The sequence below is a fragment of the Leucoraja erinacea genome, chromosome 1 (assembly GCF_028641065.1).
Source record: "Leucoraja erinacea ecotype New England chromosome 1, Leri_hhj_1, whole genome shotgun sequence".
In the NCBI taxonomy this organism is placed as follows: Eukaryota; Metazoa; Chordata; class Chondrichthyes; order Rajiformes; family Rajidae; genus Leucoraja; species Leucoraja erinaceus.
This window is the reverse complement of record NC_073377.1, coordinates 130215130-130359308: the sequence shown is the minus strand read 5'-3', so window position 1 is coordinate 130359308 and position 144179 is coordinate 130215130.

Sequence of the window (144179 nt, the reverse complement as noted above, 5' to 3'; positions counted from 1 at the left end):
ATGCCAGAGAGTAATGGTGGATGGCTGTTTGTCAGGTTGGAGGCCAGTGACTAGTGGGGTGCCACAGGGATCTGTGTTGGGTCCACTGTTGTTTGTCATGTACATCAATGATCTGGATGATGGTGTGGTAAATTGGATTAGTTAGTATGCAGATGACACTAAGATAGGTGGTGTTGTGGATAATGAAGTAGATTTCCAAAGTCTACAGAGAGATTTAGGCCATTTGGAAGAATGGGCTGAAAGATGGCAGATGGTGTTTAATGCTGATGAGTGTGAGGTGCTACATCTTGGCAGGACAAATCAAAATATGACGTACATGGTAAATAGTAGCGAATTAAGGAATGCAGTTGAACAGAGGGATCTAGGAATAACTGTGAATAGTTCCCTGAAGGTGGAATCTCATGTAGATAGGGTGGTAAAGAAAGCTTTTGGTATGCTAGCCTTTATAAATCAGAGCATTGCGTATAGAAGTTGGGATGTAATGTTAAAATTGTACAAAGCATTGGTGAGACCAATTCTGGAGTATGGTGTACAATTTTGGTCGCCCAATTATAGGAAGGATGTCAACAAAATAGAGAGTGTACAAAGGAGATTTACTAGAATGTTGCCTGGGTTTCAGCAACTAAGTTACAGAGAAAGGTTGAATAAGTTAGGTCTTTATTCTCTGGAGTGCAGAAGGTTAAGGGGGGACTTGATAGATGTCTTTAAAATGATGAGAGGGATAGACAGAGTTGATGTGGACATTGAGAGTAGGGAAGATTCAAACAAGAGGACATGACTTCAGAATTAAGGGACAGAGGTTTAGGGGTAACATGAGGGGGAACTTCTTTACTCAGAGAGTGGTAGCTGTGTGGAATGAGCTTCCAGTGGAAGTGATGGAGGCAGGTTCGATTTTATCATTTAAAAATAAATTGGATAGGTATATGGATGGGAAAGGAACGGAGGGTTTTGGTCTGAGTGCAGGCAGATGGGACTAGGTGCAAATAATTGTTCGGCACGGACTTGTAGGGCCGAGATGGCCTGTTTCCGTTCTGAAATTGTTATATGGTTATATGGTTATATATCACAGCTCTTTTATCAGCAGATTATTCAATCCAAACCAAACATTATGTTTGGAGCACCATCAACACAGAAGTTCAAGAATGAATCCCAGCAGAGCTATTTCCAAGCGACTAAGGACGAGCAACTAATGCAGGTTTGCCAAGCCAAATGCAAGGGTGGAGAACAGAATAAATCAAATGCATTATCTCAAAAACCTACTGATTTGATACAGTAAGGAAATTTGTATATTTCCTTTGCACTGTAAGATACAATTGGCTAATGCATCTATGTTCTATTCCCATTTTACTCCAATGCACAATAAAACCATTCATCTCTGGAAGCACTTACTAGCCCATGTAGAAAAGAGGTAAAAGTGTTTCCTCAAATGGAAACCCTGTAAAATAAATATTTAAACAGCAAAGTTCACAGAAAAGACAGAGTGTAAAAAAGTCTTAATTCAAAAAGAAATTACAATCTAATTAGATAAATAGTTCCAAATGCTTAATACTTCCATGGTCTATGGGGAAATGAAGTGTTCCAGAGATTGCACCATTACCCACATAGTCTACTTTGCACAAACACAGGGTTGCCAACATTGGGCGAGAGTTGGGATTGAGAAATTGCGAGAGACCAAGCCAGAGGGAGCATAGCGACCTTGGGGGGGAGGGTTTACCCTCTCCCATTGGTATGGAACATTTGCATTTTTCAGCTTGAAATTGTGCAATATGGTGCATACTGTAGCGAGTCTTTTAACACACTTGAATGCAATATATATGCTTTAAATTGGATTGGAGCATTTTTGAAAGGGGGGAGGCTGTGCGATCATTGATCACTGGCCTTGGGGGTACCCGGTGAGGGAGTGGAGCAACCGAGTGGGGAGAGGGTGTGGAAGAAGGGTGTCCCCCCTCCCAGGGTAGGAACTTCTTGAAATTTGATGTATTAAAATCATGTTTTAGTGCACTGTATAAGTATGATTTCAATGTTTTTTTGTATGAAGTATTTTTAAGAGGTAACTTTTTAAGGGGTAACTTTATCCACACAAAGAGTGATGGGTGTATGGAACAAGCTGCCAGAGGAGGTAGTTGAGGCAGGGACCATCCCAACATTTAAGAAAAAGTTAGACTGATACATGGATAGGACAGGTTTGGAGGTATGGACCAAAAGCAGATAGCGAAGCTGGGACATGTTGGCGGGTGTGGGCAAGTTGCACCGAAGGGCCTGTTTTCGCACTGTATCACTTTATGACTACATTATACCTCCACCATGCATGAATGCTTCAAAATCAAGTGATCAAGTTTTATTGCCATATACTCAAGCATAGAAACATAGAAAATAGGTGCAGGAATAGGCCATCGGCCCTTAGAGCCAGCACTGCCATTCAATATGATCATGGCTATTCATCTAAAATCAGTACCGCTTTCCTGTTTTTTCCCCATATCCCTTGATGTCGTTAGCCCCAAGAACTAAATGGAACTCTCTCTTGAAAACATCCAGTGAATTGGCCTGCACTGTCTTCTGTGGCAGAGAATTCCACAGATTCACAACTCTTTGCGTGAAGAAAGTTTGTTCTCATCTCATTCCTAACTGGCCCCCTTTTATTCTTAAACTGTGACCCATGGTTCTGAACGCCCCCAACATCGGGAACATTTTTCCTGCAGTTACAGCAAGTGAAAATCTAGCAGGCAAGCAGGATGCTTTCACCAACCACCCCCATTTGAAGTCCACTTTCTTCCACCATATCTACCCAGTGCTTGGTACTTACTTCCAGCTGCCACTGGTTGTCCTCCAGGATGCACCGAGCCGCAGCCTTATCCATGCCGGTCACCTGGACGAATTCAGCACAGAGACTCTCACGGCAGTGGTGCAACGCTTCGACGCCTCCGACGGCCCGGGACTCTTGCACTGAGGCTGCTCCATGGCCAGAGCTGCAGTGAGCGACTCGTCTGCCCGGCAAACACTCGCCAGCTCCGCTCCCCGTCCACATCTGTCCCCGCCGCTGCTTCTGCTTCCAACAGCCGCGGCCCATGCAGTTGATATGAGTTTTTAAATTCTCGTTGATCACAGAATTTCTCACAACAGAGCGAGAGAAATTTGTGATCAGCGTGAGAATTTGGTAAAATGCGTGATTCTCACGCTCAATGCATGGGAGTTGGCAGCCCTGCCTCTCTATCCCCCTCCCTCTCCCCCTCCCTCTCTCTCTCTCTCTCCTCTCCTCTCTCCACCTGTCTCTCTCTCTCACCTCCTCTCTCTCCCTCTCCCCTCACTCCCCTCTCACTCTCACCCTCCTCTCTCCAAACTCTCTTTGCAGAAAATAACCGTCCCTCATCTCTCTCCTCCTCCTCTCTCTTCCCCCCCTCTCTCTCCCCTCTCTCCTCTCCCCTCTCTCATCTCCCCTCCCCTCTCTCCTTCCCTCTCCCTCTCCCCTCCACCCTCCTCTCTCTCCCTTTCTCTCTCTCTCCTCCCTTCTCACTCTTCTCTCTCTTTCGTCCTTTTTCTCTCTCTCTTTCTCCCCCTTTCCATTCTCCCCCTTTCTCCCTCCCCCTCTCTCCTCATTAACCTCTATTCCCCTCTTCCTCTCCCATCTCCCCTTATACTTTTCCTCCCCTCTCTTCCCATCCTACTCTCTCTCTCCTCGGAGATCCTCACTGTTTATCTAATTTTCCTCTCTCCCTCCCTCTCTCTCACTCTCAGTCCCTCCCCCCTCTCTTTCCGAGAGAACGGCGCCACTCACGGCCGTGATTTTTTGCCCGCCCCTTCTCTCCTCTGGGAAAAAATCGGAGAGTTATTAATGTTTTTTTTAAATGTCGCAGCTGTACAGTGTAACACACATTAATTAATCTACTCCTCCTCCTCTCTCTCCCTCTCCCCTCTCTCTCCCCCCCTCTCTCTCTCTCTCTCTCTCTCTCTCTCTCTCTCTCTCTCTCTCTCTCTCTCTCTCTCTCTCTCCTCTATCTTTCCATCTCCCTCTCGCTCCTCTCCCTCTCTCTCTCTGCCCTCTCACCTCCCTCCATCCCCTCTCTCTCCCCCTCTCCTCTCCTCTCTCCTCCCGCTCCCCCTTCTCCTCTCCTCCCTTTCCTCCCCTCTCCTCTCCACCTCCTCTCCTCCCCTCTCTCTCCCTCCCCTCCCTCCCTCTCTCCTCTCCCTCTCTCTCTCTCTCTCTCACTCCCTCCCTCTCTCCTCTCCCTCTCCCCCCCTCCCCCTCTCCCCCCCCCCCCCTCCCCCTCCTCTCCTCCCCCCTCCCACTCTCTCCCTCTCTCTCCCTCCCCTCTCTTCTTCCCTCTCTCTCCCATCCCTCTCCTCCCTCTCCTCCTCTCTCCCCCCCTCTCCTCCTTTCTCCTCCTCTCTCTCCCCCCTCTCTCTCCCCTCTCTCTCTCCCTCCTCTTCTCTCTTCCTTCCCTCTCCTCTCCACTCCTCTCCGCTCCTTCTCCCCTCTCCCCCTCCTCTCTCTCCCCCCCTCCCCCTCTCTCCCTCTCTCTCTCCCCCCCTCCCCCTCCCTTCTCCTCCTCCCTCTCCCTCTTCTCTCTCTCCCCCTCCTTCCCCCCTCCCTCCCCCTCTCTCCCCCTCTCTCTCTCTCTCCCCCCTCTCTCTTTCTCTCTCTCTCTCTCTCTCTCTCCCCTCTCCTCTCTCACCTCTCTCTCTTCCCCCTCTCCGTATCTCTCTCCCCTCCTCTCTCCCCCCTCTTTCTCTTTCCCCCTCACTCTCTTACCACTCCTCCTCCTCTCTCTCCTTCCTCTCCCTCTCTCTCCTCCCCTCCCTCCTCTCCCCCTCTCTCTCTCCCCCTCTCTCTCTCATTCTCTCCCTCCCCCTCTCTCCCTCTCCCCCCCCTCTCTCCTCCCCCCCCTCTCTCTCCTCTCCCCCCTCTCCTCTCTTCCCTCTCTCTTCCCCCTTCTCTCCCCTACCTCTCCCTCTCTTCTCTCTCTCCATTCACTCTCCCTCTGTCTCTCCACCTCTCACACCCCTCTCTCTCCCCCCCACTGTCTCCCTGTCTCCTTCCCCTCTCTCTCTCGCCACCTCACTTTGAGAGTCTGTCCCTTCGACACAGAGACTCTCGCGGCAGCGGTACAATGCTTCCAACGGCTCCGCGGGCCGGGACTCTTGCACTGTCCGGAGTGCTCCATGGCCGGAGCTGCAGCGTCAGCCCCACAAACACTCGACAGCGCCGCAAACACTCACTAGTCCCGGCTCCCCGCATCTGTTCCCGCCGCTAATTCTGCTCTCATCCCTCCCGCAGCCCCAACTCTCCAACATGCAGTTTATCCGAGATTTGAAATTTTCGTTGATCACTAGATTTCTCACCACTGAGCGTGATAAATTTCTGATCATCATGAGGGCATGAGAGTTTGCTTGAGGGCGCAAGTCTCACGCTCAAAGCGTGAGAGTTGGCAGCCCTGCAAACGCATCTTCAGTGTTAGTTTCAAACAGAGGCTTATGAGTGGATGTGTTGCCCTGAAATATATACAAAAAATAGCTATATGCAACATTATTAACAATGAATAAACAGCAACAGGAGTACTGATCATGAGCTTTTCACTTTGAAACTATCCCATGATGGAAGGCAACAAAAATCAGCTTACGTTTGCAGAGATCATTTAATAACACTGTAAATAGCTTGTTCTAAGCTTCCCCCCCAGTTTAGTTTCAGTCATGAAAATACTGAGTCAAGCACTTGCACAACTAAACTTTATTTTGGATAAATACAATAACAGTTCCCCTCTACTATACCTAACCACTGCGGGTTCGATCCAAATATCTGCTTGGCCAAGCCCTTCTGGCCTTGTGCAAGCAGAGACACTACAAAAGGGCACGTGGTCCCAAGCGTTCTTCCAGAAGATCGACACAGGACCTCGTGGGAGCTACCTTTTATAGGTCCCCAAACCTTGAGGGGCCGAACCACATGGGGGTGGTCTCTATACAGTCCAAAAACAAATATCGATTAATACAGTACATGATAAACATTACCCTAACCCAATAATACAGTGACTAATACAATGTATCTGACGGTTTCTAGATGCAAGTTAACAGAGATGAATTATGCAACATGTGCCTGGATATTCAAGAAACCCAGACAAGGCTCAACACTTAACCTGATCAACATCTGGCAAAGTAAAGCTTTGCAACATTATTTACAATGTGTATGTCTGGTTTGCATTCACCCAATCTGTTTCATGCAATTTACACCCAATTGTAAGAACCTGCAGATGTCCCATTTTTTCCCTGCAAGTCTTATCTGGGCCACAGACAAACTGGCACCAGTTAACAGCTTGTCCTATTTCTGCAGAAAGCACATTTAAATTGACCAAATGACCTAGCAGCACAGAAGCCTTTACTCAATATTAGTGTCCTGGCATCTTCAATTTGGCCAGAATTAACAACACCGCCTATTCCCAAAACCCAATTTGACTCTTAAAATAGAGTGTCAAGAGCTTTAATTTCCTGGACCTATACATCTCTGAAGACTTTCCATCTTCTGAGATGCATAGGCGAGATGAATTGGGTTTATTAATTTCAAAGGATAGCTGGGAGGAAAGCCTTCTATGCATACACTACTGCTCCCTCAATGTTAGGCACTTCCTAATTTAAAATACAGCATAGACTCTAGTATTCAAAGACCAAATTGAACAAGATCTTACCAAATGTCTCAGGTTCAGATTCAGATTAGATTCAGATTCAGCTTTACTTGTCATTGTCAGTGTACAGTACAGAGCCAACGAAATGCAGTTAGCATCTCCCTGGAAGAGCGACATAGAATATGATTTCAATAAATACATTTATTTACATGCATACAGTCATAATGTTTTTCCTGTGGGAACTGCTGGTCCGGCAACAGGGAGACCTGTAGCGCCTCCCGGATGGTAGGAGGGTAAACAGTTCATGGTTGGGGTGAGAGCAGTCCTTGGCGATGCTGAGCACCCTTCGCAGACAACACTTGCTTTGGACAGACTCAATGGAGGGGAACGAGGAACCGGTGATGCGTTGGGCAATTTTCACCACCCTCTGCAGTGCTTTCCGGTCGGAGACAGAGCAGTTGCCATACCATACTGTGATACAGTTGGTAAGGATTCTCTTGATGGTGCAATGGTAGAAGTTCACCAGGATCTGAGGAGACAGATGGACCTTCTTCAGCCTCCTCAGGAAGAAGAGACGCTGGAGAATCTTCTTGACCAGAGTTGAGGTATTGTGGCTCCAAGAGAGGTCATCGGAGATGTTGACCCGCAGGAACCTGAAGCTGGAAACACATTTCACCTCCGTCCCGTTGATGTGGATGGGGGTGTGTGTGCTGCCCCTAGACTTCCTGAGGTCTACAATGAGCTCCTTGGTCTTCTTGGAGTTAAGGGCCAGGTTGTAGTCAGCACACCATGCTGCTAGGAGCTGGACCTCCTCCCTATAGGCCAACTCATCGTTGTTGCTGATGAGGCCAATCACCGTTGTATCATCTGCATACTTGATGATGGTGTTAGTACCATGTACAGTGTGCAGTCGTAGGTGAAGAGGGAGTAGAGGAGGGGGCTCAGCACACAGCCCTGTGTAACCCTTCAGGGTGAGGGTTGAAGAGGTGTGCTTGTCTAATCTAACAGACTGGGGTCTGTTGGTTAGAAAGTCCAGTGTCCAGTTGCAGAAGGAGGGGTCGATGCCCAGGTCACCAAGTCTGGTGATTAGTTTAGAGGGTATAATGGTGTTGAATGCTGAGCTGTAATCGATGAACAGCATTCTTACGTAAGTGTCTCTGTTGTCGAGGTGGGAGAGGGCGGAGTGAAGTGCCGTTGAGATGGCATCCTCCATACTCCTGTTCTTGCATTAGGCAAACCGATAGGGATCCAATGTGGGGGGTAGGCAGCTTTTGAGGTGTGCCAGGACCAGCCTCTCGAAGCAGTTGGTGATGATGGGAGTAAGTGCAACTGGGCGGAAGTCGTTGAGGCTTGCTGCAATGGAGTGTTTTGGCACCGGCACGGTGGAGGTGGTTTTAAGGCACATGGAGACAACTGCTTGGGCAAGTGACTGGTTGAAGATGTCAGTCCAGACATTTGTGAGCTGCAAAGCACAGGCCCTGAGCACGCGCCCGAGGGTGCGGTCAGGGCCAGGAGCCTTACGTGCATTAGTCCTACTCAGTGCCACGTACACGTCGTAGGGGGTGAGTGTGCGGGGTTGGTGATCTGCAGGGAGCACAGCCTTGATGGCTGTCTCTAGATTGTCCCTGTCGAAGCGGCCATAGAAGTGGTTAAGCTCCTCAAGGAAGGAGGCGTCGCTGGATGTGGGGGTGGTGTTGGAGGGTCTATAGTCCGTGATGGCCTGGATGCCTTGCCACATGCGTCGTGGGTCGGAGTTGTTGTTGAAATTCTCCTCAATCCTGAGATGGCAGTGCTTGGCCTTCTTGATGCCCCTCTTCAGGTTAGCCCTGGATGAACTATAGGCTCGAACTTCGCCAGTCCTGAAAGTGGTGTCCCGTGCTTTCAGCAGTAGCCTGACCTCGCTGTTCATCCATGGCTTCTGATTCGGGAATATGGTCACCCGTTTGAGGGAGGTGACACTATTGATGGTGGAGTTTATAAAGTCCAGAACAGAGGATGTATAGGAATCAATCTCCGTGTGGGAGTCAAGGGTGGCCTGGGCTGCAAACGCCTTCCAGTCAGTGTCTCTCCTATCATCATATCATATCATATCATATATCATATCATATCATATATCATATCATCATATCTATCTATCTATCTATTAATATATAAAACTCAAATCAGTCCGCCTGCCTGCAGTACGGATCCCTTCCTGCCTTTCGATTCGTTCCCGCCGTGCGATGACACAATGCCCGATGCTCGCGGACGTCCAATCGGAATGGATCCATTTGCATGTACGGTTTTCCGGCCGCGTTTCTTCCTTTGATTCTCCGCAACTCCGAAACCAGACACAGAATCGCCGACGTCTTTTCCATTTCGGTAGAGATTTCGCTTTTCTTTCTAAGTATCCGCTCCTCATTACATTTTGTCGTGTTTAGGTACACTGCCTTTTGATTCGTTCCCGTCGTGTGATGTCACAATGCCCAATGCTCGCAGATGTCCAATCGGGATGGATCCATTTACATATGTCTTTGCACCAGCCCCAGCCCCTGGTGACCGTGCCATCGTGTGATGTCACAATGCCCAAAGACATTATTGCCATAGAGGGAGTACAGAGACGGTTCACCAGACTGACTCCTGGGATGGCAGGACTTTCATATGAAGAAAGACTGGATAAACTCGGCTTGTACTCGCTAGAATTTAGAAGATTGAGGGGTGATCTTATAGAATCTTATGTTTCTATGTTTCCCTCTCCTCACCCCTCTCCCTCTCCCACCCATCCCTCTCTCCCCCCACCCCTTCACTCTCTACCCCACCCCCCTTCCCTCTCCCCCGCCCCCTTCCCCTATCCCTCTGTCCCTCTTCCATCACTCCCGCTACCCCTCTCCACCTCCCTCCCCACTCTTCCACTTCTCTCCCCCTTCCCCTCCACTCTCCCTCCCGACTCTTTCCCCTCTTTCTAATCTGAATGGAGCTGTGTATTGCATGCTCATCAATTGAAATTATCAACAATAGGATTTAAAGTTTTGGAGTTATGCTGCAAGCAAACAGGGGTCCGTCCGACGTCCGTCCGCCTGCAGTACGGATCTCTTCCTGCCTTTTGATTCGTTGACGGCTGCTCCTTCCTATCAGTTTCCAACACACTTCGAAACAAAGTTGCAAGACAGGAACACTGAACCTTTCACTGCTGCAGCAGGCAGGGGAGGTGCAATTGAGGGAGTCAGGGGAGTGCTGGAAACTTACATTTGGCAACGGCTTCAATTCCATTGGAGGAGACGGGTGCATGGTGGAATATTGGGTTGGGGGAATCACACCATTGGGGGAGCAGACCCAACGGGTCTGCACTTGGTCTAGTCTGTGTTAATTGTCTCCTCCAAGAAGCGACTATAACCCATTCCTTCGCTTCCTGTATAAAGCTACAACACTTCTGGAGGGGAATATTTGATATCTTCTCCAAAATACATAAAATTAAATTGAAACCAGATATAAAACTGAGCACATTAGGTATGTCAGAGTCCTGCTTTAAGCTAACGATATTTCAAAGACGATTCCTCAATTATGGCATAATAACAGTGAAGAAATTAATACTCAAATTTTGGAAATGGACAACAGTCTCTACAGTGAAAATGTGGATTACGGATTTGTCCAAGACACTACGTTTGGAAAACATTAGGCTTGTCTTGGTGGAAAAAGCAGATCAATTTCTTAAGACATGGTTGCCTTTTACTGAATTTCTGCAACTACAGAATGGTTAAACACAAATTTATACCCAATGCCAGGGATGGGGGGGGGGCCTTGATGGGGGGGAAGTATATCTCCCTTCTCTTTTCTTATTTTTTTTTTTCTTTTCTCTTGCACTTCTTTGGTAGCTTAGGAATCTTTTTCTTGCTCTCTCTTCATTCTCTTCTTTTTTCCTCTCTTTTTTTCCCTTTTTCCCCTTTTCTTTTGATTAGTTTACAATATTAAAAATGAAGCTGTACAATGATTGTATAATTGTTATGTCGATTGTCTTATCACTGTACAGTTGCTTCTAATAAAATAAAATAAAAAAATAAATAAAAATAAAACTTCTGTGGGTGTATGATGAAGGACATACTGACTGGTTGCATCGTGGGTTGGTTCAGTAATTCAAATGCTCAAGAATGAAGGAGGCTGCAGAAAATGGTGGACAATGCCTGGTCTATCACGGGTACCAAAAAGGGTAGCTAATTTCATGAACCCACATCATCATGCCGCTACTCTCTTCCCGATGCTACCATTGCACAATTGGTACAGAAGCATGAGAACTGTTACTTCCATTGTCAAGAACAGCTTCTTCCATTAACCATAACATTCTTGAACAAACCTGCACAACCCTAGCCACAACCCTATCAAGCTAATATGGGCTTTTTCACAATATGGTTGCTCCACGTACTTTGGTTTTTGCATTATCAAAGTTTGGTTTACACAAAATAATTGATAATTCACATGTTGTTTTTGTCTCAAATGAGCCTGTAAAACTGCAGCAAACAAGACTTTCATTGATCGGATTTATATCCAGTGCAAATGCCAAAAGCCAAACTCTTCAACACTTGACAGGAATATGTTAGAGAAAGTTTAAGGAAAATGGCTAAGAAAATGCCAGGGCACCAGAAAGATAGACAAGTTGTGACTTAAAATGTTCACCATAACCAGCTATGTGGTTAGGTATTAGAGCAGATGGACATCAACAAATAAAAGTTTGAGTGAACTCAACCAGATTATACTCTGGTGGTGAAAGTGAGAATCGTCTCTTCACGGTGCAAAAAAAAATGTATGACATAAGGTTGGAGAAAAAAAGTAAAAGACAAATATTGAGAGGGGCCTTGGTAGAAATACTGAGAGAGGGTCGTAAATGTGAAAAAATAAGAGAAGCATACTTATTTTAACTTGGAAATTAAATATTTCAATTAAAATATAGACAATTGTGAAAGTCAACATTTCCTTCTTAGATTGCCAGTATATATGCTTCCACATTAATGCACAGTTTATTATTTATATGGTATCTCAAAATTGCACATTATTTATTGAAATGAAATTGAACATAAGTTTCTATAATTAAGACTTTGTGCATATGAACATGTGCATTACCAATTAAAAATTAAACCATAGTTTGCTGAACAACTCTGTGAATTCACCCAGGGAGTAGCTGAGACAATGGACATGTCAGATTTAATCTTCAGTCTCAGCTGAGTGAAAGCACTATTTCATCTGAACCTTTTCTGGGACCATTTTTCAGCAAAGGGACCTTTCCACATACACTCCCACACTTTTAGGCAGAGTCATGTCTTGGCACCTACAATGCTGCTGGTCTCCATTGAGTTATTGTGAAAGTTCAAACTTAGCTTTGCACCACAGAAAATAGTCCCATAAATTTGCTGTGCACCAACAATTCCTTCAGCTCCCAGAAGCATTAGCCCTTTTTACTATAAAATTCAAATGACAACATGAGACCCTGACTTTCTGCCTCCAGCAGTATTGTTAAAGTTTATAAGTGCCTTCAGGTTAGCTCAGTGTCTGAAATACTGGACCATCAATTTTACATTCACAGATCAACAGGTGAATGCATAAGCATTTCATTATCCAAGAACACTGCTTGAGAACAGCTTTAGAAATGTCGACAAGAATCCAGGCAAATATTCAGGAGTGGCCAAAGATCGCAGATTATATTAGGAGCGTCAATATTGGAAAATACATGAGAGGAAACATCATGACAATGTCGGCGGTTTCAATTAGCTGAATTAACTGCTAAATGTAACATAACTGACATTTTAATTTAATTAACAAGAGTGACAGAGAAAAACAACATAATGTGCACGACCTACCCTGATTATCCTCATTAAAGTCTGTGACAGCTAATATTACTGGGACTGTTCTGAAATTTACTCTGCAGGCATTATTTCAGTTTTACAGAAGCCATGGCATTTAATGTAAATATTATTTTAACTCCAATAGTCCAAGCAAATCTCTTACAAGTACGATTCGGAGCACCTGACGACACACACCCACTGGTGGTTGAGTGGGCGGCGCAACTCATGTCGCAGCGGCCTCTGCAATCCATCTGTCTTTTATTAATTTTTGTCTCGTTTGAATGTAGTTATTATTATTTTTTTGTGTATGTGTGTGGGTATGTGTGTGGGGGGGCGAGGGGTGGTGGATGGGGTGGGGAAACTTTTAAAATCTATCCCCTGCACTGAGAACCCGACCTTTTCTCTGTCGGGTCTCCGTTGTCGTTGGGGCCGAGCACTGTGGAGCGGCCTCCAGCAGGAACGACCTGGTGCAGCAGTCGCGGAGCCTGTGGAACTACTCACCAACATGGAGCTGGCCGAGTTCGGAGCCAGTGGAGCGGTGGTGGCGCGCTGCTGCGACCCGACCCTGGGGATTCGGAGGCTTACCGCAGGTCTGGTGGACTGTAATACCGGGAGCCCGCGGGTCTCTGCTGGGAGACCGCTTTTCGGGGCTTCCGCAATAGAGACTTCCCCCGCCCGAGTTGCGGGGTTGAAGAGTACCTGGAGCGGGGCCTTACATTATCGCCCGACGCGGCTTGGAATGGCCGCGGGACTTTGCTAGCGCCCGCCGGGGGCTCCAACAACAAGACCCGGAGTGTGGCCTTGCATCACCCGGCATGGCGTTAATGGCCGTGGGACAATTACCATCGCCCACCGGGGGCTTTGACTTTGACTCTGACATCGGGAGGGGAATGGGAAGTGCAGGGGGGAGATACGTCTTTGCCTTCCATCACAGCGAGGAGGAGATGCGCTGTGATGGATGTTTGTGTAAATTGTTTTGTGTCTTGGTTCTTTCTTGTGTGTATGACTGCAGAAACAACATTTCATTTAAACCTCAATGAGGTTCAAATGACAAATAAATTGTATTGTATTGTATTGTATTTTTAAAATAATTAGAAAATTCATCTTCAAGATGCTGCTTTACCTTCCAATATTCAAGGTTTTCTTTTTTGTGAGTACTTCTAGATATCAAGAAATGTTTCTTGATTGAGAGACTTGGCCAGCTCCCAGACTTGGTATCAAGTCATAACGTGATGAAGCCCAAAGTTCCGTTAGATTTCCAATTCCCTTTGTAATGAAGCATTTCATCCCATTTTGCTGACCTCCCAAAGGGACCATCCACAATTGGGGACTAACCAGTGTGGATTTATTCTCTGTTATCTGAGCATTAAACTGGAACAATGGATAATTTTTCCATTACAGAATCAGCTCAATTTTCATTTTGTTGCGAACCACTGAATGAAAGAAAGATGGACTGTTCTAACAATGAGGGAACCATCCATTTTTTTTACCATATTCCCAGCCAAAAGCATCAATAAAGTCCTTTACAACACAATGTGAAAATTTAGTATGATCTATTATTACATTTTGTACTCAATAAGCCACTGACTAAAGGTTATGAAAACTAAACGGCAGGTGAGAGAAATCTGAAATAAAAACAGAAATTGTATGAAACTCAATAGGTCAAGTAACATCTGGAGGAAGAAAAACACAAATCATTTATCGTCAAAGATCCTTTATTAGAGCAGCCAAATGACGCAAAGCTGTTACTGAATAATAACATTGGCAATAGCATCAGGAGTTACTCGAGTATAAAGTACTTGGACCTCCCTTGTTAAATGCAGAATACGCAAAGATCTTACTTCATTTTCCAGATGCTGCCTGAGGATTTCCATCATCTTCTGTTTTAGAAAACAAAGGTCACTTGCACCTCTCACAACCTCATCCATTGCATTTGGTGTTCCGGATGTGGCCTCCTCTACATTGTCGAGACCAAGCACGGACCAGCAACTATTTTGCAGAACACCTGCATTCTGTCCCCTAACGCCTGCTGGATCTCTCAGTTGCTAACCATTTTAACTCTCCCTCCCATTCCCATACTCGCCTTTGTATCCTTGGTCTGCTCCATTGTAAGATTGTGACCACATGGAAACAGGAAGAACAGTAACTCATGTTCTGTTTGGGAAGCCTACAACCTAATAATATGAACATTGAATTGTCCAATTTCAAGTAATATGCCCCAAATGTTATTTTCTTTTCCCATGCTCCCTCCTGCACTCATTTCTTATATCATCTGCCACCAACCCAGTCATCTTGTTCCTTTCCTCGCTTTCATACACTCATCTCCCACCCCTGTCATATCCGCTATTTCCATTTCACCTCCAGCCTTTTTCTCATCGCTATTCCCTTCCACCTGTACCCTGTCTTTTCAGCTTTAAAATTTCAATCCGCCTTTCTTTCTCTGACAAATGTTTTGTTTCCTTTTCACCTCTGGGTTTCGTCATTATCTCCATCCATCTACCGTTCACCCATCCCTACTTCTCTTTTCCTGTTGTCTCATCCCTACTACATCAGGCTGTAGGATCCCAACCCCAAAAGTTGTCTCTCACAGATGCTGCCAGACCCTCTAGCACTTTCTTTTTGTTCTAGATTCCAGTATCTGCAGCTTTATGAGGTCCACATTTTTTTCTGCTTCTTGGTTGTCTGATGTTGAGTTTGCACTTCACCACATTTAAGTTGTACTTTGTTTATCCTCTGTGGTGAGTTACACTTACTTTTTGATGTTTGAATGTCCAAGCTATTACCTCCCCTGCAAGTTTTTTGTGTTCGTGTTTTTAAAGAGTTTTAGAGATAAAGCATGGAAATGTGTCATTTGGCCCATTGAGTTGATCAATCACCCATCCACAGTTGTTCTATGTAATCCCGCTTTCTCATCTAGTCCTTATTCATTAGGGTGTTTTCTATTTTACAGAGGTCAATTAACCTACAAACTTGCATGTCTTTGGGATGTGGGAGGAAACAAGTGTGCCCGGGTGGTCACAGGAAGAATGCGCAAACTCCACATAGACAATCCCCGACGTCAAGATCTAACCCGGGTCTCCGGAGCTGAAAGGTAACAGCTCTACCAGCCACTGCCAGCTCCACATCACTGTGCTGCTACATCCAGACAATTCCTCCATGTAAATTTCAATAAAACACTTCACTGGAACATTGTAGGTAAATAAGATTGACATTTTTGATTTCTGGTATTCTTTTGGGCCAACAGAAGTAGCTCCTCAGAAACATGTGCAGAACTTTGGCAACAATAATGGCCCAAATCGTGCTGGCTGATTGCTGGCTCAATGACTGTCTATAGTTCTACATTTTACTATTCTAGTAAAGTCTATTTTTTATCTATGCTTGCTCTATGTACTTTAGATTTGGCATTATCATGGCCTAGCTTACTGAGAATAACTGATAGTTGTGTATTTATTGTTGTTGCATCTAATGTGCCTGCAAAGATGCAGCAAGCAATAATTTCCATGTTCCTGTTCAAATCCACTGCATATCACAAATAAACATTCTCGACTTTTAATTATTAGCTGCACACTGCTCAACTCAAATTGAATTTCAATATGTCTGTGATGGAAAGCCCAAGAGTTTACATGTTGGCTCCACAGCTGGTTTCACCATTTAATCCAGCAGTGAATACTTACTTATATGCTGACGGGAGGGTCTAAATGCACAGCACATCCAGTCCTCAGCCATTTGACAGCGTATGGTGGTGACCGTATATTAATGCAAATGAGGTCCTGACACTGAGATTGAAGGTCAGTGAAGAAAATTGCTTGAAATTATTTTAATTTGATTTAATAATTTGATTATAAAATTAAAAATATATTATTTGTTAGGATTTAATGTTTTATTTATAATATTTTGATTATTATTTTAAAATATTGTTATGTTTTAAAAATTGATTTACCTACTTTGATTTGAATAATTTTTGAATACCTGTGGAAGTCATTTTGTCAAGGAATTCCAAGCTCGAGACCGACAGAGTGGAGACATGAAGCCCACCTGTGTTTGCCTTATGGAATCCTCTTGAGTGTGGAGGGTGAGCTTGCTTGCCCCTCTGCATCCACAATTGGTTTGTGTACGTAAGTAGGGACTACACTCAGTGACCTGGCAAACTCAGTGATCAGTTGTCCTGTTATCAGGCAACTGAAGCATCCTATCAATAACTAGAGAGTGGTCCTAAGCTACCATCTACCTCATTGGTGATCTCCAGACTATCCTTAATTTAATTTAACTGGACTTTATTTTGTGCAACACATTATTCCCTTTATCATGTATGTCTTGATTGTATCCATGTGTGAACTTTCTACTGACTGGTTAGCACACAACAATAGCTTTTCACTCCACCTCTGTACACATGACAATAAACAAACAGTGCCCAGAATCTGGATGGTTAGTTTTGTTACATCTCTTCATTACTTTTCAGAAACATTAACAACTAAGTTTAAAAATGGTTGAGATTGCTGCCACTTGTTAAATTAAGAGATGATGTGGTTCTTTCTATTCAGGAAAAATATGAAATCAATTATTTTCTTTTATTTTTGCTTTGTTTTGGCTTCAGCAAATTGCTGGGGATGCAGCTGATTTGGATCCTGTGATATGTTTGCACAGAGACTTTCCACGGCACCGCAGTGCAGTAGTCAAAGGGTTCCGACATAAATGATCAAACTGACAGCTTATCATTGCAAGGGAGGGTTCCATGTTGACAGGAAGACTGATTTGATCTCAAACAGTAGAAGAGTATATGCCACCTAACTTGATAGTAAATAGATTGGCACTGGTTGTTTCATTGCTCGTCCATTAATTAAAGTTGTTCTTCGGTAAACAACGCCTGTTCACAAAATGATGTTGACCAAAGTAATGGTAATTTTCCATTAAAAAAAATACATGTCAATGGGTCTGAACAGAACTGTCAAAGAAATGTTCAAAACCATTACAATCTTTTTGGAAAGGTTCCCCCGCTTTTAAAGAGGCTCCATTAAAATTACAGATACAGTATCACGTCAGTACCAATTAACACAGGCTGATCATCATTTCTGCCTATGCCAGATAATATGAATTTATAGATCATTTCCTTTTAAAAAAGATAATGATGATAAAATTATAGTTTAAAAAAAAGATGAACAGATGCTGACACAATACTGCCTTTTAGCATTCCAGAATTTATGAATGGCATTCCAACCGTTTTTTTCCCCAGCCTGCTGGAGTGAAATGAGATTGGTAAAACAAACAGATCTTGACAAGAAGAGATTTTGGATTTGAGGGTGTCACTGAAGGAATGAATATCATAAGGTTCTCCTGTCACAATAGTTAAATGTAGGCTGACATCCCCTACTACATTCTGCACTAAACAGGCTTACTGTAGCTCTGTGAAATCTGGGCTTTCATCCATTCATTAGCTCCTTACCTGATGATCATGGAGCTTCCTTCCTCCTGAATTATGTTTCTGGCTGCAGGGCCACCAGCAGGCGATCCATCACAACCGTCGCCTCATCACCCTAAGGTACACAAAATAACGCATTCAGCAATTACCTGTGATTATTAAAATACAATAATCCTGTAGTGCCCAATAGCTAAATACATGCAGAGGCGTCCATCTTTCTCATTCAATAACTAACGTTTTACACCTCGGGAACAAGTACGGTATATTAATTTACAAAAATGTTCCAGTACTGAAGGATTTATTTTCTGCAAATATCTCTTCCAATTATAAGTTGGGAAGTTGGATTAATTGCTATGTATTTTGCAGCTCATTTTACAATGTTGGATAACCTTACATTTCTTTCAGCTAAATTCAAATTAGTATCAATTTAATTCACATAATTCAACTTTTTAATTATGGCGAATATATCATATGATACTAAATTATTCTAGAAATGAATTATATTATCCCAATATAAACAACGAAGATTTAAATTTTAATACTCAACATTAACCAGTTTATCTTCAAAAAATAGTTTTCATTTCACGAATGTGAACTGAATATCAATAATTTGATGGACACAATACACTGGAGTAACTCAGCTGGTCAGGGAGCATCTCTGGAGAAAATGGATAGTTTACGTTTCGGGTTGGGATACTTCTTCAAACATTTTGTCTCTATCTTTGGTATAAACCAGTATCTGTAGTTGTTTTTTATTATCAATAATTTGATACAAATTAATCCATGCAAACCAAGATGCCCTATCTAAGCTAGTCTCATGTGTCTGCATTTAGCCCATAAACCTTTAAACCTTTCATATCCATTTACCCATCCAAATATATTTGAAATGTTGCTATTATACCCGTCTCATCTACTTTCTCTAGCAGATCATTTTATATACCCACTGTGTGTAAATGTTCCCTGTCGAGTTCCTATTAAATCTTTCCACTCTCACCTTAAAATTATGCCTGATATTTTAGTGTTATCGGCAAACTTACTATTCATACCTTGTACATCAATGACAAACAGCAATGGTCCCAGAACCAATCTCTGAGCACACCACTGATCACAGGACTCCAGACTCCTACCATGGAACCAATAAGAATATGATATTCATCACATTATGCTGTATTTTTCAGTAAATCTCATGCCATTTTAGCTTGTCAGGTTGCTTGAAATCTTGGACACTCCATTTTGAAAACTGTTTTCTTTATTGTACACATTCCTAACCCTGAAGATCTATTGCCCATGAGGAAAAACAAGGGACAGGAAGCCCCTAGAATTATATTCTAAAACAGAATTGCTGCCCTTTGTACACCCGCACACCTGCCCCTTTAAGATTTTGTCAGCCTTAAATCCTGCATTCGCAGCAGATCATTTCCCACGTCAATGGTTATGTTTTGCAAGCACAGCTGTTTCCAATTCCAGAGCTACCAATGATTATGCAAATAATGTTAATTGCAAAAAAAAAGTGCATGGGATCTGTGCTCTTTGGGTCAATGAGGCACTAAAATGACTCTCTTTGGCTTAGTTCACAAACCAATCCATTTGGAATGATATAAAAAAAAATTGCCAAATAAATGGAAATTATAAAGTTTTCACTTTAACAGCTGCACAGTGCATCCTTGAATAGGGCATGTGTGAAATAACAATCAATGGATTGGACACCTAGATTCATTAAGGCAAACTGTTTAAACCACTGATATTAAAATATAAACTAGTCTATAATATAAATTAATGCTGAACAAAGGAACAGGATTAATTTATTCAATCACATTTACACAATGCTATTCTGCATCAGAACTCCATTTACCCACATATATAAAATTATCCAGACATTTTAAAATACTGCAATATCCTTCATTTTGTACCAAATGTATAGTAAATAGACAACATATCTTAATTTGTTCATTAGTTAGTTGCTTGTGGTCTCAAACAACCAAATTAAAAATCAACATACCTGACGTGGTAATACAGTGGTGCAGCTCGTTATGCTGTTCTTGCACAGCTCCAATGATCTAAGTTCAATCCTGACCTCCAGTGCTACCTTTGTGGAGTTTGCATGCTCTCCCTGTGACTGCTTGGAGTTTCGTCCATGTGTTCTGGTTTCCCCCCACATCCCAAAGACATGCAGGTTGGTTGGTTAAATCCAAATTCTGAGATGAATCTGCAAAAACTGAACTAGAAGTATGTTAAGGAATAGAGGGAGATGGTAAAGTAATGGAATGAATCATCTATCTCTCCAAACAATATCCTGATGCTGGCAATGTTTTAAAGAATGAACAGAACCTATGACCTATTCAGAATATAAATAGCTTGAAATGAAATTGTTGCAAAGATGAAAACTCTGAAAAGGCTTGCAATAAAACTGTTCTGCTTCATCAGCATACAACACATGGTTATTTATGAAACTAATCTCCGTTAGTAAGAACATTCAATCACACCCTAATAGGCTATTTCTGATATTTAGACCCTAATTTTAATTTTAAGTTCTCTGACTAAACAGAAACGAGTTGTGGGTGGGACAGTTAAGATGAGGGCAGCAACTTGTGTCTGGTGATGTTGCTGTGCTAAGCAGTGTTTGATATTAATGTGTTTTTGTTTTCCGCAGGCAAGCGAAGCATCCATGGAGAGACAGAGAGATCCTTCTATCATGAATGTGTGGGAACCTGGAAATTACAATGGAAATTGATCTATTGATTTAGTTTAAGAAGGAACTGCAGATGCTGGAAAAATCGAAAGTAGACAAAAAATGCTGGAGAAACTCAGCGGATGAGGCAGCATCTATGGTGAAAAAGAGTAGGCGGCGTTTCGGTTCTCGACCTGAAACGTCGCCTACTCCTTTTCTCCATTGATGCTGCCTCACCCGCCGAGTTTCTCAAGCATTTTTTGTCTACTATTGGTTTAGTTCAGTTTAATTTTAGTTTAGTTTAGTTTAGTTTAGTTAAATTTATTTTAGTTTAGCATAGATTAGTTTATTGTCACGTACCAAGGTACAGTGAAAAGCTTTTTAGGTGAGCTAATCGGTCAGCGGAAAGACAATACATGATTACAATTGAGCCATCTGCAGGGCACAGATACATGTACCACAACTCGAGATCAGCCTGAACTACTATCCACCTCATTTGGAGACCCTCGGATGATCTGTGATCAGATTTTACTGGTTTTATCTTGCACTAAATGTTATTCCCTTATCATAAATCTGCACACAGTGAAGAAGCAGGGTCTCGGCCCGAAACATCACCCATTCCTTCTCCAGAGACGCTGGCTGTGCTGCTGAGTTTATCCAGCTTTTGTATCTAGAAAGTCTGATGAAAGTTCCAGTTTTAGAAGGAAAGTGAGATATGAAAGAAATACGATCATCAATACTAGTCGAGGTCTTATGGAACAGAAGTCAGGAGAGACTGAATAATGAAGTTGGCATTTATTTCAGATTTTCTAGTGATACAAGGCGTATCTAGATATCTCTATATCTCGTCTCATCACTTCCTAACAACTGGGCACACATTCAATCCTTCCACACCTAAAGCCTATTATCCGTGAATGCCTGCTCCCATCTGCCTGTCTGGTGATGAATCTGTCTTCGAAACATAGAAACATAGAAAATAGCAGGAGTAGGCCATTCAGCCCTTCGAGCCTGTACCGCCATTCAATATGATCATGGATGATCGATCATCCACTCAGTGTCCTGTACCTGCTTTCTCTCCATACCCCGATCCCTGCAGCCACAAGGGCCACATCTAACTCACTCTTAAATATAAACAATGAACTGGCCTCAACTACATTCTGTGGCAGAGAATTCCAGAGATTCACCACTCTCTGTTTAAAAAATGTTTTTCTCATCTCAGTCCGAAAAGATTTCCCCTTTATCCTTAAACGGTGACCCCTTGTTCTGGACTTCCCCAACATCGGGAACAATCTTCCTGCATCTAGCCTGTCCAACCCCTTAAGAATTTTGTAAGTTTCTATAAGGTCCCCCCTCAATCTTCTAAATTCTAGCGAGTACAAGCCATGTCTATCCAGTCTTTCTTCATATGAAATTCCAGACATCCCAGGAATCTGTCTGGTGAACCTTCTCTGTACTCCCTCTAAGGCAAGAATGTCCTTCCTCAGATTAGGAGACCAAAACTGTACGCAATACTCCAGGTGTGGTCTCACCAAGACCCTGTACAAATGCAGTAGAACCCCCTTGCTGCTATACTCAAATCCTGTTGCTATGAATGCTAACATACCATTCGCTTTCTTCACTGCCTGCTGCACCATCATGCCTACTTTCAATGACTGGTGTACCATGACACCCAGGTCTCGTTGCATCTCCCCTTTTCCTAATCGGCTACCATTCAGGTGATAGTCTACTTTCTTGTTTTTGCCACCAAAGTGGATAACCTCACATTCATCCACATTATACTGCATCTGCTATGCATTTGCCCACTCACTCAGCCTTTCCAAGTCATCTTGCAGCCTCCTAGCATCCTCCTCACAGCTAACACTGCCCCCCAGCTTTGTGTCATCCGCAAACTTGGTGATGTTGCATTCAATTCCCTCATCCAAATCATTAATATATATTGTAAATAGCTGGGGTCCCAGCACTGAGCCTTGCGGTACCCCACTAGTCACTGCCTGCCATTCTGAAAAGGACCCATTAACTCCTACTCTTTGCTTCCTGTCTGCCAGCCAGTTCTCTATCCACATCAATACTGAACCCCCAATACCGTGTGCTTTAAGTTTGTATACTAATCTCTTATGCGGGACCTTGTCGAAAGCCTTCTGAAAGTCCAGATATAACACATCCACTGGTTCTCCCTTATCCACTGTACTAGTTACATCCTCGAAAAATTCTATAAGATTCATCAGACATGATTTACCTTTCATAAATCCATGCTGACTTTGTCCAATGATTTCACCACTTTCCAAATGTGCTGCTATTCCATCTTTAATCATTGACTCCAGCAGATTCCCCACTACCAATGTTAGACTAACTGGTCTGTAAGTCCCCATTTTCGCTCTCCCTCCCTTTTTAAAAAGTGGTGTTACATTAGCTACCCTCCAATCCTCAGGAGCTACTCTTGAATCTAAAGAGTTTTGAAAAATTGTCACTAATGCATCCACTATTTCTGGGGCTACTTCCTTAAGTAGGCTGGGTAGAAGAATGAGAAAATCCTTTGGAGTAATATTAGGATCAAATTTATATCCCTGGACATTCTGGCATTGTGGCCTGTTTGTAACTTAACGGTATTCTCTTTTAAAATCTGGCTACAATTGGTCTTTTATACAATCAGCCCAAGGAATACATCCTGTAAACTAGGAGATTTAATACGATTAGTCTACTTTTAATTATCAAGTGCTTATGGCAACAAGTGTCCACATTAATTATTCTAATATTATATTCCCGCATATAATATCTCACTGATTCTGCACAGCCGTTGGCATTTTCTCTGCGCAGAACTAGATTGCTATATACATGTTGTGGAGAATGGCTTTGCCGGTCGTGAATAGCTTTACCTGCCCCTTTCTAAAAATCATGCTCGGAGAGCATGGAGGAAATGGCTATGTGAAACTAGAGGTACACAACAGTGATGTTTAGTCACTATACCACTAGGGGCGCTTTTTAAATTATTTTTTTAAATTATTTTATTATTATTTTTATTATTTTTAGTTAGTCTAAAGTCTTGTGTTGGGGGAAACTTTTACTTTTCTATGTGGGGGAGGGGGGCAGGTTAAGGGGGAAACCGTTTCCCGGTCTCTTCCTGGTGGGGACCTGACTATTTCTCTGAGTCGCGTCATCGCCCCCCACCTCGCGGCCTACCAGTTGGATCAGAGAGTCCTTTCCTGCCGGGAACCGGACCAGGGCTGCTACAGCGGCGGCGCAGCGCTGGAGTCACCGCGGAGCGGGCGATGCCTACCTGGGTCACCGTTTGGAGCTCCGGAGCATTGGGCCGCTGCTCCAACATCGTGGAGCTCTGGTGCGGAGAGCTTCCGATGCGGCGGCGCTGAACGGCATCGTGGAGACTTGGGGCGCCTTGCAGAGGGTCTACAGCAGCAGTCTCCACCCGGTGTGGCCTGCGGACTTTGGAAGCCGGTAGGAGGGGGCCGACTCTGGTGTCCACGCTGCTGTGGACGTCCCGCAGCCCTGACGTCGGACTTACAACACTGCGGCGAGCGGTCCTGAACATCGGGCCGCCCGTTGCTGTAATTGCGGAGGGCACGGGGAGGCCCTGACCACGGGGAACAATGGAGGAAGAGACTGACTTTGGTGCCTTCCCACACAGTGGGAAACTTTGATTCTGCTGTTTGGGGATGTTTTATGTCAGACCCTATAGTGTGTTGTGTGCCTTTTTTTTTGTATGGCTGTATGGGAATTTAATTTCACTGTGCCATCTGACACATGTGATGAATAAATCTATCTTGTATCTTGTAGTCATAATTATAAGGTAACACAGTGGCGCAGTGGTAAAGGGTATGCCATCCTGTATAGGTATGGCTGCCCAGCCTGCAGCTGTCCGTTTTTTCACCTCTTTTTTTTATTTTTAGTTAGTTAAAGTGTTTTGTTTCTGGAGCTCTAGTCTTTTTTATGTTGGGGGGGGGGGGGGGACTGGGGGGCTTTCTAGGGTACCTACCTGGTCGTAGAGGTGGCTTTTCTCTGGTCAGCATCTTCGACCCATCCTCGCGGCCTACCAGCGGGCCTAGAGCGGCATTTCCTGAGTGGACCGGCCAGAACCTCGGCTTTGAGGGCGGCACAGTGCTGGAGCACTATCGCGGAGCGGGCAATGCCTTGCCCGGGTCGCCGCGCTGGAACTCCGGTGAGCTGAGACCGCCTGTAAAATACATCGCGGAGATGCGGGTCTGTGGAGCCGCTGCGGGCGACGGCGCTGAACTTTACAATCAAGCCTGGGATCTCTCGCAGAGATCGCCAGTGATGGAGCTCCATCCAGCATGGCCTGTCGGCTTCAGAAGCCGCGGTCTCCGGTAAGGAAGCGGCCGTTCCAGGTTTCCCATGCTGCTGCGAGGATTCTCCCGACGCCGGAGTACCATCATCCGGCGAGAAGGGCCTGGAACTTTGGGCCTCCGCAAAGGCGACTGTGGAGGCCAAAATAGGCCCGACTGTGGGTGGACATGGGGATGGGGACTGGACATTGTGCCTTCCCTCATAATGGGAACCATTGTGGGGGGATGTTTTTATGTTTAAATTTCTTTATTATTGTTATGTCCGTATTCTTTTTTAATGTGCTGTATTGGCGATAAGCATTTCACTACACCAATTGGTGTATGTGACTAATAAAGAACCTTTGAACCTTTGAACCTTTGAACCTTTGAGCTGCAGCCTCACAAAGACAGAGACCTGGGTTCAATCCTGATTACTGGTGCTGTCTGTATGGAGCTTGTACGTTCTCCCTGTGATTGTGTGGGTTTTCTCCAGGTGCTCCAGATTCCTTCCACGTTTCAAAGATGTGCAGATTATTGTAGGCTTCTGTAAATTGCCCCTCATATGTAGGACATATAACTAGTGTATGGTCAATCAATGATCAGCATGGACTCACTGGGATGAAGGGCCCGTTTCTTTTGCTGTATCTCTGAACTACACTGAATAAAAATATCTGTGGAGTAACTGTTCCACAGATTCACAATCACCTTCCTAGATTATTTCTGAGGCTGTGATATATTTTTATCACCCAAATAAGCAGATTTGGACCTGGTCAATACTTGGACAGACCCATCGCTAGTCGGTGCTATTGGTATAGTAGGACCAGATCAAAGTGATCCACCTAGAAGACAAGATTCAAAAGAGGTATCGGTCACATTGCTCTGCATATGGTGAACACACTTAAGAGTGGAAGAACGGAATGCAGATACACAGAATGCCAGAAACAAACCACCACGCCTCAGTGCCATGATTAACCAATACTGCCTTTGCTAAGTACCGGAGCAACAATAAAAAGATCAAGGTCTTTCATGCAAGATTTAACAAGGGAGCTCTTAACGGAGGAAATGGGTGAATGGGAGCTGGAGGGGTTTCAGAAAAAAAGTTCCACATTGCTGTGTCTAAATGCCTGAGTGGCCATCTGCTGAAGGACGATAAAAGTTTGATCAAAGCAAAGAATGAATGAATGATTATTGTTCAGGTGGATATTACACAGGAATTTATAGAAATATTCAGTGTTGAGTCAACGGGAAGAATAAACATAGAGATGACATTAGATTTCAGCCACTGAAGATCATGGCCCCTTATAGGTCACTGAAGGGTCAGGGTATGAGCAGATCCTGGTGCAGGATAGGACAGGGAAAGGGATCAGATCCTGGTGCAGGATAGGACAGGGAAAGGGATCTTGATGGAACTGAATTCTACAGGTGATGGTGGAGGAGCCAACTTTTAAACCATTGGGGAATTGTGTTTGGAGATGACTGATTGAGAAAAGGATCTCAGCACAGGCATGCTGAGGTAAATGCGAATGGGTTAATGTTACGGAAATTGAAGTAGACCACAATTTTCATTGTTTCTTATACTGACACAGAAGAAGGCCATTTAGCTAATTGGATTCATGCTGGCTTTCAATAGAACAAGCTCATCAATCCCATTCCCCTTCTACTTCACCTGTGGCCCTGTAATTATTTTCTCTTACATGCCCATCAACTCCTTTTTGATTCTCTTGTCACTTGCCTATACAAGGTGCAATCTACAGTGGCCAATTAACCTTCCAGCATGTTTTTGCATGTCGAAGAAAACCAGAGTGCCTGGGAGAAACCTCATGTAATCACAGGGAGAATGTGCTAACTTCAAACAGACAGCACTTAAATTCAGGATCAGACCCAGGTCCCTGGAGCTGTTAGGCCACAACATCAACAGCTGCAGCATGTTGCAGACTAGAATTAGTACAATTTCCCTATGACCACTTAGGTTTCTCTCAAGTATTCTGGTTTCCAAGACATCCTCAGATATACTTAAGAAAGAACTGCAGATGCTGCAAAAATCGAAGGTAGACAAAAATGCTGGAGAAACTCAGTGGTTGAGGCAGCATCTATGGAGCGAAGGCATAGGCATTTTGGGTTGAGACCCTTCTTCAGACTGATGTAGGGGTAGGGGAGTGTTGGGAAGAAGAAAGGAAGAGGTGGGAGAGCTGGGAAAGGGAAGGGAAGGAGGGAGAAAGCAAGGACTATCTGAAATTGGAGAAGTCAATATTCATACCGCTGGGGTGCAAACTGCCCAAGCGAAATATGAGGTGCTGCTCCTCCAATTTGTGGTGGGACTCACTCTGGCCATGGAGGAGGCCCAGGACAGAAAGGTCGGATTCGGAATGAGGGAGAGTTGATGTGCTGAACCACCAGGAGATCAGGTTGGCTAATACAAACTGAGCAGAGGTGTTTGGCGAAGCGGTCACCAAGCCTGCACTTGGTCTAACCGATGTAGAGCAGTTGAAATCTAGAACAGCGGATGCAACAGATGAGGTTGGAGGAGGTGCAGGTGAACCTCTGCCTCACCTGGAAAGACTGCTTGGGTCCTTGGATGGTCGAGGGGGGAGGTAAAGCAACAAGTGTAGCATTTCCTGTGGTTGCAAGGGAAAGTACCAGGGGAGGGGGTGGTTTGGATGGGAAGGGCTGAATTGACCAGGGAGTTACGGGTATGCTGATGGGTTATTTAGCCACTGCAGTTGATTGAAATGCCCTGCGAGCCAACGTAGACTTGATGGGCCATATGGCCTATTTCCTTGTCAGAAAATACGAGAAATTTGTAAAATAGTGAGAATGCATCCTGAGAACTTCAGCTTGAGGTCAAAGAGGACATTGAGGCGGTGAAAAAGAGGCCATTCAAAGAGCTGCCAGGAAAGGCTAGATGTCCCCATTGCTTGAGGCTTAGTGTTTGAACTGAAATCAATAGCTCTGTTTTTCCGAATGAAGTGAAAATAGAGAGGAAAAAAATGCAGATACTGGAAATCTAAAATAAGAACAAAAAATGCTGGAAATACTTAGCAGGTCAGGCGGTATCTACAGGAAGAAAAGCAAAGCAAATGTTTCGGTTCAAAGACAGTGGTTTCCAAATTGGCTAGCTGAAGTAATTTCTGACACAACCTAAGCTAGATGTTTGGCCTCCTGAGGACGGTGAAGGAACTGAGTGAAATACTAGAGGTGAAAAGATACATGCCATTAATGCACATATATAAATCAACCTCAAGCCTGTGGGTAATGGGGGCCAGAATAGGCAGGGGATGTTGACAGATGGATAATAAGCAGAATAGAAACATAGAAACATAGAAACATAGGTGCAGGAGTAGGACATTCGGCCCTTCGAGCCTGCACCGCCATTCAATATGATCATGGCCGATCATCCAACTCAGTATCCTGTACCTGCCTTCTCTCCATACCCCCTGATCCCTTTAGCCACAAGGGCCACATCGAACTCCCTCTTAAATATAGCCAATGAACTGGCCTCAACTACCCTCTGTGGCAACGAATTCTAGAGATTCACCACTCTCTGTGTGAAAAATGTTTTTCTCATCTCGGTCCTAAAAGACTTCCCCCTTATCCTTAAACTGTGACCCCTTGTTCGGACTTCCCCAACATCTGGAATAATCTTCCTGCATCTAGCCTGTCCAACCCCTTAAGAATATTGTAAGTTTCTATAAGACCCCCCCTCAATCTTCTAAATTCTAGCGAGTACAAGCCATGTCTATCCAGTCTTTCTTCATATGAAAGTCCTGACATCCCAGGAATCAGTCTGGTTAACCTTCTCTGTACTCCCTCTATGACAAGAATGTCTTTCCTCGGATTAGGAGACCAAAACTGTATGCAATACTCCAGGTGTGGTCTGACCAAGACCCTGTACAACTGCAGTAGAACCTCCCTGCTACTATACTCAAATCCTTTTTCTATGAATGCTAACATACCATTCGCTTTCTTCACTGCCTGCTGCACCTGCATGCCTACTTTCGATAACTGGTGTACCATGACACCCAGGTCTCGTTGCATCTCCCCTTTTCCTAATTGGCCACCATTCAGATAATAGTCTACTTTCCTGTTTTTGCCACCAAAGTGGATAACCTCACATTTATCCACAATATACTGCATCTTCCATGCATTTGCCCACTCACCCAGCTTATCCAAGTCACCTTGCAGCCTCCCAGCATCCTCCTCACAGCTAACACTGCCCCCCAGCTTCGTGTCATCCTCAAACTTGGAGATGTTGCATTCAATTCCCTCGTCCAAATTATTAATATATATTGTAAATAGCTGGGGTCCCAGCACTGAGCCTTGCGGTTCCGCACTAGTCACTGCCTGCCATTGTGAAAAGGACTTGTTTACTCCTACTCTTTGCTTCCTGTCTGCCAACCAGTTCTTTATTCACATCAATACTGAACCCCCAATACCGTGTGCCTTAAATTTGTATACTAATCTCTTATGTGAGACCTTGTCGAAAGCCTTCTGAAAGTCCAGATATAACACATCCACTGGTTCTCCCTTATCCACTGTACTAGTTACATCCTCGAAAAATTCTATCAGATTCATCAGACATGATTTACCTTTCATAAATCCATGCTGACTTTGTCCAATGATTTCACCACTTTCCAAATGTGCTGCTATCCCATCTTTAATAACTAACTCTAGCAGTTTCCCCACTACTGATGTTAGACTAACTGGTGTGTAATTCCCCTTTCTCTCTCTCCCTCCCTTTTTAAAAAGTGGAGTTACATTAGCTACCCTCCAATCCTCAGGAACTACTCCAGAATCTAAAGAGTTTTGAAAAATTATCACTAATGCATCCACTATTTCTGGGGCTACTTCCTTACGTACTCTGAGATGCAGCCTATCTGGCCCTGGGGGTTTATCGGCCTTTAATCCATTCAATTTACCTAACACCACTTCCTGGCTAACCTGGATTTCACTCAATTCCTCCTTCTCATTTGACCCCCGGTCCCCTGTTATTTCCGGCAGATTATTTAGTGAAGAATACTCTGTACTGAAAGGAATGAGGATCATTGTGATGGTTCCTAATTTTGTTTTGCAGGTGCCAGTCTCTGTCACATCTGCAGAGATCGATTGACTGTCTGCTGAAGGATCAGCAGCAGGAAGAGATGTTAGGTAATCCATTTGCAGAAAGATAGCACAGTTGGTATGCTTTATAACTTACTAAGTGAGAAATGAAAGCATGGGAAAGTATGTGAGAGAAACCAAAGAGAATGGTATAGGGTCATGAACTGGAGCAAATTTATCCTTTTATTGCAAGAGAAAGAAAGAGCTTCCAGAAAACATGAACTTCTCACTCTTGCGGTCAGAGTAAGGATGAAGGGAGCCAGTGAGAGGGATTATATTTAGTGGCTGGTTGGTGAGTAAAGGGCCTGTCCCACTTACGTGTCCTTGGCACGCAAATTACGCTATCTCGTGGTCGCATTGTGCAGCGATAGTTCCGCGAAGGTGGGGCGCGATTACATGCGTACGCACAGCCGTCTGGAGCGCGTAACCTCATTTGAAAATGGACACAAAGCTGGAGTACCTCAGCGGGACGGGCAGCATCTCTGGAGAGAAGGAATGGGTGACGTTTGGTGTCAAGACTCTTCTTCAGTCTGAAAAGAAGGGTCTTGACCCGAAACGTCACCCATTGCTTCTCTCCAGAGATGCTGCTGGTCTCGCTGAGTTACTCCTGCATTTTCTGTCTATCTTCAATTTTCTTGGCCCCGCTCTGGGAGTAGAAGTGCGGGCGGATCCGGACTGCAATGGCCGTGAGTCCCAGGCCAAGTTCTGCAATCGTTTGCCTGCTTCTGCTGCTGTTGAAGGTGAGACGTTGCGTCGTGCCAGGGTCTTGGGCCTGTCCCACTTTGGCCGTCAGTTCCGCGACAGGCCGTTGGCGCGCAAAGATTTTGTTCACTACAAAAAATTCGGAGCCCCGCGCGATGTCTTGCACAACTACATACCCATCCATGCTTCTAAGTGGGACCGGCCCCGCGCGGCCTATACGATGCCCGTGCGCCTCAATGCGACCACACGGTCACGTAATTTGCGTGCCAAGGACACGTAAGTGGGACAGGCCCTTATCAGAATGCGATTCATCTTTGCTTCCTTGGTTGTTTCTATTCATCATTAACCTGCTTACCGGATGGAGCAAGCAGCAACAGTGATTGAGACGTGCAGGCACATATTTTTAAGACCTGCAAATTTCTGAATCGTACCTCATGTCACAAGAGAAAACGCACAGTGTAACATTTCTCTTCACTGTGTGAAGGAGCTTCCTGTGGGGAAAGCACAGCCTGCAAAGTTTATGTCCTTTGTGTGCTTGATATACAAATGATGGGAGCCTGCAGGACACAATGTAACATCAAACTGTGAGCGGCATATGTTTAGATTTCACTCGGATAAGATTTGCTTGTATTTCTGTGGCCCATGACCATTGCAGGCCACTCACACAGAGTGATGTCCAGAAAAAACTGTCAAGAGCTGTGTAGAAGAATGAGGGATCAACATTTGAATATGTGAGATCCTGAGAGGGCTTGACAGGGTAGATGGTTGGGATGTTTTCATCAGTGGGGCACAAATAATCAAAGGACATAGCTGCAAAATAAAGTGCCAGCATTCAAGACTGAGAACATTTAATCTCTCAAAGGGTATTGAATCTCTGGAATTTTCACTCTCTGAGAATGTTCGTATCTAGATCATGAGTTTAGTTTAATTTAGTTTAGTCTATTGTTGTCACGTGTACCAAGTTAATGTGAAAAGCTTTTGTTTGTGTACTCTTCAGTCAAAGAAAAGACTATACATAATTACAATCAAGCCGTCTACAGTACACATATAAAAGAATAGAAGGATGCAACATTAAATGCAAGATAAAGTCTGATAAAGTCCAATTAAAGACAGTTCAAAGACAGAACGCCTAACCAAATGTATCCTAACCAAAGTCCTATAGATAGACACATAATGCTGGAGCAACTCACCAGGTCAGGCAGCATCTCTGAAGAAAAGAATTAGATTATGTATCGGGTGGGGAAACCTTCTTGAGACAGTCTGATGAAGGGTCCCTACCTGAAACATCACCTGTTCCTTTTCTCCAGAGATGCTGCCTGACCTGCTGAGTTACTTCAGCATTTTGTGTCTATCTTCTGTATAAACCAGCATCCGCAGTTCCCTCCTACACACAAAGTCATAGAGCTGCATTATGACTTCCTGACTCTAATATTCAATGCCCCTAGCAATGATAACGAGCAGGCCATATTCCTTCTTTACCACCCCATCTCTTGTGTTGTCACCTTTAAGGGCCTGTCCCACTTAGGCGATTTTTTAGGCGACTACATGGTCGCCGGGTTGTCGCCTGTATGGTCGTGAGTAGTCTCCTCAGTCGCCCAAAGAATCGTAGCGATTTTGTGGTCGCCGCTGGATTTTGAAATGTTCAAAACTTTTCGGCAACAGTCGGCGACACTTGGCTTGATGCCAATGAGCGTAGCTTGACTTCTCCTGACATAGGTGCAGCCTTGGTTATCGCCAGGATGACGTTGGTTGTCGCCTGGATGACGTAGGTTGTCGCCTACTGATGTAGGTTGTCGCCGGTGCTGACTTCGTTGAATTCCATTGGTGACTACCTACGTCAACCTACGTCAACCGGCGACAGATATCGGCGACTGAATTGTCTTACGTTGTCTTCACTTGTCGCTGACAGGGTCATACCTTGTCATAGCTTGTCGCAGGCGGACGTAGTTGTCGTAGGTGTGGTAGTAAGCGGACGCCCTAATCGGTCACCGGTTGTCGGTAGCTTGCCGTACCTTGACGTTGACTAGGTGGTAGGTTGTTGTAGCCATTGTCGTAGACATTGTCGAGAGGGGGTCCAGTCACTGTTTTTTTGGTGACCTGCTATGACTGTGACAGTCGCCGAAAAAATCGCCTAAGTGGGACAGGCCTATTAGTGAGCTATGAAATTGAGAATGCCCCATAAGAATTTCTAGACAACTGAGATGTGCATCTGACAATGAACAGTTACATGCCATGTGGACATAAAGCAACAGTGTTTCTGAAACACAGGACAATGTTCAAGCACCATTTACTTACATAGACGTTCATTTAACCATCTGCCACAAATTTAACAGATGATCACAGAAACCGAGAAGAAATGACAGATATGGTAGTTTCCTCTTTTCTCTGGGGGTTTCATGAACTATCTACCAAAGGTTTGCGAACATTTCCTGTTGATCCACCAGCTTCCCAACAGCTAATTTTTTGAGAAGGTTAGAGAAGGTGCTGGTATATCTATATTTTTGACTGGTACCTTCAAAATAAATTGAGATGCAATAGCCAACATGGTACAGGTACCTTTAGCTATCATTCAAATACATATGCTCAGTTTTATTATATTCACCAGAACTAATTATTTAGTCAGGATGTATAGGAAGGAAGTGCAGATGCTGGTTTAAACCAAAGATAGACATAAAAGCTGGAGTAACGCAGCGGGTCAGTCTGAAGAAGGGTCTTGATCCAAAACGTCACCTATTCCTTTTCCCCAGAGATGCTGTCTGACCTGCTGAGTTACTCCAACCTTTTGTGTCTATCTTCAAATTATTTGGTCATCAGCTTACTGCAATTGGTGGGATCTTACGCAGTAAATTGGCTGCCTTGATTTTTTACAACCAAGGACTAAAACGTTGAAGGAATTTGCTCATTGTAAGGTGTGTAATGGGATAATCTGCAACTGTGAACAATGTTCCAGACGATTGTTTCGATCTTTAAAACATATGTTCTCAGATAATTTTGGGTACATCAACCAAAATTCTAGTCTGTCGCTGTAATCCATTTCTATGGTTGTAGACTAACCATTCAATTTTATTAACGCCCCTTTATTAAATTGCAGCATTGTATCTCACTGCTAGTTACTTTTATCTCTTATTTAAAAGGTGGAAAAGGTCAATTTATATGCAGGTCAAATTGGTTCAATGAACTATGACAGTTAGGCCCAGAAACATTATTTTACCTCAAAATTAACAAATCCTGATTTGACTATCACTGTCATTTGAAATAAAAGTAGCTATTAAATGTCTATGATTAACTAATTAGCAAATGCAAGTAAAATGATGTGTGTAGAAGGTCGCATTACACATGCACATTTTACTGTAGCTGGGTACATGTGACAATAAAGTATAATTGAATCATTTAATTGAATTTTTCACACGGATTTAGTTGTTTATGTATAAACAGGCATATATTTATTTTATAGTACAAATAATGGCATTAGAGACATGATAAGGATTCAGCAGATGAAGCCATCACCTCTCTGAAAACTAGAAAAATGAAGCAACCAGATTGCAAAAGAAATAATACATAAGAGATCAGTAGAAAGGAACTGCTGGTTTATACTGAAGATAGACACAAAGTTCTGGAGTAACTCAGCGGGTCAGGCAGCATATCTGGAGAAAAAGGATAGGTGACATTTCGGGTCAGAACCGTTCTTCACAGAATGAGTCCGAAGAAGTGTTCCGACCCAAAACGTCACCCATCCTTTTTCTCCTTAAATAAAATAGCTTAGAGATACAGCATGGAAACAGGGCCATTGGCCCTTGAGTCCACATCAACCATAGATCACCCATTCGGACTAGTTCAATGTTTCCCACTTTCTCATCCACTCCTTACACATCTGGGGCAATTTACAGGGAAAAATTAGCCTACAAACCCGCGTGTCTTTGGGCTATGGGAAGAAACCGGAGCACCCGGAGGAAACCTACACAGTCACAGGGAGAATGTGCAAATTCCACCCAGACAGCAGCTGAGGTCAGGATCGAACCCAGGTCTCTGGTGTTGTGAGGCAGCAGGTCTATCAGCTGTGCCACTGTACTGCCCTTAAAGTATTGAAAAATCTTTATTTTCTGAAAAAACAAAATAAAACTAAATAATAAAAATTCACTTAAAATGCACAGGTATTATCAATTGGAAAAAGCAGATAACATTTCCTGGAGCTGTGGGTCTGGGGGAATGGTGAAAACATGACAAGGGTAGTGGTTGAGGTCAGAGGGGGGCAGGAGAGTGGACGGAGGTTGAGGCAAGGTTCTGCGGGAGATGGTGGGGGAAAACCTCCTGGAGCCTAGCTTCTGAATGAAATTTGGGGAAATAATTTTAATAAGGGGGGAAATGCTCGGATTCACAAAAAGCTGAAGGTTTAGTTTAGTTAATTTTATTTTAAAGATACAGCATGGTAACAAGCCCCTCGGCCCACCGAGTCTGTGCCGACCAGCGATCCCCACACACATACACTATCCTACAAACACTAGGGACAGTTTACACTTATACCATGCCAATTAACCTACAAAACTGGATGTCTTTGGAGTGTGGGAGGAAACCGAAGATCTTGAAGAAAACCCACACAGATCACGGGGAGAACATACAAACTCCGTACAGACAAGCACCTGTAGTCAGGATCGTACCCAGGTGTCTGGCAAGTTTTGACTTGGCTCCCAGCAGACTGACTCAAGTTTTGCAGCGCCATTCATTCTACCACTGTGCCACTGTGCCACCTGGAGGGGCCAGATACATTGCCTCAATAATTTGCAGAACCACCAACACTAATTGGTGTTTTAGGGCATCCTGCTGAGAGCAATGCAAATGTTGAGTCCGTCCCAGAGAACAAATTGAGTGTATATAGCACCACAACATTGAGGATGTTGGTCAGTTAAGATGCACGTGTATCCAACCTCATGTTCTGGACTTGAACATGTAGTTGGTGAGTAAGGGAGTGGCTTTTTGCTTTGTTCACTGGTAAGAGTTTTAGAACATGATAATACTTGGTTAGGGCATCACCCTCTAAAACACTCTGGAAATAGTTAACTTTCAACCTTGTGATATAAGAAAACAGTAAAAATAAGCGTAGACACCTTTCTCTTTCTCTTTTCCCTGTTGTTCTTCCCACTGTAATTCCAATCTCAAAATATTCCACATGCCTGAGAGTACCAGTAAATGTTGTCGCAAGCAATCTCCAATGTATAAAAATTTCTTCCCTGTAACAGTCCCTCGTTATTGAGGATCATCTTCTCCAATTCAATATGGTTGCAAGATAGCTGATGAGGTGAGGAGTCTGTTAATTTTGACTTGGCCCCTAGCACACTGACTCAAGTTTATCAGTGCCATCCAGAGTAGAGAACATCCTTGAATCCTTGAATCCTTTACTTGTAATCTCTTGACAAAAGAAAGCTTGGAATCAAGCATCTGTTTCAGTATTTAAGAAGGAACTGCAGATGCTGGAAAATTGAAGGTACATAAAAAAGCTGGAGAAACTCAGCGGGTGCAGCAGCATCTATGGAGCGAAGGAAATAGGCAACGTTTCGGGCCGAAACCCTTCTTCAGACTGATTGGGGGCGGGGGGGCGGGGACAAGAAAGGAAAAAGCTGTTTCAGTATCCTGGTGTGAACAATGCAAATGTTGAGCCTGCCCCAGAGAACTAATTGAGCACTTCAACATTGAGGATGTTGGTTTGGGAGCAGATTCTGATGTGGATTTACTTATTTTGCCAGTGGATGTGGAGCATATTACAGAACCAGAATCACAGTCACATCTTCTACCAATACATATACATGCTCTGATCTTGTGCTCTTCCAGTTTGCACGGTTTTTCTATTTGTGCAAAAACAGCATGCGATAGTGCTACGATTTTTCGCCAGCTCACTTACCGTTCTCTTGTGCTGCGAGTGCACCAAGTTTTGTTCTGATCGGTAGTATAATGTAAAAGTTAGCGAGGTTTAAAAACTGTAAAAAACTCGCGTGCGCAGATCGTTCATCTCTCCTGCCAGTCAGCGCCGCGTGGATTAGTCTCTTCTCCTGTCACTCCGCAGGATGGTCCACTGCTTCCTGCACCATCGCGTCTTTACTGGAGCTGAGAGAGGCTGGTGGAGGTCTCCAACTAGACACAATTTTCGGAGGGATCAGAAACGGCCCGGCGCGGGAGATGTCGCCAAACGGAAAGAGGTGAATCTGATCCCGGAGGAGGAGAGCATCCAGTGCCCACTGTAAGTCCCAAACGCACCACCACGCAATGCCGCACAATTCCAGCCCCTTCCCATTTGGTCCCCTTTGCTGGCTCCTGCCCCAGGTGAGGAGTGGGGAATAGAGAAATAGGAGGGGTTAGGGAAGGGAGAGTTATGGAGCGAGTGAGTGACTGAGGGTAGAGGAAAGGAGAGGGAGAGAGTGGTGATGGAGAGATTGGGGATGGCAGGAGGAGAGGCGAAAGAAGAGGGAGGGTGAAGAGGAGAGGGAGAGAGTACTAGGGATGAGGAGAAATGAGGTGCGTCTGTGCAGATGGGGGCTATGGGTGAGTGGTGGAATGTTGTGTTGGGGGACAAAGCCTCCTATGTGACAGGGACCCAACAGGTCCCACTCAGTCTAGTTCTCCTTAAAGATGGTCATGATTAAGTTAGGCCATGTGAATTTAAGAACATTTTTCACATGCATAAAACAAATTATTTTCTGAATTTGAAAATTGATTTGATGTATGCTGTCATACCAACTCACAATATTAGTTTTGTTTTCTCACCCCTCCTCCACCCCACTTTTAACCCTTGCTTCTATGGTTGTGCATCTCAAGCTTTTATGTTCAATGATCAACATTAAAGTATAGACCCTCAGGGCTTAACTTGTAAATCAATCCAACATTGACCAGTTGTCCAATGGGAATCTGTGTGTTAACTTGATCAGTCTTGGATTGGCAAAATATTCCATGTAAAGCTTTCAATTTAGTCCGCAATATCTATCTATCTATCTATCTATCTATCTATCTATCTATCTATCTATCTATCTATCTATCTATCTATCTATCTATCTATCTATCTATCTATCTATCTATCTATCTGTCTGATCTTGACCGCTTTTGGCTCGCTGTGCTGTGATTTCTGAGAGAAAGCCACCACATACGGCTGTCATTTATGGTCACCTATCCGCCTTCCAGTACCAGTGGAGTTTTCACATCGATGAAAAATCAGAGATATATTAATGTTTTTTTAAAAATTGCCATTCTCTCTGCTGCCCCTGCAGGTGGGAGGGGAAGGGACTATAAAACTCAGAGGTGGTGTGCCTCACAGTCTCTGCAAGATGGAGGAAGCCAGAGGGTCACGTCTCTCTGAGCTCTGAATAACACTGAACACATGTCTACTCAACTGTGAGTCCCCTTAATGTGGTTTGAAAATGAAAATATGGTTGGTTTGAAATAAAAAGGCACTGCCTGCAAATGGTTGTTTGAGTGCTTTGGGTTGAAGTGAAAAGGCACTACCGCAAATGGTTGTTTGGGTGCTTTGACGAAGTTAAAAGGCATTACTGCAAATGGTAGTTTGGGTGCTTTGGCTTGAAGTTCAAAGGCACTACTGCAAACGGTGGTGTGCGTGCTTTGGCTTGAAGTTAAAAGGCACTACTGCAAATGGTGGTTTGGGTGCTTTGGAAGGTGGTTTAGGTGCTTTGGCTTGAAGTTAAAAGGCACTACTGCAAATGGTGGTTTGGGTGCTTTGGCTTGAAGTTAAAAGGCACTACTGCGAATGGTGGTGTGCGTGCTTTGGCTTGAAGTTAAAAGGCACTTCTGCAAATGGTGGATTGGATGCTTTGGGTTGAAGTTTAAAGGCACTACTGCAAATGTAGGTTTGGGTGCTTTGGGTTGAAGTTAAAAGGCACTACTGCAAATGGTGGTTTGGGTGCTTTGGGTTGAAGTTAAAAGGCACTACTGCAAATGTTGGTTTGGTTGCTTTGGGTTGAAGTTAAAAGGCACTGCTGCAAATGGTGGTTTGGGTGCTTTGGGTTGAAGTTAAAAGGCACTACTGCAAATGGTAGTGTGGGTGCTTTGGCTTGAAGTTAAAAGGCACTACTGCAAATGGTGGTTTGGATGCATTGGCTTGAAGTTAAAAGGCACTACTGCAAATGGTGGTTTGGGTGCTTTGGGTTGAAGTTAAAAGGCTCTACTGCAAATGGTGGCTTGGGTGCTTTGGGTAACTTCCACTTACGGCTGTGATTTTTGGCCATCTTACTCAGTCCCCCTCCACTCAGCAGGTGCAGAAGCTTCTTCCCATCAATGAAAAATAAAAGTGTTATTAGTGTTTAAAAATTGTTGAAAATCTCTCTCCTGTCAATCACGCCAGGAAGGCCACACCTTTTCCGGTGGGAGGGGAGAGGTTATAAAACCCGGAAGTGTGGGTGTGGCTCAGTCTCTGCATGATGGGAGAGGGAGAGGTCACGACTCTGTCTGAGCTGTGAATCAACTGAACACACTGAATGTTTACTGAACTGTGAGTTTGGTGTTTTGTGTGGTTTCATGGTGGTTTTATGGTGGTTTCACCCTGCTTGAAATGGTATGAAACTGCATTTGAATGTGGTGGCCTTGCACCCTGCATGAAATGGTATGAAGTTGCATTTGAATTTGGTGGCCTTGCACCCTGCTTGGAATGGTATGAAACTGCACTTAAATTTGGTGACCTTGCACCCTGCTTGAAGTGGAATGAAACTGTATTTGAATTTGGCACCCTGCTTGAAGTGGTATGAAACTGCACTGAATTTGGTGGCCTAGCGCCCTGCTGAAAGTGGTATGAAACTGCACTTGAATTTGGTGGCCTTGGATCCAGCTTGGTATGAAACTGCACTTGAATTTGGTGGCCTTGCACCCTGCTTGAAGTGGAATGAAACTGCACTTGAATTTTGCGGCCTTGCACCCTGCTTGAAGTGGTTGGAAACTGCACTTGAATTCGGTGGCCTTGCACCCTGCTTGAAGTAGTAGGAAACTGCACTTGAATTTGGTGGCCTTGCACTCTGCTCGAAGTGGTAAGAAACTGCACTTGAATTTGGTGGCCTTGCATCCTGCTTGAAATGGTAGGAAAATGGATTTGAATTTGGTGGCCTGCCACCGTGCCTGAAATGGAATTTCAAAGAATAGCCCATGAGTCAAATGCCGGCCCACCAGCCGTGAGTGAGCTGCCAGCACATCAGGCTTGAGGGACTGAGCTGCCACCCCAATAACCCATACCAGTGCTCCAGAAAGCACCCCCCCCCCATTGGCCACCAATACTGGAATTGGTGGAGAGGTGGAATATTGTGTCGGGGGACCAGCTCTCCCGTGTGAACATGGGACCAACGGGTCCCACTTAGTCTAATATATAGATATAGATATAGATATAGATATAGATATAGATATACCTATCTATATCTATATATATATCTATCTATATCTATCTATATATATATATATCTATATATATATATCTATATATACAGGTGCACAACCTTTTATCCGGAGTTCCGGAAACCGGAAAACTCCGAAAACCAGCCATTTTTTCCAGATGTCGACTGCACACCAAAGCTCGCGTTTGGTGCCAAACTTGACCCAAAACGACCCACGGTCAACGCAGGTCTGTACTACTGTAGAGGCTGCCTCCTCCCCGGAGACCAGGAGATGCTTAAACATCTGTAAATCATTGCTTAAATGTTAGTCAGTTAGTTTGGAGGGCTTTTATGTGAAGGGGGGTGGGGGAAGGGGTAAACTTTAATTCTTAGTCCCCTACCTGGTCGGAGAGGCGGGGAGCGGTCAATGCCTTACCGGGTCGCCGTGCAGTAAGCTCCGCAGCGCTGTGGCTGGTGAGGCTGCGGGCGGCACCGGTTGTAGCTCCGACCCCGGCAACTCTACCCCTGGCTGTGAGGTGCTCCAAATCCAGCGCGGCCCGCGGCCGGACGCCCCAGCTCCGCGAATGTTGGGAGTCGGCGGCGTCGCAGCGCTGGGATACCAGCGGGGAGCGGGCAATGCCTTCCTGGGTCGCCGTGCGGCAAGCTCCGGAGCGCTGTGGCCGCCGACTCCCAACATTCGCGGAGCGTCACTGGATTTGGAGCCGCGCAGCCAGGGGTAGAGTTGCCGGGGTCGGAGCTCCAACCGGCGCCGCCCGCGTCCGGACGGAGCCCCCAGCTCCGCGATGTTGGGAGTCGCCGACCAGGTAGGGGACTAAGAATTAAAGTTTCCCCCTTCACCCCTACTCCACCACCACCACATAAAATCCCTCCAAACTAACTGACTAACATTTATGCAATGATTCTCCCGGTCTCCGGGGAGGAGGCAGCTGCTCCAGACTTTTCAAGCCGCCCGCGCTACCTACCTAATCTACGCTAAAAATCTTCCATTCGGAAATCCGAAAATGTCCGAAATCCGACAAGTGTCTGGTCCCAAGGCTTTCGGATAAAAGGTTGTGCACCTGTATATCTATATATATATATATCTATATATATCTATATATATATATATATATATATATATATATATATATATATATATCTCTAAGAACTGAGTCTATTACGCAGTCTAAGTTTTGACACATTAGTGTATCAACAACAATAATTGGTTGAATGTTGACTACGTTCATGAAAAATAATTTTATGTTGGTAGCTCTATTTACCTTAATGAACATCATATTAGTATAGCATGTTGCTGGGTAAAAGAGTAACAGGCTGTAATTTAATGTAAAGAATAATAATTGCAGGGAGTATGAATAAATATGTGAAGATGTTTCTATTAGTGAATGATTTCAGCGAGGCCCAGGGGGAAAAAAAAACAGAGAGACACAGTCACATTCAAAACGAGGAGGTCGATATATTTGATGGTAGCTAGTTGTGAGGCATTTGAGATGTTAGTGTATTTTCTTCCATTGCAAGCTATGTGTACGTTCTTTTGAAAAAAAATGCTGTAAGGCCTGAAGTAATATTTTAAGCTAACATCTTGAAAACAAATTGAGAGTTCAGTTTGATGCATGCATAGAGAAGCAGAGAAAGCAGAAGGCAAATATAATACTTGGACTAAGACATTTTTCAGCCCATTTTTTGTTGGGGTTTCTCTAATATGCAGGGTTGAAAATAAAACAGTTCAAATAAGTTTATTTGACACCCTGGACCTAACAATTAAGGAAAAATCTGGAATAGCCACTAGTAAGGAAAACATTGAAAAATGTTTTTACAAAACTATCTGTACGAGTCAATGTATGGGAAACAGATAAAATGTCTGCTCGCCAAATGCAACAAGACTATGTAACTAATGGTTGTCTTCAGAAAGGGAAAGTCAGGAAACCATACACCTATTTTCATTGGGTCAGCAGTGGAGGTTTAGCAGTTGGCAGTGGAGAGATTCAACAGCTTTAAATTCCTGAGCATTAACATCTCGAATAACCTCCATGGATTACCATGGAATTGATTTTTTTTCTTTAATTGTGTTTTGCAGTGTGATCAGAGTGTATCAAAGAGGATGAAAACAGTTTTGACCAGAGTGAAAGTATTATAAATAATCCAGTGAAGAAAATTGGTTAGGAAGATTTAAATTGAGGTCGTGGAGTGGGCGTAAGGCCAGAATGGGGATCAATCCCATTGGCAAAAACAACCTGAAAGGTGGACTCACCAACAGAAACAAGATGAGGACAGGCCCCATGTGTATGTATTTATAAATACATAAATACTTATACATGGACTTGTTTCCTTTTCTAGTTATGTTTGTGCACTAATGTCTTGTTTTCTTTCACAATCTTCTTTCATTTACACTGAAGATAGACACAAAAAGCTGCAGTAACTCAGCAGGACAGGCAGCATCTCTGGAGAGAATTGGTGATGTTTTGGGCCGAGACCCATTTTTTACACACTTCTTTCATTTACAATTGTTATATGTACTTTATGTAATATTAATGTATAGTTTTGTTTTTTGTGTGTTATCTGAGACTATAGGCATGTGATGCTGCTAGAAGCAAAATTTTTCATTGTACCTTACCTTTAAATACACTCTGTGACTTTGAATATTCTCTGTCAATGCACCCACTACCCATTCTCTGATTTTAGAAACATAGAAACATAGAAATTAGGTGCAGGAGTAGGCCATTTGGCCCTTCGAGCCTGCACCGCCATTCAATATGATCATGGCTGATCATCCAGCTCAGAATCCCGTACCTGCCTTCTCTCCATACCCTCTGATCCCCTTAGCCACAAGGGCCACATCTAACTCCCTCTTAAATATAGCCAATGAACTGGCCTCGACTATCCTCTGCGGCAGAGAGTTCCAGAGATTCACCACTCTCTGTGTGAAAAAAGTTCTTCTCATCTCTGTTTTAAAGGATTTCCCCCTTATCCTTAAGCTGTGACCCCTTGTCCTGTACTTCCCCAACATTGGGAACAATCTTCCTGCATCTAGCCTGTCCAACCCCTTAAGAATTTTGTAAGTTTCTATAAGATCCCCACTCAATCTCCTAAATTCTAGAGAGTATAAACCAAGTCCATCCAGTCTTTCTTCATAAGACAGTCCTGACATCTCAGGAATCAGTCTGGTGAACCTTCTCTGCACTCCCTCTATGGCAATAATGTCCTTCCTCAGATTTGGAGACCAAAACTGTACGTAATACTACAGGTGTGGTCTCACCAAGACCCTGTACAACTGCAGTAGAACCTCCCTGCTCCTATACTCAAATCCTTTTGCTATGAAAGCTAACATACCATTCGCTTTCTTCACTGCCTGCTGCACCTGCATGCCTACTTTCAATGACTGGTGTACCATGACACCCAGGTCTCGCTGCATCTCCCCTTTTCCTAATCGGCCACCATTCAGATAATAGTCTGCTTTCCTGTTTTTGCCACCAAAATGGATAAACTCACATTTATCAACATTATACTGCATCTGCCAAACATTTGCCCACTCACCCAGCCTATCCAAGTCACCTTGCCGTCTCCTAGCATCCTCCTCACAGCTAACACTGCCCCCCAGCTTAGTGTCATCCGCAAACTTGGAGATATTGCCTTCAATTCCCTCATCCAGATCATTAATATATATTGTAAATATCTGGGGTCCCAGCACTGAGCCTTGCGGTACCCCACTAGTCACTGCCTGCCATTGTGAAAAGGACCCGTTTACTCCTACTCTTTGCTTTCTGTTTGCCAGGCAGTTCTCTATCCACATCAATACTGAACCCCCCAATGCCGTGTACTTTAAGTTTGTATACTAATATCTTATGTGGGACCTTGTCGAAAGTCTTCTGGAAGTCCAGATACACCACATCTACTGGTTCTCCCCTATCCACACTACTAGTTACATCCTCGAAAAATTCTATAAGATTCGTCAGACATGATTTACCTTTCGTAAATCCATGCTGACTTTGTCCAATGATTTCACCACTTTCCAAATGTGCTGCTATCCCATCTTTAATAACTGACTCTAGCAGTTTCCCCACTACCGATGTTAGACTAACTGGTCTGTATGGTCTGTTCCCCGTTTTCTCTCTCCCTCCCTTCTTAAAAAGTGGGGTTACGTTTGCTACCCGCCAATCCTCAGAAACTACTCCAGAATCTAAAGAGTTTTGAAAGATTATTACTAATGCATCCACTATTTCTGGAGCTACTTCCTTAAGCACTCTGGGTTGCAGCCTATCTGGCCCTGGGGATTTATCGGCCTTTAATGCATTCAATTTACCCAACACCACTTCCCGGCTAACCTGGATTTCACTCAATTCCTCCAACTCCTTTGACCCGCGGTCCCCTGCTATTTCCGGCAAATTATTTATGTCTTCCTTAGTGAAGACGGAATCAAAGCAGTTATTCAATTGGTCCGCCATATCCTTGGTCCCCATGATCAACTCACCTGTTTCTGACTGCAAGGGACCTACATTTGTTTTAACTAATCTCTTTCTTTTCACATATCTATAAAAACTTTTTCATTCTGTTTTTATGTTCCCTGCCAGTTTTCTTTCATAATCTATTTTTCCTTTCCTAATTAAGCCCTTTGTCCTCCTCTGCTTGTCTCTGAATTTCTGGCTAATTTGTACGCATCATCCTTCACTTTGATACTATCCCTGATTTCCCTTGTTATCCACGGATGTACTACCTTCCCTGATTTATTCTTTTGCCAAACTGGGATGAACAATTTTTGTAGTTCATCCATGCAGTCTTTAAATGTCTTCCATTGCATATCCACCGTCAACCCTTGTAGAATTAATTGCCAGTCAATCTTGGCCAATTCACATCTCATACCCTCAAAGTTACCTTTCTTTAAGTTCAGAACCATTAACAATGTCACCCTCCATCCTAATGAAGAACTCAACCATATTATGGTCACTCTTGCCCAAGGGGGCATGTACAACAAGATTGCTAACTAACCCTTCCTCATTACTCAATACCCAGTCTAAAATAGCCTGCTCTCTCATTGGTTCCTCTACATGTTGATTTAGATAACTATCCCGCATACATTCCAAGAAATCCTCTTCCTCAGCACCCCTGCCAATTTGATTCACCCAATCTATATGTAGATTGAAGTCACCCATTATAACTGGGTGATAATTGCCTTTGTCGCACGCATTTCTAATTTCCTGTTTGATACCATCTCCAAATTCACTACTACTGTTAGGTGGCCTGTACACAATACCCACCAGCGTTTTCTGCCCCTTAGTGTTTCGCAGCTCTACCCATAGCGATTCCACATCCTACAAACTAATGTCCTTCCTTTCCATTGCATTAATCTCCTCTCTAATCAGTAACACTACCCCACCTCCTTTTCCTTTCTCTCTATCCCTCCTGAATATTGAGATATTTTCTTCCACTGTGGAACTCAGACCCTGCTCTTTTCCTTCATTTCCATTAGTGAGAATTCCCTGTCACTTCATGAGGAGAAAAATCTGCCCAAAAGTGCAGGGACAATTGATCTGACGATCAAAGGCAATTTGGAGGTTTTCTCCAAATGTTAGCCAGCATAAGACCCTTTTTGGGGGATCAATGGCTATTATTGTATTGGAGTTCATGCAAGGATAATTAATTACATAATATAGAAACAAAGGACTGCAGATGCTGGTTAATACACAGAGGGATACAGTAGAAAGTGCTTGAGTAACTCAGCAGGCCAGACAACGTCTCTGGAGAGCACGGACAGGTGACATTTTAGGATGATACCCTTCTTCAGGCTTGATGGTGTTTTGGCTCAAGACCCTTTTTCAGACATTACATAGCTGTTAGCTCTGCTCCAATGCAAAGTTTGAGACGCACACTATGTGGCAAGTCTATATCCTGACTTTCAGAAAGCAACCATGAATTGCAAAAGAGGCAACTGGCACAAGGTTAATGGTTCTTGATTCCTGGCATGAAATTGGGCAGATAAATATTGTCTCACAAATAAGCCAATAAGCAAATAAGCATCTGAACTAATTTACATTGTGAAAAAGTAATAGGTTGAGCAATGGGGTTGTCTGGCCAGTTAGAAACAAGCTATATTACCTTAAATCTGAAGACGGGTTGGTCCAAAATGTCACCGTATGAGCCCATATAAAAAAGGTCCTGATTCAAACTAGCACCTATCCATTCCCTCCAGAGTTCAGCCTATGCTGCTGTGTTACTCCAGCACTTTGTGTTTTGTTCAAAATTCCAGCATCTGCCATTCTTGTCTCTATGTCACCTTGTTCTATTTGGAAGCCATTAATATTGTTAAAGCTTAGTGTTATCTCACCTGTTATATTCTGCTCGTTGGGAGTCAAATGAGCTGTAGAGGAATTAAATTGCCTTTATGATAGAATGATAAATTGAAAACTCCGATGTACTGTATTATTGACAGACCTATCAAAAGCTTTAAGGACATTGGTGTCAATGAAAATCATAAATTCTTTATTGAATTTATTAGATTTATTTAGGGTTCAATTTAACATTACAACAAAGCGTTTTTAAATGCTTTAATAACAACGTTATGCTGGAAATAAGCAAATGATTAGGCAGCATCTATGGAGAGTGAAACAGAATTAATGTTGCGGGTTGATGACCTATCATGGTCATTACCAATCTGAAGAAGTGTCTCGACCCGAAACGTCACCTATACCTTCTCTCCATAGATTCCGCCTCACCCGCTGAGTTTCTCCAGCATTTTTGTCTACCCAATTTGATATTGCTCGATCAGTTGAGTGTCTCCAGCATTTTTTGTTTTTATTTCAGATTTCCAGCATTTGCAGTTTCTATTTTGCATTTACACACTTCTATTGTACAGCATGATGGCCTACCAAGCATTTGGGCCAACGTGATGGACAGTGCACATTATGAGCATGTCTGAGGAAGGACATTATTGCCATAGAGGGAGTGCAGAGACGGTTCACCAGACTGATTCCTGGGATGTCAGGGCTGTCTTATGCAGAAAGACTGGATAGACTTGGTTTATCCTCTCTAGAGTTTAGGAGATTGAGAGGGGATCTTATAGAAACTTACAAAATTCTTAAGGGGTTGGACAGGCTAGATGCAGGAAGATTGTTCCCGATGTTAGGGAAGTCCAGGACAAGGGGTCACAGCTTAAGGATAAGGGGGAAATCCTTTAAAACTGAGATGAGAAGAACTTTTTTCACTCAGAGAGTGGTGAATCTCTGGAGCTCTCTGCCACAGAGGGTAGTTGAGGCCAGTTCATTGGCTATATTTAAGAGGGAGTTAGATGTGGCCCTTGTGGCTAAGGGGATCAGGGGGTATGGAGAGAAGGCAGGTACGGGACACTGAGTTGGGTGATCAGCCATGATCATATTGAATGGCGGTGCAGGCTCGAAGGACCGAATGGCCTACTCCTGCACCTAATTTCTATGTTTCTATGTGTGTACCAGCTGCTATATTAGTCTGTAAGGTGTGTATTTGGATTCTGTAAAATGGGAACCAAATTTCTGTCCATCCATTCCCTATTTCCATGAAGATAAGTCTGTGCCAGGCAGCATAAAATAATCATAATCAGTCCAATGAAGCAAACGTAGGAATCCTTTGGCATGCTCTAGTAGCAAACATCTTCACTGTAAACAAGGGAAGTCGCAGATGCAAATAAATTATTGTGGCATCTTTATATCTAAAGTTGACAAGTAAACCTGACCTGCTCCTTCTTATTTAATTCATTCAGCGACACAACTGAGGAGTTTCCATCCTGTCATCTTTGCTTGCAGCTTTCATTTGTTTCCTTCTATTTAAATCTGCTCCATACACATCACCTGCAATTAACAAACCTTCAGTACCCTCTCTCAGCTGACATCACAACCACTTGCACTATGCAGTCTGCACTTTATCACAGTTATTCCCTTTGTTCCCTCCACACTTTCTTATATACTTATTTTCCGATTCTTCTGTGTATTGATGAAGTAGCTTAGACCTGAAATGTTAACTGTTCTCTTTCTGCCAATGACTATATGAGCATTCTTTATTCTTATTTCAGATGTCCAACATTTGCACAAAGCCACCCAGATCATTTCTGCATCTGAGAGTTCTACGATCTTTCACCATTTGATAGAGTGATAATGATTAAGTTTTCCTGTTAAATTTCTCCTTCACTGGCATCCATCTGACATTATACTCCATTTGCATGGTCTCTGCTTGTGCACTCACTCTGTCCCCATCCCTTCTGTGACTCTTTTGCAATCTTTACTAATTTATTTCTCATATATCTTTATGCCATTAGATTAGTTACCAACCATATTTTGGTGCCTGTGACCAAGTCAATTATATAACACATTGAAGCATCAGCACTTATCCCTACAGTACAACACTTGTTACACTTTACCAATCAAAGAAACGCTCTGTTTCCTGTTAACCAGACAATCATCTATCATTGCTAATACGTCACTTACCTCATGAGTTTTTATTTTCCTCAACACCCATTAATGCAGCACTTTATCAAATGCCTTCTGGAAATCTAAGTAGCGTAGATACAATGAACCTGGGAGTCACTCGATAGAATAATTTCTTCGACTTTGAATACAGTGAGAAAAAAAGTAACATCTTGGCAAAGGGATGTGGAAACCTTGCCGATTTGCCATGAGTACAGGCAACTGTTGTTTGCATTTAAATGCTAAAAGAAACTTCCACCAAGAATCTGGGCATCTTTATGAATCAAAAAAAAAAGGTTACCACATACAGAAGCCAGTCAACAGCTAATTTAATTAATTGCATAAGATATCAAGAAGTGGTTGAGAGCACTGGATACAAATGAGGGTTTGGCATCAGACAGCATCCTAGCTGCAGTACTGAGGACCTGTGCTCCATAAGTAGCTGAGCTTCAAACCCAGCTGTTCCAATGCAGTTGGAACACTGGCATCCATCTGACAATATGGACGATTGCCAAGGTATGTCCTGTTCACAAAGACAAGGCAAATCCAATCCAGCTAATTAATGTCCAATCAGCCAACCCTCAATCATGAACAAATTAATGGACAACCTTGTCAATAATGCTGTCAAGCAAACTTACTCATCAATAATCTGCCCACAGATGCCCAGTTTGGGTTTCACATGGACCACTCCCATTCAGACTGCATCAGAAGCTTCATCCTGGAGCTGAATTCCAGGCATCAAGGCAATATTTAATTGAATGCATTATCAAGGAGCCGTGGTAAAATGAAGTGAAGTGGCAATATGATCAATATTCCAATGGTTGGAGTCAGATCGCACACAAAGGAAGATGGCTGTGTTTGGATTTGGAAAATCATTCCAGCCCCAGGACCCCATTGCAGATAATCCCCATGTCCTCGGCTCATCCATTTGCAGCCTCTTCTTCAATGGTCTTCCCTCTATCATAAGTTTAAAACGGAGGATGTTCACCGATTATTGTAAACAATTCTACTTGCAACTTCTCAGCGAATGAAGCAGCCCACACTTGCATTCAGTAAGACATACATACATTTCAGGCAATGGATAATAAGTGGCATGTAACATTGATGCCCTGAAAAGGCCAGCTAATGACCATTCCTAACAGGAGAGCGTCTAATAACCTACTCTTTGATGGCATTCTAGGGTTCACCAAAGATAGACACAACAACTGGAGTAACTCAGTGGGACAGGCAGCATCTATGGAGAGAAGGAATAGGTGATGTTTAAGATCGGTCTCGATCCGATTCACCCATTCCTTCTCTCCAGAGACATTGCCTGTCCCGCTGGGTTACTCCAGCATTTTGTGTTTATCTTTGGTTTAAACCAGCATCTGCAGTTTCTTCTAACACATTCTAGGGTTCACCATTGATCTGAAACTCAATTGGACCAGCTACTTAATTACAGTGGATGTAAGAGAAGATTAGAATCTAGGTATCTTGTGCCAAGTGCTTCACTCTAATGACTGTTTTCCATCTATAAATTATCTCAGGAATATTATGGAATTTGCTCCAATGGCCTGAATAAGTGTAGTTCCAACACTTGATACCATCCAGGAGAAAATAATCAGTTTGAGTGAAACCACATTTACCACCCTGAACAATCATCCCCTCATCTCTGTTTAAGAACATCAGTTTAAGAATAAGGGGTAAGCAATTTAGAACGAGACGAGGAAACTCTTTCACACAAAGAGCTGTGAGTCTGTGGAATTCTTTGCCTCAGAGGGCAGTGGAGGCCGGTTCTCTGGATACTTTCAAGAGAGAGCTAGATAGGGCTCTTGAAGATAGCGGATATAGGGGATATGGGAATAAGGCAGAAACAGGGTACTGATTGGGGATGATCAGCCATGATCACTTTGAAAGGCAGTGCTGGCTTGAAGGGCCGAATGGCCTACTCCTGCACCTATTGCCTATTGTCTATTGTCTATCTCTGACACACGGTGACTGCAGTGCATATCATCTCCAAAGTATCTCCAAATTTACTGCAGCCATTCACCCAGTCTACTTCAACAGCACATTCTAAACCCATTCTGCTTATTATCATGGAAGAGCTTAAAGCATATAGAATACCACTTGCAAATACCACTTTATGAACCAATTTGTACTACATCCAGCATTAGAAATATATTGTCGTTATTCATTGTTACTAGATTTATATCTTGAACTCAAATCACAGAAGCTATGTGGAAATACCTTCACTAGAAGGGTTGTAATAGTTTAAAAAGTAGGCTTAATCATGTGCAAAGTGATTGCAAATGGCATCAATATTGGTATACAGTGTCAAGTACTCACCAATAACTGCTACACAAATGCCCAGGAATAAACAATAATGCTGGCCTTGCCAATGGGGTCCAGATTCCTAAAACTGAATATATAAGTAATGAAACTCTATTGCATACATATGGGAAGTGGTAACAGTTGCAAATTGTTCAAATTTGGGGGAAATTGGGGCAACAGTCAATGGAGTTTGCTACTGAATTGTTAATGGAGGTCGGTTTGCGAGATGTTCTGGGGTAGCCCAGACCTAATTTCTCTAGATATGCAAAAAGGATTCAGAAAAATAAATGTGGGGTCTTTGCAAGTTGGCGACAGGAGAAATTACGTTGGGCAATAAGGAAATGCCAGAAAAATATTATCTTGTCTTCACAGAAGAAACCAAAGTATTCCTTGCAGAAATGACAAACATACTGTAACTACCATTGGAGAAATTAATGGGATTGAAGGATGGAATATCTTCAGGGCCTGGTGACCATCACCTTGGGATTTAACTAGTAGTAATGAAGGAGATACTGGATGATGGATATATAAATTCCAGAACAATTCCTATAGAAAGTAACAAATTGAACCACATTATTTAAAAAAGGAGATAGAGAATTAACAGAAACCATTGATCAATTTGTCTGACATCAGTAAAAGGGAAAATGCTGGAATCTATTATTTAGGATGTAGTCACAGAGCACTTAGTGAGTAATAATAGGATGGGACAGTCAACATGGATTCATGGGGAACAACAACAACTATTCGACAATTAAGTTGGTTTTTTTTAGTGGTAACTACTACAGAGATAATGGTTAAACAATTGATTTAGTAGCTGGATATTCAGAAAGTTTCCAATAAGGTGCTGCACAAGAGATTATTAAATACTGCTAGAACACATGATATTGGTGATATTACACTGACATTGATTGAAGATTGGTTAAACAACAAGTAGGAATAAATGGGGCATTTTGTGTTCAGTCTATAATCATAGGGATGCAAAAAAAATTATTTCAGGATCTTGTGTAGGAGGGAACTGCAGATGCTGGTTATATGATGGGGTGGGATCTTGATAGGATAAAAACAAAATGCTGGAGTAACTCAGCGGGTCGGGCAGCATCTCTGGTGAAAATGATAGGTGAAATGAATAGGTGACGTTTCAGGTTGGAACCATTCTTCAGTCTGGCCCGCTGAGTTACTCCATCATTTTGTGTCTATCCTTTCAAGACCCCACCTGTTCACAATTTATATTAATGTTTTGGATTGATGATTGAATATAATATATCTAAAGCTAGGTGGCAGTGTGGGCTGTCAGCGTGATGTAAGAAGGTTTCAGGTGGATATGGAGAGGTTAAGTGAGTAGGCAAGGATTAAGAACCTGGACTATTATGTGGAAAATGTGAAGTCATGCATTTTAATGGATAAAATAGTAGATGGTGGTGCCTTTTTAAGAGGCAAGAATGTTTTATTGTTTACTTGTAACAGTATGGGTGAAAGATGTTGGTGTTTGGAAGGATTTGAGTGTCCTTGATCATAATGTACTGCAAACATGATTGTAGGTCCAATAAAACAATGAGGAAGGCAAATGGTACACTGGCTCTCAATGTCTGAATATGAAATTAGAGATAACCTAATGAATTATCTAAAGCCCAAATGAGTGTGCATAAAGAGTGTTGTGCACATGTCTGATCTCCCTACCAATAAAAGATGTACCTAAATAGATAGCTTATAGAGAAGGTACATCAGATTAATTGTGGGATGCTGTGTTTCTTATCTGAGAAGAGAATTAGCAGAGAAGGCCTGCAATCCTTGAATTTAGAAGAATGATTGATAATTTATTTGAATTAAAAAAATTAAGAGAGACCAACTCAAACTAGGGGCTTGCCAATTTATGGGCTCAGTTGCTGCATTTATTCAAGTTCAAGAGATTTTTGGATAGTAATGGAATCAAGAGATATGCTATTTGTACAGGGAAGTGGAGCTGAGATAGTAGATCAGCCATGATCATATTGTATGCCAAAATAGGCACATTGAACCACATGGCATACTCCTGCTTCTACTTCTTTAGCTCTCAAGAAGAGTTTGAGAAAGGCATTGAGTCACAGGAAGTCATAATCAGTTGAACAGGAAAATGATTGAGCTGTTTTAGAAGGAACTGCAATGCTGGAAAATCGAAGGTACACAAAAATGCTGGAGAAACTCAGCGGGTGCAGCAGCATCTATGGAGCAAAGGAAATACGCAACGTTTCGGGCCGAAACCCTTCTTCAGACTCTTATGTTCTTTTGTTCAGAGCTTATGTTCAGCTTGCGGGGAAAATGGGAACCTCAATTGAGAAATGATGTGGGGGAATCAATTGAGAAACACCTCAAAAGGCAAACTTTGTCTTTCTTAAAGTCCATACAACTGCATCCAGTGCCAGCTCTGAACTCCACAGTCTGGGACCTGCTGCGGCAGTTTGTCCTTTAGCCATGCTATAGCAGGTGTACTTCTGCTTGAGTCGCCAGTACCATCTGTGGGCTAAGCTTGTGCCAATGAATTTTATAAAAGTGCCATTCGTACACGCATGGCATGCCATTAAGCACCAAATGCACAGAGGATCTGTAAAGAAAATCATGGAATGTGCAATGTAAGCATTGCTTCATTCTTTGTGAGTGAGTTTCTGAAGATATACAGTGCTATCACGAGCCACAAACAAACATTTACATATCACAATAAAAATTCTGCATCAAGAATTTGGAGCAGAAAGCAGCATAGCAACTTGCTTTAGCATTTAAGAAGTTATTGAAGGTTTGTATTGCTAGGTCTACATGTCAGTAGCAAGAAGTAGATCCATTTTGGCTCTATATTTTATCAAGTACTATGAAAGCATCTCAAATCCATGGTCTTTCCTGCTGCAACTACAGCAAAAAAACATTACAGGAGAGATGAAGAAAATCTCATAAAATTCTCAAGTCACAGTGCCTTGACTTTTTGCCAAGTGTACCAGAAAGCTTTTTTTTTTGCAAACCATGAGTAAAACTGAATTCTTGCAGGAGAGGATTGGAAAATGCAGAAAACAAAAACTGCCATTTAAAAATGTATTTGTTTTCATGATATGTAAATTAAAAATATGACTGTAATTCCCCGATATCATTTCAGCCACACAGTCACATGCTTGGTTTAATTTAACAGAAATATGGAGTCAACAAACAATGCTGGATTAAATAGACTTTCTAACACACACCCAGCCATAGCGGCTGAATGGCATCAGCAAGGATGAGATCCCTATCGGAGGCCATGTACATTAATTCTGAAGGAACTCAATTCATTTCCTCACAAAATGAAATTAAACTAAGCAGCATTTTGCAAACCATAGGGTTAAGACTGATGTTACTGCAAACAATCAACTGGAAAGTGCTTTCATGTATACAGGCATAGGTGATGTATGAGCAGGCAATGTTTTAATAAGGAAGATTTGCTACCTTAGCTTATCTCTCCATGCTTTTCCATTGCTTTCATTTCCACATATTGTTGAGCAAGGATAAAGGATTGCCACAAGGTGCTTTACTTCATGAACAGCTCTCCAAGCTTTTATTTGTTTTGATCTACTTTTACCCTTAAGACTCAACCACATGCTGATATGGTACCATATAAATAAATATTATCACTGACTGGCTCATTTAAATAATATAACAACAAACTCTTTTAATGGCATTTCTGCTTTTATAATTTGCTAATTTTAATCCATCATGTTATATGAGAAGTGACGACACAGAGTCAAGTCAAAGACATGGAATGGAGAGCTTATCTAAATTCAGATTCAGATTTAATTTTAATTGTCATTGTCAGTGTGCAGTACAGAGACAACAAAATGCATTTAGCATCTCCCTGGAAGAGCGACATAGCAAATGATTTGAATAAATAATAATGTGTCCGGGGGGGGGGTGTGGTGATTGGCAGTCACCGAGGTACGTTGTTGAGTAGAGTGACAGCCGCCGGGAAGAAGCTGTTCCTCGACCTGCTGGTTCGGCAACGGAGAGACCTGTAGCGCCTCCCGGATGGTAGGAGGGTAAACAGTCCATGGTTGGGGTGAGAGCAGTCCCTTGGCGATGCTGAGCGCCCTCCGCAGACAACGCTTGCTTTGGACAAACTCAATGGAGGGGAGCGAGGAACCGGTGATGCGTTGGGCAATTTTCACCACCCTCTGCAATGCCTTCCGGTCGGAGACAGAGCAGTTGCCATACCATAATGTGATGCAGATGGTAAGGATGCTCTCGATGGTGCAGCGGTAGAAGTTCACCAGGATCTGAGGAGACAGATGGACCTTCTTCAGTCTCCTCAGGAAGAAGAGACGCTGGTGAGCCTTCTTGATCAGAGTTGAGGCATTGTGGGTCCAAGAGAGGTCATCGGAGATGTTGACTCCCAGGAACCTGAAGCTAGAAACACGTTCCACCTCCGTCCCGTTAATGTGGATGGGGGTGTGCGTGCCGCCTCTGGACTTCCTGAAGTCTACAATGAGCTCCTTGGTCTTCTTGGAGTTAAGGGCCAGGTTGTTGTCAGCGCACCATGCTGCTAACTGCTGGACCTCCTCCCTGTAGGCCAACTCATCGTTGTTGCTGATGAGGCCAATCAACATTGTATCATCTGCATACTGGATGATGGTGTTAGTACCATGTACAGGTGTGCAGTCATAGGTGAAGAGGGAGTAGAGGAGAGGGCTGGGTGATGTTATACATTTACATTTACATATACATTAGGAATGGGTGATGTTATACATTTGAGAAATGACCCCTTATACAGTCTGCTACCCTACAATGTTCACTCAGATGGCATGACACTGGTAGCCCTGCCAAGTTGCATTGGCACTGCCCCAGACATAAAATGTTCAGTCATGTCCTGCAGCACACTCTCTTAATGTGGCAGCTGTCAAACTGTGCATGTGACAGAAAACACTTCAAACCCCAGATTGTCACATGCATTCTGTAAGCTTCTGAATATCTGGATTACAAGCACCATCAACTAATGCACTAGCCTTGAAAATATTGCAGGATTAAAACAGGATTCCGCCCAAAACTGGACTGAAGAATTGAAGTTTCATATTTCAAGCACAATTGCCATCTTTTTTTAAAAATGGGTTTGTCTGAAACAATGTCTGCAGGATTTTAGAATGCAGGAATGCAAAAACCACTTTTTGACCCGGCCCACAATTTAAAAAATAGACCAATCATAAAATGTGTCTGTTTCCCTTTTTTTAAACTATATTCCATCCAATATTTAAAAATTTGAAATGACCTGTTCTTATCTCAACCATCTTGCTGATCAATGTATTCAGTCCTATTGCTCTGCCTATTTCCCATTCCATTTAAAACTTCCAATCCATTTTCTTAAGATGTACCGGGGTTTCTGCTTATAAAACAGTCTCTAGGAAACTTCTTTATGGTGTAATAACTCCACTGCATCAAGAATAGATTCCTTGTACCTATTTACATTATTAAAACATTTATACATTTAGTCACCTACAGCAGCTCTCCTTAATACTGATAAATGTTCTAATTTCTCAGTCACCCCTCACAGCTAAAGCACTCAGCCATGATATTACCTTAGGAATGTAATGCAGCTCTTCACTGGCAAAGAGAGCACTGAATATCTGATTGAAGCATTTATGAAATACAGATCGAGAAAAGTTTAAAATGTCTCTTGCACCATCGAGGAAGGATCCTGAGGGGAGAAAGTTAATAGCCACTGGCAAAACATTGCCAATTGGCCCATTAGTAAGTGGATGTTCTTGATGGAGAAAGTGACGGACAGTAACAGCAAGCCTGAAGAAAGTAGCTGCCTTCTGCACTATGACTGTTCACTCTGAGCAATTTTCCCCATTCAATTTCTCTTTGAATTATGGTTGAGAGTAGACCTGGCTACATGCTATCATTGTCCTTGGTTTTATTCTTTCTGCAAACAAATTAAGGTCCTAAGAATATTAATTATCATCAGGCTTTTACTCATTGAGAATATTAAAGCCAGAAAAGGAATCTCTAAGACCTAAGGAAATCAAAATTTCCATGGTAAACCATTCTAAGAGCTCACACATGGGTATCATTGTAAACCTTTGTTACAATAGTGCCTTGAATATGGTACCTTCAGTACCTTCAAAACCTTGGAGTACCTTCTCAAGGGCAATACCTTGAGTACCTTCTGTGCTTAGCAGTTAACATCATACTCGGATCCCAATGACATCCATCAGAATCAGAATCAGATTTTATTCGCCAAGTATGTTTTGCAACATACGAGGAATTTTACTGGCCAGGTCAGTCATACAAGTAAAAGCAACAGACCCCAAAACACGTTTTAACATAACCATCCACCACAGTGACTCCTACACATTCCTCACTGTGATGGAAGGCGAAATAAAGTTCAAGTTCTTCCTTTTTGTTCTTCCTCGGTCGGTGGCCTCGAGCCCTTCGTTGATGGGACGGCCTTGATTACCATGACCGGCGGCGTTCGGGCCCTCCACATCGAGGCATTCAGCTCCTGCATCGGGGGGTTGTCAGCTCCCCCACGTCGGGCGATTGAACCTCGGATCCGGGCTGGTCGTACCTTTTGCGGCATTGGAGCTCCCCTCTAGCCTCTCCCTTGATGGTAAGTTTGCAGGCAAGAGATCCGCTCCGATGTTAAGTCCGCGCCATGCGGTGCGGCTCACGACAGTCCGAGGAGGCCTCCAGCTCCAGCGATGGTAGGCCGCTGAGCCCGGAAAATGTGATCCGAAAAATTGATCACATCTCCTGGAAGGTAGGAACTTAAAAAATGGTTTCCCCCGATCCCCTCCTCTCTCCCCCCACATAAAATAAACCAGTGCATTAAAACGAACTTTTAAAAAACGCTAAAAATAACAAAAAAATGAAAAAACGAACACACTGCCGGCAGGGCTGCCATCTCCCTGGCACCCCTGGTGGTCTTTTACAATATCATTCTTCATGTATTCATGAGGTTCTGGCATTCTAATGGGTTACTTAGAAGATAAAAATAACTTTAAATGCCATGTTGTATGGGCCATCTTTTCAACCTAGCAGCAGGTAAATCAGGGACCAAAGCACCAGTTTTTCACCCCAATACTTCAAATCTTATACCAAAGACCATTCTTCTGATTTAAGACTAACCATTTCCTCAATCCTATCCTTTCGACGTGGAGGGCTCAACCTTCGGCTCCGGGAGCCAAGACCGCCCCGATAACGGAAGTTTTGAGTGCCCCGACCGCGGGAGAACAAAGAAGGGAAGAAGATTGAATTTTTTTTGCCTTCCATCACCATGAGGAATGTGGGGGAGTCGCTGTGGTGGATGTTCATGTTAAAAATGTATTTGGGTGTATTGTTGCTCTTTATTGGGATGACTATGGCAAATCAAATTCCTCATATTTTGCAAAACATACTAAGCTAATAAAGTACTATCATGATTATGATCATGATTATGAGTCTTCACTTGCCCAATGTGGCCCCTGCTCTTTAATTTTCTTTGTCCTTTCTGCTACCACAGAGCAAGAAGAAACGTTCATGTAAACATGTCACACCTAGAGATTGTGGGCATTTGAATTTTCCAGGTGTAAATCCTTGAACAAAATGTTTGTTGACCTGATACACCCTGACATTCAGTTTACGGGGAAATATGGTTCATCTTGTAACAGAGGGTGAGATTTAAGCAGCAACCTGGCTTACATATTTGTAGGTTTAACTCTGTTACCATCTAATCCTGCTGACCCAGTGGAAATAAACTCACCAATTTAATCAGTATTCACTACTTGAATAAAGTGATACCTGTCAGTTAGATATCTCCCAGTTGCTAAACACTTTAATTCTCCTTCCCATTCCCACACAGACCTTGCTGTCCTAGGTACACAAAAATGCTGGAGAAACTCAGCAGGTGCAGCAGCATCTATGGGGCGAAGGAAATAGGTAACGTAAGCCTTGCTGTACTAGGTCTCCTCCAATATCAGAGTGAGGCTAAACGCAAATTGGAGGAACAATATTTTGCTTAGGCAGCTTACAGCCCAGTGGTATGAGTATTGATTTCTCTAACTACAGGTAGCCCCTGGCATTCCTTTTCTCTCTATCACTTCCCCACCCAAGTCGCACTAACCTTGATTTCACCTAACAAGCAGCTATCAATGGCCTGTTTCCTTTAACATCTTTTTTGCATATCTTTCATTCATTGTTCTTTATCTCTCTACATCATTGCCTATATCTCTTATTTCCCTTATCCATAACCAGTCCAAAGAAGGGTCTCGACCCGAAACGTCACCCATTCCTTCTCTCCACAGATGCTGCCTGTCTCGCTGAGCTACTCCAGCATTTTGTGTCTATCTTCAGTTTAAACCAGCATCTGCAGTTCCTTCCTACATATGATATCTGTCAAGATTGTGCTTCTATAGCGAGTGTCCCTGTTGAAAGCTTGAAAGGCGGCACAATGGCATAGCTGGTAGGGCTGCTGCCTCACAGAGCTAGAGGCTTGGGTTTGATCCTGATACTGGATGCTGTGTGTGTGGAGTTTGCACTTTCTCCCTGTGAGTTTCCTCCCACACCAATCAAGTGATAGTCAGAAAATCATAGAGCATGTAAACAGACCCTTCGGTGCAGCTTGCCCATTCTGAACAAGATGCCCCATTTACACTAGTTCCACCTACCTGCATTTGGCCCACACCGTCCAAAGCTTTCCTATCCATATACCTGTCCAAATATTTTTAAAATGGTGTTATTGTACCTTCCTGAACTACCCCATCTGGCAGGTCATTCATTATACTCACCATCTTCCATGTGAAAAAAGGTGCCCCTCAGATTCCTGTTAAATATTTCCTCTCTCACCTTAAACCTATGTTCACTGGTTCTTAATTTCTCTCCTCTGGAAAAAAGACTCTGCATATACACTATCTCTTCTCATCATGATCTTATACACCTCTATAAGATCACCCCTCATCCTCCCACACTCCAAGGAATAACGTCCCTGACTGCCAATCTCTCTCTATGGCTCAGGCCCTCAAGTCCTATCAACATCCCTATAAATCTACTCTGCACTCTTTTCAACTTAACAACATCTTTCCTGTAACCAAAACTGAACACAATACTCCAAATGTGGCCTCACAAATATCTCGTACAACCGTAACATAACATCCCAACTTCTATACCCAATACCCTGACTGATGAAGGCAATGTGCGAAACTCTACTTCATCACTCTATCTGCCAGTGATGTTATTTTCAATGGACTGTGTACCTACACTACAAGATCCCTCCCCTCTCTAAGACTCAGTGATCCAAGTGATCAGCCATTCACTGTGAAGGTCCTCCGTGGTTTGAATTCCCAAAATGCAACACCTCATATGCATTAAACTCCATTAACCATTCTTCAGCCCACTTGCCCAACTGATCAAGACCTTGCTGTGCTTGGTGTTGGTTTGCCTATTATTTATTTAAAAAGCTCCCAGGATATAGAGAAAGATGGAATGACATCCAGTTAATGTGAATGGGTGATTATTGGACAGCATGGACTTGGTGGGCAAAATAACCTATTTCCATGTTATATCTCTAAACTAAACTGATTTCCTGTAACGTCTCTCAATTCTTCATTTCGGTTAGGGGGTTTATTTAATTATATGTGAGGGAAATATTTGGGGAGAAATGGGTCAAAAAGCGGACAAATTGGACTAGTTTAGATGGATATCTTGGTTAGCATGAACAAGTTGGGCCAAAGGGCCTGTTTCCATGCTGTATTATTCTGTGACTATAACACTCCCAGAACTAATCCTGCTAAAAAAAAAAAATTTAAATTGGGGGGGGAAATGGGTCAACTTGTTTGGCAACTGTCGACGTCATATCAGTGTCGCCAAAAGATTTTGAACATTTCAAAATCCAGTGGCGACAAAAAAATGTTGCGACACTTGAAAAAACAACGCGCGTCATATGTCCTCACGCCGCGTCACCGCCACATCACGCCACAAAAGTTTTGGTGACCTAATACATCAGTCAATGATGCCGGCAGTCACCGAAAAAATCGCCAAGTGGGACAGGCCCTTTACACTGTTACATTGCAGTGTTATCAAATTCTCTCGGTAACTGAAATTATTCATCACTTCATGCTGAGTTTAATTTAATCAGCAATTTGGCCTCCAACACAATGTTCCAATGGTAATCTTGTTATTTACGTAAACTGTCTCGCCAATGAAGGACTTGAATACTTTGGTGAATCATTCATCATTCTCGTAGCTACATTTATCATTGCTTGGCACTGTATACTTCTGAATAAATTGCAATCATATAGCTTTCCATCAAGTTTTCTGTACTCAACCTCCACTCTCTAGTTCAATCTTTCTTGTCTCTCTCCACATTGCTGTGGTTAATGATTCTCTAAAAAAAAATTAGTCAGGTTTTCTCTGTGCAACAAAAGCAATATTGTGCACCCTGTTACTCTGTCATCACATTTCAGCTGAAACCAACATTTTTCTTCCCAAGACTTCAGATATAGTTACCTCCAGATGTGTCAAGTATTTCCAGCAAATGTATTTGAATTTCGGAATTTACTTTAATTTATGTAGAGCTTGCCTTTGCATGATAGGGTAAGTGTATGATAGCAAATCCATTAGCTTCAATAGAATGATCAAAATACAAATTGATGGCTGGAAGGAGATCATTCAACCTATCATATTCTTACTGGCCAGAAACTCACTAATTTATGCAAGAAAAATACAGAAGTAAATAATAGATAGACACAAAAAACTGGAGTAACTCAGTGGGACAGGCAGTATCTCCAGAGAGAAGGAACGGGTGACGTTTCAGGTTGAGTCTCGATCCAAAATGTCATCCATTCCATCTCTCCAGAGATGCTGCCTATCCCGCTGAGTTACTCCAGTTTTTTGTGTCTATCTTCAGCTTAAACCAGGATCTGAAGTTCCTTCCTAGACAGAAGTAAATAGGAGCAGGAGTAAGCTCCCTCAAGCATGTACACCATTGATTATAATTATGGCTGATCTGCCATAATCCTCAACACTTCTTCAGAGCCAATTTCCCAATTATCTTTCAGTAATCTTTCAAAACAGTATCACTTTAAATATCCCCACTATTCTAGTTGCACACCCCGAGAAAGAGAATTCCAATGATTCACCAACCTCTATGAGAAGTTTCTATATACCTCAGTTTTAAATTACCACTGCCTAACCTCTTAACTATGCCCTTGCTTCAAAATTCTCCCACTTGGGGAAGCACATAAACATCTCCCCTGTCAGACCCCTGATGAATTGTATATTGTTTCAATAAGATCACCTCTTATTTTTCTAAATTCCAAATAAAATAGATCTAACTTTAACTGCTGATGATAGGACAAACCTCTCATCCCAGGAATTAGTCAAGATAATTTCTTATGGGCTGCTTCCAATGCCAGTACATATTTCCTAAATAAGGGGAGAAAAACTGTTCACATTACTCCAGATGTGCTTCAATCATGTCCTGTACAATTATAACAATACTTTCCTATTTCTAAGCTCTGATATGCAATTTGCTTTCCTTGCGATTTGTAGCATCTGCCTGCTGGCTTTTAGTGGTTAGAATCATAGAAACATAGAAAAAAGGTGCAGGAGTAGGCCATTCGGCCCTTCGAGCCTGCACCGCCATTCGATATGATCATGGCTGATCTTCCAACTCAGTATCCCATCCCTGCCTTCTCTCCATACCCCCTGATCCCTTTAGCCACAAGGGCCACATCTAACTCCCTCTTAAATATAGCCAATGAACTGACCTCAACTACCTTCTGTGGCAGAGAATTCCACAGATTCACCACTCTCTGTGTAAAAAATGATTTTCTCATCTTGGTCCTAAAAGACTTCCCTCTTATCCTTAAACTGTGACCCCTAGTTCTATAACTGTTCATGTGCAAGAACAGTTATAAGCCACTGTATTTCCATTATTATAAGTTTCCCCCATTGGATAGTAGTCTGACATGGGTCTAATTTTTGAAGTGCTGCACCTGACCTTTTCCCCACATTAAACTCAATTTGCCAAGTTTTTGCCTTCTGATGCAACATGCCTTCCCACTTATGTTTGTGTCTTCGGCAAAGTTGGAAATCTTACACGCTGCTCCCTCCTCCAGATCATTAATATAAATAATTTTAAAAAATGTGTGCCAATAACTAACTCCACAAGTTACAACCTTCCAGCTTGAATCATTCAATACCATTGCTCAGTTCTTGTTCCATAGCCCTGTAGTTGTGATATTTCCTTTGCTCATGCACCTACTTTTTAAATGTGGTTGGGTTTTCTGCCCACAACATCCTTTTAGACATTGGATTCCAAACTTCCACCACTCAAAAACGGTTGCCAACATCATCAAAGACCCACACTATCCTGGTCACACGCTCATAACATCCTTGCCATCGGGAAGAAGGTACAGGAGACTGAAATCTGTAACATCCAGGCTCAGGAACAGCTGCTTCCCCACAGCCATCAGGCTATTAAAGACAACATCAAATAAGCTCTGACCAATAACCGTCTATTATTATTATTGCACTATATCTGTTTATTTATTGTGTATATATGGTCTATGGTCTATGGTCTATAGACAGACTGAACTTTTATCTTCTGTTTTGTATCATGTTTACGTATTCTGTGGTGCTGCAGCAAGTAAGAATGTAATTGTCCTATCTGGGATATATGACAATAAAACACTCTTGACTCTTGAGTTGTTGAGTGAAGTAACTTTTCAACTCTCCTTTGATCTCTCTTAACAAATATTTTTCCCCTAGTTACTGGCTTCTCTGCTGCATATACGGTTAAGAGTCTTATAATTGGATACACCTCTGTTAAATCTTTGCACAGTCTCCTTTTCTCCAAAATAATCCTCGCCTCACAATATTAATGTTTCAGCCTGGTCGTACCCTGCAGATCTCATCTCCACTATTTATGGTGCTAACACATTAATTCTGTGGTAAATTGACTAGAACATGTATCTAACAGTGGTCTAGGCCTTTAAGGGCCTGTCCCACTGCACGAGGTATTTCAAGAGTTCTCCTGAGTTGTCCCCTGATTCGAACATGGAGAATGTCCGTAGCGGGTCCGTAGGAGTTCGTGGATGTCTCGTAGCGGCTCGTACGAGTAACGGTAGGTACTCGGGAAATCCAGTAAACTCGTGATGTTTTTTCAACACTGAAAAATGTCCACGAGTAAAAAAATACTCGTGATGAAAATGTTTTACTTTTTACTCCTACGAACCGCTACGAGACATCCACGAACTCCTACGGACCCGTTAAGGACATTCTCCGAGTTCGAATCAGGGGAAAACTCGGGAGAACTCTTGAATTACCTCGTACAGTGAGACAGGCCCTTTACATGTTCTAGTTAATCTCACCTGTCTTCTATGTATCACCCACTTAAATTAAGAGAACAAGATGCCTGTTTAACCACCTTATATATCTGCGGTGTTCCCTACAGAGATTTGTAACCATGAAAATCAAGACTCCTTTGTTCTTTTACACTTCCAAATGTCCCACTATTTATCATGTATTCCCTTGCCTTGTATACCCTAGCCAACTATATTATCTTACACTTCTCCAGATTACATTCCATTTACCAGCCTTATGGCTACCTAACCAGTCCATTGACATTTTGTTGCAGAAGTTAAATGTTTGGTGACTTGTTGTCAACCATCTTACACTATTGCTTCAAGTCACAATGTATCCCCCAGTCTTTTCCCCCTTTTGAGTTCAAGCTTAGAAAGGGGGAAATCATTGGATATCATTTTTTGTTGTTATTTCCTAATTTATCTCACCTCTTTTATTCTATCTGGTTTTGGTGGTGACCAGCAAGTTAACCCCTGGTCCTTTAGTTTGGCTTCTCAAAATAAAAGACCAAGAAGAACATGACTGTTTGCTTATCTGTGCTGTAATTTCACTGGCTCTGCCTAAGTCAACCCAAATCCTTCTGTACCTAAAGGGACAGTTTCATCAATTTCAAAGCTAATGCTGTATGGAAACTGAAAAGAATACAAAATAAGGTTTCCTAGCAACCAATCCAAATCTTTCAAAAGCAAGTCAGTTAACCTGTGAAATACGTGCAAGGTTTGTAAATTGGCAGCTTAAACCAGTCCATCACATGCAGATCTTACTTATTAATTTTTAGGTCTTCATTTACATCCACATAATAACAGTTGTAAACCCCTGAACATACATTGCTTTTCTGTTCTACACAACATGGCATTAGTGTCACACAGATAAACATCAGCAATTACTAGTTGGCTCAAAAGGTATTGCACTGAGCAGAGATTTATATTGAGCTGTACTTAGTCATTTTCTTTTTAATACCTATTATTTTTTGAGATTGCAGTCAAAATCAGCTTCTGTGAAGTTTAATAAACGAAAATTAAAAAGTGGCGCTAATCAGTAATTAACAATGTATTTTATATGGCATAATGCAAACCTATACACAGAGCCAAACACTGGCAGGGCAATGTAAAATAAATGACAGAAACTGGCAGAATGGCAGAAATACATAACCCTATTTACACACGTCTTTTTTTCCTCAACATATGCTACAAATATAACATTAGAATTTGCCATAACCTGTCACATTTAGGCTATGAAAAATTACATTCCAACTGTAAAATTGAATTAAAGCAATACATTACAATTTTTTTTGTGTGGGTGAAGGTGCGTGAAATGGAATATTGTGCAGATTTGATTCTCAATTATTGCCCCATGTTGGATAGTCCAAAAAAGGATATTCAGAGCTTACATCTAATATCCCCTTTTGATAAATTCCATCAGGAGTATTTCAAAACTTTTAAAAATATAACACTGCCCAACAAAAAAATATTCTCTTAAATAATTCATAAAGTATAACAAAGAGTAAAAGGAATTTTGAAAATAATTATAGGTGGTTAAATAACAATATAATAGTTGACAGCAGTGATTATTTTGTTGTTAAAACTGAATGAAATATATTTTTAATCTATTCATAATTCAAGTATTAAAAGCTATTTCATTGTACCCTGAGCTTATGTGGGATACTGGATTCTGTGATACATATTATGAGAGGCAATGGGATATATTTTATGTCTGGATTATAGTGAATGTTGGAATACATTAAAAAAAAAGACGCAGTTACAACATGCATGGGTTTTTAAAGTATCACCATAAAAAGAGTAAAACTACTGGTAAAAGGAGACAAGGCTTTTATTCACAGCTAAATGGCATTTAGAAGTGAGTTGTCAGAGTTTGTCAAAATAACTATGCTTGTTTTCATCAATCTGGGATTAATCAATTCCTGCTTCAGCCCATGATTTAATACAAAGGACACAAACAAGTATATTTTTCACTTGGTTGATTCTGTAGACATGTTGGATTATGAGTAATAACATGCAGCTGGTGGCCTAATTGTGCAACACAAGTTCTCATTTCACCTGGCAATGGGAGATATAAGTTGGTTACAAACATGCAATGGAGTTGATTAACCCCTGCCAAAGGACTGGTTACCCTTGACTGGCTATTTGTGCAGTAAACAAACAGTTCTTGGACATTGAGAAGAAAGGAATATGATCCAGGTTTGGGACATATCACAAACAGTTTCTTTATACCAGATGGCTAGCAACACTAGTGACATTTATAAGCAAGTGAACAGTCACTCTTACCATCCCCCACCTCAAACGGATTTCAAAATCCACCGGTAGCTTCGATATCTAGATATATGGCAAATGCAATGCTAACATTTATTTCAAGAGGGCTAGAATACTAAATCAGGGATGTAATGTTGAGGCTCCATAATGCGCTGGTCAGGCTGCATTTACATAGGCATAGAAACATAGAAAATAGGTGCAGAGTAGGCCATTTGGCCTTTTGAGCCATTTAGAAACATAGAAACATAGAAATTAGGTGCAGGAGTAGGCCATTCGGCCCTTCGAGCCTGCACCGCCATTCAATATGATCATGGCTGATTATCCAACTCAGTATCCCGTACCTGCCTTCTCTCCATACCCCCTGATTCCCTTAGCCACAAGGGCCACATCTAACTCCCTCTTAAATATAGCCAATGAACTGGCCTCAACTACCCTCTGTGGCAGAGAGTTCCAGAGATTCACTACTCTCTGTGTGAAACAAGTTCTTCTCATCTCGGTTTTAAAGGATTTCCCACTTATCCTTAAGCTGTGACCCCTTGTCCTGGACTTCCCCAACATCGGGAACAATCTTCCTGCATCTAGCCTGTCCAACCCCTTAAGAATTTTGTAAGTTTCTATAAGATCCCCTCTCAATCTCCTAAATTCTAGAGAGTATAAACCAAGTCTATCCAGTCTTTCTTCATAAGACAGTCCTGACATCCCAGGAATCAGTCTGGTGAACCCTCTCTGCACTCCCTCTATGGCAATAATGTCCTTCCTCATGGCTGATCATCCAAAATCAGTCCCCGCCCCTGGTTTCTCCCCATATCGCTTGATTCCTAAGAGCTATATATCTAACTCTCTCTTAAAAACATCCAGTGAATTGGCCTCTACAGCCTTCTGTGGCAGAGAATTTCACAGATTCACAACTCTCTGGGTGAAAACGTTTTTTCTCATCTCACTCCTAAATGGCCTTCCTCTTATTCTTAAACTGTGACCCCTGATTCTCGACTCCCCCAACATCGAGAACATTTTTCCTACATCTAGCCTTAAGAATTTTACATGTTTCTGTAAGATCCCCTCTCAATCTTCTAAATTCCAGTGAATATAAGCCCAGTCGACCCATTCTGTTTGGAGTATTGTAAGCAATTTTGGGCACCATATCTGAGGAAAGATGTGCTGACCCTGGAGAGGGTCCAGAGGATGTTTACAAGAATGATCCTAGGAATGAGTGATACGATGAATGTTTGAATGCACTGGGCCTGTAATAGTTGGTGTTTAGAAGAATGATGGGGACCTCATTGAAACTTACTGAATGGTGAAAGGCTTGGATAGAGTGGATGTGGAGAGGATGTTTCCAATAGTGGGAAAGTATAGGAATAGTCATAATTTCAGAATTAAAGGACGTTCCTTTAGGAAGGAAATGAGGAGGAATTTCTTTGGTCAGATGGTGGTGAATCGGTGGAATTTTTGTCACAGAAGGCTGTGGAGGTCATGTCAATGGATATTTTTAAGACAGAGATAGATAGATTCTTGATTAGTACGGGTGTCAGGGATTATGGGGAGAAGGCAGGAGAATGGGGTTAGGAGGGAGAAATAGATCAGTCATGATTGAATGGTGGAGTAGACTTGATGAGCCAAATGGTATTAAATGCTGCTCCCATCACTTATGATGTTATGACCTTATGATATACTTCTACGTTATATGTTTAAAGTACATAGTTAACATGTTTTGCATTAAAATTAGATTTTATGAATATTCACTTTTATACACCATTCCTTTTAGCCACTGTGTTAATTCAGTTTTAACACTGTTTATACTGACTGAGTTATAGGCTCTTTATAATTCAGGAGTGAGAGCTGGTCAATGATAAACAAAACTGCTGTAAATTTCCCAAGAGCACAGCAATTCTCTCACCATTTATAATAATCTTCATGTGTAATTCTTGCACTTTAGGCTCCTGGCTGGTGAAGCTCCCAACAGGCGCACAGAATCAGAAAATTACTTCTTAAGTATGCATTTAAGACAAAAATCTAATGAAACTATGCTTCCGGCAAATAGTTTGCTCATTGGGACAATGAATTGGGAATATACTGTAGGTGCAGAGATCAGTTGGCCCAGCAGGATTTCCTGGCAATTAAAATTTAAAAGGTCAAAAAATCCTGTGGGGCCCACTAATCCTTTACCTAAATTTTCAGTTTTCTCCTGGCACATGCTGGTCTACTTGAGAAGTATTTATACATATAGTATATTTCTGTCTTTTGCTCATTTTTTATTACAAAGCAACATCTATTTTTTGTGTGGAAAATAAAGGATAACTTTGATTCAACTGTTATTTCTTAATGCTCTGTTGTTTTCCTGACTTCCAATCAATCACTCAGATTTATTCATCACATACACAATAAAGTGCAGTGAAACTTTCATATTGAGTGTGTAGAGTTAATAAGGTGCATTTCATGTTCTCATCCCTGACTTTTCATTGTGTTGCAAAATACGCTTGAGCTATTGGGGAACACTGGGTGCTAAGCTTTCTGCCTGATCTTCTCATCTGTAATTTCACCAAGAAAGTCTCCACATCTTAGATGGGAACTCTCAAAATGTAGCCTAATACATCACTGCTATTCTACAATGAAGAATTGAAAATGTGCAATTACTTTTACTCAAATTAACCTTATACTCTGTCGTGTGACTTAGTTTTCAATATATTGAACCTAATGTAGTAATTTCCTTCATTTAATTTGTATCAACTTGATGCTTTAAAATACCCTCCACATGGTTTTACTTTAATTCACTAGGTTAGTACCATTTAATGGAACATGAATCTCTTTAGCACCTCATAATTTTCGCCATTCTTCAAAGATGCAGCAGGAAAATGAATGCTTTTATAATATGGCGGTTTATTAAAAGTGGGGTATTATACATAGCTGCCGTATGCTGCTGATCTGATATTCATAGCTGCGCATTTTCTAATATCGATCTCTGGAAGGGAATATATCTGACTAGGTTCACATCTTTCCTCCACCAGGAACATTGGTCTGACATTACGATGTTGGCTAAATTGAACTAAATCGCCTAAGATCTATCAAAGCTTCCAGATTGGCTGCGGTACCCTAATCATTGACATGTGTTACCAACGTGATCCTCTTCACAATAGATTTTTCATGGTTGTCTATTTTGTCAATTCCAAACAGATGAGCAAATAGGCAATAGCTGAATATAGTGAATGCTGCAATATGAGTTAAGCTGAAAATGCCTGACACACAATGTTATTTCTGAAAATACACTGCAAAGTCGAGTACAAGGCAAACACATTTTCCTGCAAGTTTGATTCTAGTTCTTACCTTGCTTCCTATGTTATCTCTAACAAGATTATCTGCCTCCATTTAATGTTTTGGCAGTTTTTAACTGTTTTTAACATGAAGTCATAGTCACACCACATGAAAACAGGCCCTTTAGCCCAACTTAGCTATGTTGACAAAGATGCCTGATCTACAATAGTCCTACCTGTTTACATTTGGCCCATTTAAACTCATGTCCTCTAGTTCTTGATTCTCCTACCAAGGATACAAGACTGCATTCAACCTATCGATACCTCTTATGATCTGACACACCTTAATAAGATCACCCTCATCCTTCTGCACTGCAAGGAATAAAATCCCAGCCTATTCAACCTCTCCCTAAAGGTCAGGCCTTCGATTCCTGACAAAATCCTTGTAAATCTTCGCTGCACTCTTTCCAGATTAACATCATTCCAATAATTGGGTGATTAAAACTGAACATAATACCTCAAGAGTGGCATAACAAAAATAGCATCCCAACTTCTATTCTCAATACGCTGACTGATAAAGACCATTGAGCTGAAAGCCTTCTTAACCATCCTATCTACCTGTGATGCCACATTGAAGGGACTATGTACTTGCATTCTTAGCTCTCTGCTCTACAACACTCCCTAGAGCCCTACCATTCACTGCAAAGTCCTTGCCCGGTTTGACTTCCCAAAATGTACCTCACACTTATGTGTATTAAACTCCATTAACCTTCAGAAGGCTTTCAACAAGGCCCCACATAAGAGATTAGTATGCAAACTTAAGCACACGGTATTGGGGGTTCAGTAATGATGTGGTTAGAGAACTGGCTGGCAGACAGGAAGCAAAGAGTAGGAGTAAACGGGTCCTTTTCAGAATGTCAGGCAGTGACTAGTGGGGTACCGCAAGGCTCAGTGCTGGGACCCCAGCTATTTACAATATATATTAATCAGAATCAGAATCAATTTATTTGTCATTTGGACCCCTGGAGGTCCAAACGAAATGCCGTTTCTGCAGCCATACATAACACACAAATAGACCCCAGACACAACATAATTACATTTAACATAAACATCCATCACATAACTGTGATGGAGGCCAAATAAACGTATCTCTCCCCTGCACTCTCCCCCCCCCCCCCATGTCAGAGTCAAAGTCATAGCCCCCGGCTGGCGATGGCGATTGTCCCGCGGCCATTAAAGCCACGCCGGGTGATGCAAGGTCGCACACCGGGTCTTGGTGTTGGAGCCCCCGGTGTGCGCTCGCAGAGTCCGCGGCCATTCCAGCCGCGCGGGGCAGCGGTGCTAGGCCCCGCTCCAGGAGCTCTTCGACCCCGCAACTCGGGCGGGAGAAGTCGCCGCCGCAGAAGCCCCGAAAAGCGGTCTCCCCCCAGGGAGCCGTGGGCTCGGCGCCGTCGACCACAGACCTGTAGAGAGCCTCCGACTCTCCGGCAGCAGCAGCAGCAGCAGCAGCAACAGCATCAGCAGCAGCAGCGCTCCTCCACCGCTCCGGACCCGGCCAGCTCCGCGACGGTGAGGTGAGTCGACACCCGAGTCCCCGGTCTCTTCCTGTTGGAGGCCGCTCCTCGTTACGGCCTCAACGACGACTGAGACCCGACGAGAAAAGGTCGGGTCTCAGTGCAGGGAGAGATTCATGATCTGGATGAGGGAATTGAATGCAACATCTCCAAGTTTGCGGATGACACAAAGGTGGGAGGCAGTGTTAGCTGCGAGGAGGATGCTAGGAGGCTGCAAGGTGACTTGGATAGTTTGGGTGAGTGGGATAATACATGGCAGAGGCAGTATAATGTGGATAAATGTGAGGTTATCCACTTTGTTGGCAAAAACAGGAAAGTAGACTATTATCTGAATGGTGGCCGATTAGGAAAAGGGGAGATGCAACGAGACCTGGGTGTCATGGTACACCAGTCATTGAAAGTAGGCATGCAGGTGCAGCTGGCAGTGAAGAAAACAAATGGTATGTTAGCATTCATAGCAAAAGGATTTGAGTATAAGAGCAGGGAGGTTCTACTGCAGTTGTACAGGGTCTTGGTGAGACCACACCTGGAGTATTGCATACAGTTTTGGTCTCCTAATCTGAGGAAAGACATTCTTGCTATAGAGAGAGTACAGATAAGGTTCACCAGACTGATTCCTGGGATGGCAGGACTTTCATATGAAGAAAGACTGGATAGACTCGGCTTGTACACACTAGAATTTAGAAGATTGAGGGGGGATCTAATAGAAACGTACAAAATTCTTAAGGGGTTGGACAGGCTAGATGCAGGAAGATTATTCCAGATGTTGGGGAAGTCCAGAACAAGGGGTCACAGTTTAAGGATAAGAGGGAAGTATTTTAAGACCGAGATGAGAAAATCATTTTTTACATGTGAATCTGTGGAATTCTCTGCCACAGAAGGTAGTTGAGGCCAGTTCATTGACTATATTTAAGATGGAGTTAGATGTGGCCCTTGTGGCTAAAGGGTTCAGGTGGTATGGAGGGAAGGCAGGTATGGGATACTGAGTTGGATGATCAGCTATGATCATATTGAATGGCAGTGCAGGCTTGAAGGGCCGAATGGCCTACTCCTGCACCTATTTTCTATGTAACCATTCCTCAGCCCACCTGTCTAATTGATCAAGATCCTGCTGTAATTTGTGATAACCATCATGTATTATCATTTCCTACCAGAGGATTTTACCAACTGCGGTTGCCTGAACTACTGCCTGTATCCACCCACCATCTTGCACATATTTACCAAATCATTTTTTCCCCAGAGCTATGGGAGAAGCAGATTGGGTGAAGATGAAATTTCAGTACTGCTGCTGTAAGTTTGATGCCATCAATAAAAACATCCTTTCGCCTTCCTGGGTGCACCCTTTGAATTCACAAGGCTTTTTCTTCCACCACAATCCTGGTTCATGGTAGACTACAAAAGTACATGGTCATGCAGCATGGAAAAAAAGCCTTTCACCCCTCCCAAGTCTGTGCTAATCATCAAACATCCCTTAAGCAGTGATTCCCCATGTTTTCTGTTATTGTGGTAAAATAATCAGTACCTCCTCTGACAGTTCTGTTTCTCCATTTCTCAATTTTTAACATCCTTTTATTTTGCACAGCCATTACCCGTTCTCATTTAATCATGAATTATCTTTCTTTCCTATCTATATCTATAACCTTCATTTACTTCCCTGACCCTCAGGGTGTCAGGGGTTAAGGGGAACAGGCAGGATTCAATAATGCAGGAGAATGGGGTTAAGAGATAGATCAGCCATTATTGAATGGCGGAGCAGACTTGATGGGCTGAATAGCCTAATTCTGCTCCTATCACATGATCTTATGTAATCATCTTTATTCTTGCCTGGAAGTTATGACGAATAGTCTTCAATAAGAAACTTTATTTATCTCTGCTGATGACATCTGACCTGTGTGTTGGCAGTACTTTCAGTTTTGTTATGTTATCTTCCACCTACTAACAAGAGATCCATAAAGCTTCAGTTTTACTCTTTAAAGGAAGGACTTGGCACTGTTTCCACCGTTCAATGCCAGGATAGGCAGGCAGCTGTGACAGAATGCCCGGCTCCCAGCTTCATCACCTGTGCTTTCTCCAGTATAAAAAAATGTGCTCTGTTCAAGGTCAGTGGCTGATGAGCAACTGAAGTGTCCATGACAGCTGTTAAAATGTCTTTGACATCTGTCTATGGTGATGCAGATCGCTTCATACTTATGCTTGGACTGATATTTGATTTCAATCATTCTAAAAGCAACTCTGGGACAAATCATCCTTGCAGTCTTTCAGAAAATAAGTCATTTAGAAAGTTAATTTTCAAGAGCAGTGTTTTTATAAATGTTTGTATATCTGATGGTAAACCAAAAGTAAATATTTTTTGCTGGATTGTGGTCTTAAAAGAACATTCTCATTTTAAGAGATGCAATAATTACATCTCATCTATCCGTTAAATAGGCACACTATTACATCTATTACAGTGAGCACAGATGTAGGGCACTGATGATTGCTTTGATTGTCGATTTGGCATGTCAAATTTCAGATGTGACTTTGGACCAAGACTTTATTAATCAGGTGGAGAGGAGAATCTTGGGGTCAGAGCCAAAGTGCATTCAGGAATGTTTGCAAATTCAGAGGATTATGGGGGATTATCAGGGCCTTTATTTTTTTTTTTAGGGTGCGGTGCAGCCTTGGAAAAGGGGGAATTTCAATTAATTGGTTACTTCATTTATAGGCCTACTTCAGTACTGCAGGTTGAAGACCAGGGATATACCGGCACAAACAAGCCCAGCAAAGGATGGTCACTTGTATATAAAAAATTGGCAACTTTTAAATTACATTAATTTCATAACATGAAAGGAATAGATCATGTAGATGCACAGTCTTTTGCCCCGAGTAGGTGAATCGAGGATCAGAGGACATAGGTTTAAGGTGAAGGGGAAAAGATTTAATAGGAATCTGAGGAGTAACCTCGTCACACAAAGGGTGGAGGGTGTATTGAACATGCCGCAAGAGGAGGTAGTTGAGGCTGGGACTATCCCAATGTTTAAAAAGCCATTAGAAAGGTACATAGATAGGATAGGTTTGAAGGGATACGGACCAAACCCCGGCAGGTGGAACTAGTGTAGTTTGGACATATTGGCTGGTATGGGCAAGTTGGGCCGAAGGGCCTGTTTCCTCACTGTATCACTCTATGACTATGATAACTCAATCTTTTCATCTCTCTTTTTCTCAATTTTTAATTCCCATTGCAAACTTCAGTTTATTGAAAAAAAACATTTTATTTCCGTATCACCCATTTCAAATAATTTCAAAAATACCATAAATTTCCAAAATTCACATGAATTAATATGAAGGTTTCAAGGATGCAACCTGAAGATGTATTCATATTTAATATAAATCTGGCCACTCAGCAGTGCTGCTTCTTCCTACATGCAGGCAACAACTGAAGAGCGCACCCCCATAGGTGAGGACTGCACAGAGCACGTCTGGGGAGGTAGAGGAACAATTACAGGCCTGCTTGGAATCAGTAGACTGGGAAATGTTTAGGGACTCGGCAATGGACCTGAATGAATACACCACAGTTGTTACGGACTTCATAAGGAAATGTGTGGAGGACTGTGTTCCTACAAGAACTGTCCGAGTGTTTCCTAACCAGAAGCCATGGATGAACCAGGACATCTGCATTCTTCTGAGGACCAGCTCCTTGGTATTCAGGTCTGGTGACAGAGAGGTCTATAAGAAGTCCTGATACGACCTTGACAAGGCTATCCAAAAGGCCAAAAGGGACTTCCGCTCAAAGCTGGAAGATGGGGTGGATGTTCGGCAACTGTGGTAGGGTTTGAATGCCATCACCTCCTACAAGGCAAAACCAGGAGGCAGCTCAAGCGACAGTGAAACATCACTCCTGACGATCTCAATGCATTCTACGCACGCTTTGATAGGGAGAACACTGATGTGCCTTCCTGAGCCCCCATAAGCCTTGATGATATTGTAGTCATAGTCCATAGTCCCAGAGGCCGATGTTAGAAGATCTTTCAGGGAGATGAACCCTCGGAAAGGGCCTGGACCTGGTCGTATAGCCGGTCGAGTTCTCAAAACCTGTGCAGGTCGACTGGCTTGAGTTTTTGCGGACATTTTAAACCTCTCACTACTGAGGTCGGAGGTTCCCACCTGCTTTGTGGCGGCGCTGCCCAAACAGCTGCAACTCGCCTGCAGTCCGTCTCTCTTTTTTCTTTTTTTTTGCTTTCTTTTTGTCTTGTTAGATGTATGTTTAGTTTATTTTTGGTTGTGTATATGCGGGGGGTGGGAGAAACTTGTTTTTAGTCTCTTCCTTCAGGGGGATGCGACCTTTTCTTTGTTGAATCCCATCTCCATCTGCGCTGAGACCTATTCGCGGAGCTGGCGGCGTCCAACTGAGACCAACCTCGAGGCTCCGGAGGCAGGGCCAGGACTTAGAACTTATAACCATATAACCATATAACCATATAACCATACGACAATTACAGCACGGATTTTGCAATTACAACTTACTTACCATCGCAAAGCTGGCCGACAGCCCGACTTTGGAACCTCGGAGGCTTCGGCCGTGGGCCCACTGGACAACAACATCAGGAGCTTCCAGGTCCCAGGTTGGTGACCGATTCTCTGGAGCTCCCGCAACAACAGCTTCGCCCGCTGAACTGAAAGGTGGCAGCTTCGTCTGCCCTGGGCCGCGGAGTTTGAACCGGCCGGTTCGCGGAGCTCGGATTCGGCCGCAGGACTTACCATCACCCGGCGGGGGGCCCAACATCGAAAGCCTGGATCGCCTCAACGCAGAGGGAGAACAAGGAAGGGGAGACAAGGACTTTAAGACTTTTGCCTTCTATCATAGTGAGGAATGTGCCTGGTAGATTCACTGTGGCGGATGTTAAACTAAGTTCATTGTGTGTTCTGTTATTTTCTTTTTCTTTTTGTTATGACTGCAGGGTACATAATTTTGTTCAAACTGGAGACAGTTTGAATGATAAAAAAGGATACTTGCCTTGACGACTTTACGAGGGCATCAATAATACCGGTGCCCAAGAAGAGTAAGGTGATGTGCTTCAACGACTATCGACCAGTGGCACTAACGTCTGTGGTGATGAAGTGCTTTGAGAGGTTGGTCATTGTTGATATCAACTCCTAGCTCAAAAAGAACCTTGACCCGCTACAGTTTGCCTTCCATTACAACAGGTCAACGGAAGATGCAATCTCACTGGCTCCCACTCCGCACGGGACCACTTCGACAATAAAAAACACACGTCAGGCTATTGTTTATAGACTACAGCTCGGCGTTCAATATCATCATCCCCTCCAAGCTAGTTACCAATGGGGTGGAGGGTACTGCACCGAGGAATCCCTTGCAACCTGTTTATCACGCGCTTCACAGACTCGCCAGCCGCCTGCCACTTTTGCGGGCTGGGAGAGTCTGTGTGCCACGTGTACCTGGTGTGTGTGAGGTAGCAGCCCCTGTTCCATTATCTAAAGGGGCTACTCCTTGCCATCTGGCTGCACTTCTCACCCAACATCTTAATCTTTGCATAGAGGAGAGGATAGGGCTGAGGATGTCCTGGTTGGGTTGCTCCTGGGCCTGGAGCAAGCTGGCCATTCATCAGTCATGGAGCCAGGCGGATGGGCTCTGCCCAAGCCGGCTGCCTGCCCCGTTTCCAGGGTTATGTCGGTGGTGTTAGAGAGGGACTATGCACTGTCCACAGGCACTCTGAGAGATTTCCAGGACCACTGAGCACCGCGGGGGGTTGAATGCATCCTTGACAAGGATTGTAAGATAGTTGTATAATAGTTTATCATTTGTATTATGGTGGTGGGTTTTGTGGTTTTTTTTACTGAGCTGTATATATTATTTTAATATTTGAATAAATATTTTTGATTAAAAAAAAAAAAGCTGGTTACCAAGGCTGAGCAAACCCCTGTTTTTCCGGAAGTACTCTTTTTTACCATCAGAGTTGCTGGCAGCGCAGCCAGCGACTTCGGACTTGGTGCCAATGGAAAGCACCTTGGCTACCCCGAGAGGTGGAAAAACCAAACAGATGTCCAACAGGTCGGTTGACTCGGACGAGTCCAGTCGGGAGGGTTCGCCTCCTGCAGTGGGGAGCGTCTTAGGATGTCTTTCCCAGATGGAGCATCTAATGGAAAATATGCTCCACCATGATATACTCCAAGGAACGGAATCATATCAGCGCGGGTCTCGGGGACCCACGGCAGCGACTGGTGCAGGCTGCATTATATCTCCCTCTCTGAGGAGGGGAGCGTAGGCAGTCTGTTTTGGGCTGACTCGCGGTTCGGTGGTATGTCGGGGGAACATTCCACGACACGCCAGCTGCGTGAAACAGAAGTACCTACCATGGTATCCAAATTTGCGATGCCGTCGCAAATCGGCGAGCTGCTGGATGAAGAATTGGTGGCCAGTATAAATTACCTCACTTCACACTAGCTACAGTAGCAGGTAATGGTGGAAACGGCCATGAGATACCATACGCCCAGCAACTGCGCTTCGCTCTGAGTCCCGGCTGTCAACAGCTCCATCTGTAGTTACATTAGTGGAGGCATCAAGTCTCAGGAGGTAAAACTACAAAGGATCCTGAACTTGCTAGCTTCCGGTGTCACGGTCTTTGCCAGGTCAGTGGATGGAAGTTCCCTGTCGGAGGTATAACAGGATGTGCTGACATTGATGTGCAATGCACATTTTGAGATTAATTGCTTTCGCAAGAATCCCATTCGTCCCGTCCTGAATCCCAAATTTGCGGGATTATGCAGGTCCAGCATTCGCAGCCACCAAATTATTTGTTTGGGGAAGATCTGTCGAAGCAGGTCAAGGACCTAGACGACGAGTCAAAGGTTGTAGGGCTAATCAGAGCTCCACCAATGAACAGACCTTCGCCATTCTGATGGCAGCACCCCTATGCCTCTACCAGTGGCAAATGATTCACAGAAACTGGTGGCAGCTCGAGGACCGAACGCACTGGGCAAAGGTCTTTTTTAGGACAAGGCTCAGGCCGGCCGTTATCGAAGATGTGCAATTGGCGCACTCCAGTAGCTTTACCCCCCCAAACATCGGGGGCAGAAATAAACACCTCAAATCCACCGGTAACCATGGAGGTAGGTGGGTCTGGTTCTCTACAGAACATACGGTGTGTGGGTCAGTTACATGTTGGTGGGAGATTACGTTTGTTTTTGAATGAATGGCGTTGGATAACATCAGGTTTGTTAATACTGCACAGTGTAGATGGGTTCCAAATTGAATTTCTTTCTGATTCACTTCCACCCATGCAGCATACACCAAACCAAACCTTTGTTCGTTGACAACAGGACGGTTTGGATGTACAAGCTGAAATTCAGGCATTATATTCAAAAAGGGTAATTGAGAAGTCGAATCATGAATCTCACCTATTTGTTTCCAATATATTTGCAAAACAAAAGAAGGATGGAGGATGCCGAATCATCCTTGACTTGACCCAACTTAACTCCTTTGTGCAGTTAAGGACTTGTTCCAGTTTTTTTTTTTTTAAATGGAAAACATTGTTACTGCCAAACAACTGGTTTTCAAGGGATGTTATATGGCATGCATCAATCTTAAAGATTCATACTATTCGGTGCCCATTCATAAGGATCACCGGAAATACTTAAAATTTAACTGGATGCGGCAGCTATGGCAGTTTAAAGCGTTGCCTAATGGGTTGACCAGCCCCCAAATTATTCACAAAATTATTGAAACCAGTGCATGCGCTTTTACGAGCACAAAAACATATAGTGATGGCATACTTGGATGATATCCTTATTATAAAGAAGACTCTAGAATTAGCTAATTCAACTATTTTAGCCGTCAAGCTCTTGTTGGATCGATTGGGATTTCTCATCCATCCAGTTAAATTCAAGTTGACACCATCCAGAGTTATGGATTATTTGGGATTTACCATTAACTCTGTTCACATGTCTGTAACTGCCTTGGGGCAAGGGATTGGAGTTAATAGAAGCCTGTAATTATCTCATAATGAAGCAGCAGCCTTCTATTCAACAAGTAGCCAGTTTAATTGGCAAATTAGTGGCTGCTTTCCCAGCTGAAAAATTTGGGCCTTTGCATTATCAACAATTACAACGTGCAAAGGAGCAGGCACTTAAACACCATTCAGGTCACTTTGATAGACCTATGCAATTGCCAGCTGAAGCAATTACTGAGTTACAATGGTGGAATTCCAATAATCGTCATTGCTTTAGCAATATTTTGGTTGACAATCCTTCAGTTATTTTACAAACTGATGCCAGTGCTCTGGGATGGGGCGCTACCGATACCATCGCTAGCTGTGGTGACAGATGGAACATGCATGAGTTATCATTTCTTCAGTTGCATGGTATTAATTATTTGGAGTTGCTGGGAGCACTCTATGGATTGGGGGCTTATTGCGAGAACATGCACTATCTGCATGTTCAACTGCAGATTGATAATACCACAGCAGTGGCATACATAAATCACATGGGTGGAATCAAGCCAGTATCCTGTGATAAATTGGCTAACCACATTTTGCACTGGTGCATTGCAAGAAATATTTGGGTTTCAGCTACCTACCTGCCAGGTAGGTTCAATATGGTGGCACCAGGTCACGGAAATTCAATGACAACACCTGAATGGATGTTGAACCATAGAGTGTTTAATGATATTATCTCTTGGTATAGATTTGTTCGCATCCAGACTAAATCGTCAGTTACTGAAATATGTTGCATTGGAACCAGACCCAGGGGCAGTAGCTGTAGATGCATTCTCGCTACATTGGGGAGGAATGTTTTTCTCTGCATTTCCCCCATTTTGCCTCGTCAGTCGATGCCTGTTTGAAATTAAGCAAGAGTCTGCCTCAGGCATTCTCGTAGTCCCTGACTGGCCTACACAGCCATGGTATCCACTCATTCTGGGTATGATCATAGAACCCTTCATGGTGGTTCCCAAGTGCAGGAATCTACTAGTTCACCATGTGACTGGGGAAAAACATTCACTGCTTGATCGGCTAAATTTATAGGTTTGCAGATTCTCAGAAGACCTTTCTTGGGGCTCGGACTATCTGATCGTATCGTGGATGTGCTCACTGCATCCTGGAGAGACAGTACTAAGAAACAGTACATCTCCTATATTAAGAAAGGGGCAGTGTTCTGTTTGCAATCTAATATCTCGTATGACACAGCACACATAACTAATGTATTAGAATTCCTCTCAAAACTTCATTTTGATGAGAGATTCAGTTACAGTGTTTTAAATTATGCCAGAAGTGCTTTGTCGTCATACTTGTTGCCGAGATCCGGACAGCACTCTGTTAGGTCTCACCCATTAATATCCAGGTTCATGAAGGTTATCTTCAACTCAAACCCTCCCAGGCCCAGATACTCAGAAATATGGGATGTAGGTGTGGTACTAACGGCTTCGCTAATGGGCTCCAGCAACATCCCTGTCCCTGGTTCAGCTCACTTACAAGGTAGTGATGCTCATGGCACTAGTGTCAGCACAACGAGTCCAGTCATTGCAGAATCTACGTCTGGATAGGATGATCACTTCTGCCAGTAGTATAACATTTTATGTGTATGATCTAATCAAACAGAGTAGACCAGGTACTTCCGGCCTTAAACTACTATTTATGGCATACCCCTTGGAATCTTGGTTTATGTGTGGTCACACACCTCCAGCAATATATTAAGGTCACCAAGGGCCTTAAGGGGTCAGAGCTAGCATTATTTGTTAGCCACAAGAAACCGCATAAAAAGGTTTCGGCTCAGGCCGTGGTTGAAACAGGTTCTGGCTGATGCAGGTGTAGATACTGAAATGTTCAAATCTCATTCCACCAGGGCTGCAGCTACATCAGCAGCGAGGGTCATGGACGTCCCGCTGAACCATATCCTAGCAGCTGCAGGATGGTCCACAGAGAGCATGTTTCAAACGTTCTATAATAAACCCTTAGCCAGACCAGGCTAACTCCATTTTAAGTTCCGTTTTATAGTTTCCTCTCGGGTGAGAGAGGTTACTATTATTATTTTGTCCATTAAATCATCAGCATGTTTAAATTTATGTCATGTCTGAATGCATTATTTTTTCCACTCATCTTTGGTCAACTATTACAGTGTGTGGCATGGACACATTCCACAGCATGAACTCACAGAGCTTTGAAATCTTCACGTAGTCACTCACGTGACTCCGAAGTAAAATTGTAAGATTAAACGAGAACTTACCAGTTTGAAGTTTGATCTTTATTTTATGAGGAGTTACGATGAGGGATTACGTGTCCTCCGCTCCCAACCCCTCCTCATAAAAATCAGCTGGTAGTTCTAGTTTCTCGAACCTTACTATCTCCAGTTCAACAATTGTTATCTGTGACTTCACACCGCTGCTTTGAAGGTTGATGCACATGCAGGCTGGCGGGCTCTTCACGTAATCCCTCATTGTAACTCCTCATAAAATAAAGGTCAAATTTCAAACTGGTAAGTTCTCATTTAATCTTACTATTTTAGTGCACAGATAATTTAGCCTTAGAACCAATAGAGTCAAAATAGATTAGCAAAAAGGGCAATAGAATGAAAATTGGCCCTTTGCTAACCAAGATGCTTCACCTAAGTTAGTTGCATTTTCCGTGTTTTTGAGTTAACCATTCCTATCGATTTACCTGTCCAAGAACTAAATGCTCTTATAGTTCCTGTCTCAATTATCTGCTCTAGCAGCTCGTTCCATATGCCTACCAATGTCTGAGTTAAAAAGTTGCCCCTCAGGTTCCTATTAAATCTTTCCCCTCTAAGATTAAACTATCCTCTGGTTCTTGATTCCCTTACCCCAGGTAAAAAAAACACATTACCTGCATTCACCTTGTCTGTTCCACCCATGATTTTGTACACATCTATGAGACCATCCCTCAGCATCCTGCAGTGCAAGGAATAAAACCCTATCCTGCCCAACCTCTCCCCGTAGCTCAGGTCCATAAGCTCTGGCACATTCCTCGTAAATCTTCTGTGCACTCTTTCCAGCTTAATGACATCCTTCTTACAGCAGAAGACCGAAACTGAGCGCAATACACAAGCCTGGTACTGCCAGACCTGATCAGAACACAATGAACATTATTTACTCAATACTTCCCTGACAACATTTTTACTTGCATTAGGTCTTTATTCTGAAATACGAGGACAACCACTTAACTTCTTAGAGCCCGTGCCCCCTTCATCCTTACCTCTTATATATGGGTGGGGATGGTTTGAACTTCTTTGTGAGTAAGAATCAGACATTCCTTTTCTGTCACATTCCTCCTTTCCAAGTACAAGTTAAGCTACTCCCTATATACCCTGAATCAACCATCTGCCCCAAATTCCCTGAATCAATGATCTTCTCTGGTTTCCTTCATCGTTCCTCATGTTTGGGCTCTGGTTTTCTGATCAAGTTTCATTTAGGGAATCTACTACAATAGCTTTCCCCACTCTGCTACTGTTAATTCAGGAGACTCCCAAGGAATGTTCTTGATCATATATTATTTGCTACCTGATACTTGAACAAATCCAAATGGATTAGCAGGCCCTCCTGGATTTGGAAAGGCAGATCATATCTCACAAATCTTGTAATTTCTGTGTTCCTTTAATATGTGGACAAAAGGGGCTGTGCGTGAATGCTGCCTCGAACATAAAGCCAATGTATTTGATGTTCCCCAGTGATTTATTCTGGAAGAAAAATAGAAATTGCAAGAGACATTCAGCAGGAAAGAGAAATAAGGTTATTATTTCAGATTGAATATACATCATCAGAATTGGAAAGAGACTGTTGCAGAAGAGATGACAATGGAGAGATAGGGCAAAGGAAATATTTATTGTAGGCAAGACCAGGGTTGCTGTACAGATGAGTTCTCAAATCAAATGGGTTGATAGGAACAGTTAGAAGGTGATTTTGCTACTTTGTCAGTGATATTTGTTGCAAAAGCAGGACTGTGGGACATGCCTGGCAGGTAAGTCTGTACTGATGGAGAGAGAAAAGATATCCCAATATCACAGATGAACGATTTGTAACAGAAATTACAATCTAGTACAGATAGGAAAAATTACAGTAGTTTGTTTAAGTGGGAGAATTTTATATTAATCTGAGAGGCTGCAATCTAAATCATCAAAAAGCTTAACAGCTTTGATTTATAATTGTTAATCTCTCTTTCAGATATCAAAGCTCCCAAATTTCAACTGCTCTTGGAAGTTATTTGGAAACCTCGAAACACACCAGGAACTACAGATACCCGAATCTTGAGCAAAAAGCAAAGTGCTGGAGGAATTCTTACAGGTCAGCTAGCATCTGTGGAGGGAAATGAACAGACAATGTTTTGGATTGGGACCTTTATTCAGCATTGATGAAGGAAAAGAAGCTGGTGCGAGTTCAAAGTAAGATTTATTGTTTTACCAAGATATGTTATTTACTAGACTAAGTGGGACCCGTTGGGTCCCATGTTCACACGGGAGGGCTGGTCTCCCGACGCAATATTCCACCTCTCCACCAATCCCAATATTGGTGGCCAGTGGGGAGGCTTTCTGGAGTGCCGGTATGGGTTCTTGGGGTGGCACCTCAGTTTCTCAAGCCTGATCTGCTGGCAGCTCACTCACGGCTGGTGGGCTGGCAGTTCACTCATGACTATTCCTTGAAATTCCATTTCAAACAGGGTGTAAGTCCACCAAATTCAAATCCATGTTCCTACCATTTCAAGCAGGGTTCAAGGCCACCAAATTCAAGTGCAGTTTCTTACCACTGTGAGCAGGATGCAAGGCCACCAAATTCAAGTGCAGTTTCCAACCACTTCAAGCAGGGTGCAAGGCACCGAATTCAAGTGCAGTTTCATACCACTTCAAGCTGGATCCAAGGCCACCAAATACAAGTGCAGTTACATACCACTTTCAGCAGGGTGCAAGGCAACCAAATTCAGTGCAGTTTCATACCACTTCAAGCAGGGTCCAAGGCCACCAAAATCAAATGCAGCTTCATACCATTTCATGCAGGGTGAAACCACCATAAAACCACACAAAACACCAAACTCACAGTTCAGTAGACATTCAGTGTGTTCAGTTGATTCACAGCTCAGAAAGAGTCATGACCTCTCCCTCCCCCATCATGCAGAGCCACACCCACACTTCTGGGTTTTATAACCCCTCCCCCTCCCACCGGATAAGGTTGTAGCTTTCAGGGCATGATTGACAGAGAGATTCTCAACATTTTTTGTAAACACTAATACCACTTTTATTTTTCATTGATGGGAAGAAATCTCTGCACCTGCTCAGTGGAGGGGGGACCGAGTAAGATGGCCAAAAATCACAGCCGTAAGTGTAGCGTTTTATCTAAAATCAATATACAGTGCAAACAGGATGTACGCACATTTGCAGTAGTGCCTTTTAACTTCAAGCCAAAGCACCCAAGCCGCCATTTGCAGTAAGTAGTGCCTTTCAACCTCAAGCCAAAGCAGCCAAGCCACCATTTGCAGTAAGTAGTGCCTTTCAACTTCAAGCCAAAGCACCCAAGCCACCATTTGCAGAAAGTAATGCCTTTCAACTTCGTCAAAGCACCCAAACAACCATTTGCAGGCAGTGCCTTTTTACTTCAAACAAACCATATTTTCATTTTCAAACCACATTTAGGGTACTCAGTTGTGTAGACATTTGTTCAGTGTTATTCAGAGCTCAGAGAGACGTGACCCATGGCTTCATTCATCTTGCAGAGAGTTAGTGAGGCGCACCACTTCCTGGTTTTATAGTCCCCCCCTCCCTCCAGCAGGGGCAGCAGAGAGAATAGTGATTTTTTTTAAACTTCAAGCCAAAGCTCCCAAGGCACCATTTGCAGTAAGTAGTGCCTTTCAACTTCAAGCCAAAGCACCCGAGCCACCATTTGCAGTAAGTAGTGCCTTTCAAATTCAAGCCAAAGCACCCAAGCCACCATTTGCAGTAAGAAGTGCCTTTCAACTTCAAGCCAAAGCACCCAAGCCACCATTTGCAGTAAGAAGTGCCTTTCAACTTCAAGCCAAATCACCCAAGCCATCATTTGCAGTAAGTAGTGCCTTTCAACTTCAAGCCAAAGCACCCAAGCCACCATTTTCAGTAAGAAGTGTCTTTCAACTTCAAGCCAAAGCACCCAAGCCACCATTTGCAGTAAATAGTGCCTTTCAACCTCAGCCACCATTTGCAGTAAGTAGTGCCTTTCAAATTCAAGCCAAATCACCCGCCATCATTTCCAGTAAGTAGTGCCTTTCAACTTCAAGCCAAAGCACCCAAGCCACCTTTGCAGTAAGCAGTGCCTTTCAACTTCAAGCAAAGCACCCAAGCCACCATTTGCAGTAGGTAGTGCCTTTCAACTTCATACCACCATTTGCAGTAAGTAGTGCCTTTTAACTTCATGCCACCACCCGCCACCATTTGCAGTAAATAGTGCATTTCAACTTCAAGCCAAAGCACCCAAACCACCTTGCAGTAAGTAGTGCCTTTCAACTTCAATCAAAGCACCCAAGCCACCATTTGCAGTAAGTAGTGCCTTTCAACTTCAAGCTAAATCTCCCAAGCCACCATTTGTGGTGAGTAGTGCCTTTCAACCTCCTGCCACCATTTGCAGTAAGTAGTGCCTTTCAACTTCAATCCAAAGCACCCAAGCCACCATTTGCAGTAAGTAGTACCTTTCAACTTCAAGCCAAATCACCCAAGCCATCATTTGCAGTAAGTAGTACCTTTCAACTTCAAGCCAAAGCACCCAAGCCACCATTTGCAGTAAGAAGTGCCTTTCAACTTCAAGCCAAATCACCCAAGCCATCATTTGCAGTAGGTAGTGCCTTTCAACTTCATGCCACCATTTGCAGTAAGTAGTGCCTTTTAACTTCAAGCCAAAGCACCCAAACCACCATTTGCAGTAAAAAGTGCCTTTCAACTTCAAGCCACATCACCCGCCACCATTTGCAGTAAATAGTGCATTTCAACTTCAAGCCAAAGCACCCAAGCCACCATTTGCAGTAAGTAGTGCCTTTCAACTTCAAGCCAAAGCACCCAAGCCACCATTTGCAGTAAGTAGTGCCTTTCAACTTCAAGCCACATCACCCGCCACCATTTGCAGTAAATAGTGCATTTCAACTTCAAACCAAAGCACCCAAGCCACCATTTGCAGTAAGTAGTGCCTTTCAACTTCAAGCCAAAGCACCCAAGCCACCATTTGAAGTAAGTAGTGCCTTTCAACTTCAAGCCAAAGCACCCAAGCATTTGCAGTAAGTAGTGCATTTCAACTTCAAACCAAAGCACCCAAGCCACCATTTGCAGTAAGAAGTGTCTTTCAACTTCAAGCCAAATCACCCGCCACCATTTGCAGTAAATAGTGCCTTTCAACCTCAGCCACCATTTGCAGCCAGTAGTGCCAGCAACTTCAAGCCAAAGCACCTGCCACCATTTGCAGTAAGTAGTGCCTTTCAATTTCAAGCCAAAGCACCCGCCACCATTTGCAGTAAGTAGTGCCTTTCAACTTCAGGCCAAAGCCAAGCCACCATTTGCAGTAGTGCCTTTCAATTTCAAGTCAGTAGTAAGTAGTGCCTTTTAACTTCAAGCCAAAGCACCCAAACCACCATTTGCAGTAAAAAGTGCCTTTCAACTTCAAGCCACATCACCCGCCACCATTTGCAGTAAATAGTGCATTTCAACTTCAAGCCAAAGCACCCAAGCCACCATTTGCAGTAAGTTGTGCCTTTCAATTTCAAGCAAAGCACCCTAGCCACCATGTGCAGTAAGTAGTGCCTTTCAACTTCAAGCCAAAGCACCCAAACCACCATTTGCAGTACGAAGTGCCTTTCAACTTCAAGCCATATCACCCGCCACCATTTGCAGTAAATAGTTCATTTCAACTTCAAGCAAAGCACCCAAGCCACCATGTGCAGTAAGTAGTGCCTTTCAACTTCAAGCCAAAGCAGCCAAGCCACCATTTGCAGTAAGTAGTACCTTTCAATTTCAAGCATAACACCCAAGCCACCATGTGCAGTAAGTAGTGCCTTTCAACTTCAAGCTAAATCTCCCAAGCCACCATTTGTGGTGAGTAGTGCCTTTCAACCTCCTGCCACCATTTGCAATAGGTAGTGCCTTTCACCTTCAAGCCAAAACACCCAAGCAACCATTTGCAGTAAGAAGCGCCTTTCATCTTCAAGCCAAATCACCCGCCACCATTTGCAGTAAATAGTGCCTTTCAACCTCATGCCACCATTTGCAGTAAGTAGTGCCTTTCACCTTCAAGCCAAAACACCCAAACCACCATTTGCAGTAAGTAGTGCCTTTCAACTTCAAGCCAAAGCACCCAAGCCACCATTTGCAGTAGGTAGTGCCTTTCAACCAAGCCAAATCACCCATGCCACCATTTGCAGTAAGTAGTGCCTTTCAACTTCAAGCCAAAGCACCCAAGCCACCATTTGCAGTAAGTAGTGCCTTTCAACTTCAAGCAAAAGCACCCAAGCCACCATTTGCAGTAGGTAGTGCCTTTCAACTTCATGCCACCATTTGAAGTAATTAGTGCCTTTCAACTAAAAGCCAAATAACCCAAGCCACCATTTGCAGTAAGAAGTGCCTTTCAACTTCAAGCCACATCACCCGCCACCATTTGCAGTAAATAATGCATTTAAACTTCAAGCCAAAGCACCCAAGCCACCATTTGCAGTAGGAAGTGCCTTTCAACTTGAAGCCAAATCACCCAAGCAATCATTTGCAGTAGGTAGTACCTTTCAACTTCAAGCCAAAACACCCAAGCCACCATTTGCAGTAAGTAGTGCCTTTCAATTTCAAGCAAAGCACCTAAGCCACCATGTGCAGTAAGTAGTGTCTTTCAACTTAAAACAAAACACCCAAGCCACCATTTGCAGTAAGTAGTGCCTTTCAACTTCAAGCTAAAGTACCCAAACCACCATTTGTGGTAAGTAGTGCCTTTCAACTTCAAGCTAAAGCACCCAAGCCACCATTTGTGGTAAGTAGTGCCTTTCAACTTCAAGCCAAAACACCGAAGCCACCATTTGCAGTTAGCAGTGCCTTTCAATTTTAAACCAAAGCTCCCAAGACACAATTTGCAGTAAGTAGTGCCTTTCAACTTCAAGCCAAACACCCAAAACAACCATTTGCAGGCAGTGTCTTTTTACTTCAAAAACCATATTTTCATTTTCAAACCACATTAAGGGTACTCACAGTTGTGTAGACATTTGTTCAGTGTCATTCAGAGCTCAGAGAAACGTGAACCTTGGCTTCATCCATCTTGCAGAGAGTGAGTGAGGCACACCACTTCCTGGTTTTATAGTCCCTCCCCTCCCTCCAGCAGGTGCAGCAGAGAGAATGGTGATTTTTTTAAACTTCAAGCCAAAGCTCCCAAGCCACCATTTGCAGTAAGTAGTGCATTTTGAACTTTAAACCAATGCTCCCAAGCCACCATTTGCAGTAAGTAGTGCCTTTCAACTTCATGCCACCATTTGCAGTAAGTAGTGCCTTTCAACTTCAAGCCAAAGCATCCAAACAACCATTTGCAGGCATTGCCTTTTTACTTCAAACAAACCATATTTTCATTTTGAAACCACATTAAGGGTACTTACAGTTGTGTAGACATTTGTTCAGTTTTATTCAGAGATACGTGACCCTTGGCTTCATCCTTCTTGCAGTGTGTCATTGAGGCACACCACTTCCTGGTTTTATAGTCCCTCCCCATCCCTCCAGCAGTTGCAGCAGAGAGAATGGTGAATTTGTTTTAAACATTAATATCTCTCTGATTTGTCATCGATGGGAAAAATCCTCCACACCCGTAAGGCAGAGGCGGGCTCTGGGCGAGATGGCCAAAAATGACGGCCGTAGGTGGCGATGTTCTGTCGGAAATCGCAGCACAGTAGGCCAGAATCGGTCAAGATCAGAGATTTAATAATATAGACTTTGACAAGGTCTGATTAGCAATAGTCAGCACGCATTTGTACATGGGAGATCATGTGTCATGAATCCGATTGAGTATTTTAAAGATGAAAAAGTTTGATGAGGGCAGAGCAATAGGAGTCATTTCCATGGATTCCAGCAAGACATTTGGCGAGATTCCAAATGGTAGGCTCCTCTGGAGGGTTAGATCAAATGGGATCCAAGGAGAGCTAGCCTGACTGGATGGAAAATTGGCTTCATGGAAGGAAGCAGACGGTGATGGTGGAAGAATGTATTTTGGACTGGAGGTCTGTGACTACTGGTGTGTCTCAAGGTTTATGCTGGGGCCATTGCTATTTGTCATCTACATTAATAATTTGGATCAGAATGTATGAACCATGACAGAGTTGTACGGTTCCTTGACAGAGTTGTACAGAGAAATGTGAGGTGTTGCCATTTGGAAAGTCTAACCAGGGCAGGACCTACACAGTAAATGGCAGGGCTCTGGGGACTATTGTAGTGCAGAGGGATCGAGGAGTGCAGGTACATAGTTCTTTGAATGTGGCATCACAGGTAGATAGGGTAATCAAAAAGACTTTTGTCACATTGGCCTTCATCGTTCAGTATTGAGTAAAGAAGTCGGGGTGTAAATTTGCATCAGACGACGGTGAGGCAATATTAAAAATATTGTTTTCAGTTTTGGGCAGCATGCTATAAGAAAGCTGGTATCAAACTGGAAAGGGTTGAACAGGCTAGGACTGTATTCCTTGGAGCGCAGGAGCATGAGGGGTGATATAGGGGGCTTATAGAGGTATACAAAATTTACGAGAGGAATAGATCGGATAAACGCACAGAATCTCTTGCACAGAATATGAGAATTGAAAACCAAAAGGACATCTGTCTAAAGTGAGGGGAAAGATTTAATAGTAACCTAAAGGGTAAGGTTTTTACACAAAGGGAGGTGGATGTATGGAATGAGCTGCCGGAGGAGGTAGCTGAGGCCGTTACTATCGCAACGTTTAAGAAACATTTAGGCAGGTACATGGATAGAATAGGTTTGGAGGTATATGGGTCAAATTTAGGCAGGTGGGACGTGTAAATGAGTCATATTGGTCGGTATGGGCAAGTTTGGCCAAAGGCCAAAGGGCTTATTTCTATGCTGTATGACTCCATGCGTCTATGACATCGGTGAGGCCACATTTAGAGTATTGTGTTTAGTTTGGGTTACCCTTTTATAGGAAAGATGTTATTAAGCTGGAAAGGGTGCAGAAAAGATTTACAAGGATGTTACCAGGACTCAAGTGCCTGAGATATAGGGAAACGTTGAGCAGGATAAGCCATTATTCCTTGGAGTCCAGGACAAAGGTTCTTTAGTAACTTGTCAGTTTCTTTGTGGAACTAAATTAAGGCTCCTTGATCCCCACTATACCCAGAGTAGAGGGAATCAAGAACCAGAGGACAAAGGTTTAATCTTAGAAGGAAATATTTAATAGGAAACAGAAGACCAACTTTTTTACACAAACGGAATTAGGTACATGGAACGAGCTGTCAGAGAAGATGATTCAGGCAGGTACGCTTAAAAAAAAACATTTGGATAGCTACATGGATAGGATACAATTTAGAAATAAATGGCTCACATACACAGGTGGGCCTTGCGTGGCTGGGGCATGTTGGTCAGCGTGGGCAAGTTAGGCTGAAGGGCCTATTTCCATACTCTATGACTCTAAGAGTCTGTGCTGTGCTCTGTGCTGGTGTGATACATTGAGCCCTTAGAACTGCATGTGACCCTGGTATATGAATGACAGATAAGAATAGTTATTCTGTTCAAGTCTATTTTGCTCCTAATTTCAATCAACATTATCAGGTTGCTTTTCAAATGTAAATCTAGTTACAATGACAGTTAACATAGAGTTAAACTGAAACAGCATGAATCAATTTGTTGTCAGATTAATTGAAGCAGCAGTTAGAGCTGTTACCCACAAGTTATAGCGACCAATTGGATTAAAGAGGTTAAATAATTTATATTTGTTTATTTGTACCTATAGAGCAACCATTATACCCATAGAGCAATCATACTACAATGATTGAATTTCAGATTTTTAAAAGTGTGTGTCGACTTAACGCTGTCAGTGGAACAAAGCTGATTAATGCATTAAACTGTCCCATTTGCTACACGCCATGTCACAGTTTTTGTATATTCTACATTAACTCTTTTCACTGTAATGTTGGGCAAGTATAGCATACAATATGGACGGTGCAAGGTATTATCAAATTAAATATATATTACACATAAAAATCGTAGACTTGGTTGTGACTTGGGTCCTAAGGATGGAATACGTTTACTTTCTCACTGCTCTAGTTCACTGGATAAATTGTGGCAAGACAAAGACAGTAATAGATTTGAGAAGTTTAATGTCTGTCCTACATTCACGAAGCTTAATGGGATTAAGCATGTAATTAAAACTCTAGTATTTAGTTATTAATATTACTCATTAACATACATAATGATTGAAATTGATTTCCCAGCAACTATAGTATATAACCTAACAGCATTTTTAGAGAACAGACTGGAAGTCCAATTTTATGCTTGCCAACAACAAAGTTAAACCAGTGCTAAGGTTAAACATACATACAATATTTTGAATGCAGGAACACATTTCTTCTTCAGCTTTGTTGGAACAGAGTTTCTCATGTGAGTAAATGAAAGCACATTTGGTTGTGCTTTAGCCGTGTATTAATTTTCAATGGTTCAAGAGGATACAAAAATGCAGTGCCCCGTATTGAACTAAAAGCAGAATATATTATTGATCTACAAAGGATCTTTGACATGAATCATTCCCCCCATTTCTCTAAATATAGCTGCTGCCTGATCCACTGAGCAGCATTTAATTTCACAATGCATGTCCCTAAACATTAAACTCTGTTGAGGTACTTATTCATAAAATCAGTTCCATTGTCAGCAATAAATATAACAATACTAAATATGTTCCAGCATTTTCCAGCATTGAAGCCAAATAACAGACTAGCTATAGAAGATATTGAAACATAGTCCAGGTGGGGGGGAAATATCACCCAGGGGAAAAATAGGTATTGTCCATGAATAGAATATGATCTTAAAAGAAAAATCTAATATGAATGTTAATGCAGAAGAAAACTCTAAAGAAAATGTTTATTTTACTTCGGAGTTACATGAGTGATTACGTGAAGAAGGGCCATCCGTCTGCGTGCGCGTCATTACGTCTGAACGCAACGCGCACGACGGATTGGCAGAGGCACTGTGTCCTCCCAGCTGTCGGGATGGGCAGGTAAGGAAAGTTGAACTACTTACCTGCGTTTTTTCGGGCTTGAAGCTTTTTGTAGTTTCAGAGCCCAGATGTCCAGGAGATGGTCCGCGGGGAAGTCGGCTGCCGAAGACCGCAGCATTCCCAGTAGCGGGCAACGGTCTTGTTCCCGACATTACCGCTGGCAGCAGAACCGGCAGGAGAAGACTTGGTGCAGGAGGAGGAGCTCCGTGGTGGTCCTGCGGGACGTAAAAAACACCCGCAAGTCTGACAAACCTGTTGACTCAGATGAGTCCGGGGAAGAGGGATACCCTCCCTCAACGGAGAGCATCTGAGGATGACTCTCCCACATGGAGCAACTTCTGGAGAAGTATTCGGAAGAATGCAATCAAACTACCAATTAACTCGAAGTTCGCTGTCCTGTCTAAAGCCAGCAATGTCCAGCCCACAAACTACCTGTTCGGGGAAGACCTGCTGAGACAGGTGCGGGATCTGGACGACGAGGCAAAAACAATCCGCCTCAATAACCAGAGGTCAGGTTACCCAAAAGGGTCCATGGCCAAGGATGCATCCTTACAGCTCTCGGCGTTTCACGCCTTGAGGGCCAGGCACTGGAGTCAAGGTCTTTTAGGGGCAGGACCCAGCCGGCCCACAACGAGGATAAGGAGCGAACAACCACCAGTTCAACCTCCAAAACCTCGCGAATGAAAACTAGCGCCATACCGCCAGTAACGTCAGAGGTAAGGCAAACCAGTTCCTTAGGGAACACCCCAGACAAGCCTCACATACTGGTGGGAGGAAGGTTAAAATATATTTTGAAAGAATGGTGTGGGGTCACAATGGATCCATTTGTACTGCACAGTATAGAAGAGTTCAAAATTGAGTTCATTTTGAATTAATCACCACCCACAAAATTTCGCACATACGTGTTCTCCCAACAAGAAACTATGGATACAGGAGGAAATTGGAAGGTTGGTGAGAGGGATTACGCTATTGGTACTCCTGATCGGAGGCGTAAGACTCAGCTCTGTCATGTCAACATGATGAAGCAGTACCATGAGCAGGAGCCTGTGGAGGTTGATGGGGAGGAGCTATGTCCTTCGGTTTCGTCTAAGCCTGTTTTGGCTGCAGTGGTGCTGCCCCCTGACACGGGTGGTGATGTGGGTGAGCCATGGTTGTCTGTGGCAGTGACGCAGGGAAAGCTGTGTAACTCTGAGGCTTTGGAGTCGCTTCCCTTGCGGTTGTCTCATTTGACAGAAAGTCAGCGGGGTGATCTGCTTGCTTTGGTGGAGTCAAATGGGTCACTGTTCTCGGATGTGCCTTCTCAGACGTCTGTGCTGCAGCATGACATTGACGTGGCCGGTGCTGCGCCAATTAAACAGCATCCGTATCGGGTCAACCCTGACAGGCGTCATCGTCTAAGGAGTCAGGTTGACTATATGCTGCGGCATGGCATTGCTGAACCTAGTTGTAGTCCGTGGAGTTCTCCGTGTCTACTGGCTATGAAGGCTAATGGGAAGGAAAGGTTTTGCATGGACTTTCGGAAAGTGAATGGTGTAACTAAGCCGGATTGCTATCCTCTCCCACGGATGGAGGATTGCGTGGATCGTGTGGGAGGTGCATCTTTTGTGTCTAAGTTGGACTTGTTAAAAGGGTATTGGCAAGTTCCTTTGACTAGGCGGGCGAGGGAGATCTCTGCGTTCGTTACGCCTGATGACTTTCTTCAGTACACGGTAATGGCATTTGGGATGCGCAATGCGCCGGCAACCTTCCAACGGTTGGTGAACATTGTATTGTCTGGTTTGTCCTTCTGTGAGGCATACCTTGATGATTTGGTTGTTTGCTCCAGGTCGTGGATCGAACACATCGGTCATCTGAAGAAGGTATTTCATCGTCTAGCAGAGGCAAACCTAACGATCAATCTGGGAAGTGTGAGTTTGGCCAGGTCATGGTAACGTATCTGGGTAAGGTGGTCAGGTTCGCACTCTCGAGGAAAAGGTGGGGCATATTGTCGCATTTCCTGCTCCAACCTCTTGGACTGAACTCTGTAGGTATCTGGTTATGGTTGGGTACTATAGAGGGTTCTGGATGCTAGTGTTCATGGGGTTGGTGGAGTTCTTCTACAGTATGATTCAGATGGGGTGGAGCATCCAGTTTCGTACTTCTCTAAGAAGTTTAATCGTCATCAGAAGTGGTACTCCACCATTGAGAAAGAAGCCCTTGTTATTTTAATGTCTCTGAATCATTTTGAGGTTTATGTTGGCTACTCGAATGTCCCTGTTATCGTACTCACAGATCATAATCCTTTGGTATTTTTGCAGTATGAAGAATAAGAACCGGCGGTTAATGAGCTGGAGTTTGCAGCTGCAAGACTACAACCTGGAGGTCAGGCATATCCATGGCAAGGATAATGTCTTGGCTGACGCCTTGTCGCACCAGTAGTGTTTTAGCTCCTGAATAGTTTCTGGGATTTGGTGGTGTTTTTTCTCTCTTTTTCTGAAACTTATTCAGTGTCTTTGGGTGGGGGTGTTAGGCGCTTCCTCCCCCCCAGTGAATGCTATGTACTTACCTTTCTCTGCTTCTCTCCCGAGTACAGGTCTCCTGGCTGTGAGTCTGGAATCAAGGGGTTAAAGGCTCCTGTACCCGATTGGCCAAGCTGCGTCAGGTGACGGGTGACTCATCTGAAGCTTAAATACCAGAGTTTCCCAGGATTCTCTCTCTTCTTCGTAGACCCTGACTTGTGAGCAGCCTGCTGGTGTGAGCTGAGGAAGGCCTGGCCACATGGCATAGAACTTTGTGTACTTTCACCAATACTTGTTAACAAATATTGAATTGGGACGGCTAAGGGCTGACCTTAGTGTTTTCGGGTATTTTGTTTCAGGGTTATATCTCTTTAGGCAGGTTTTAGAGTCTCCGGTTCGACGGCCCATTACGTGGCTGGCTGGAGCACTGTTTAATTGTTTGTTAGTCCATCCCTATCCCTGACTGGGTTGTTTGAATCGGGTTTGGGTTTTGTGTTCCATTGAAATATTAAACTATTTTTGAACTTGAACCTGGTTTTTGAATTATGTTACGCGGCTCTGAAGTACCTGCATTCGGGAGTCCTAACAAGAGGTCACTTACAGAACCTCACCAATTTATATCCAATATATTTCTCAAAAGAGAGAAAAGATGGAGGGTCCGCATCATTCTGGACCTTACAGAACTCAAAAAACACATGTGCAATATAAACATTTCAAAATGGACAATATTGGAACAGCAACTCAGTTGGTTTCCAAAAATGGTCACATGGCATGCATCGACCTCAAAGATGCATACTATTTGGTGTCTATTCACTAAGAGCAGGAGATATTTGCAGTTTAACTGGATGGCATGGCTCTGCCAAATGGGTTGACATCAGCTCCTAGACTATTGACTAAACTACGGAAATCAATTCTGGGTCTACAAAGGTCTCAGAACCACATAGTAATGGCATATTTGGAGGACATTTTCAGTTTGGAGTCACCAAGAATTGGCAGAAGCATCAGTCAAAGCAAACCAAAACCCTGTTTGAAAGACTTGGTTACCTCATCCATTCAGTTAAATCAAAATTGACATCTACAAGGGTAATTGATTACCTAGGATTTACTATCAAACACAGTAAATATGTTGGTGACTTTGCCTAAGGGCAAACAACAAGATTTCAGTAAGCCTGCTATGACCTGATAGTCAAATACTAGCCATCTATCAGGCAAACAGCGAGTGTAATTGGCAAATAGTAGCTGCATTTCCAGCAGTACGTGACGAGCCTTTGCATTACCAGAATTTACAGCGAGCAAAGGAACGAACACTAAGATTCCATGCAGGCCAAATTGGCAAAACTATGGATTGCCAGCAGAGGCCATTGTTGAATAACTATGGTGGATAACGAACGTGAGACAGCTCAAGGGAAATCTTGTTCGAAAGCCATCGGTGGTTCTTCAGACAAATGCAAGCAGCTAAGGATGGGGAGCCACAAACACAGTCTAGAGCTGTGGGGGCAGATGGAATGAGCAAACTCCTTATCAAGATCAAACTCCTTACCAGTTTGAAGTTTGATCTTGATTTTACGAGGAGTTACGATGAGCGATTATGTGCCCACCGCTCCCACCCTCATATTATCAAGGTCATATGGAAGTTCTAGTTTCTTCATAATCTTACTATTCTCAGGTCTTCTTTTTATCTGTGATTTAACACCGCTGCTTTGAAGATTGACTCGCACGCAGACGGATCTAACAGGTTTGAGAAAAAAAGCACAAAGGCCCCAATCCATAATTTTGAAATGTAAATTATCCCCAGAATACCCAATTAATGATGTGCCAGGCTGAATTAGTAGAGAATCAATCAAGCAACTTTGTAGTCCCTCTAAACGCTGACCCAGTAAAGGGTTTGGTGCATTGTTGGCCAAAAATGAACTGTGTGAATTGGTAACAATATTTAAGGACCAATTTATAACACAAAAAAATAATCCAGTCTGTATCTGGTTCAAGAGGAAAATATTGGGCAATGGAATATCACGACCGTGGCAATTTCATGAGGTCCCAATTCTCACCACATCAAGTAATTAAATGCATATGGGGGTGATACATTTGCATGTTAAAAATGGATGATGGCTATACTTTTCGATTACAATTGTCTCTTGTAGTCAGCACTGGAAACGTCCAACATTGTATGGACAATCCTGGAGGAGTATTTCTGTCCCGTTTAGATACCAGAGAAATTATTAAAAACTAAACTCCTGTATATGAAGGTCCTGTTTACTGTTACTGGCAAAGTCAACACTAAATACACCTATGGTTGTAAATACCAGAAGGATCCAAGTTGTGTTATCAGCCAGTGAGAATTGCATTAAGAGATCTTGCATGTAGTCAAGCAAGCCCCACATGCTTTCTGGTACGTGGGATGAGAATTTGAGTCATTTTGAGTATGGATGTGTTACATGTGGGTGTGAATAATTATGTATCTGGGGGGGGGGGGGGGGGGGGGGGGGGTGGGGGTTGATGTTTGTGAGTCAGGACAGGCATGCATTGCAATTATTTTTTGAATTACTGGCACAGGTATGCTTTGCACTTTAGAAGAATGAGATGATTTTTTGAAACATGTCAGATTGTGAGGAAATTTGGGCAAGGTGGATGCTGGAGGTGGTGGCGATACTTTGCCTCAGATACAATAGTGGCATTTAAGTGCATTTCGGATAGGCACATGGATTTAGAGAGAATGTAAGGATATTTGTATTATGTACATGCAGATAAGAGTTGGCCTTGCCACCTGGTTCGGCACAGGCATTGTGGGATGAGGGCCTATTCCTGTGCTGTACTATGTTCTGTTCTAAATCAAATCTAGCTAATTACTTCCAAATTCATTTTTTTTTTTCTCATTAATAGCAAGTTGAAGGCAGTGTGTGTTCACAAATAACCTGTTCTCCAATGCCCAATTTGGAATTAACCTGGATCACTTGGTATCTCCATCCAAACGTGGGCCGAAGTTGAAATTTGAAGACACAAGAGACTGCAAATGTTGAAATCTCATGTTTAAAACAAACTGCTGGATGAATTGTAAGTCAAGCAGCATCTGTGGAGGAGAATGGACATGTTTCAGCTTGAGACCTTTCTTAAGTCTAAAGAGGGACCTGACCTGAAATTATGTCTGTCCATTTCTCTCCTCAGATGCTGTCTGACCTTTTGAGTTGCTCCAGCATTGTTATTTATACAGTTGCATTTTAGATGTGCGATTAGTGTGATTTTACTTGTCAATAAGGCAGCATTTGAAGCAGCAAGTAATCCTTACATCTCCCCTCTCTTTCCGTCCCTCCCCCACCCAAGTCCTACCAGCTTCAAAGTTGGCTTGTTGAGTCTATATGTCTGTGACTTGTTTTCAAAAAACACAAAGCTAACAATGGCCTGATTCCTTTATCATTGTTACTTTTTTGCATATCATTTGTTTGTTTGTTCTATATCTTTCTGTCACCATCTATATCATCCATTTCCCTTTCCCCTGACTCTCATTCTGAGGAAGGGTCTCAATCCGAAACGTCACATATTCCTTTTATCCAGAGATACTCCAGCTTTTTGTGTCTATCTTAGGTTTAAAACAGCATCTGCCGTTCCTTCCTACACAATGGTTTATTTATAGTCATGTGTACCAGGCACAATGAAAAACATTTTTTTTATACACAGCTCTGCAAGACTATTGCGTTTGGAATAGGAAAAGAGGCCAACAGAGTGAAGGTAACTTAGATGCCATGGTAGGAGAACCAATAACCATATAACCATATAACCATATAACAATTACAGCACGGAAACAGGCCATCTCGGCCCTACAAGTCCGTGCCGAACAACTTCTTTTTCCCCTTAGTCCCACGTGCCTGCACTAATACCATAACCCTCCATTCCGTTCTCATCCATATGCCTATCCAATTTATTTTTAAATAATATCAATGAACCTGCCTCCACCACTTCCACTGGAAGCTCATTCCACACCACTACCACTCTCTGAGTAAAGAAGTTCCCCCTCATATTAACCCTAAACTTCTGTCCCTTAATTCTGAAGTCATGTCCTCTTGTTTGAATCTTCCCTATTCTCAAAGGGAAATGCTTGTCCACATCAACTCTGTCTATCCCTCTCATCATTTTAAAGACCTTTATCAAGTCCCCCCTTAACCTTCTGCGCTCCAGAGAATAAAGACCTAACTTATTCGACCTATCTCTGTAACTTAGTTGTTGAAACCCAGGCAACATTCTAGTAAATCTCCTCTGTACTCTCTCTATTTTGTTGACATCCTTTGGGCGACCAAAATTGTACACCATACTCCAGATTTGGTCTCACCAATGCCTTGTACAATTTTAACATTACATCCCAGCTTCTATACTCAATGCTCTGATTTATAAAGGCTAGCATATCAAAAGCTTTCTTTACCACCCTATCTATATGAGATTCCACCTTCAAGGAACTATGCACGGTTATACCCAGATCCCTCTGTTCAACTGTATTCTTCAATTCCCTACCATTTACCATGTACGTCCTATTTTGATTTGTCCTGCCAAGGTGTAGCACCTCACATTTATCAGCATTAAACTCCATCTGCCATCTTTCAGCCCATTTTTCCAAATGGCCTAAATCACTCTGTAGACTTTGGAAATCCTCTTCATTATCCACAACACCCCCTATCTTGGTATCATCTGCATACTTACTAATCCAATTTACCACACCTTCATCCAGATCATCGATGTACATGACAAACAACAAAGGACCCAACACAGATCCCTGAGGCACCCCACTAGTCACCTGCCTCCAACCCGATAAACTGCCATCCACCATTACCCTCTGGCTTCTCCCATTCAGCCACTGTTGAATCCATCTTGCTATTCCTGCATTTATACCCACAGTTGAACCTTCTTAACCAACCTTCCATGAGGAACCTTGTCAAAGGCCTTACTAAAGTCCATATAGACAACATCCACTGCTTTACCCTTGTCAATTTCCCTAGTAACCTCTTCAAAAAATTCAAGAAGATTAGTCACACATGACCTTCCCGGCACAAATCCATGTTGACTGTTCCTAATCAGACCCTGTTTTTCTAGATGCTTATATATATTATCTCTAAGTATCTTTTCCATTAATTTGCCCACCACTGAAGTCAAACTAACAGGTCTATAATTGCTAGGTTTACTCTTAGAACCCTTTTTAAACAATGGAACAACATGCGCAGTACGCCAATCCTCGGGGACTATTCCCGTTTCTAATGACATTTGAAATATTTCTGTCATAGCCCCGGCTATTTCTACACTAACTTCCCTCAATGTCCTAGGGAATATCCTGTCAGGACCTGGAGACTTATCCACTTTTATATTTTTCAAAAGTGTCAGTACTTCTTTTACTTTGAACCTCATAGTATCCATAGCTACTCTACTAGTTTCCCTTACCTCACATAATTCAATATCCTTCTCCTTGGTGAATACCGAAGAAAAAAAAATTGTTCAAAATCGCCCCCATCTCTTTTGGCTCTGCAGATAACTGTCCACTCTGTCTCTCCAACGGACCAATTTTATCCATCGTTATCCTTTTGCTATTAATATAGCTGTAGAAACCCTTTGGATTTACTTTCACCTTACTTGCCAAAGCAACCTCATATCTTCTTTTAGCTTTTCTAATTTCTTTCTTAAGATTCTTTTTACATTCCTTATACTCCTCAAGCACCTCATTTACTTCATGCTGCCTATAATTATTGTAGATCTCCCTCTTTTTCCGAACAAGATGTCCAATTTCCCTTGAAAACCAGGGCTCTTTCCAATTTATACTGTTTCCTTTCAACCGAACAGGAACATAAAGATTTTGTACTCTTAAAATTTCCCCTTTAAATGTCCTCCATTTCTCTTCAACATCTTTCCCATAAAACAAAATGTCCCAGTTCACTCCCTTTAAATCATCTCGCATCTCATCAAAGTTAGCCTTTCTCCAATCAAAAATCTCAACCCTAGGTCCAGTTCTGACCCTCTCCATAATTATATTGAAACTAATGGTATTGTGATCACTGGACCCGAAGTGCTCCCCAACGCATACCTTCGCCACCTGTCCCGTCTCATTTCCTAACAGGAGGTCCAGCACTGCCCCTCCTCTAGTAGGTACCTCTATGTATTGCTACAAAAAACTATCCTGCACACATTTTACAAACTCCAACCCATCCAGCCCATTTACAGAATGTGTTTCCCAGTCTCTGTGTGGAAAGTTGAAATCTCCCACAATCACTACATTGTGCTTACTACTAATATCTGCTATCTCCTTACATATTTGCTCTTCCAATTCTCGTTTCCCGTTTGGCGGTCTATAATACACCCCTATAAGTGTTGCTACACCTTTCCCACTTCTCAATTCCACCCAAATAGCCTCCCTAGATGAGCCCTCCAATCTATCCTGCCAAAGCACTGCTGTAATATCTTCCCTGACTAGCAATGCAACACCTCCACCTCTTGCCCCTCCAATTATATCACACCTGAAGCAACGAAATCCTGGAATATTTAGTTTCCAATCACAGCCCTCCTGCAACCACGTTTCACTGATCGCCACAACATCATACTTCCAGGTGTCTATCCAGACTCTAAGCTCATCCACTTTTCTTACAATGCTCCTAGCATTAAAATATGCACATTTAAGAAACCCCCCGTCTCTTATTCTCTGTTTATTTCCTTTTTTTTCTTTCTCCTCTTGTGTCCAAGTGCTTCCCTTTTCTGCTTCCTGCCTCCTATTCTGTCTACTAGCTTTCGCTATTTGAGTCCCTCGCCACAACCATTCTAGTTTAAAGACTCGCCAGCAGCCTTTGCAAATTTCCCCGCTAGGATATTGGTCCCCCTCGGGTTCAAGTGCAATCCATCCTTTCTGTACAGGTCCCACCTTCCCCAAAAGAAGTCCCAATGATCCAGGAACTTGAATCCCTGCCCTCTGCACCAGTCTTTCAGTCACGCATTTATCCTCCACCTCGCTCCATTCCTACTCTCACTGTCGCGTGGCACAGGCAGTAATCCTGAGATTGTTACCTTTTTGGTCCTTTTTCTTAACTGTCCTCCCAACTCCCTAAATCCTCCCTTCAGGACCTCTTCCCTTTTTTTACCTATGTCATTGGTACCTATATGTACCACGACCTCAGGCTCCCCTCCCTCTGATTTCAGGATATCTTGGATGCGTTGAGACACGTCCGAGACCTTGGCACCATGGAGGCAGACCACCATCCTGGTCTCCCGACTGCGTCCACAGAATCGCCTATCCGACCCCCTAACAATATAGTCCCCAATTACTATTGCCCTCTTTTTTTCCCTACCTTTTGGAGCAACCGGGCCGGTCTCTGTGCTGGAGGCCCGTCCGCTGTCACTACCCCCGGGTAGGCTGTCACCCCCATCCGTACTCAAACAGGAGTACTTATTTGCGAGGTGTACCGACATTGGAGTACTCACTCGTTCCTGCCTCTGCCCCTTGCCCTTCCTTAACGTGACCCACATGTCTCTCTCCCGTGGTTTTGGAGTGACCACCTCCCTATAACTCCCCTCTATGACCTCCTCACTCTCCCTGATCAGACAGAGGTCATCTAGCTGCTGCTCCAGGATCCTAATACGGTCCCTTAGGAGCCCCATCTCGCTGCACCTGGTGCAGATGTGGACGTCTGGAGGGCCATCCGACACCATGACCTCCCACATCTGACATCCAGAACAGTACACTGCTCTGTCATGACTGTCATTCTCCCGCCTTACCCTGGATCTGATACCAGTATAATACAATAGAAACTGCTGGGAGAAATCAGCAGGTATCTGACTCACAACAGCTGCTCCCTCGTGACCTTTAAACTGCACCTTTATTATATAAACAAAAAGCACTGTACCTTTAGCCCACTGTACCTTTACTAAAGCACTGTACCTTTAACCAGAAAGCACAAATGCTAACCTGAGGTTCCACCCAATCAGCTGCTTCCTCTAGTCTGCTTCCACCAATCAGCGGCTTCCACCAGAACCCTCCCTATGGAGTGCGGAACGTTACGGATTTTGGTAAAAGCCCTGACCCTCCTCCACTGCTCTCCAACGGTCCCGGGCCTCTGTGAAATAAAGCCCCGCGCCCGATTTAAGTACTCACCGCCCTGACCCTCCTCCACACTCTCCAATGGTCCCGGGCCTCTGTGAAAGCAGGCCCCGCGCCCGATTTAAGCACTCACCGCCCTGACCCTCCTCCACACTCTCCAACGGTCCCGGGCCTCTGTGAAATAAAGCCCCGCGCACGATTTAAGTACTCACCGCCCTGACCCTTCTCCACTGCTCTCCAACGGTCCCGGGCCTCTGTGAAATAAAGCCCCGCGCCCGATTTAAGTACTCACCGCCCTGACCCTCCTCCACTGCTCTCCAACGGTCCCGGGCCTCTGTGAAATAAAGCCCCGCGCCCGATTTAAGTACTCACCGCCCTGACCCTCCTCCACTGCTCTCCAACGGTCCCGGGCCTCTGTCTTATTAAAGATTTTAATTAAAAATCTTATTAAAGATTTTCCCCCACAACTTAAACCTATGTTCTCTGGTTCTCAGTTCGCCCACTCTGGATAAAGGAATCTGTGGAGATACTCTATCTATTCCTCTCATGATCTTGTACAGCTCTTTCAGATCACCCTCGTTCATATACATTGGATATGTAGCAAAGAATATCACTGTGCCAAGTCACATGTGACAATAAAATATGCCATCCCATTCCATTCCATCCTCATGTGCTCAGATAAATAAATTCCTAGTCTGCTCAACCTCTCCTTATAGCTCAGGCCCTCGAGACCTGCAATATCCTCATAAATCTTTCTGCACCCTTTCCAACTTAACAGGGTGACCAAAACTGAATACAATGCTTAAGTGTGGCCTCACCAATGTAGTTGGTGGAAGAGGTCTCTGCAAAAACGATTGTGATTCTATTTGGAGCAATTGATTGAGTGAAAGAAATAGCATGGAAACAGGTCCTTCAGCCCACCGAGTTCACATGACCATTGATCACCCATTCATATCAGGTCAATGTTATCCCACTTTTCCATCCACTCTTGACACAATAGGGCCAATTTACTGTGGCCTAGAAAGCCACGGGCCTTTGCGATGTGGGAAGAAACTGGAGCACCCAAAGAAAATCCATGCATTTGCAGCAAGAACATGCAAACCCCACAGAGACAGCACCTGAGGTGAGGATAGAACCTGTACCTCCTGCATTGTGATACAACAGTTCTACCAGCTGTACAACAGTGCCTCCACTGGTCATGTATTGTCATAAAGTTGTTCGATAGTGTAAAAAAGCTTAGACCTTCGAATCATTCAGCATGAAAAGAAGCCACCACTAAATAACCTGAACTGTCACCTATTCCTTTTTTTCCAGAGATGTTGCCCGACCTGTTACTCCAGAATTTTGTGTCCATCTTTAGTATAAACTAGCATCTGCAGTTTCTGCTGAAAAAATCAGACAAATGACCATGTACTCAATTTTTTTCCAAAAAATTTCAATTGATTTTTGGATTCAAAATGTGGAATGTTTGAAACATTTTTGTCACAAATGACAGTGAAGAATGGAAAAAGAAGTCAACCCTAGGAATTGCAAATTGATAAAACTTAGTTGGCTCCATGCAGGAGACTGAAGAGTTGATTCAACTAGCTGAACTGTATCAGTGCCACACTCAGAGTACTACCTTGCATTGATAATAGTTTAACAACTAAGATTGGCATCCTGAAAAAAATGACTGTAATGACAGTGTTTTTATTACCTAATGCTTTTCAGAGCATGACCATGGCAAATCCACACAAGCACGCAGTGTGAAGCATATCGGAAGAAGAAAAGTGGCTTCATTGACACAAACTGGTGAGGAAGGAGATCCATGGACAGATCAAATTAAGTCAGAACTCCATTGAACCTTCCTGCAAAGCAGTGTACATTGAAGAAATGCGTGTCAATGGAACTTTTCAAAGATAAATCTGGATTGCAGAGATATTAAGATCACAAAGGCACTGCAACACTTATAGTTGACAAGTACCCCAAGGTGTTCCATGAGGTTTCAAACTATGAAAGCCAAGATCAACCTGAATGAGTAAGCTGTGTATCAACTCTTCAAACCATGAGCTGCAGCTGACAGCCTGAATGAGAAAAGACACAAAGTACAGGTACTAATAACTCAGTGAATCATGCAGCATCACTCAAGAACATGGATAGGTGACATTTTTGGTTGGGAACCTTCTTCTGATGCTGTCTGACCAGTCTAGGTACTCCAGCACTTTGTGTCCTTTTGTGTAAACCAGCATCTGCATTTCATTGTTTTTATAGTCTGAAGGAGAAGTTGGAACTAAGCAGGCAACAAAATTAGGCTATTAACCAATTGAGATTTCCTTGTTGGGTTGCTCCAGACAATTTGTTGCAAAAATAGATAACATCGATGGAGAACATACAGCAAATTGAGCAGAGAAAATAAAGGTGTCCCTTATATCTGATTTGATGATTTGTTTTCTCAGCTGGCGGATGGACTGATTTTCATAATCCTTGACAAGACAGCAGGCTACAAGCAGCTTGATTAGACAGTTCTTTTGAACATTCAATGATTAATGCTAACTTTTTGGACTGCTTCTATGGAACATATTTCTGAATGGGATAGGATTGATCGTGAGCATTTTCCAAAGGAAATTGAATAGAATAAACTATTGTTATGCTGGATGTTAGACGGTATCTTGTTATGTGGTAAAATCAAAACAAAAACATAGGAAAATCAAGGTTGAACTTTATCAGTTCCAAGGATGGAGTCCAGCGTGCGAGAGGCAAGTGTGCCTTATATATAAGACAGACTTGGAAGGATTTTATCAGTTGAGACCAAGGTCAAGAGTTGCACCAGCTTGACAAAGCTGTGGGTTTCTTAGCTGCTGTGAACATTTCTTGCCAAAGCAGAAATGTGAACATTTCTATCCAAAGCAGAATAATAATACACATGACTGGACAAAAATGGTTTACTCATTGCCCATAGAGAGACATGCAGCCTGGAAACAGGCACTAACATGTCCATTCATGCCAAACAAGATGCCCACCAAGACTAGTTTCATATGCCTCTAAAGCTTTTTTTATTCATGTACCTGTCCAAATTCATGTACCAGTTCATGTACCTGTCCAAATAAATCTTTCCTCTCTCATCTTAAATCTATGCCTTTGAGTTCTTGATTCCCCAACCAGAGTGTATGCATTAACACTGACTATGCCCCTTATATCCCTCCATAGGATCACCTCAGTTTATTGTACACCAAGGAATAAAATCCTAGCCTGCCCAACCTCTATCGACGGCTCATAGCATAATTAAGTTATAGAATCATATATCATGAAGCTGGTCCTTTGGCTCAACTATCCCATGCCGACTAAGATGCTCCATCTAAACTAGTCCTCAGCTCATCCTATTTGCCCTCATTTGCTCCATATCCTTCTAATCCTTCCTTATGCATGTACTTGTCCAAGTGTCTTTTAAATAGCTCAGTCTCTTTACAATACAATACGGTTTATTTGTCACATTGCACATAAGTGCAAGTGAAATGAATATGTCAGCAGCGGTTAGTTCCGTCATCCAAATTACGAGGAGAAAGACAATCCTTGGTGGAATGGTCCCTTTTAGAGATTATTCATTATCAATTCCCTCCATTGGCCAGATGAGGTAAAAAATAAAATGGCTTTGCACATTGAAAAGCATTTGGTGAAAAGTGCTGAACTATGGCTCATGTTTTCACTTCATGTTTGCTTACATTGAATGGTGCTATGATGAAGCTTACATCATTGTATTTCAAAGATTGTACTTGATTTTCCTGGCGCCAATTTCACGGAAGTATATTTTAATATATTTTATGACTGGTCATTTATTTAAAAACTCTCCGTTAGACCTCATGTCGGCCATTGTTTACCACGAATGCCTAAAACCAAATCAATGCCCGGGGCACCGACGATGGCTGGCTGTCTTTTCTTTCTGTTTTGTTATTTTCAGTATGTGTTAAAAGTATGTTTTAGTGTTTCTTGGTTTGTTTTGTGTGGGGGGTGGGGGTGGGGTTTTGAGGGAAAACTTTTTTTAATCTCTTAACTCGACGGAGATGCAATTTGTTCCATGTTGTATCTTCGTCCCATATTGCGGCCTAACATCATGGAGTGGCGCAACCTTTCCTGGAGATGGACCCGGCACTTCAACCGAGGGTGCGGCATGGACTTACCGTCGTGAAGCTGCGATACCCTAGCCAGGGATCGACAGTGGAAAGCTCCAACCGCAGCCCTGTTGACTTTAATATTTTAGAGCCCGGTTTAAACATCACGGTCCCTGGTTAGAGACTGAGTCTGGGTTCCAAGCTGTGGTGAGTTTCAACCATCCTGACGATAAAGTTTCATCACACTGACGCGAGGACTTTGGATCGCCGGTTGCGGGAGCTTTGATGGCCCTGACCGTGGAGAAGAAAGAGGCAGAGATTGGACTTTATTGCCTTCCATCACAGTAAGGAATGTGGGGGAGCCGCTGTGGTGGATGTTTATGTTAAATTTTATTTTATGTGATTGTGTGTCTTACTGCTTTTCACTTGATGTGGCTGCATGGTAACTCATATTTCAATGTACCTTTATTGGTACAGGTAACAATAAACCTATCTTGAATCTTGAATCTTGGATGCTGCAGTGGGATCTTTCTGCAGGCATTTTCTACTTAAGGCATTGAGCATCAGTCTTTCATAGAAACATAGAAAAATAGAAAATAGGTGCAGAAGGAGGCCATTTGGCCCTTCGAGCCAGCACCGCCATTCATTGTGATCATGGCTGATCATCCCCTATCAATAATCCGTGCCTGCCTTCTCCCCATATCCCTTGACTCCATTAGCCCCAAGAGCTCTATCTAACCCCTTCTTAAATCCATCCAGTGACTTGGCCTCCACTGCCCTCTGTGGCCGGGAATTCCATAAATTCACAACCATCTGGGTGGAAACGTTTTTTCTCACCTCAGTCTTAAATGACCTCCCCTTTATTCTAAGACTGTGGCCCCAGGTTCTGGACTTGCCCAACATTGGGAACATTTTTCCTGCATCTAGCTTGTCCAGTCCTTTTATAATTGTATATGTTTCTATAAGAACCCCCTCATCCTTCTAAACTCCAGTGAATACAAGCCTAGTCTTTTCAATCTTTCCTCAGATGATAGTTCCGCCATCCCAGGGATCAATCTCGTCAACCTACGCTGCACTGCCTCAATCACAAGGATGTCCTTCCTCAAATTAGGAGACCAAAACTGTACACAATACTCCAGATGTGGTCTCACCAGAGCCCTATCCAACTGCAGAAGAACCTCTTTATTCCTATACTGAAATCCTCTTGTTATGACGGCCAACATTCCATTAGCTTTCTTCACTGCCTGCTGTACCTGCACGCCAACTTTCAGTGACCGGTGTACAAGGACACCCAGGTCTCGCTGCACCTCCCCCTTACCTAACCTAACCCCATTGAAATAATAATCTGCCCCCTTGTTTTTGCCTCCAAAGTGGATAATCTCACATTTATCTATATTACACTGCATCTACCTCGCATCTGCCCACTCACTCAACCTGTCCATGTCACCCTGCAACCTCCTAACATCCTCTTCACAGCTCACATTGCCACCCAGCTTTGTCTCATCCACAAACCTGCTAGTGTTGCTCCTAATTCTCTCTTCCAAATCATTAATATATATGGTAAACAGTTGAGGCCCCAACACCAAGCCTTGCGGCACGCCACTCGCCACTCCCTGCCATTCTGAAAAGGACCCGTTCACTCCTACTATTTGCTTAAGGTCTGCCAACCAATTTTGTATCCATGCCAACACCCTACCCCCAATACAATGTGCTCTAATTTTAGTCACCAGTCTCCCGTGCGGGACCTTATCAAAGGCTTTCTGAAAGTCTAGATACACTACATCCACTGGCACCCCTTCATCCATTTTACTTGTCAATTCCTCAAAAAATTCCAGAAGATTAGTAAAAGCTGTCTAATTTGTTAAGGCACATCGTGAACATTCGAATACTTTTGCAAGCCACTGTATATCTAATCATGGTTTCTTTGGTCAAAAATATTTTCTTTGGCACTTGGGTCCAGTATGAAGCAGCAGATAACCTCCTTGAATATACATTTAATTTCAGTTTACCATTTAGTTTAGTTTAGAGATGATGCGTGAAAACAGGCCCTTCAGCATACTGGGTCCACGCCAACCAGCAATCACCTATATACTAGCACTATCTTACATACTAGGTACATTTACATAAGCCAATTAGCCTGCCTGTCTTTGGAATGTGTGAGGAAACCGGAGCAGCAGGAAAAAACCCATGTGGTCACAAGGGGAATGTACAAACTCTATACAGAGAGCACCATGATCAGGATCAAATCTGGGTCTCTGGCGCTGTAAGGCAGGAACTCTGTGTGGCATGGGACTGGGACTGCTGTGTTATTAAACTACCATCTTAGGAAGGTAAAAAAGTGTTAGAGAAAGTGGTGTTGATCGCTGAAGCAAACCTTCCAGCAAATGGCAAGCAACAAAGTGCTTGAGGAGCTTGGGTGGAGTGGAGGCAATGGATTGATGATGTTTCGGATAGGGACCCTTCTTCAGATTGATTGAAGAAGGGACCCAACCCGAATTAATGTTTGTCCTCCACTGATGCTGCCTGAACCGTTGAGTTCCTACTTGGGTTTTTTCCTCAAGATTCCAGCATTGGCAGTTTCTTGTATCTTCCATCAAAAGTAGTGGTTGGTATTACTCAATAAAATTACTGTTGGCTGGTGTTGGCCATGCTTATCATTCTGTTGGGTCAAATCTGCTGCATTCGAAGCTTCTTATGCACACAGCTCAGGCAAAAGCTCAGCTGATTTGCCATACCCAAAAGGAAACTCAATATAATAAGTAGAAGCAGATTTTGGAATCAGAATATGACACCTACTTCCACATAAACTACGAAAAAACAGCAAAATGTTTTCAACTTTTCTCTTTCTCTCTTATCTATCTATCTATCTATCTATCTTTATATTACTAAAAGTCTGTTCTTGACCCGTTTTGGCTAACTGTGCTGCAATTTCTGATAGAACGCTGCCACCTATGGCCGTCATTTTTGACCACCTTGCTCAGAGCCCCCTTCCGCCACAGGTGTGCCGAGGATTTTTCCCGTTGATTAGAAATGACAGAGATATTAATATTTTTACAAAATTCCCCATTCTCTCTGCTGCCCCCGCTGGCGGCAGGCGGGAGGGACTATCGACCCAGGAAGTTGTGTGCTTCATTCACTCTTCAAGATGGAGGAAGGCAGAGGGTCATGTTTCTCTGAGCTGTGAATAACACTGAACACATGTCTACTCAAATGTAAGTGCCCATAGTGGTTCTAAAATGCTTGCAGAATGTGTCTATTGGTTCTAAAGCTTGCAAAAAATGTCTATTGGTTCTAAAGCTTGCAAAAAAATGTCTATTGGTTCAAAAGCTTGCAAAAAAATGTCTATTGGTTCTAAAGCTTGCAAAAAAATGTCTATTGGTACTAAAGCTTGCAAAAAAATCTTTATTGGTTCTAAAGCTTGCAAAAAATGTCTCTATTGGTTCTAAAGCTTGCAAAAAAAAGTCTATTGGTTCTAAAGCTTGCAAAAAAATGTCTATTGGTTCTAAAGCTAGCAAAAAGTGTCTATTGGTTCTAAAGCTTGCAAAAAATGTCTCTATTGGTTCTAAAGCTTGCAAAAAAGTGTCTCTATTGGTTCTAAAGTTTGCAAAAAAAATGTCTATTGGTTCTAAAGCTTGCAAAAAAAGTATCTATTGGTTCTAAAGCTTGCAAAACGTGTCTCTATTGAAAATGTCTCTATTGGTTCTAAAGTTTGCAAAAAAATGTCTATTGGTTCTAAAGCTTGCAAAAAAATGTCTATTGTTTCTAAAGCTTGCAAAAATGTCTATTGGTTCTAAAGCTTGCAAAAAATGTCTATTGGTTCTAAAGCTTGCAAAAAATGTCTATTGGTTCTACAGCTTGCAAAAAATCTATTGGTTCTAAAGCTTGCAAAAAAATGACTATTAGTTCTAAAGCTTGCAAAAAAATGACTATTGGTTCTAAAGCTTGCAAAAATTATCTATTGGTTCTAAACCTTGGATTGGTTGCTTTGGCTTGAAGTTGAAAGGCACTACTTCCTGCAAATGATGGCTTGGGTGTGGCTTGAAGTTGAAAGGCACTACTTACTGTAAAGAGGGGGGGGCGTGGGTGTATTGCCCTGTAGTTGAAAGGCACTAATTACTGCAAATTGTGGCTTGAAGTTGAAAGGCACTACTTACTGCAAATGGTGGCATGAAGTTGAAATACCTTACTTACTGCAAATGGTGGCTTGGGTGTTTTCGCTTGAAGTTGAAAGCACTACTTACTGCAAATGGTGGCTTGGGTGTTTTGGCTTGAAGTTGAAAGCACTACTTACTGCAACTGGTGGCTTGGGTGCTTTGGTTTGCAGTTGAAAGGCAGTACTTACTACAAATGGTGGCTTGGGTGCAATGGTTTGAAGTTGAAAGGCATTAGTTACTGCAAATGGTGGCATGAAGTTGAAAGCACTACTTACTGCAAATGGTGGCTTGGTTGCTTTGGCTTGAGGTTGAAAGGCACTAACTGCAAATGGTGGCTTGGGTGTGGCTTGGCGTTGAAAGACACCACTTACTGCAAATGATGGCTTGGGTGTGGGTTGGGTCTGGCTTGAAGTTGAAAGACACCACTTACTGCAAATGGTGGCTTGGGAGCTTTGAAGTTGAAAGGCACGACTTACTGCAAATGATGGCTTGAGTGTGGCTTGGTTGAAAGACACCACTTACTGCAAATGATGGCTTGGGTGCGGCTGGAAGTTGAAAGCCACCACTTACTGCAAATGGTGGCATGAAGTTGAAAGGCACTACTTACTGCAAATGGTGGCGGGAGCTTTGACTTGAAGTTGAAAGGCAATATTACTGCGAATGGTGGCATGAAGTTGAAAGGCACTACTTACTGCAATTGGAGGCTTGGGAGCTTTGGCTTGAAGTTGAAAGGCAATATTACTGCGAATGGTGGCTTGGTTGCTTTGGCTTGAAGTTGAAAGGCACTACTTACTGCAAATGGTGGCTTGGGTGCTTTGGCTTGAAGTTAAAAGGCACTACTGTAAATGCACTTACTACCTATTTGCACTGTATATTGATTTTAGATAAAACGCTACCACATACTGCTGTGATTTTTGGCCATCTTACTCAGTCCCCCTCCGCTGAGCAGGTGCAGAGAATTCTTCCCATCAATGAAAAATAAAAGTTTTATTAGTTTAAAAAAAAAATGTTGAAAATCTCTCTCCTGTCAATCACTCCATGAAAGCCACACCTTTTCCGGTGGGGGGAGGGGTTATAAAACCCGGGAATGTGGGTGTTACTCAGTCTCTGCAAGATGGAGGAGGGAGAGGTCACGACTCGCTGTCTTTAGTGGCTTTGCACCCTACTAAAATGGTATGAAACTGCACTTGAATTTGGTGGCCTTGCACCCTGCTAGAAGTGGAATTTCAAGGATTATCCGTGAGTCAACTACCAGCCCACCAGCTGTGAATGAGTGAGTTGCCAGCACAACAGGCTTGATTGACTGAGACGCCAGCCCAAGAATCCATTTGGCGCCCAATTTGCATACTAGCCCTCTGGAAACCAGTCCCTTCAGCCCATAACACCCATACTAGCGCTCCAGAAATACCCCCCCCCCCCCCCCCCCCCCCCCCCCCCCCCTGACCACTTAGTCTAGTTCTCTTTAAATATCTTGTTTTCTTTCATCTTTCCAAGTGCAGAACTTAACTCTGTTTTATTTTATGAATGTAAAATTTGGTTCGGCATGGACTTGTAGGGCCGAGATGGCCTGTTTCCGTGCTGTAATTGTTATATGGTTATATGGTTATATGGAATGCTGCCGTGATCTGTTGAGTATTTACAGATTACTCTGTTTTTATTTTCTGTTGGTGCATTTTCAACAATCACCAATGCCTTTCCTTCCTTAGAAGATTGAGGACATTTGGTGTGTTGATGAATACTCTCTTGAACCCACAAGTGTACCGTGGGGACCATATTGACTGTTGCATCACAGCCTGGTTTGACAACTCAAACTCTCAGGAATGAAGGAGACTACAAACGGTTGTAGATACTGCCTGGTCCATCACAGGTACTGACCTCCCTGCCATCGAAAAGATCTATTGGAGGCACTGCATCTCAAAGGCTGCTAATACCATCAAAGACACACGTCACCTGGCCACACTTTCTTTTCACTCCTACCACTGGAAACAAGGTACAGAAGTCTGAAAACAATGACCATCACTCTCAGGAATAGCTTCTTCCTAACAACCATTAGGCTCTTGAAAACTAATTTCAATGATGAACTGTCTTGGTTTTACAAAGGATTTGGGGTTTTTTTGCACTGGTTATTGCAGTGGTTATTAATTTATTGCATTTTTTGTTATTTGTATATCTATGAGTATTGTATTCACCAGCCTGTTATGTTTCTCTAAATAAGAATGTCATTGTTCTGTTGTTGATAAGTATATGGATCAAGCTGCCAGAGGAGATAGTTGAGGCAAGTATTGTAACAACATTTAAAAAACATTTGGACAAGTACATGGATAGAAAAGATTTAGAGGGTTATGGGGCAAACGGGGCTGGTGGGGAATAAGGTAGATGGGACATCTTGGTCCTCGTGGAGGAATTGGGCTGAAAGATCGGTGTCCATGCTGTATAACTAAAAAACTATGACATAGAATCATAATCATAGTTATAAATTTGTACAGCATGGAAACAGGCCCTTTGGCCCATCTTGCTCATGCTGACCAAGATGCCCCATTTAAACAAATTCTATTTGCCCATGTTTGGCCCATATCCTTCTCAACGTTTCCTATCCATGGACATGTCCAAGTGTCTTTAAAATGCCGTAATTTTACCTGCCTCAGTTACCTCTGGTAGCTCATTCCATATACTCACCACCTTCTGAGTGAAAAAAGTTGCTTCTTGGGTTTGATTTAAATCTTGTCTCTCTCACCTTAAACATATGCCCTCTTGTGTTCAATTTCCCTACCCTGGGTAAAATACTTTGTTGCCTTCACCCTATCCATTCCCCTCATGATTTGATACATCTTTATAAGATCACCACTCCACCTCCTGAGCTCCGAGAAATAACGTCCTGCCAAATATTCCCTATATCTCACAGCCTCAATTCTGACAACACCTTTGTAAATGTCCTCGGTTCCTTTTCCAGCTTAATGCCATTGTTCCAATAGCGGAGTGACCAACAGTACTCCAAGCGTGGCCTCACCAACATATTGTACGATTTCTACACTTAGTACATGGACGAATCAAGGCCAATGTACCAAAAGCTTTCTTGACCCCACTTTTAGGGAACTAGTTACCTGTACTCCTGGATTACTCTGCTCTACGACATCCCCCGGGGTCCTACCATTCACAGAAGAGAAGATTAAAAATAATGTAGACATTGAAACAAATTGCACGCTCATTTAGCTAGAGTCAGTTCAAGAGAGAAGATATTACCCATATAACCATATAACTATTACAGCACGGAAACAGGCCATCTCGGCCCTACAAGTCCTTGCCGAACAACTTTTTTCCCTTAGTCCCACCTGCCTGCACTCATACCATATCCCTCCATTCCCTTCTCATCCATATGCCTATCCAATTTATTTTTAAATGATACCAACGAACCTGCCTCCACCTCTTCCACTGGAAGTTCATTCCACACCGCTACCACTCTCTGAGTAAAGAAGTTACCCCTCATGTAACCCCTAAACTTCAGTCCCTTAATTCTGAAGTCATGTCCTCTTGTTTGAATCTTCCCTATTCTCAAAGGTAAAAGCTGATCCACATCAACTCTGCCTATCCCACTCATCATTTTAAAGACCTTTATCAAGTCCCCCCTTAACCTTCTGTGCTCCAGAGAATAAAGACCTAAATTGCATGAAGAAAATGAATGAGCGAAGAATTTGTCCAGAAAATCCAACAGCAAGGTATTCCTCAAATTAAACATTTACTCACCTCATTGGTTCAAGCCTGAATGGTAGAAGGAGGTCCTGGAATCGATTGCTGATCTGTCCGAGTTTTGAGTAAAGATGTGAAGCTTGAATTAAGACAATAAGTAGGAAGCATGGAATATTAGGAGCAGAGAAGAACATTTATTGCATTACCTTTCAAACTCAGTGTATTTTTGCCAGAATTAATATAAATCCCTGATGACAATATGCCCTTAGGCTCTATTATCGCATCTGTTACTGTATGCAGCACATAATCCACTCCCATTACCAACTTCCCTGGGGGCTCCAGCCACAACTTCAGTTCCACTTTAATTCAGTTCCCTTGTTTTGCTGGCTGAGCAATTCCCCCAACCTATTACTCACTGCTTAAAACAAAAGTTTTAAGTCAATGGCAGCAAAAGAAACCGTCATACCACCTCTGATTGTTGATAATTCAATTAAAAAAAATGATTTCAATGTTCACGATAGCATATTTTACAGTTAATATTAAAAGAAGTGAAGCATTGAGGTATTTTTCCAAGGTGAGTTTATTGTCCGATGCATAAATCTGCTGCAGTACAAGTACCATGCAAACCTATACATTGTACGCTGAGTACAGTACAAAATGTAAAAGTTGAATATAAGATCCAGGGTTATAATGTTGTGACCTGATTTATCTTAACAATTATTCAGACTGAAGAATTGGACTGATGATGCGGTGGAGTTGTACAGATGATGCCTATGTTGGGGATATGATGAAAGAAGTTGAAGCAGATGTGTGGTGTTGACATTTTGTTTGAGCAGAAGTTAATGTGGATTCGGCAAACAGTGGAAGATTTGGACAGATGAAGGGGGATTGAGCCAGCTACCTTGTAGGAAATAGTGCTGGATCGATAATAGAAGAGGTTGGGTTGCATAGACTATGGATGTTCAAGTATATGATAAATGTGTTGCAGTGGACATCAAAGGGTAGGAGAATAATATTGAATAGGTAAAGAAGTCACCTAGCTGAACAAAAAGATGCCTTAGACCCTCAAGCAAGGGCCTAGATGGTGGAGACTTTGAACTAACATTGAAGATTCTGACTAAACAGTTATTGTCTGCTTCTATGAATCCCTTGAACTTCATACAGTATGTTCTATTGTATTTTGTGCTGAGACATCAACACATGTATGCCAAATTATGCTATTTCCTGGACAGTCCAGTGCCTGAGCATGAGCCAGCAATAACTTTGGTCCATGTTTATCTGCTCCAGCCTGAAAGTAGATCACCGAGGACTGAGTATCTATGGAAAAATAAAAGGTTTTGGTGAGCTGTTGGTAGGGGGCGTTTGCTTCAACTACCTATAAATTAGGATCAGGGAAGATTGAATGGACTGGGCAGGCTACGTTGTCTGGATGACAAATCACTGAAATGAAACATGAAATATGAATAGAGAAAAATCTCAGTAAAATCTCTTTTGCCTAAAACATCAGAATGTCACCCCTGACTTTATACTTAGAATACCCAATAATTCATCCCTTCCCTTTTATTATGGCCATTAGCTCCATCTCCATATCTCAGGGCAGCACTTTCTGAGCTGTTTAAGACCGTCTAATAATGACTACAATTCTTCAGCAGAGATGAAAGAGAGAATCGGTTGAATGTCATATTTCTTATGCTTGGAAAAACAACTACTTTGGAGAAGAAACATGCTCTGTTATTTGAATCTGAAATTGACTGTGTGGCAAATTATTTTAGGCAGCACGGGGCAGCGCGTGGTGCAGTGGTAAAGTTGCTTCCTTACAGCGCCAAAGACCCTGGTTCAATCCTGACTATGGGTATTGTCTGTACGATGTTTGTATGTCCTCCACGTGATCTCATGGGTTTTCCCTGGGTGCTCCAGTTTCCTCCCACATTCCAAAGACGTACAGGTTTGTAAGTTAATAGGCTTTGGTAAAGAATGTAGTGCCCCTGGTGCCTAAGATAGTAGGAGGATCGCTGGTCAGCACAGAATCGGTGGGCCGACGTGCCTGTTTTCACAATGTCTCTAAATTAAACTAAATTACATTAAACTAAAACTAATTTCAATGAGGGGGTTCATCAAACATTACTTTGCTTGCTGGGAATAACTAATTTACACTCAGCTATAAGGTAAACAGACTTAAGCCTGTTGCTGTGTAGGAAAGAACTGCAGATGCTGATTAAAACCGAAGTTAGATGCAAAAAGCTGGAGTAACTCAGCAGGTCAGACAGCATCTCTGGAGAAAATGAATAGTTGACGTTTCGGGTTGAGACCCTTCTTCAAATGTCTGAAGATGGGTCTCAACCCGAAAAGTCACCTATTCCTTTTCTCCAGATATGCTGTCTGACCTGCTGAGTTTGTCCAACTTTTTTGTGTCTATTTTAAGTTTTCTGCTATTCATATGTTATTTCTGTTATTTTATCACAACGTTTTGGTTAGCTCATAAACTGGCACCTTTTTCAGGAAGTATTCAAATTCAGAGAATACATTTAAATGTTATGAATCACTGTTAAATAAAATAGAAAACAAGAAATATTCCACTCACAATGTCAAAAAAGTTGAAGAAATACATTCACCAAAAAGACATATAAAAATAGTTCACCCTTAACCATCTGTTAATTGCAATGATGTATGACGGAAATTGCTCCACTTTGGAATGGGGGTTTCAGCTGATTAAAGCTGTCAACTATCACCTTGTCAGTTGTACGTTCCCTGTTCAAGCACAAATAAATCTAACCATACCTCTGTTAAAAATTATAGGACAAATTCATTATTCTCATGATAGTGTATAATCTGTCTTCCTTAAAGCAACACACCGCAACAGGAGATGGGCATAGTTTCTACTAACATAAACCGGAAATACAATAATGGAAGAGCTTTGGTGATGATTGCTACAAAATATTTGTGTGATTAAATGGAAACATAATTGTCAAAAGCTCCAGGAAAATGTATGGATATTGATGAAATTGAATATAAGATTCTGTGAAATGAAGGAAGAGTTGCATTTGTAGAAGGTATTTTGTGATCAAACACAGCAGACATCACCAAAGTGATAGTCGAGATTGATTGCCTTAGAATGAATGAAGCACATGAGTCTATGTGCACACCTTATAACCATATAACCATATAACAATTACAGCACGGAAACAGGCCATCTCGGCCCTTCTAGTCCATGCCGAACACTTACTCTCACCTAGTCCCATCTACCTGCACTCAGACCATACCCTCCATTCCTTTCCCGTCCAATCCCAGCCTCTGATTGGTGGAAGAGGACCGGGTTTACATTTTTACATTTCTGCCTTCAGGTTAAGGATTCTGGGAGTTAAGGATTCAGGGAGTTGAGTGTACAGTATTTATTAGTATTTATTAGTAAAGTTTAAAGGATAAAGTTTTGTGTTTTTTAATATTTAATATAGTTAATTTGGGAGTAAGATTTGTCAGTGGAGATTAGCCCCGTGGTTTGCTCAGCCTGCAACATGTGGGAGATCAGGGATATGGTCGGTGTCCCTGGTGACTACGTTTGCAGGAAGTGTGTACAGCTGCAGCTCCTGGCAGACCGCATTGAATGATTGGAACTGTGGCTGGAAGGGGGAAGGATTCAAATTTTTAGGGCATTGGAACCACTTCTGTGGGAGTTGGGACCAGTACAAACAGGATGGTCTGCACCTGGGCTGGAATGGAGCCAATGTCCTTGGGGGAGTGTTTGCTAGTGCTGTCGGGGAGGATTTAAACTAATGTGGCAGGGGGATGGGTAGAAGAGCAGAGAGGCAGGGGGGTGTAAAATGAGGGTAGAAGCAATAGGTAGCAAGGTGAAAAGTAAAAGTGGCAGGCAGACAAAACCAGGGCAAAAATCAAAAAGGGCCACTTTTCAACATAATTGTATAAGGGGTAAGAGTGTTGTAAAAACAAGCCTGAAGGCTCTGTGTCTCAATGCAAGGAGTATTAGTAATAAGGTGGATGAGTTGAACGTGCAGATAGCCATTAATGATTATGATATAGTTGGGATCACGGAGACATGGCTCCAGGGTGACCAAGGCTGCGAGCTGAACATCCAGGGATATTCAATATTCAGGAGGGATAGAGAGAAAGGAGAAGGAGGTGGGGTTGCGATGCTGGTTAGAGAGGAGATTAACGCAATGGAAAGGAAGGACGTTAGTTTGGAGGATGTGGAATCAGTATGGGTAGAGCTGCGAAACACTAAGGGGCAGAAAACGCTGGTGGGTGTTGTGTACAGGCCACCTAACAGTAGTAGTGAAGTTGAAGATGGTATCAAACAGGAAATTAGAAATGCGTGCAACAAAGGCAAAACAGTTATAATGGGTGACTTCAATCTACATATAGATTGGGTGAATCAAATTAGCAGGGGTGCTGAGGAAGAGGATTGCTTGGAATGTATGTGGGATAGTTATCTAAATCAACATGTAGAGGAACCAACGAGAGAGCAGGCTATTTTAGGCTGGGTATTGAGTAATGAGGAAGGTTTAGTGAGCAGTCTTGTTGTACATGCCCCCTTGGGCAAGAGTGACCATAATATGGTTGAGTTCTTCATTAGGATGGAGAGTGACATTGTTAATTCAGAAACAATGGTTCTGAACTTAAAGAAAGGTAACTTTGAGGGTATGAGACGTGAATTGGCCAAGATTGACTGGCAATTAATTCTAAAAGGGTTGATGGTGGATATGCAATGGAAGACATTTAATGACTGAATGGATGAACTACAAAAATTGTTCATCCCAGTTTGGCAAAAGAATAAATCAGGGAAGGTAGTGCATCCGTGGATAACAAGGGAAATCAGGGATAGTATCAAAGAGAGGGATGGTGCGTACAAATTAGCCAGAAAAAGCAGCATACCAGAGGACTGGGAGAAATTCAGAGACCAGCAGAGGACAGAGGGCTTAATTAGGAAAGGAAAAATAGATTATGAAAGAAAACTGGCAGGGAACATAAAAATTGACTTCAAAAGTTCTTATAGATATGTGAAAAGAAAGAGATTAGTTAAAACAAATGTAGGTCCCTTGCAGTCAGAAACAGGTGAGTTGATCATGAGGAACAAGGATATGGCGGAACAAATTGAATAACTACTTTATTTCGGTTTTCACTAAGGAAGACATAAATAATCTGCCGGAAATAGCAGGGGACCGCGGGTCAAAGGAGTTGGAGGAATTGAGTGAAATCCAGGTTAGTCGGGAAGTGGTGTTGGGTAAATTGAATGGATTAAAGGCCGATAAATCCCCAGGGCCAGATAGGCTACATCCCAGAGTATTTAAGGAAGTAGCTCCAGAAATAGTGGATGCATTAGTAATAATCTTTCAAAACTCTTTAGATTCTGGAGTAGTTCCTGAGGATTGGCGGGTAGCAAACGCAACCCCACTTTCTAAGAAGGGAGGGAGAGTGAATATGGGGAATTACAGTCCAGTAGCCTATCATCGGTAGTGGGGAAACTGCTAGAGTCGGTTATTAAAGATGGGATAGCAACACATTTGGAAAGTGGTGATATCATAGGACAAAGTCAGCATGGATTTACGAAAGGTAAATCATGTCTGATGAATCTTATAGAATTCTTCGAGGATGTAACTACTAGCATGGATAGGGGAGAACTAGTGGATGTGGTGTATCTAGACTTCCAGAAGGCCTCGACAAAGTCCCACATAAGAGATTAGTATACAAACTTAAAGCACACGACATTGGGGGTTCAGTATTGATGTGGATAGAGAACTGGCTGGCAAAGAGTAGGAGTAAACGGGTCCTTTTCACAATGGCGGGAAGTGACCAGTGGGGTACCGCAAGGCTCAGTGCTGGGACCCCAGCTATTTACAATTTATATTAATGATCTGGACGAGGGAATTGAAGGCAATATCTCCAAGTTTGCGGATGACGCTAAGCTGGGGGGCAGTGTTAGCTGTGAGGAGGATGCTAGGAGACTGCAAGGTGACTTGGATAGGCTGGGTGAGTGGGCAAATGTTTGGCAGATGCAGTATAATGTGGATACATGTGAGGTTATCCATTTTGGTGGCAAAAACAGGAAAGCAGACTATTATCTAAATGGTGGCCGATTAGGAAAAGGGGAGGTGCAGCGAGACCTGGGTGTCATGGTACACCTGTCATTGAAAGTAGGCATGCAGGCATTTGTAGGCATTTGTGTAACCATTGAAAGTAGGCATGCAGGTGCCCCAGGCAGTGATGAAAGTGAATAGTATGTTAGCTTTCATAGCAAAAGGATTTGAGTATAGGAGCAGGGAGGTTCCACTACAGTTGTACAGGGTCTTGGTGAGACCACACCTGGAGTATTGCGTACAGTTTTGGTCTCCAAATCTAAGGAAGGACATTATTGCCATAGAGGGAGTGCAGAGAAGGTTCACCAGACTGATTCCAGAGATGTCAGGGCTGTCTTATTAAGAAAGACTGGATAGACTTGGTTTATCTACGTTACTAAAAGTCTGTTCTTGACCGGTTTTGGCCATCTGTGCTGCGATTTCCGAGAGAACGCCGCCACCTACGGCCATTATTTTTGGCCACCTTGCGCAGAGCCCCCCTCCGCTGCAGGTGTGCGAGGATTTTTCCCGTCGATTAAAAATGAAAGAGATATTAATGTTTTTACAAAATTCCCCATTCTCTCTGCTGTCCCCGCTGGCGGCAGGGGGGAGGGACTATGAAACCAGGAAGTGGTGTGCTTCACTCACTCTTCAAGATGGAGGAAGGCAGAGGGTCACGATTCTCTGAGCTGTGAATAACACTGAACGCATGTCTACTCAAATGAAAGTGCCATTAGTTGTTCTAAAATGCTTGCAGAATGTGTATATTAGTTCTAAAGCTTGCAAAAAAGTGTCTATTGGTTCTAAAGCTTGCAATAAATGTCTATTGGTTCTAAAGCTTGCAAAAAATGTCTATTGGTTCTAAAGCTTGCAAAATATGTCTATTGGTTCTAAAGCTTGCAAAAAAATGTCTATTGGTTCTAAAGCTTGCAAAAAATGTCTATTGGTTCTAAAGCTTGCAAAAAATGTCTATTTGTTCTAAAGCTTGCAAAAAAAGTCTATTGGTTTTAAAGCTTGCAAAAAATATCTATTGGTTCTAAAGCTTGCAAAAAAAGTCTATTGGTTCTAAAGCTTGCAAAAATGTCTATTGGTTCCAAAGCTTGCAAAAAAAAATCTGGTTCCAAAGCTATTGGTTCTAAAGCTTGCAAAAAATGTCTATTGGTTCTAAAGCTTGCAAAAAAGTCTATTGGTTCTAAAGCTTGCAAAAAATGTCTATTGGTTCTAAAGCTTGGATTAGTTGCTTTGACTTGAAGTTGAAAGGCACTACTTACTGCAAATGGTGGATTGGTTGCTGTGGCTTGAAGTTGAAAGGCACCACTTCCTGCAAATGGTGGCTTGGGTGTTTTCGCTTGAAGTTGAAAGCATTACTTACTGCAAATGGTGGCTTGGGTGCTTTGGTTTGCAGTTGAAAGGCAGTACTTACTGCAAATGGTGGCTTGGGTGCAATGGCTTGAAGTTGAAAGGCATTACTTACTGCAAATGGTGGCACGAAGTTGAAAGGCACTACTTACTGCAAATGGTGATTTGGGTGTGGCTTGAAGTTGGAAGACACCACTTACTGCAAATGGTGGCTTGGGAGCTTTGAAGTTGAAAGGCACTACTTACTGCAAATGATGGCTTGGGTGTGGCTTGAAGTTGAAAGCCACCACTTACTGCAAATGGTGGCATAAGGTTGAAAGGCACTATTACTGCGAATGGTGGCTTGGTTGCTTTGGCTTGAAGTTGGAAGGCACTACTTACTGCAAATGGTGGCTTGGGTGCTTTGGCTTGAAGTTAAAAGGCACTACTGTAAATGCACTTACTTCCTATTTACACTGTATTTTGATTTTAGATAAAAACGCTACCACATACATCTGTGATGTTTGCCATCTTACTCAGTCCCCCTCTGCTGAGCAGGTGCAGAGAATTATTCCCATCAATGAAAAATAAAAGATTTATTAGTTTAAAAGAAAATGTTGAGAATCTCTCTCCTGTCAATCACGCCCTGGAAGCCACACCTTTTCCGGTGGGAGGGGGAGGGGTTATAAAACCCGGAAATGTGGGTGTAGCTCAGTCTCTGCAAGATGGAGGAGGGAGAGGTGACGACTCGCTGTCTTTAGTGGCTTTGCACACTACTAAAATGGTATGAAACTGCACTTGAATTTGGTGGTTTTGCACCCTGCTAGAATTGGTAAGAAACTGCACTTGAATTTGGTGGCTTTATACACTGCTTGAAATAGAATTTCAAGAATTAGCCGTGAGTCAACTACCAGCCCACCAGCTATGAATGAGTGAGTTGCCAGCACAACAGGCTTGATTGACTGAGGCGCCAGTCCAAGAATCCATTTGGCGCACAATTTGCATACTAGCCCTCTGGAAACCAGTCCCTTCAGCCCATAACACCCATACTAGTGCTCCAGAAAGCCCCCCCCAACTAGCCACCAATATTAGAATTGGTGGAGAGGTGGAATATTGTGTTGGATGACCAGCCCTCCTGTGTGATGCTGGGACCCAACGGGTCCCACTTAGTCTAGTTATCTTTAAGTATCTTGTTTTTTTTTCATCTTTCCAAGTGCAGAACTTAACTCTGTTTTATTTTATGAATGCTGCCCTGATCTGTTGAGTATTTACAGATTACTCTGTTTTTATTTTCTGTTGGTGCATTTTCATCATTCATCAATGCCTTTCCTTCCTTAGAAGATTGAAGACAGTTGGTGTGTTGATGAATACTCTCTTGAACTTCCACAAGTGTACCGTGGGGATCATATTGACTGTTGCATCACAGCCTGGTTTGGCAACTCGAACTCTCAGGAATGGAGTAGACTACAAACGGTTGTAGACACTGCCTGGTCCATCACAGGTACTGACCTCCCTGCCATCGAAAAGATCTATTGGAGGCACTGCCTCTCAAAGGCTGCCAATATCATCAAAGACACACGTCTCCTGGCCACACTTTCTTTTCACTCCTACCACTGGAAACAAGGTACAGAAGTCTGAAAACAATGACCATCACTCTCAGGGATAGCTTCTTCCTAACAACCATTAGGCTCTTGAAAACTAATTTCAATTATGAACTGTCTTGGTTTTACAAAGGATTTGGGGTTTTTTTTGCACTGGTTATTGCAGTGGTTATTAATTTATTGCATTTTTGGTTATTTGTATATCTATGAGTATTGTATTCACCAGCCTGTTATGTTTCTCTAAATAAGAATGTCATTGTTCTGTTGTTGATACATGACAATTTAACATTGTTGACTTGCCTTGCACTTCATCTTTGATCTACAGTATGTTTTTTTGCCCCTTGCCCCTTCCCCCTTTCCCCCTCGTCTCTCTCTCTCCCCTAACTAATGTTATATATGTATATATTGCAGGCAAAGTTCAGGAACCTAGATCCTTGGCATATTTTATTTACTGAGTGTAAGCAGAGTCATTGGCCTTCATCAGTTAAGGTATTTAGTATAGAAGTTGTGATATTATGTTACAGTTGTACATGACACTGATGAGGCTGTACCTAGATTATTGTGTTCAGTTTTGTTCACCCTACTTTAGGAAGGATATTGTTAAGCTGGAGAGAGTGCAGCAAAGAGGATACTGCCAGGACTTGCAGGGCTGAGCTATGGGGAGAGATTGGGTAGGCTGGGACTTTATTCCTTGAAGCGCAGGAGGCTGAGGTAATCATACAGATATTCACAAGATCATGAAGGGAATAGATAGGGTGAATGCACAGAATCTTTATTGGTCCAGCATTGCCCCTTCTCTAGTAGATACCTCTATGTATTGCTGCAAAAAACTATCCTTCACACATTTTACAAACTCCAAACCATCCAGCCCTTTTACAGAATGTGTTTCCCTGTCTATGTGTGGAAAATTGAAATCTCCCACAATCACTACCTTGTGCTTACTACTAATATCTGCTATCTCCTTACATATTTGTTCTTCCAATTCTCGCTCCCTATAATACACCCCTATAAGTGTTGCTACGCCTTTCCCATTTATCAGTTCCACCCAAATAGCCTCCCTAGACGAGCCCTCTAATCTATCCTGTACGGAGGTAAACCTTTTCTGGCAGTAGTTACATACCATTTTACGGTATATAACATTAGCTCTCTTCATATGCGAATGTTGAAGATCGGCACTTGAGCCCGTAAAGGTCCACCCCAATACTAGATGTATCCATGGCCCCATGGGTTGCATTCATTCTAAGGCAATAAGACACACCCACAACTGCTAATTATGGTAATTCTTGATGTTCTTAATCACAAAATGTCTTCTACAAGTGAAACGCGTCCTTCTTATTATGTGATGTTTTGTTCAGTGACAAAGATAGCAAATTTAAATGTGATTGGTTTCTGCCACAACTAACGTGTGATTGATTTCCGTGACAACTTCTTCAGACTGCGGTGACGTTTCGGGTCGAGACCCTCTTCAGACTGCTGATGTGCTCGTGTGAAATAACCATTTAAGAAAATCTTAATTTGAACTGCCATTGGAAGTGTGCTCTAGATGATTATCTTGGATGAATGGCATATCCTTGTAACATTTTCCTGCTGCATCTCGATCTTTATTATTCCTGGGGTATTAACTGTGGATTAAACACTGATTCATCAAATATGGATTTTCAGCCATTTTTTCATCACAATGGCTCATTGCTCTCTGACTGTCATTCTTTCCACAGATAATTTCACAGGGCATCTAAGGGATAGAAAACATGATAAGTGAAGTGTATTTTTCTGAAACATTTTGTTTATAAAGTTCAATCATGGCAAGTCTAACAAAACACTGGGTATTCACTTTAGATTTTTTTAAATGTTGTTTGCTTTATATTGCAACAAGTGTCATTTATTTTAAACTTCCATTTTCAATTAAATTTAAATTAAATAACATTAAATTAAATTTAAAATCGGTAAGTTTCAATTTTGTTTGCATTTACGTTCATTTTAATCAAAATGGGAGAACTAATATATTTTCAATCACCTTTCTATGCTCTCCATTTTTATGGTTGTGCAATTTTAAAATGTTTTTAGGGAATCTTGAGCTTCAATAATATGTATTTTGAAGGATGAGGGGGCACCTCATTGAGAATACCCGAATAGGCTTGGAAAGAGTGGATGTGGAGAGCATGTTTCCACTAGTGGGGACGTCTTGGACCAGAGGCCATAGTCTCAGAATTAAAGTATGTTCCTTCAGGAAGGAAATTAGAAGGAATTTATTTATTCAGAGGGTGGAGAAAATATGGAATTCATTGCCACTGAAGGCAGTGGAGGCTGTGAAGGCCAAGTCAATGGATATTTTTAAGACAGATTTTTAATTATTACAGGTGAGGATCAATTTCCCTCCTGGGATAAATAAAGTTCTATTGTATCGTATTGTGTGAGGGGTTATGAGGAGAAGGCAGGAGAATGTGGTTAGGAGGGAGATATAGATCAGCCATGACTGATTAGCGGAGCAATCTTGATGGGCCAAATGGCCTAATTCTGCTCCTATCGCTAACACGAACAGATGAGAAAGGAGTGAGGAACAGTTAAACTTGACTCACTCCTGCCCAGTTCCTGTCAGGACTTAACATCAGCCTCTCGAAATTAAAAGATGAACAACCAAAAATAACCTCATCTATATGATTACAAAGACAGTCAATTTTCTATGTACAAGAGTAATTCGGTTTGTAAGCAAGCTCAGGCATGCATTATCAGTGATTTTCTAACCATTAAATGAATAAGTAGACAATTAAGTGCAAACGATGATTCCAGTAGCTAGTCTCACTGCCAAAAACCAGGAGAAGCAATGTTATTCTCATGTGTATTAAGGTAACCATACATGGTTTTAAAACTGTTGCATAAACTGTTAAATAAAACATCTATCAAGAGTAATTTAAATTCTACAGCAAATATCTCTAGCACCTACTTAGAATATTGAAAAGCAATTCAGCCTCTTTCCAAACAAAAAATCCCTCCTATTGTTAACATGGATTTTCAGCAGAAGAGTGTGGTGGGTTAGGTCTTTGGCAGCCAATAGTGACCAACAAATTAATGCTTGAGATTTTTTGATGAAAATATGCAGCCCATTTAAGCTGCATTTTGAAATTAAAATGATAGGAAGGTTGTATTTATGGCCTCAAATTAAATGTGAGAGAGGCGTTAGAGAAGTTAATGTACAACATATTGGCTTATTAATCAAATTGTATTTTATATCGCCAAACTATTTTAAGTTTTAATGATTTTTACGCCTACATTTTTTAGTTTAGCTTTAGATTAGTCGGTTATTAAAGATGAGATAGCAGCACATTTGGAAAGTGGTGAAATCATTGGACAAAGTCAGCATGGATTTATGAAAGGTAAATCATGTCTGACGAATCTTATAGAATTTTTTGAGGATGTAACTAGTAGAGTGGATCAGGGAGAACCGGTGGATGTGTTATATCTGGACTTTCAGAAGGCTTTCGACAAGGTCCCACATAAGAGATTAGTATGCAAACTTAAAGCACACGGTATTGGGGGTTCAGTATTGATGTGGATAGAGAATTTGCTGGTAGACAGGAAGCAAAGAGTAGGAGGAAACAGGTCCTTTTCACAATGGCAAGCAGTGACTCGTGGGGTACTGCATGTGTTGGGACCCCAGTTATTTACAATATATATTAATGATTTGGACGAAGGAATTGAACGCAACATCTCCAAGTTTGCGGATGAGACTAAGCTGAGGGGCAGTGTTAGCTGTGAGGAGGATGCTAGGAGGCTGCAAGGTGACTTGGATAGGCTGGGTGAGTGGGCAAATGTTTGGCAGATACAGTATAATGTGGACAAATGTGAGGTTATCCATTTTGGTGGCAAAAACAGGAAAGTAGACTTTTATCTGAATGGTGGCCGATTAGGAAAAGGGGAGATGCAACGAGACCTGGGTGTCATGGTACACCAGTCATTGAAAGTAGGCATGCAGGTGCAGCAGAGAGTGAAGAAAGCGAATGGTATGTTAGCATTCATAACAAAATGGTTTGAGTATAGGAGCAGGGTGGTTCTACTGCAGTTGTACAGGGCCTTGGTGAGACCACACCTGGAGAATTGTGTGCAGTTTTGGTCTCCTACTCTGAGGAAATACATTCTTGCCATAGAGGGAGTACAGAGAAGGTTCACCAGACTGATTCCTGGGATTGTAGAACTTTCATATGAAGAAAGACTAGATAAACTCAGCTTGTACTTGCTAGAATTTAGAAGATTGAGGGGATATCTTATAGAAACTTACAAAATTCTTAAGGGACAGCTAGACAGCAGGAAGATTGTTCCCGATGTTAGGGAAGTCCAGAACAAGGGGTCACAGTTTAAGGATAAGGGGGAAATCTTTTAGGACCGAGATGAGAAAAACATTTTTCACACAGAGAGTGGTGAATCTGTGGAATTCTCTGCGACAGAAGGTAGTTGAGGCCAGTTCATTGGGAGTTAGATGTGGCCCTTGTGTCTAAAGGGATCAGGGGGTATGGAGAGAAGGCAGGAACGGGATACCGAGTTGGATGATCAGCCATGATCATATTGAATGGCGGTGCAAGCTCGAAGGGCCGAATGGCCTACTCCTGCACCTATTTTCTATGTTTCTATGATTAATATCAAAGATATTTATGTCAGGTTGTGAAAGCATGTTCAGACTTCAGACATTTTCCATAAAGAAAAATAAAGGAAACAATCAACCCGGGGTTTTGTTTCCAAAATGGAAAAGAACTCTCCTTATAAATTATAAATAAATCGGCTCCATAAGGCTAGATGCTAAACTTTATCGGGAGTTGCTCTGCTAGCAAACATTCGGGTCATTTTTAGATATTAGTCCCCTTAATTGAATTTGATTAATTAAGGGTGATTGGTTTTTCTCTTAGATTTAAAAAATGACAATTGTTGTATTCGGGAGAACAGGACAAGGCAAAAGAACAGGTGGTGTTATTGGGCTCTATTACAATATAGAGCCCAATTAGGAACAGTCAACATGGATTTGTGCCTGGAAGGTCATGTTTAACTAATCTTCTTGAATTTTTTGAAGATGTTACTCGGGAAATTGATGAGGGTAAAGCAGTGGATGTTGTGTATATGGACTTCAGTAAGGCCTTTGACAAGGTTCCTCATGGAAGGTTGGTTAAGAAGGTTCAATGGTTGGGTATGAATGGAGGAGTAGCAAGATGGATTCAACAGTGGCTGAATGGGAGATGCCAGAGAGTAATGGTGGATGGTTGTTTGTCAGGTTGGAGGCCAGTGACGAGTGGGGTGCCACAGGGATCTGTGTTGGGTCCACTGTTGTTTGTCATGTACATCAATGATCTGGATGATGGTGTGGTAATTGGATTAGTAAGTATGCAGATGATACTAAGGTAGGTGGGGTTGCGGGTAATGAAGTAGAGTTTCAAAGTCTACAGAGATATTTATGCCAGTTGGAAGAGTGGGCTGAAATATGGTAGATGGAGTTTAATGCTGATAAGTGTGAGGTGCTACATCTTGGCAGGACAAATCAAAATAGGACGTACATGGTAAATGGTAGGGAATTGAAGAATGTAGGTTAAAAGAGGGATCTGGGAATAAATGTGCACAGTTCCCTGAAAGTGGAATCTCATGTAGATAGGGTGGTAAAGAAAGCTTTTGGTGTGCTGGCCTTTATAAATCAGAGCATTGAGTATAGAAGTTGGGATGTAATGTTAAAATTGTACAAGGCATTGGTGAGGCCAATTCTGGAGTATGGTGTACAATTTTGGTCGCCTAATTATAGGATGGATGTCAACAAAATAGAGAGACTACAGAGGAGATTTACTAGAATGTTGCCTGGGTTTCAGCAACTAAGTTACAGAGAAAGGTTGAACAAGTTAGGGCTTTATTCTTTGGAGCACAGAAGGTTAAGGGGGGACTTGATAAAGGTTTTTAAAATGATGAGAGGGATAGACAGAGTTGACATGGAAAAGCTTTTCCCACTGAGAGTAGGGAAGATTCAAACAAGGGGACATGACATGAGAATTAAGGGACTGAAGTTTAGGGGTAACATGAGGGGGAACATCTTTACTCAGAGAGTGGTAGCTGTGTGGAATGAGCTTCCAGTGAAGGTGGTGGAGGCAGGTTCGTTTTTATCATTTAAAAATAAATTGGATAGTTATATGGATGGGAAGGGAATGGAGGGTTATGGTCTGAGCGCAGGTATATGGGACTAGGGGAGATTATGTGTTCGGCACGGACTAGAAGGGTCGAGATGGCCTGTTTCCGTGCTGTAATTGTTATATGGTTATATATGGTTAATATCTTAACCACTTATAATAGACACATTAGATAAGTTGTTGAAGAAGCAGAATAGGCTCATGTACTGGATGTATAGGAAAGAACTGCAGATGCTGGTTTAGATTGAAAGTTTAAACCAGACCCTTCTTCAGACTGAAGAAGGATCTCAACCCGAAATGTCACCCATTCCTTCTCTCCAGATATGCTGCCTGTCCCGCTGAGTTACTCCAGCATTTTGTGTCCACCTTAACCTTATTTACTCTTGAGCTATCTTGACCAAGGAGCATTATTTGGAAGAGTGAGACAAGGCTAAGAGAAGTAAAATAATCCATGATCCATGATCCTGATGTTAATGTGGTTCTTGGTTGAGGATATGATTGGATATGCCCTTCTTTAATCTGCTCATGTTCAAACAGGCTGACTATGTTCACAGCCTAAATCTTACAGATGAAATGGGTGAGGTAACATTGGGCTTCTAAAACCTGCTGTAGCATTCTCCTTTAGGAGATACAGTGATCTTGTGTGTGAAGGATGAAAGAGAGACTGAACATATTTATTGATGTATTTGATGTCCTCACGATGTCTTAATGGAATCAATAAAATACTTTTCTAAAATATCGTCTTGATGCAAAACAGAAAAAGCATGCTTCGATACTCTTTTTGAAAATAATTGCATTTACTAGTTAAAAGATAAAAACATTGCACAGTGTGTCCTCAAAATTATGTTTTTGGCAGCTCCACTGATATAATCTGCAATTACACGTGGCACACACTTTCTATGCTCACTGTACTTTTTGTTTCATATTCAATGAGCAAAGCTTTTACTGGAAACCTAATAAGATGACCTTATGTTAACATTTATGATAGGAAAATCCAGTTGTTGTATTTGACATTCTTGCTTTTTCTGATGGTTGCATGCTAACCCAGACTAATGAGCAAGATATCTGTAGTTATTGACATTCCCCCGCTTGCATAACCCTGACCTCTCTACACAATTGTACGAGAATAAACTGATAATCTTTTCTGTATAAAATAATTGTTTTTTTCTGCCTGTATTCTTTACTGTGCTACATATGTACCTTAATTACGTGACTTTCTTCTCCATTTCAATGTATTAAACTTTAGCCCTACTTCTATTACCTGGTTGTTTCATTCTGCTGATCTTGTTTATTTTATTTGAGTATAGGAGCAGGGAGGTTCTACTGCAGTTGTAGAGGGTCTTGGTGAGTCCACACCTGGAGTATTGCGTACAGTTTTGGTCTCCAAATCTGAGGAAAGACATTCTTGCCATAGATGGAGTACAGAGAAGGTTCACCAGACTGATTCCTGGGATGTCAGGACTTTCATATGAAGAAAGACTGGATAGACTCGGCTTGTACACGCTAGAATTTAGAAGATTGAGGGGTTATCTTATAGAAACTTACCAAATTCTTAAGGGGTTGTACAGGCTAGATGCAGGAAGATTGTTCCCGATGTTGGGGAAGTCCTGAACAAGGGGTCACAGTTTAAGGATAAGGGGGAAATCTTTTAGGACTGAGATGAGAAAAACATTTTTCACACAGAGAGTGGTGAATCTCTGGGATTCTCTGCCGCAGAATGTAGTTGAGGCCTGTTCATTGGCTATTTTTAAGAGGGAGTTAGATGTGGCCCTTGTGGCTAAAGGGACCAGGGGGTATGGAGAGAAAGCAGGTACAGGATACTGAGTTGGATGGTCAGCCATGATCATATTAAATTGCGGTGCAGGCTCGAAGGGCCGAATGGCCTACTCCTGCTGAGGGGCCATAATAATTTTCCTTTTCTAGCTTACAAGTGAGGAATAGGCAATAGGCAGTCAAACATCGACCCTAGCATATGATAGAAGTGGTTAAAAGTAATCAAAAATCAAGAAGACTATATGCATTGGTGCTGTAAATAGATCAAAATGTGAACAAAACCCACCATGACCCATTTGCAAGCTGCAGATTTATTATGTTTGGCAATGCATTACTTGGAAAACCTTTTACATAAAAAGACACAAAGTGCTGGAGTAGCTCAGCCGGTCAGGCAGCATCTTTGGAGAACATGGGTTGGTGATGTTTTGGGTCAGGACCCTACTTCACACCTGGTTTACCCAAAGGAATGGTGCCTGACCTGTTGAGTTACGCCAACACTTTGTGTCATAATTCAGTAGGTCAAGTTTCTCAAATGAATTGAGCAGGAATGTAACTAGCATTGCAAGGTCACAAAGACATGTTGTAGATTGGAGGTAATTCAGCAAGTGGATCTTGATCCAACACATGCAATTGCTGATTTCTAACAACAATGGCCTTGATACTAATTCCGCCCCTACACCATTTGTCTCACACATACCACCTTTAAATAATTAAAACACCAGTAATAATTAAAAACTGGTCCCCAATTTGCTACATTATAATAATTCAGAAAATAAGACAGGATCATTTGCTATTTACTTGAACGTAGCCCACTCCACTGTTGTGTAACTGCAGAGTGCTCCTGGTGGGAACACATGAACTATAGAAGCTCAAGACAGACAGGTAAAACAAATTGTGCAACTCGCTTTGTCACAAGGCTCTCCTTTAGATTACATTTATCCCAGTAAATATAATCTTTAAACACTATATGTTATAAAGTGAAAACAGAAAATGTTGGAAACATTTGGTAGGCCTGGCAGCATCTGTGGAAAAAGTAAAAGAATTAAAGCTTTGAGGATAATTGATTATTGATAAAGAGAGTACAAACTACCAATTTCCCAGTGGTCATCACCAGCCTCATCCAAGTGTCTGAAATATGGAGATACTAAAGACTGCTGAAGCTTGAATCTTGCAGAGACTGCTGTAGGAATACAATGGGAATTCAATTCAATATGGTGGTAAATGCATTTCAGGTGGGAACACTTCTGCCTACTGAAGAGAGACTCGGAAATACATTATAGATCAGAATATGTTCATTAACATTTAGGTATCAATTGACTGCCTGTTCATATGTTCCCACCTTTTATGACTTGCACAATATTTGCTTCAATGCTTCGGAAATTTTGTGGGATATTTCCTCGGGTTTGTGGGTCACTCTTTACAGCAACTGACACACTGTCTATTTAGTGCCTAAAAATGGGAAGAAGTGATTTTCAACCTCTCAAAGTGTTGATGAATATGCCAAGGGGAAGAGAAACTAGGTGGGTGAATTATAATTCCCAAGGAAAAGAGAAGCACACTGAAATGGACAGGGTAAGGGAAACACAAAAAGCAAAACAGCCACAGATGGAGCTTCTGATCAAAGCAGAAAAAATAAAAGCCTTGAGACTTTCAGGCAGCACCATTGAACACTGATGACTTCAGCACACTTGCTATTTTTGAATTGATGCCTCTGGTATTCAAGGCATGTCGAAATTCAATGTACAAATAAACAAATTCAAGGTTAATTTGTAGAGTTCACCTCATATCCATTTGAATTCTGTAGCTCAGCACAGTGGGCTCAAGCTACATCACTCAGTGGGGAGGCTTTAGAAATTATCAATTTGGATATGAAACGTGCAAGCAAGATTCATAAACAACTTTTCAAGTTTAGAGTGCCGGAGGGAGATGAAATAAAGAATAGTTTGCTGTGGTAGTATACAAAACAAATTAAGAGCATTCAACGTTAAAAGAAACCTAATTAGAGATGGAAAGAGAAAATTTCATGAGCCTGAATAAGGATTTCACAAATGATCATAGGGAGCATATTCATTGGTGGGGTGTTCTCTGCAGTTTTGTAAATGAAAAGATCTTTCTTGCATTAATCAGCATTTTGTTCCATATTTTAAAATAATTCTGCTTAGTTCATGTGAATGGTTAGAGCTGCACAGATGGATAATGCTATTCTCCCAACTTCCTAATCTTGCTCAAATAAACCAAATTACTTGAACATCTTAGAATAAAGGGGAGGTCATTTAAGACTGAGGTGAGAAAAACAACATTTTCAGCCAGAGAGTTGTGAATTTATGGAATTCCCTGCAACAGAGGGCAGTGGAGGCCAAGTCACTGGATGGATTTAAGAGAGAGTTAGATAGAGCTCTAGGGGCTAGTGGAGTCAAGGGATATGGGGAGAAGGCAGGCACAGGTTGTTGATAGGGGACGATCAGCCATGATCTCAATGAATGGCGGTGCTGACTCGAAGGGCTGAATGGCCTCCTCCTGCACCTATTTTCTATGTTTCTATGAACAATAGTGACAAAGACAAAAAGGAAGAACAGGCTTTCACATCCAGTTGCTTCATTGTAATTAACTGTCTAGATAATGCCATTTGAACAAAATACCTCACTAATATATCAATATGGCTTGAAGCTATTGTATTCTGTAGCTCACACCAGAATGGTGGAAGGGTAGGAACTAGTTAGCACCATAAATTCAGATTTTGTAGGCACAGTTTGAAATGGCAGGCTGTATTGGTCAGCCCAGATTTGTTATACATGTGGACTTTTTCCAGACAAAAACAAGCAAGGTTACCCTCCTAACTGAGGAGGCCGAGTACTCTCTGAGATACTCAGAAACATTAAAAACTATTCAAATAGAACTAATTGTATTTTTTAAATTACTACCTATCTGCACTTCTCTGTCACCCCAGGCTCGGCAACCAAAGTTAAATGAGTGGTGTCACTTTTGGTTATCAGCAAAGTCATTGCTTAAAGCTCTGGGCTCGATACAAATGTTGAGTCCAGATGTGGGTCGGGGATTTTGATTTGCTAGTTATTGTCTTTAGCTTGTTTTGGGGGGCGTGCATGTGCTAAGCCCTACTGAGAAATAGAATGGAGATACAAGGAACTGAAGATGAGTCCAAACCGAAAACATCATCTATTCATTCCATCCACAGATAATCCCTGATAATCTCCAGCACTTTATGTTTTACAGAAGAGCAAGACATGGTGACCCAGTTCCGCAATCAACAAATCAGCTTGCTTATCCTTGTACTTGACCATCGTGTCTTGCAAGTTAAATTGTGATCCCCAAATTTGTCTATTCTTCACCAAAATGAAAGAAACAAAATCTTTTCATTCATTCATAAACATTCTTTTATAAATATTTGATCCACTATTTGACAACTTACCTGGAAGTTACAACATGAGAAAATATTATTTCATCAATGGAGTTTGGGTGTTTAATGACAGGACCACTGTTGAAATGCATCAAATCTATGTTCCAATTTCAACTCTCTATGCAACACAAACATTGTCATGTTTATGGCAGCAATAACTAACTCTACTAGCAATGTACACCGTCTCACAGTATCTGCTATTAAAGTCACACAAATTCCACAGCTCTCATCAATCAACATCTACTCTTGCTGGACCACGTCAGCATAAGCTCAGGGAAGGGATAGGACTACGTTGCCTATGGCAATCAAGGTGACTAAGAAATGAACATTTACACCAACCTAAAGAAAAGTCCCGACTGAAAATATCGCCTGACCATGTTCTCCAGAGATGCTGCCTGACCCATTGAGTTACTCCAGCATATTGTGTCTTTTTTATTTATTACACTAGCTCTTTCCAACCTGGTGCAATAGATCTTTGCAATATATCACAGTTTGTCATCTAATTTTGCAAGCGGGACATTCCTAACTCTTAACCTAGTGAGCACTAACAACAGTTAAAACATGAAAAAAAATGCAGAAATCTGAAATTAAAACCGGAAATGTTGAAAACAACTCATTTTGTGCCTGTGAAAAGCGAAATGTGGTTAATATATCACATATTTCATCAGAACAACATTTTATTCTTTTTTGCATGAGTCCAGAAATTGGAGACAACATGTGATTTTGCTGGAGACACAAAGGACTGCAGAAGCTGAAATTTGGAGCATAAAACAGAATGCTGGATAAACACATTAGGTTGAGAAGCATCTGTCACAGTTAAAGAATACGTTGATGTGTTGAGTTGGGATTCTGTATCACGATTGAGAGTAAAGAGAAGGAAACCGGGAAATGTTGAAAAGGTAACAGCATTCATTTGTGGCCTGTGAAAAAGAATAATTGCTGTTAATGAAACCTTTTGGATTCTTTTTTGATAGGTGGTCACAGAAAATTTGCAAATTTTTGTTTTGACAGTTGTACTGAAATTGAGGGTGGAGAACAAAGGTAAGAAGCTGAAGTGAAACAAATTGTGGAGAGAAGTAGGTTGAGAAGAGGCCAAGGGGGGGGTGAATGGGGGTAAAGTGAGGTGAATTGTTGGGGATCTGTGATCATGAGTAAAGAGATAAACAAATTTGTGGTGGAGGAAACAAAGGACTGGATGCAGTTGTCTGGAGAAATGGGGAGGTGAAATTTGGGTGGAGTGAGGATGAAAACCTTGATTTTGGGAGTGAAGAGGGAAGGTGAGAGTGAGGAAATGTTGAAAGATGAAGAAATGGGATGGGATTGTGAAGAGGTAAGAGGGCAGGTTGTTTGAGGAAGTGGGAAAAGAGAGATAGTGGGATTGAAGTGGAGGAGTTTGTTGAACTGCCGAAGGAAACCTGAAGAACTCTGGAGAAAATGGCAGGGGGTGGTTGGAGAAAGTTGTGGGGGCAGTGAATTTTTTTGGTGAGTTGGATTGAGACCAGGAAATGCTTTGCTTTAAAGAAAGGTGAGAAAAAAAGGACGAGAGGTAGTAAAGAGCAGTGGGAGGGAGACTGTGTAAGAAGAGGAGAGGCATTTGTTTGGACATGGAGATAGAAAGATGGTCGGTGAGGAAAGGGGTGAGGTTACCATGTGGTTTTTGAGGATGGGCAGAGAGGGTGTATGGGGGGTGGAAATTTGTTTTGAGAAAAATGGGATGTGGAAAGCTGAAGGACAGGAAGCTGGAGGAAGCTGATTGATTTGGGGAATGCCTCTGTCCCAATGCTTAATAACAAGGGAACGGCAACCTCTGGAGAGACAGAGGCCAATGGTGGTGCGGTGGAGGCAAAATGAGGTTGGCAGGTGGGTGGCCGGACAAAAAAGGTGCTGGAGTCTGGGTAAGAATGCCTCTGTCCCAATTAGGAAACCTGAACAGAAACCTCTGGAGACTTTGCGCCCCACCCAAGGTTTCTGTGCAGTTCCCGGAGGTTGCAGGTGGTTGCCGGAGGATGCAGGTAGTGGAAGCAGGAAGGGAGACTGACAAAAACCTCCGGGAACCGCATGGAAACCATTGGGTCTCCAGAGGTTTCCGTTCAGGTTTCCCAAGTGGGACACGGGCATAAGGAAGCCATTGATATAGATCTGTTGAAGGTATCCTGGCTGCCAGCTTAATGATTTCCCTCTGCCTCAATCCACATCACTTGAGTCATGAGGGAAAACCATTGAGTGACTGTTGGGCAACAAAAGCAACCCATAAAAACATGTCTGATGAGTCCAGTGCAGAGCTTGGGCACATAAGAAGTATACAATCACCTGAAAGATGAAGCAGATTACAGGTAAGCTGAAACAATGCTTTCACTGGCTGCATTCTCTGGAGCAACTGTACTGTATTCAGCAGAGGTGGTCAAGAATTGTCATGATGTGCTACACAACAACATGAAGGGGGCACATCTTGTTTTAGACCAGGCAGCTGATGATTAGGAGCAACATGTTCTCGGTGGAGGATGAGGTGGAGAAGAGGGCATTAGTGGGAAGGGAACAAACAAAAACCTATTTCAAATCATTTTCTCTACAAAAATCTTATTCGTCCAATTCCAGGAGATGGAATTCCTATCCACTAATATTCCCAAATCTTACTTTCTCTCTGATACTGACCATGAGCCTCCATTTGTCCACAGTACCAATATGAACACCTTCATTTTTTTAAACAACAAAGTCAACAAACCTTTGTGTGGAGGAGCCTCCATTAGATATGATGGTGGTGTATGTTGCAGAAGTTCAAATTTAAATCCCACCATGTCAGCTGTGGAATTTAAATTCAGTTCATCATCTTTAATTAAAAAATAAAAACTTACCTTATTTAACATGACCACCTGCTGGTTATGCATATTGCATTCATAGCATTGCTTTTTCTCCCTCCCTTTGTTCTCATTGATTTCCTTTTATTTACATCTCATCCAGACTGATCAGCTGTAATTAGCAACCTTTCATCACCCCCTGTCAGTCAGCATTGCTGCTAGTTATGCTATCCAGTCTCTCTTGGTTTCTATCATATCATAGACATTTGGTCTGTTCTCTCCACCCATCCAGGATGGGTGATAAATCCTGGCTTTGCTAGCAGCAACGAGGTTTTTAAAAATCAATGAGAATTATTGGAGATGATAATGAACAACTGCAGGCTGTCTGCACACTGGATCATCATGGTCATCAAGCCACCCTTCAGATGGACGAACGATTGCTGGACTGCTCTGAGGCATTGCAAGCCCTGTCGTTTATTGTAATCCATAGTCATAATGGCAGCCAAAGTTTAGCCCACTGTAAATAGGTTCTGAATGTCAATGTTCTGAGATTCTACTGCAATATTCACGCGACGCTTGTGCTGAAGTGGAAGGTGTCGCATTGTCAATCAACTGTTCCTTCCTGATTGTATAAATGGAGATAATCACCACCGGATGGTCGGATGGTCCAAGCTATGTGCAAATATCTGTGGCACACTGGTTAAATAAATTATGATTGGTGCTGCACAAGAACATAAGAATGCGTAAAGCAGAAGATGGAGCAAGCCCTCATTTATGCTCCACCATTAAAAAAGTTCACAGCTGATCATTAACCTCAGTGTCATTTTCCTATAGTAAACTCATATCTGACCACTGAGTTAAGGGTCTCTGCCTTGAATATGACGAGTAACTGAACCTGCACAACCTGTTTGAGAATTACAGAAGTTAATCACCTTCTGAGTGAAGATATATTTTTCTCAACTATGTCCTGCAAAGCTGACTGATTTATTTGTAATTGTGACCTTTGAATCTAGACATGCCTGTCCAGGGAAGCATCACCATTATATCTACCCTGCTAAGCTTTTTTAAGAATTCTGTATAGTTCAATGAGAAATCATGATGAACAACACCCATGTTCAATGACATGTTCTGATAAAAGGTAATTGACTAGAACTATTACCTCCGTTTCTCTCCAGAGATACTGCCTGACCCGTTGAGTATTACTAGCATCTCTGTTACATTTTGATTTAAAATAATACAGGGCTAATTTGTTTTTTTGTGAGCCACATTCAACGTTGACATAGATAAGGTAGACAGTCAGAACCTTTTTCCTGGGATGGAAATATCAAATACTAGAGAGCACAGGTTTGGGTGAGAGGAGCAAAGTTTAAAGGAGATGCATATGGCAATTCCTTTTACACAGAGCTTGTTGAATGCCTAGAACATGTGTTGGGTGGGGTGGTGTTGGAAGTAGATATGACAGAGACATTTTTAAATACTTTTGGGCAGGCACATGGGTATGCAGGGAAAGGAGGGATGAGGATTGTGTACAGGCAGATAAGCCTTGATCTTGGTACAATGCTAGGCACTGTCATTATGGCCAAAGAGTCTGCTGTGTTGTATTGCTCTATCATCTATTGGCTCCGTACGAAAGCATCCACCCAATAAGCGAAACAATCAATGATCATTGCTTCTTCCAGTCATTATAATTTGATATCAAGGCTGCTTTAAATAAAAAAGGCTGTGCAGGCCCGTACGGAGCTTTTCAAAAAGAGGGGTGGCATGACAGGATTACAACAATTTTATGTGAAATAATGTGCATGCAGTACACATCACAAGCCGGAAGCACCTCGCATCCGCTTAAGGGCCCTGAATGCTCTGGGGTTTTAGATGCTCTATGATGCATTCTGAGCCTTATTTTGGAGCATTTTTGCACCAAATTTATGACCAATATTTCAGGAATAAATTTGGTTGAGTCATGAGTAATGAGTGGGTGGAATGGGATGATTGGGGTGATTGTTGTATACATTTTTTTTTAAACTTGGATCACTCATGGCAGACCAGCATATATTGCCATTTAGCCATAAATCACATTTTCCAGTTCCATTTTCCGAGAATGTACCTCCCCTTCGGACGGCCATGCTGTGTGTTAACTACACATCATTATATCCACATTTTTTTTTCTGAATCAATCAGCTTCATGCCCCTTCCAATCAACTGATAGAAGTCATCGGTTAGTATGGAGCACATATTTGTTACTTTCAAAGTTAATTCAGAAAGTGAAACTTAAATTTCTTGTTATTTTGATAGATTTTCATAAAACAAATAACAAATACAAATAAAAAATGTGGTCTTGTTTAGGGAAGCTTCAAACATATGTGAGCTACTCAAGACGTTACAGTAGGAGATCAAACTCGGTTTGAATATTATTATATACACAGTAATATAGAGGTCATAGCGGTGTACAAATTCATGAGAGGAATAGATGCACAGAGTCTGTTTTCCAGAGTAAGGGAATCAATAACCAGAGGACATAGGTTTAAGGCCAGGGGGGAAAGATTTAATAGGAACCCGAGGGGTAACCTTTTCACACAAAGGATGGTGAGTGTATGGAACGAGTTGCTGGAGGAGGTAGTTGAGGCAGGTACTATCGCAACGTTTAAGAAACATTATGGCAGGTACGTGGATAAGACATATTTAGAGGGATATGGGCCAAACACAGGCAGATGGGACTATTGTAGATGGGACATGTTGTGGGTGTGGGCAAGTTGAGCCAAAGGGCCTGTTTCCACACAGTATAATACTATGATTATATGCGTGTGGACACTAAAGTTTCATTCTTGACCAGAAAGCTATCTGGAGATCAAAGGTTTATTACAAGACATTAACTGGTGCTGATTTAGAAGATTAAATAGAGAAGAACTGATAAAAAAATTGAGGTCACTTTTTGTGGGCCACTGGTTGGTGGAGAGGGGGCTGGTATAGGATTAATGGGCATTGTATAAGCAATAAAATCCAGCCTTTCATGAGTGAAGTTAGTAAGAAAAAAGTGGGAACAAATGGGATTCCCCCATCAACCTATATTAATGCAAGGTTAACAGTTAATTTTAAATCTGATGTAGCTAGATTTTAGTTAACTGAAGGTGTTACTAGAAATGGGGAAAAGAAAGGCAATATGGAATATGAAAATAATAGCAGAACAGGTTCATGAGACTAAATAACTTACTCCTGTTCCTTGATTCTACTTTTAGCTCTCCAGCGATAGCAAAATGGCCCGAAGGATAGAGGGCAGAAATTTCAGTAACCATGGCAGTACTAATAAATTAAAGAGATATGAAATGTGATAAAGGTGTTTGATGTTAAAAGCTAGAGAAACCTGCACATAAGCAATGAAGAGAAATAGAAAAGGGAAACAATGATTGAAACAAAAAAAACAGTGTCCTGCAAACAAAGGTTGAGCAATCCATTTTTATCCTAGGCCATTAAGTTAAGATTTGATACATCATTTATTCTTTGTCCTAAATTCAGTAATATTCTGATATTTGTTTTACTGAATGTTATCGCAGTAACTTGCTTTCGTGTTATCCAAGATGAAGGATGGCAATAGAACATGTTTTTTTAATCTATATTTGATTGGCTGCATTGAAGGCTGTCATATTGTATACAGTATGATTAAAGATTTCTTAATCTCAAACAAAAAATGTAATTTAACACAGAACTCTGAATGCCATTTTCTGGGTGAAGATCCATTTGAGCCCTTATATTCCTTTGAAATCAAGAAAATTTTCTTGTCAAACAGACTTTTTACATTAATTTATTTTCCATTACCGCAAAGTTTTGCTCAATTGTGTTAATTTGTTTTCATTTATTTAATCTTATACTGTATATCATATTAAATAGCTAACAAAGTCTTCTCTTTAGAAAGACACAAATAGCTGGAGTAACTCATCGCATCTCTGGAGACAAGGAATGGGTGACGTTTCGAGTCGAGGCCCTTCTTCTCTTTCATTGACAGTCCCTTGGGGTTGAAGTTGGTTTTTTCCACTACAGTTTTTGTGGGTTCCAAGGTGACTGATGAGACCAATGCAGACGTATTCATGAAAGGACACAATGTGCTAGAGTAACTCAGCAGGTCAGCTGCATCTCTGGAGATCATGGATATTTGATGCTTTGGGTCAAGAACCTTCTTCAATCTATTTCAGGTCGGCTCTCAACTTAAAATATAATTTATCCATGCTCTATAGAGATGCTGATCGACCTGCTTAGTTACTTCAGTAATTTGTGTCCTTTCGTGTATTTCCTGTATCTGCAGTTCCTTGTTTCTACAGACTCATTCACAGTTGGAGCAAGCAACTGTGAGATGCACCTGTCCTTGCCCTTGCATGGCCGTGAAGCTTCATCTCTACTTTAAACTATCATGGGCCAGTGACTCTCAGTAGTCAATGAAACTTATTTACCTAGTTTAATTATTTAGAGCTACAGCAGGAAAACAGGCCCTTCAGCCCACCAAGTCTATACCCACCATTGATCACACATTCACACTAGTTATATATTATCCTACTTTCGCTACCGCTCCCTGTACACAAGGGAACATTTTACAGAGGCCAATCACCCTGAAAACCTGCATGTCTTTGGGACGTGGAGGAAACTGAAACACCCGGAAGAAACCCATGCAGTCACAGGGAGAAGTTGCAAACTCCACACAGACTGCACCCAAGGTTAGAAATAAACTCGGGTCCCTGATCCTGTGAGGCAGTGGCTCTATCAGCTGCAGTACAGCGCCACCCAATATAAACTGTAGCAATCTTTTAAGGAGGCTTTGAGTGCAACTGTTTGAAGCTTACAGTAGGTCTTTACTGAAATTAGGATGACTGCTTCTGGAGTGTATAGTTTCATATTAGTTCTGAAGAATTGCTTCATTCCTTTGGAAGTTTACTGGAAGTAAGATTTTAATGTGGCAAGAAAGATTGGAAAAAGTGTTGGGAAATGATGCAGCCTCGGCCCATTAATTGCTGTCTTCCCCATCCATAGAGGAATGTATGGCTCACAAACTGGGTTCATTAGCCACCTCAGAACTGATAAAACACATGCAAATAGGTCATCTCCAATCTTACAAGTTTGCAAAAATAAAAGGGGATTAATAAAACAAGATAGAAAAGACATTTGGATCTCATTTTGTTTGTGATAAAATTGAATTACACTTATGCATGATATTATTTTTTGTATCTAAAAATGACATACAAATTCTGCATCTTAGCTTCTGATTTAAATCAAATTAAAACCAAACATATTGGCTGCGCTCAACTGTCTGGTGGCAAATTCTTCGTGCCCTGGCAACCAGGCCTGATGATATTGTTATATTATTTGGCAATGGAAGAAGCATGTTCACAACAAAGCTCTTAAAGGGTATTCAACCTGAAGCATTGACTCTGTTATTCTTTCCACTGTAGCTGCCTGACCTGCTGAGTGTCCATTGCATTTTCTGTATATGTTTCAGATTTCTAGTCCGTTTTTAAATTATTTGCCTCTGTTGGTCTGACTCACTGGAAACTACAGTGAAACCAGATGGAATAAGATATGTACGTACAGACTTTGTAAATATCAAAGACTGCATAGCCATTTCCAGGAAATTGTATTGCTGACATGAATATTTTACTAATAGAAGAAAGAGAAGATGATAGTACCATGAATGACACAAGTCAAACCTTATACCCTTACAAGGTAGGGAAAGATGTGGTCCAGCTTGTCGTTTAAAGTTTTTCTGGTAAGATAGATCTAAAAAGAGCCCATTCATTTATGCTGAGTGTTTGACATGTCAAAATCAGAATATCACAGCAAGTACAAAAGACTCAATGATTCTTATTGATTCATCTGCACAGAACTCTTCACACTATCTCAGTGTACATCAGTATTAAATGACATTTTTGCCTTCACCTTTATTTTATTCCATACATTATTTATTGGATAAACAGCCTCTTGAAACCTTTAAAAATATTATATTCTTAATTCTGTGAATTTGCAATCACTGGTATGGTTTGGTTAACTTTATTTTTAGCCTTTATCAGCCTCATCTACCTCCCTCAGTCACATCTTTCCCAAACTGTTGGAGTTATTTTTTTCCCCAACAATTTCCTCATCCTACAATTTTATCACTATTGTAGCTTCTTCCTCGTACAGGCTTCAGCAATTGACCTTCCCTTCTGCAATATATTTTCATCAGACTTTTTGCAACAGGCAAAAGATGGATAGATTCATTCTAACACTTACCGGGCTGCACCTGG